The sequence below is a fragment of the Pempheris klunzingeri genome, chromosome 16, assembly GCF_042242105.1.
Source record: "Pempheris klunzingeri isolate RE-2024b chromosome 16, fPemKlu1.hap1, whole genome shotgun sequence".
NCBI lineage: Eukaryota > Metazoa > Chordata > Actinopteri > Acropomatiformes > Pempheridae > Pempheris > Pempheris klunzingeri.
Window position 1 is genome coordinate 3578995 of NC_092027.1, and position 141879 is coordinate 3720873.

Consider the following 141879-nt stretch of genomic DNA (forward strand, 5'->3'; position numbering starts at 1 on the left):
TGTTTTTGGCCCGTGTGAGGGGAAGGGGAGCTTCGTGGGGAGCTTTATTCTGGTGTCTCCACTTTGTCCACACATGAAAGCTGCTGCTCACATTTTCTATAACGGCTGATGTCACATAATGTTTTCTGGGAGGTCAGAGGTCACTGTCAGCTGCAGGTCAGACACTGTGGAGGTGGTGTGGATGCTGCAGGGTCTTCTTGTGTTGTGTATGGCTGCCCTGGGAGTGAACACAGTCCTGATCAAAATACCACCAACAAACAACAAATCAAAGTGTTCAAACCTGCAGTGGATGTGCAGCAGTGCAGTTTCTCCCTGATAGTATCTGTTGTTTTAAACACACCTGTGTGCAATCGCACCATCTGGTTATTGAATGAGATGGAGGGGAACATCTCTGTGTCCATACTGAAGTCCATAACCAATAAAGTATCTTATTTATGTGTCAGTATGTTTCCGTGCAGGCCTGCACATGGGTCTCGGCACAAATTAGACCTCATATTAGGACAGAGTGACAAACAATAAACACTAAATATAGTTTCCTTGAAGCGATATTTGGCCTTTTAATGTGACATGAAAACGTGAATGAAAGAAATCAAGCCAGAGGAGAAAGAGAGTGAGAGAGCTTCTTAAACACAAACATCAGGTCAGACCAGCTCTGTCCTGCAGGCTAAAAGCTCCTGAACTGATCTGAAGTTGTGGACGCTGAAAACTGCCCCAACCACAGAAATCTAACACCACTGTTGATGTTTGAACACCTGATGCTGTTTTTCACTTTGCCGTTTCTGAAGCATTTTAGAAAAGGTTTGAGTTTAACAGAAATACTCTTCTTGCTCTCTGCTGATCAGTAAGTTTCAATTCAAGAATAAATAGATATTTAATAATTTCATGATTATTGATGCATTAAAGTGTACACGTCACTTTAACGGCGAAGCTGGTAACCATGGCTGATTTAAGTCTATATGGTTGGGTAGCTATAATAACACATCAGAATGTATTTTTTGATTATATTTTGTATTGATTAATTGAAGCAGGCCTTATGATGAAAGCTAAATAAATGCAGTGCAGTGAAAAGTAGAATATTTCCCTCTGAACTGCAGTGGAGTAGAAGTATGAAATAACATTAAATGGAAAAACTCATAGTAAAAGTACGAGCTCCTCAAAATGACTCTTAAGTATTTGAATGTACTTATTTAAGTTCCACTGCTGAAAGTCTAAATATATAATGTATATGTTTGCTATGACAGAGGAGTGGGTGAAGTTTATACACAAGTGAAAACTTAACATATTAAAACATGATTGAAGAGAAATCTGTCAGTAAAGAACTTAATATAATAAATATATAAATGCTGTGATCAATATTTGTTCTCTATTTAAGTGTATTAGTATAGATTGTTGTATAACTGATCTCCAAATGAATGATCAAGTACATTTAGGCTTTTCAGATTCATCAAAGGAAATCACAAAGTCTCCCTCCCTCTCCACCACTCACACAGATTATTGATGCCAAGAGCAGATCACACAACAACCAGAGTAAATAGTCTTCAAAATAAAGAAAAAACAGCAGGGGAGAGAATATTCAATATATAAAAGTCACTCAGTACAGAATATACTCACAGTAACAAATTTCCTTTTCATTTCGAACACAAAATGTCACCAAATGTAAAAGTTTCTAAATATGATGTGTACAGATTCATTTATTATTCTGATGAGCTAGTTATAATTATATTCTTAATCCTTTTATAAACCAGACTACTGGGAAACAAGTACTGACAGATAGAAAGGACTCAGAAATCATCAGCGTGACTTCATGTCAAGTAAAAAGATGAACTTCTGCTTCAGTTGTGCCACAAGTTTGCTCAACTGGTTTCATCCTTTGTGAACTTTTTCAATTGATATCTGAACATCTGCACTTGGAGCCACTTCACTTGGTGTTTGTGTGAAAAACCAGGATTTATTCACGTTCCTGTGTGATCTCAGATGAGCAGGCACGTTTAATTTACCACACTGACACATGTTTTATTATCTAAATACATATATTTTAAATTTAACAACACAAAAGAATACAAGGCACACACTTACTTTTCCCTTAAAATACCATTGTGATTCTGGAGTTACAGAATATATCAAGGATTATAAATCAAAAACACAAAACAGAGAGAGAAAAAAGGTGAAATAGAGAATAAAATAGCACACAGTGTGTCTATGTGTACACATGTATTAGCATATATTCACTCATTCATGTTTGTTTATTCGAACATGCAAAGAAACATCAGTACAACTAAAATCCTATTTTTGTCTTAATCATCACATCCAGCGAGACAGCCCTAGATAGCCCAGAGATAGTATATGTATTTCATTTCATATAGAGTTGATTAAGTTGTCATCTTTTAACCAGTCCCTTGTAATTTGTTTAATTATTGCTACCCTTATTACTGGGAACAAGTTTGAGTCTTCGCTCTCCTGCAGTAGAACCAGTGGGTTTTTGTTCAGAGAGATCCCAAAAATATCTAACAGTTTTCTAATAGAAGATTCCTAGAAGACACTTTTAGCATTACATGACCAAAATACCTGACTGTGGTTTATCTGCTCACCACATCCTCTCCAGAGTTTAATCTTCTTTGTACTTTGGTTTATTTATTCATTTGTGTTTTTATCTGTCTGAATGAAAATCAACTATACTAGTATATGTTTGCATTACACTATAGTAAACTTTATTATGTCATATTGAACTATCATTAATATGGTTGTTATTAGAACTGTCAATATCTTTATTATTATTACTATTGCCATATTATAGTATATTATTATCATTATTACTATACCAGTAGTTATGGTTGACAGTAATATCCCACTGTACTGTTTTTATTTTTGTCACACTGCACTACATCGATGCTTTCACATTTGCACTATTCTCAAACCTGCTGCTACTTATATATGACATCTTTGCCATAAATTGACACTTTCTTTTTAACGTGTTACTTTTATCTATTGTGCTTTTAATTTTGTATTTTTAATGTTGGATACCTGTTCATTGACTGTTGCAACACCTGAATTTCCCCCATAGGGATCAATAAAGGATTATCTTCATCTTAAAGTGAGTGAAAGAGTGAATGAGTGTTTGAGTCTATATCTATGTTTGCTGATGATTTTCTATCCTCATACATCTCTATAAATTTATAAATACAGTCTTAGATTTTTGCACACATTATTTTTGTCAGCAGTGAGGTCATCCCTCCTTGTATTTGAATCATTCACCATTTACACGGTCCATTTAGCTCCCCAGAACAGCGTTGGGCTGTGATCCATTACTTTGTTCTTTGGTCACCAATGGCGTGTTGCTGTTTACACCGTCTGTAGAAGAATCCTCAGCACTACTTGAAGAAACCGGTGAGTCTGAAGAGAACAAAATACAAAATCATTTTAACAGGTAAAGGACAAAAATGGATATGATAAGATTTATGTAGAGACAGTCAGAGGGACAGATAGAGAGATATGTACCTGATCTGCTCGGCGAAGTTCCTGCAGGAGAAGTGCCAGATGAAGTCTTTATATCTACAAAAACCAATTAAATAAATCAACACTAGTTCTACTAGACCCAGTGGTGTGGTGGTGCCTGGAGAAGTGAATATACTTCTAATTCTATTTAAAAACAACCAATCCAGCAAAGTTTGGTCCTGATTGGACCATGAAGAGCCTAATTAGTAACCACTTCCTGTTTCATGGCGAAACAGAAATTTGAGGCCTCGCCACGCCATCTGGTGAAAACTCTAGCGTAAGTGAATCGGATAAACTCCCTAGTTCATTAACTTCTTTTAATGAACACAGACAAACAAATTATGGTTTCCAGAATGTGTTTTTTGTTGCATATCATTCCCCACAATATCCAGAAATCCTTCTTAATCTACAGACTGCATGTCCGCTCAGTGAAAATAGAATAAAAAGAAGTTTTACTTACGAGATGGAGAGCGTTTGGCTGAAATAAAAGGAAAAGACAAATGTTTTATGTTGTTACAAGTAGAAATGCCACACTTTGTCACTTTCTTCTCAGTGATGATGTCCTCTTCTATGCACTCAGACTGATATATAAATCTTTTCTATCATTTGGTTCGATCTTACAATAGTTCTTTTCCTGTCATCTCTCCCTGACATCATCATGCTATAGTCATGTTATAATGACTGTGGCTCTGAGAGCTTATTATTGTTTGGATTGAAGTCTAAATTCAGAGCACTGGAAAAATGGAGACACAGTTTCAGTTTTGGTTTCTCACCGTTCTTCTTTTTATAGATGAAGAATCCAGCCAAAGCAATGACGACAGCCAGAACAGCCACTGCAGCAATGATGATGATGATGATGGTGGTCTTGTCAAGGGGCTTCTCTGTTGAGCAGAAAACAACAAACAAATCACAGCCTGTACAGATGAAGCAGGTTAGGAGAGAAAAACATCCATTTCCCAACCAGACCCAAATCTTGTTTACAGACACTATATGTGTTTCCTGCTGCTGTTCTTATTCTTGATCTAAATCTTTATCCCTTCTTGTCTCTGTGTAATAACTGTATCTGTGCTGGTTTGCAGTGTAGTTTGTAGTTTGTAGTGTGTAGTTTTGTTGTCTTTGTTTCTGTTTATGATGGTTTCTGTCCCACATGTTGGTTTTTGGCACAAGGAGAGCTTTTAACACTGATACTTTATGACTATCACCACAATCAACCAACTTTATTCTGACTGATAAATACATACATTCAGATTATTAAACAGGCAAAAACAATTATAACTCCTTAAATGCACTTTAAAAACTAGAGTTTAAATAAAAAAATATATATAAAACAAGTTTTTGGGGACTTGCTGATGGTGGGCAGGTTCATTGGCTGAATACTGATCTAGGAAACTGTCAACAAAACAAGGAAAAGGAAAACAAAATTTCTCACCCAACAGACAAAAAACATGACCTGCAGGCTGTTACAATAAAATAATGGCTGTTTTCCACCTCCATCACTTCTGATTCCTGTCTTACCTTCGTTGGACTCGATCACTGCTTTGTCCAGTTTGGTGACGATGTCCTCGACACCAGAGAGCTGAAACACACATTCGTAGCTCCCCCAGTCTTCAGATGCTCCTGGTGCTTTCAGGTCAACGCTCGTCTGGAAGGATCCATCGTTGTTGGGGAGGATCTCTCCGAGGGTCACGCCCTCATGATGCTCCTCTCCACCTTTCCTCCAGAACATCATGGCTGCGTTAGGGTAGAAACCTGTAGCGTGGCAGGTGACTGGAGAGGAGGGAGACTTCTGGAGGAGAGACACTTTGGGACGGTCTGGGAGTAAAGAGAAAGACAGTTTATACACTATTAGTATGTACTATATATTAATATTTAGCAGATGCTATTTGCAGCCAGGTGTAAATAGGCAATGTGGCAAATAAAGTGTGTCCATGAACAGATATGACTTTTTAATCAATCAATATAGAATTCCTCCTCAGTATTGAGCATAGATGTTTATATAGTAGATATTTGTGCTGCTTTTAGATGGTCTGACAAAGAAAAGCTGAAACCAAATAACACTTCACTGGTGAGAAGTTGGTTTACAAAGAAAATATGATCATCTTTATTCAAATCAATTAATATATATTAATGATAGATGGTGAAAAAATGATATTTATCAGTCAGCTCCTGTCACTCTAATTGTTACTGTGTGAAGTTAAACTGTGAGGAGTTATTGATAAATCTGTATTGTTCATCTTTCTTGTATAAACATGATCTAACTCATTTATTTTCTGTTGTACAAAACTGTTAGATTTCTGTATCATGTGTAACTGTTGCACTACGACGATGCAAAACTGTTGATACGCCTCATGTATATATTTGGACATAGTGTCTGACTTTAAATGTAAAATAATTTAAATATACATACATGTTTATACTAAAAATGTTATTTAAAACAAAATTGTCTTGCCTGCCAGAAATTTACTTTATCTTTCATCTTTATTGTCATAAATTAAACAAAACTAGAAAATGTGCAGTTCCTGAAGACACTGCAGTGTGAATGCTGCCTGCTGAATAGCTGACGCCACACTGCATTGCTGCTTTTTGTAACTGTAATTTATGGTTTAAGGTTCCATGATTTGGGTGCTGGGAATTCCTACTGCCTCTGAATGCACCACGTGCCTGTCAATCAGCTGTCAGGTTGCCATGGTGATGGTGCCTGCTGAGTCACTCTGGGCTCACACAGCTCTTTTCATTGACATTTGAGCTGTGACACACCTCTGAAAATCCAGGTTTTAGCTAAAAACAGTGACCGTCACAGCTTTAATGTGTGGACCAGTGGAGAGAAGAGGGTCTGCTGAACACGTACATGTAGTTTAATGTCTCTAACTTCTAAATTGAGAGAGCTGGAGCAGGTTAGAAAAGTGTTTGTTTCTGCCTCCCTCCTGAAGTTTGTGCTCTCAGTTAACATGGCAGTCAATGAGGCAGTTGGTTGGCTCTCCTGACGCTTCGAGGCTCACGGAGGCAGCTGTGTATGTATTAGTTTCCATGGCCACATCACTGCGACGGGCACGATTTTTCCTACGTTTTGGTGCATAAATGGTGAGTCTGAGTGGCACACTGTGGTCGTGAGAGTGAGATAAAGACAACATTTTCACTTGATTTTCCTGCTCCTCTGCACTCTAGCGATGATGTCACCCACTCTAGGCAGCGCAATACACACCCATTATAAAATCTGAAAAGGAGCGAAAACGGCATAAAACTAAAACTGTGATATTGTCAAAACTGCAAAATATATATAAAAAAGCTAAATTATACTGTAACAGCTGAAGGTCTTGTGGCCTGTTTAAAAGTTGAATGGAGTCTCTAGCTGAAAGTATGACGAAGCTATAACCTTTCAAAGTGGAGGAAGTTGAAGAGGATTTGAACGTTCGGCCCTGAGCAGCTGTTGACATCTTGGCGGCCATTTTGTACGTAGAAAGAAAGGAATTTCCTTAAAAACTAATTATGTAGGTTAATCTAATCATTAATATTATATAGCAGAAATATTACTGTTACTATCTACATAACATTATTTCTTTTAAGCGTGGGAGAGAAAGTGACAGAAACTGAGGTAAAGTAGGAGGCAGAGAGATGAAGAGGAGAGAGAACATGACAGAAAGATAAATGTGACACAAAGTGGGTGTATTTTGTTCATATAACTGTTGAGAAGACACAAAGAAGACATATTAACATTACTGTGTCCATGAATCCACATCAGGTCATGAGACTCTACCTGTTCTCAGCAGAGAGCTGCTCCCATAATCTACGTGCTTCTTCACCCAGTCAGGACAAATCTGGGTCAGGTATAATTTTGTCTGTGTTATCCAGGCTCTGTTATTGTCCCACTTGTGTTTGGTGATGACAGCCTCTGGTGTTGGAGCGATCCATGTCTCTGTCTTCAGGTCAAATACTATGAAGTCTTCTCCATCATAACCATCCTGCATGAAACCACTGATTTTTCCAGTCTGATCATCCCACTGACAGCCGTACATCTTCTGGACAATGTGGACACCTGAGAGAGAGAGAGAGAGATAGAAGAGAGGGGGGAGAGGGGGGGAGAGAGAAAGAGGGAGAGAGGGGAGAGAGAGGGGGGAGAGAGAGGGGGGGAGGGAGAGAGAGAGAAGAGAGGGGGGAGAGGGGGGGAGAGAGAAAGAGGGAGAGAGAGAGAGGAAGGGAGAGAGGGAGGGAAAGAGAAAGAGGGAGAGGGGGGAGAGAGAGAGGGAGAGAGAAGAGAGAAAGAGGGAGAGAGAGAGGGGGGGGAGAGAGGGAGGGAAAGAGAAAGAGGGAGAGAGAGAGGGAGAAGAGAGGGGGGAGAGACAAAGAGGGAGAGAAAGGGGGAGAGGGGGGAGAGAGAGAGAAGAGAGGGGGGAGAAGAGAGAAAGAGGGAGAGAGAGAATAGAGAGAGAAATAGAAGAGAGAGAGAGAGAGAGAAGGAGAGAGAGAGAGAGAGAGAGGGAGAGAGAGAGAGAGAGAAGGAGAGAGAGAGAGAGAGAGACATCATTAAACAGAGTGAGATCACTGAAAAAAGGTGAAAAAAGCCTTCATGAGCACCAAGAGCTTCAGGTGAAACCTTCAAACAGCTTCTTTTGTCCGACCAACACTGAACAGTATTTAATTCAAAGTGATAATAAACAGAGAAAAGCAGCAAAGTCTCTTATTGAGAAACTGGTGCTAGAAAACATTCTGCATTTTTTGAAAATAATAAATAAATAAAATAATAAATAAAAGACTTAACTGATTGTATGATTTAAAATGTTGTCAATTAATTTTCTGTTGATCAGCTAATTGATTACTTGACTAATTGTTTCAGAATAGATGTTTATTGTGGCACAGACACACTGAGGCATGGGGGTCTGATCACAGGTAAAAGTGGGGGTGCATGATTAGTGATTAGTGTAACGGGAGGTAAAGTAGGACGACTTTCATTTAATTAACACCTGAAAAGGACATTTTCTAAAACACAGTCATAACCATTAAAGCTGCTCTCTCAGTGTAAAGCTCAGTTTATATTGCACCATAAAATATTAGTGTTTCATTGTGTTCTGTTCTGGTTTCAGCAGTGAAAGAACGATTAAATGTTGTCTCAGAGTGCACGTGATGCATATATCTGATAGTCTGCTGAGACAAACTGCAAAGCTACTGAACTCGTCTGGACACATTTCGACTCTAAAACCAGGCTTTAGTTGTGTTCGTGACCCGATTCTACATCATGTGAACTTCACTTTCTAATCCACAGAAATCTTGGAAAGTGACCCTGAACCCTGAACATCAACTCTGAACCCTTAAATAACCTTAAAGAGTACGAGCCAAACCCCTCATACGCACCGTGTGTGTGAGCAGAAATAAATGATTAACAGCTACTCTTTACATCTCCTCCTATCTGACATTAGTTAGTTAGTGATTTTACATGAAATAAAAGCAGCTGCGTTTGTTAAAAACACCAAATCACAGCTGCAGCGTACTTTAGCATCCTGCTCCACCTCCTGCAGCCCACAGCTAAACCGAGCGCAGTATTTCAGATGTCTGACGGACAGACAGGAGACACAGACCGTCTCCTGTGGGCATCGACCGAGTGGGAAAACTGGAGAGAAAACGGCTTCGGTCGGGACAGGAAGTGTAATCTTTAGTTCACATGCTGCACACGACACCGACCGACATAACTAGGTTTGATCCACGCTTGCTGAAATATTTAAAAACAGCAAAGTTGTCTGATCAAAAAGGTGGAGGTGCAGCTGCTCCACCTGCTCCACGGCTCAGGCGCCTGTGCACTGAGGCCAAGTAGAGCTGATCTAATCTGTAGTTCTAGTCTATAGAATAGAATAGAATAGGACGTTGATGGCACTTGGGATAGAAACACTCCTTAAATACATGTTTAGCTGCCAGAGGGGCTTTAGAGCTCCTCCCAGAGCTCAGGAGCTCCAACTGTCTGAGGAGAGGATAGGAGGTGTCTGCCAGGACTCCTCCTCCTCCTCGCTTTCTTCCTCGTCCTCTCTGTCAAGAGTTCAGTCGACGGCTTTTGGGTTTTGCCCACTATTCCTCTGTCATTGACACTTTCCTAGATAGTTCATTCTCAGATCTACAGTTGAGGCGACGGCACCAGGCAGGAAGGTGAAAAGTTAAAACTCCCAACAGTATTTTTTTATACAAGAGCTCTAAAATGTGTTGACCAACATCGAGGCCACTGAGTTTCCTGTGAAGATAAAGCTGCTGTGAGCTTCTTCTACTGCGCCACGGTGTTTACAGTTCACCACAGTGTCAACATGTCGGCCGTCAGGTGAACCTGGCTCTGATTTCACATCTTGTTCTGTGTACATAATTAATTCTTCTGTCTCGGTCACACTGATTTCCAGCTGGCTGACGTGACGCCATGTTTGAGGGGCTTTAGTGTGGACCAGGTGGGCAGCTTCACCTGGTGGCTCAGTTTTCTGTAGGAGGACAACTAAGGCCATGTCATCCACATACACGATCAATCTACAATGTTCCTCATTGATCTTATTGATTTGGTATTGATGTGAATGATGGGATGGAGACACTGTGGTCGGTACAGCAGAGTCGAGCCGTTTCACTTTTTAAACCTCTGATCTGAACGAGACATTCGGCTGTTGTCCTGTCAGCCTGCTTTATTAAAACATGCTGCTGCTCTCATTCGGGGACCTGAGTCCTCTTTACAGTGATGTTTATTAACACTCTGGTTGTTCAAGCCGTTACACAAAGATGGACATTAGGAAAAGACATGTATGAAAATAAAATAAATGTAAAGACTACATAGAGAGCAAATAAATATAAAAACCTAAATATAAGGTCATGAGGTACGGCAGCAACGAAACGTAGAAACACAATAAAGATATGTCAGTAAATATATCCAGTAAATATTAAAATATAAAGCCAAGAAAAGGCTCCATCAGACAGTTTAATATATGTGAATAAAACACTGCTGACAGACTGTGTGTGTGTGTGTGTGTGTGTGTGTGTGTGTGTGTGTGTGTGTGTGTGTGTGGTTACACCTGTTCACTAAAATACAGGATGAAAATATAAATAATGTTTCATCAGTAGAAAGTGAAAAATAAACAAACCTCCAGTTTGGTTGAAGCGATCCTTTAAAGTGTCAATGTTGCCTTTGTAGGTCTGATGGGCACCCTGACAGATCTGAGTGTTCCTCACCAAGTACTGAGGATCATCTGCTATGACTCTGCTCATCCAGTCCTGTTTGAGTTCTACTCTCTTGGTCTCACTGTCGTAGTAATTCATCTGAACATCATCAACCAACCCAACAGCCACAAACTCTGGGAAGTTTGGGACTCCAGAAGAGGCAGTGTAGAAGATCTTCATAGAGTGAGTCACTGTAAGAAAACATTAATGTGATAATATCAGTTTTATTTTCATCATATAACAATTTTATTTCCCCACAAAGAATCAAAAAGAACCACAGTTTATTCAAGACACCTTAACAATCAATGTTCTGACGATAAAAACAAAAAAATAAAGATTTAAAATATTTAGTTATATATTCATTTATATTTTAAATATTTCATTTCAATATTTAAAGTCATGCAGTCATGTTCCTGACTTTAAGGAAGCAGTTTGTAAAACACAAAAATATAAATATAAACTATTGTTGTCTCTTAGTTTCCAGTCAGTGGAGGATTTTATTCTTCAGCAGGATTTATTAGCAGCTCACACTCCTCATAATCCTCAAACCTCTGACCAAAATATTCACATTGCTTCTCAGTCTAGTTTCATTTCCTACATTTAACAGATTAAAACTTTTTTTGGTTAAATTATATCACGTTCCTCACTTTCATATATCTTTAGCTATATTTAAGTTTAATTATTTTTAAAGTAATAATCATCTATTTATTCTTATTATATATTTATTTTCGTTGTCCCTCATGTGGTCATTCTCTACAGTTTAATATTTGTGTCCATATTCTGGAGTAAAAGAAGATTTCTGATTAACTCTAATATCCTTTTTTAAATTCTACCATGATGAAATGATGTTTATCACTTTTAGTCCTGAATCTTTAAAAAGGATCAACAGACTTTCTGCAGATGTCTGTGAGTCCGTCTCTGAATCCTCCGCCGTCCTCGGCTCTCTGAATGGACTCACATCACATTTCTAAGCTGCACTTTAACAATTCTTCACTTTTCACACTGAAATTGTTTCACAAATCTGTCCAGGAATAAATCTGCTCCCTGTGGAAACCAACCAATGCTGGAGCTGTGAGGCTGACAACTGATATCAATATTTGGGGGATTATAAATGTGATGTATTAGTCCACAGTATATTTATACATGAAGATAAAACACTAACAAACTTGGTACAGATGGATCACAGTTGTTCTTTGTGACCAAGATGAAGACTGAGCAGGACATTTCACAGCTTCAGAATAATCAGCGCCCTCTGGTGGACAAACATGTAACAGAGACACTGTTTCCTCCTTAAAACGGACTTTTCTCTACTTTTTTGTTGCTTATCGGCTGAAATCTGCACAGAAAACAATAAATCTGCAGCTAAATAACATCGGCAGGTATATTGGAGGCACATTTATCTGTTAGTTCTTCTGGACAGCAAACATACAGTAAGTGTAATAACTAACTAACTGAGCAGTTTTCTGGGGAATGGACTGAAATATTTCTAAATATTATATTATTTAAGAAAATGGAGGTCAAACAAGCCAGCAATACGACACGAACTTAATATTTATGTACATGTGTGTTTTCTGTGTGGACATAATTAAGTGTACACAATCCAAATTAACTATTTTAACGTGTTCTGAGACTGAAAATGTGTTAATTAATGAATAAAAACTAAAAATGTAGATTTACATAATTTCTAAACTTACAGTTTTAAGGTCTATATTAAACAGTAATGAACAGTTTAAAGATTAAAGACTGAAAAGTGAACTATTCAAAGTTTTGGACAAGAAACTCTTGTTTTTATGATCGTTACTGTTCTTTATTTATTAATCTGAGTGTGTGTTGGAGAGTTTGGCGCGTCGTAGTTCTGCTGCCATTTTAACATTTAGATCGACCAGACAGTATCGATTAATGATCCTGACAATATCGATTAAGATAATGTCTCAAATAATAGCTAAAAACAAAGATAAACACAGTTTCCAACAGCTCTTTTTAGAAACACACCTTCCCTCTGACAGAAAGTATTATTAGGGATTATAATGAGATGAACAGACTGAATGTCCTCACGTGACCTTTAAGATTATGAGTTTATAGCTTTTTAACATTTCTGTAATCTGCAAAGTCCTGAAATTAAACATTTAAAGAAAAAAACGATCAAAACATCGAGTAATTCACAGAAACACTACATAAAGACACGGAGCTTTTTTTTTTCTTTACGATCAACCGATTTAAAATAACATCTTAACTCACGAGCCGTCGCGTCCTGCAGGAACATCAGAGCCAGAAAAACCAGAGTCTTCATCTTGATCATCTGAATCATTGAGGGATTCATGGTTCTTGTGTTTCTCCGTCCAGACGAACACAAACTGAACTGAGCTCCTGTTTGCGGCTCCACAAGATGGGAAGGGGCTCTGACGTCACACGGCCCGTCCAGCCAATGAGAATTCAGGACGACGTGTTGCTGGGTAGAACTGACCCGCTGAGGTTGTCAACGAAAGTGAAAGTTAAACGAGCGTGTTTTTGGCCCGTGTGAGGGGAAGGGGAGCTTCGTGGGGAGCTTTATTCTGGTGTCTCCACTTTGTCCACACATGAAAGCTGCTGCTCACATTTTCTATAACGGCTGATGTCATGTAATGTTTTCTGGGAGGTCAGAGGTCACTGTCAGCTGCAGGTCAGACACTGTGGAGGTGGTGTGGATGCTGCAGGGTCTTCCTGTTGTTGTGTATGGCTGCCCTGGGAGTGAACACAGTCCTGATCAAAATACCACCAACAAACAACAAATCAAAGTGGTTTTACTGATGTTTTAGTGAGTAAATGTGGTGAGGTGCCCCCCAGTGTTCAAACCTGCAGTGGATGTGCAGCAGTGCAGTTTCTCCCTGATAGTATCTGTTGTTTTAAACACATCTGAGTGCAATAACACCATCTGGTTATTGAATGAGATGGAGGGGAACATCTCTGTGTCCATACTGAAGTCCATAACCAAAACAGTATTTTATCTATGTGTCAGTATGTTTCCGTGCAGGCCTGCACACGGGTCTCAGCACCAATTAGGCCTCATATTAGGACAGAGTGACAAACAATAAACACTAAATATAAGAAATCAAGCCAGAGGAGAAAGAGAGTGAGAGAGCTTCTTAAACACAAACATCAGGTCAGACCAGCTCTGTCCTGCAGCCTAAAAGCTCCTGAACTGATCTGAAGCTGTGGACGCTGAAAACTGCCCCAACCACAGAAATCTAACACCACTGTTGATGTTTGAACACCTGATGCTGTTTTTCACTTTGCTGTTTCTGAAGCACTTCAGAAAAGGTTTGAGTTTATCAGAAATACTCTTCCTGCTCTCTGCTGATCATTAAGTTTCAATTCAAGAATAAATAGATATTTAATAATTTCATGATTATTGATGCATTAAAGTGTACACGTCACTTTAACGGCGAAGCTGGTAACCATGGCTGATTTAAGTCTATATGGTTGGGTAGCTATAATAACACATCAGAATGTATTTTTTGATTATATTTTGTATTGATTAATTGAAGCAGGCCTTATAATGAAAGCTAAATAAATGCAGTGCAGTGAAAAGTAGAATATTTCCCTCTGAACTGCAGTGGAGTAGAAGTATGAAATAACTCATAGTAAAAGTACGAGCTCCTCAAAATGACTCTTAAGTAATTGAATGTACTTATTTATGTTCCATTGCTGAAAGTCTAAATATATAATGTATATATTGATGCCAAGAGCAGATCACACAACAACCAGAGTAAATAGTCTTCAAAATAAAGCAAACCTGTAGAAATGTAAGACACTTACCTGACAGTGGAGGAATCTCCTCGTCAAATCAAAATGAGCAAATAAAATTCTGTCATTTGAACCTTATGAAGTACTTTAACAAGGCCAATAAACCCAACGTCAAGACTTTGTCGCCTTCTTTCCAGTGATGATTCCCACATTTACTCAAACAGCTAAATGAATTCCTTCTACCTTTTATTTAGATTGTTTACTATTTCTTTTCCTGTCATGTCTCCCTTCCATCATCATGCTACAGTCATGTCACCATGTGTGGAAGAAACCCAAGGACTCAGAAAAGATGCACCTCAATATTTACTTTATTTTAATTGTGCAACACCAGGCCAGACAATACACTAGCATGTGGCTCCAGCTCAATAAAAGAATCCCCCTGGCACTTCACTCCACCACCTTAAATATCCGTTCCTATCAGGCACATACCACCTGACAGGTAACTCCTAAAACACACCCACATAAATAAATACTGCATATTTACATAAAACCATAACTGACCGAACCTATATATACTAAATAAGTATTAACTAACCAAAACCCTATTTAATAAATACCCAGCTAACTACTTTACATAATTATTTACATTATTGGAAAAGAAACTCCCCTCTACCCACTCCCCACATGGCACCTTCCTCCTGGAACTCATAAAAGGCGTCCGAACGCCTGGGGAGCTCTTTTGGCTGGACACCCTGAGAGGAAGAGGACAGGCAGAGGTAAGTTCTTACTACCAGAACCTTAAATTCACAGTTCACCAACTAGTTCTCATTCATTGCCCTGAATCACCTGCCACCTTCCTGTTTGCAGGTGAGGACCCAGATGAAGCTGCCTGGTTTACAGCTGCACCATGTGCTCCAAACAAAGAACCCAGCATAACCTATAAATCAATAAACATCTTTCAAAATCAGATTGTTTAATTCCAGGGTTTAACTGTTCTAGTAACGGCCGTCCGTCGTTCCACCCTGACACTGGTGCTCTGAGCCTTACAGTGCTTACTGTTTGGAACAGATTTAGTTCTGCTGGGAAATGAAAAGTTTCATTTTTGCAATCCAGATAAAAGCATCGACCCAAAGTCTATATATAAAAAAAATCTTTGAGAATCTTTGTTTGGGTCTCTCACCTTTCATCTTGAAAGACATGCATCCAATGACCGCAATGTCATGTCTGTTCTGTTATCTATCAAATAAAAGCTTAACAATAATATGATCAATGCAACAAACAGCTCCAAATAAAGACTGTTGTTCAGCTCACTGCTCTGTGGTGATGCCTTATGTTGCTTTATGATATTAAGTGTCAGAAACAAACTAATAAGAGTGAGGCAGAATATCACAAAATTAAAATATTTGATTTATTGTTATTGGGGAAACCCGAAGCAGCACACTGAGTTTGGATGTGTGCAGTGTGAGGAGGAGCTGAGTGTCTCTTATACATACTAATATAAAATATGCGCACGCACAATATGAAAATGTAGATTTACCAAAATCATGATTTTCTTGTCATGAGAAATCAGCTCGCCCCCATCTGTGCAATCACAGGTTTGCCTAAATAACTTCTTCCTGCTCTTCATTTGGCCTCTGTGATAATAGTTAAGTTATTATTATATAGTTATTGCTACAGTCAGATGTGCAAGCATTTATGTGGAATCACAAAAAGACACAACTTGGAACATGGGGACTTTATTGAAAAGCACAAATTACAAGAAATAATAACAAGCGGACTTCACTTGGGATTCATCCACTCAATCCAGCATCGCTGTTCACTTTCTAAGAGAAAAGAAAATGTCCCTTGTCCCCTAAAGAGTAGCAGGAAAGTGCATTACTTAAAAAAATAAAGGAATAAACACCTTTTGAATAGGAATATAGGCACTGTCTTTACACTTCAGGCTGTTCAAACACGAACTCATGTAGCTAAAGTTACCTCACAATCACACAAAGTGCATAAAAGGTAATTCTGATGGGAAACCAGGGTTTCGTTCTGAATATATGTTCCTTTAATTTTTTATGAGTAACATAGTTTCAAAAACATTTCAATCAGTGTGCTCAACGTTTAAAAACTGACAACCCTTTCAGAATCTAACCAAAAATGAAGATATAATCATGTTTCAAAACAAGCAAACTATTTACACATCTGGAAAATAAATTGTGTGTGTGAATTTGGGAGGGCAACACTGATACAACCTGTCACTGTTGGAGAAGCAATACATTGTCATGATGTAGTACATTTTTTGGAAATTCCATTAAGATACTATTTCCTGTTTCCAGTCGTGCACTGGGTGAGATTTGTACTGTTCATCACCAGGAGGGACACAGACAACCATTTACATCCCACCTACAGGCAGATTAGGCAGATTTATGTGGTATATTATTGGATGTTGCCAATTGATTTCCAGTATTTAGCTTCAGTGATTTAATACAAAGAACCAAAGAATGGCTTTCTCAGTATAAATACTAGAGATAAATATCTACACTGTTGTCCATAAAGTTGGAATAAAATGTTTTTTACCTCTTCTCGTGTAATGATTGTGACAATGTGATTTATTCTATAAGATATAAGATATACACTATAAATTAAGTGTATATCTTCTCAACTTTATTGATCAAACTCTTCCAAACATATCACAGTGAAACTTAAACCATGATGAACCTTTGCAAACTGTGTATTCAGGCTTTAACAACATTGGGGGCAACAGTGTATTTGTTTGAGGTACATATCATCATGTTGCCAGATCCTGGGAGTATATATATGTATGAAAATGGGAATGCGTATGTGTGAATACATGTACATTTTTTGTACATTTGTATTACCAACATTGTTTATATATCCAACTGTTGATAAAAAATATAAAAAATATAAATGATGCTCATTTGGTTTACAAACATTTAAGCAAACATTTTATCAGAGCAAATTCCACTTTGTGATTTGGAACCAAATGATCAAAATAATTTGATGCCACCATTTATGTCATTTTTCAACTTTGTTTTCTTTGTATTCCAATCAAACATCTAATATAACACTAATTCAGTGTATGATAGGAATGATGAATAACCAATGAATTCCCAGTGGTGGCACCGCTCGTCTCTTCAGTGCACAACTTATTCACAAACCTAAAAAAAAATCAAAGACAAAAATGCAGATTCAAAGTTAAAGAATAATTTACACTGTGAATAAATATCAATACCCTGACGGATAAGCGGTATAGACGATGGGTGGATAAATATCAATGATTCAGTCATTGAAGTGTCAACTTCCTAGTATAATCAAAAACCTAGTTTTTAATTATACTTAATATTTATACTATTATGCTTCTACTCTACTGATTCCTCTCTCTCAATAATCTCACTACAATCTTTATTTACAGAGCGCCAATTCATAAAAGCATTATCTCAAGACGCTTTACATAAAGAGCAGGTCTAGACCAAACTCTTTAATTAGAGAGAAACCCAACGATTCAAGAATTCAAAATTAAGGATTCAAGAATCCACACATGAGCAGTGTCAGATATCATATTGAGCAACTGTGGCAGGAAGAACTCCCCTTTAATGGGAAGAAACCTCGAACAGATCCAGGCTCAATGTGGCAGCTTCTGTCAGGATCCGCGTTGGGAGGAGGTTGGACAGACAACACAAACAGCAACCAGCATACCAACAGTGACTATAGCACTAACAACAGGAGTGTGACTAAAAAAATCAGCAATATGGTGATGCCTCAGCTCATATAAAACAGATTTAACTTCGTTGTGGAAAATCAATGAAAGTCAAACATTTTCTTTACAGTGTGTCAGAAGTTTCACAGCCAACAAAGAAACAATCAGATTAAGTTCTTTTGCACATAGTTGATGGTGTTTGTTCCACAGCGGCTGTGAAGTCTATGTCCCACATGAAGAAACTTACTGTGTGCAGGGTGGTGTTTTTGTCATCATTTAGGCTCCTGGATTCAGCTCCTCCAGGACCTCAGGGTTGCTCACAGCTGTAAGATCAGAACCCCGTTATTATTTCACACCCTGCTCTGAAGTGACACTGTGTTTTTGCAAACAGACTGCATGTCCGCTCAGTGAAAATAGAATAAAAAGAAGTTTTACTTACGAGATGGAGGGCGTTTGGCTGAAATAAAAGGAAAAGACAAATGTTTTATGTTGTTACAAGTAGAAATGCCACACTTTGTCACTTTCTTCTCAGTGATGATGTCCTCTTCTATGCACTCAGACTGATATATAAATCTTTTCTATCTTTTGGTTCGATCTTACAATAGTTCTTTTCCTGTCATCTCTCCCTGACATCATCATGCTATAGTCATGTTATAATGACTGTGGCTCTGAGACCTTATTATTGTTTGGATTGAAGATGAGTAAAAAAAAGTCTAAATTCAGAGCACTGAAAAAATGGAGACACGGTTTCAGTTTTGGTTTCTCACCGTTCTTCTTTTTATAGATGAAGAATCCAGCCAAAGCAATGATGACAGCCAGAACAGCCACTGCAGCAATGATGATGATGGTGATGGCAAGGGGCTTCTCTGTTGAGCAGAAAACAACAAACCAATCACAGCCTGTACAGATGAACAAAATTTCTCACCCAACAGACAAAAAACATGACCTGCAGGACTGTTACAATAAAATAATGGCTGTTTCCCACCTCCATCACTTCTGATTCCTGTCTTACCTTCGTTGGACTCGATCACTGCTTTGTCCAGTTTGGTGACGATGTCCTCGACACCAGAGAGCTGAAACACACATTCGTAGCTCCCCCAGTCTTCAGATGCTCCTGGTGCTTTCAGGTCAACGCTCGTCTGGAAGGATCCATCGTTGTTGGGGAGGATCTCTCCGAGGGTCACGCCCTCATGATGCTCCTCTCCACCTTTCCTCCAGAACATCATGGCTGCGTTAGGGTAGAAACCTGTAGCGTGGCAGGTGACTGGAGAGGAGGGAGACTTCTGGAGGAGAGACACTTTGGGACGGTCTGGGGAGTAAAGAGAAAGACAGTTTATACGCTATTAGTATGTACTATATATTAATATTTAGCAGATGCTATTTGCACCCAGGTGTAAATAGGCAATGTGGCAAATAAAGTGTGTCCATGAACAGATATGACTTTTTAATCAATTACATACAGAATTCCTCCTCAGTATTGAGCATAAATGTTTATATAGTAGATATTTGTGCTGCTTTTAGATGGTCTGACAAAGAAAAGCTGAAACCAAATAACACTTCACTGGTGAGAAGTTGTTTTTAATATGATAAAAAAATATGATACTTTTTATTCAAATCAATGATATTTATCAGCTCTCTACATGTTACTGTGTGCAGTTAAATTGATGAATTATTGATAAATCTGTATTGTTTATCTGAGGATCTAACTCATTTGTTTTCAGTATTAAAGAAGCCAAAGTGGACTATAAAAGGAAGATAGAGGCCCACCTTGTGAGCAATAGATCGCGGGAGGTGTGGCAGGGCCTACAGTGATGTGACGTCAGGAGACCTGAGCGTGGAGCTGGCAGAAGAGCTCAACAGCTTCTTTGCTCGCTTCAAGTCACCGCAGCGACACTCATCTGTTTCAGCCCTGCCCCCACCCCTACCAGGTTGGCGTGTGTGCCTGGCAGTGAACCCTAGGAAGGCTACTGGCCCAGACGGAGTACCTGGCAAGGTACTCAGGACATGTGCCCACCAGCTGTCTCGCATCTTCTGCAGGATTTTTAATCTCTCCCTGGCCCAAGCAGTCATCCCTACCTGCCTGAAATCTGCCACAATCATACCAGTACCAAAAAAGTCACCCACAACCAGCCCTAATGACTATCGTCCTGTTGCCCTCACACCTGTAATAATGAAATGCTTTGATAGACTGGTTCTTCACCACATCAAAGCCCGTCTCCCCTCCACACTCGACTCCCACCAGTTCGCATACCGGGCGAACAGATCCACGGAGGGCACCATCGCCATAGCCCTGCACGCTGTGCTGAGCCATCTGGAACAACAGCAGAGCTATGCCAGGATGCTCTTTGTGGATTAAAGCTCGGCCTTCAACACAATTATCCCGGACATTCTGACAACTAAACTGGCCACCCTGGGCCTCCCCTCTCCCACATATATCTGGATTAAGGACTTCCTGACCAACAAAGGAAGACGAGACAGCCTACAGAGAGGAGGTCCAGAAACTAACAGCCTGGTGCACAGACAACAACCTGGCAATGAACACCAATAAAACAAAGGAGATTAACGTGGACTTCAGGAAGAACAGAACTGACCCGCCCCCCCTCTACATCAACGGCGAGTGCGCGGAGAGGGTCCACACATTCAGGTTCCTGGGAGTCCAGATCTCCAATGACCTCTCCGGGACAGACAACATCTCAGCCATCACAATGAAGGCTCAGCAACGTCTACACTTCCTGAGAGTCCTCAGGAAGAACAACTTGGACAGGAAGCTGCTGCTGGCCTTCTACCGCTCGTCCATAGAGAGCCTGCTGACATATTGTGTGTCTACCTGGTATGGAAGCTGTACTGAGGCAGACAGAGCGAGGCTTCAGAGGGCAGTGAAAGCAGCACAGAGGATTGTTGGCTGCTCTCCCCCCTCCCTGATGGACATATACACTGCCCGGTGCCTCAGCAGAGCCCAGAACATCATCAAGGACAGTTCACATCCCGGTTCCCACCTCTTTGACCTGTTGCCCTCTGGCAGGCGCTACAGGTGCATGAGAGCAAGGACAACCCGACTAAAATACAGTTTCTTCTCAAAAGCCATCACCACCCTGAACTCTTACATGCGACAATAATTTACAATGTACAGTATACCTACAACTATACTACTACTATTCCACACTACTATACACACGTGCAATATTCTGGCTCATCTGTGCAATCCTAAATTATCTTGTATATTTGGATTATATTTTGTGTTTTCATTTTGTATTTATACTATGTATTTTTAGGACTTACTGGAAAGGAACAGCTCCCTAATCTTGTTGTACTTTGTATAATGACAATAAAGGGCATTCTATTCTATTCAGTCGTACAAAACAGTTCGATTTCTGTATCATGTGTAACTGTTGCACTTTAAATATACATACATGTTTATACTAAAAATGTCATTTAAAACAAAATTGTCTTGCCTGCCAGAAATGTACTTTATCTTTCATCTTTGTTGTCATGAATTAAACAAAACTAGAAAACATGCAGTTCCTGAAGACACTGCAGTGTGAATGCTGCCTGCTGAATAGCTAATGCCACACTGCATTGCTGCCTTTTGTAACTAATTCATGGTTTAAGGTTCCATGATTTTTATTCCACCCTCTGGAATGCTCTCCCGACAGTAATCCGCAATGCTCCATCCTTGGACTCCTTCAAGTCAGCTCTAAAAAAACACTTGTTTATTCAGGCCATTGGCAGCTAATCTGTTGTTTCGTTGTTTTGTCTTGATGTGTTTTCTTCGTTGTTTTGTTTGTGAAGCGTCCTTGGGTTTCTTTGAAAGGCGCTATATAAATGCAAGCTATCACTATTATTATTATTATGATTTGGATGCTGCGAATTCCTACTGCCTCTGAATGCACCATGTGCCTGTCAATCAGTCAGGTTGCCATGGTGATGGTGCCTGCTGAGTCACTAGGCTCACACAGCTCTTTTCATTGACATTTGAGCTGTGACACACCTCTGAAAATCCATCTTGGCGTCCATTTTGTATGTAGAAAGAAAGGAATTTTCTTTAAAACTAATTATGTAGGTTAATCTAATCATTAATATTATATAGCAGAAATATTACTGTTACTATCTACATAACATTATTTATTTTAAGCGTGGGAGAGAAAGTGACAGAAACTGTGGTAAAGTAGGAGGCAGAGAGATGAAGAGGAGAGAGAACATGACAGAAAGATAAATGTGACACAAAGTGGGTGTATTTTGTTCATGTAACTGTTGAGAAGACACAAAGAAGACATATTAACATTACTGTGTCCATGAATCCACATCAGGTCATGAGACTCTACCTGTTCTCAGCAGAGAGCTCCTCCCATAATCTACGTACTTCTTCAGCCAGTCAGGACAACTCTTGGTCAGGTATAATTTTGTCTGTGCTGTGAAGGCTTTGTTATTGTCCCACTTGTATTTGCTGGTGACAGCCTCTGGTGTTGGAGCGATCCATGTCTCTGTCTTCAGGTCAAATGATACGAAGTCTTCTCCATCATAACTGTACTGACTGAAACCGATGGTTTTTCCAGTCTGATCATCCCACTGACAGCCGTACATCCACTGGACGATGTGGACACCTGAGAGAGAGAGAGAGAGAGAGAGAGAGAGAGAGAGAGGGAGAGAGAGGGAGAGGAGAGAGAGGGAGAGAGAGAGAGGGAGAGAGAGAGAGAGGGAGAGAGAGAGAAGAGAGAGAGAGAGGGAGAGTCAGACCATTAAACCAGAGTGAGATCACTACAAGCTCTAAAATGTGTTGACCAACATCGAGGCCACTGAGTTTCCTGTGAACATAAAGCTGCTGTGAGCTTCTTCTACTGCGCCACGGTGTTTACAGTTCACCACAGTGTCAACATGTCGGCTGATCAATCTACAATGTTCCTCATTGATCTTATTGATTTGGTATTGATGTGAATGATGGGATGGAGACACTGTGGTCGGTACAGCAGAGTCGAGCCATTTCACTTTTTAAACCTCTGATCTGAACGAGACATTCGGCTGTTGTCCTGTCAGCCTGCTTTATTAAAACATGCTGCTGCTCTCATTCGGGGACCTGAGTCCTCTTTACAGTGATGTTTATTATCACTCTGGCTGTTCAAGCCGTTACACAAAGATGGACATTAGGAAAAGACATGTATGAAAATAAAATAAATGTCAAGACTACATAGAGAGCAAATAAATATAAAAACCTAAATATAAGGTAATGAGGTACGGCAGCAACAAAACGTAGAAACACAATAAAGATATGTGAGTAAATATATCCAGTAAATATTAAAATATAAAGCCAAGAAAAGGCTCCATCAGACACTTTAATATATGTGAATAAAACACTGCTGACAGACTGTGTGTGTGTGTGTGTGTGTGTGTGTGTGTGTCTGTCTGTGTGTGTGTGTGTGTGTGTGTGTGTGTGTGTGTGGTTACATCTGTTCACTAAAATACAGGATGAAAATATAAATAATGTTTCATCAGTAGAAAGTGAAAAATAAACAAACCTCCAGTTTGGTTGAAGCGATCCTTTAAAATGTCAATGCTGACTTTGAAGGTCTGCTGGTCACCCTGAGAGACCTCAGTCTGCCCCTCCCAGTAATCAGCTCTGTCTGCTGTGACTCTGCTCATCCAGTCCTGTTTGGGTACGTCTCTCTTGGTCTCACTGTCGTAGTAATCAATCTGAGCATCATCAACCAACCCAACAATCACAAACTCTGGGAAGTTTGGGACTCCAGAAGAGCCAGTGTAGAAATACTTCAGAGAGTGAGTCACTGTAAGAAAACATTAATGTGATAATATCAGTTTTATTTTCATCATATAACAATTTTATTTCCCCACAGAGAATCAAAAAGAACCACAGTTTATTCAAGACACCTTAACAAACAATGTGCTGACGATAAAAACAAAAAAATAAAGATTTAAAATATTTAGTTATATATTCATTTATATTTTAAATATTTCATTTCAATATTTAAAGTCATGCAGTCATGTTCCTGACTTTAAGGAAGCAGTTTGTAAAACACAAAAATATAAATATAAACTATTGTTGTCTCTTAGTTTCCAGTCAGTGGAGGATTTTATTCTTCAGCAGGATTTATTAGCAGCTCACACTCCTCATAATCCTCAAACCTCTGACCAAAATATTCACATTGCTTCTCAGTCTAGTTTCATTTCCTACATTTAACAGATTGAAACCTTTTTTTGGTTAAATTATATCACGTTCCTCACTTTCATATATCTTTAGCTATATTTAAGTTTAATTATTTTTAAAGTAATAATCATCTATTTATTCTTATTATATCTTTATTTTCGTTGTCCCTCATGTGGTCATTCTCTACAGTTTAATATTTGTGTCCATATTCTGGAGTAAAAGAAGATTTCTGATTAACTCTAATATCCTTTTTTAAATTCTACCATGATGAAATGATGTTTATCACTTTTAGTCCTGAATCTTTAAAAAGGATCAACAGACTTTCTGCAGATGTCTGTGAGTCCGTCTCTGAATCCTCCGCCGTCCTCGGCTCTCTGAATGGACTCACATCACATTTCTAAGCTGCACTTTAACAATTCTTCACTTTTCACACTGAAATTGTTTCACAAATCTGTCCAGGAATAAATCTGCTCCCTGTGGAAACCAACCAATGCTGGAGCTGTGAGGCTGACAACTGATATCAATATTTGGGGGTTTATAAATGTGATGTATTAGTCCACAGTATATTTATACATGAAGATAAAACACTAACAAACTTGGTACAGATGGATCACAGTTGTTCTTTGTGACCAAGATGAAGACTGAGCAGGACATTTCACAGCTTCAGAATAATCAGCGCCCTCTGGTGGACAAACATGTAACAGAGACACTGTTTCCTCCTTAAAACGGACTTTTCTCTACTTTTTTGTTGCTTATCGGCTGAAATCTGCACAGAAAACAATAAATCTGCAGCTAAATAACATCGGCAGGTATATTGGAGGCACATTTATCTGTTAGCTCTTCTGGACAGCAAACATGCAGTAAGTGTAATAACTAACTAACTGAGCAGTTTTCTGGGGAATGGACTGAAATATTTCGAAATATTATATTATTTAAGAAAATGGAGGTCAAACAAGCCAGCAATACGACACGAACTTAATATTTATGTACATGTGTGTTTTCTGTGTGGACATAATTAAGTGTACACAATCCAAATTAACTATTTTAACGTGTTCTGAGACTGAAAATGTGTTAATTAATGAATAAAAACTAAAAATGTAGATTTACATAATTTCTAAACTTACAGTTTTAAGGTCTATATTAAACAGTAATGAACAGTTTAAAGATTAAAGACTGAAAAGTGAACTATTCAAAGTTTTGGACAAGAAACTCTTGTTTTTATGATCGTTACTGTTCTTTATTTATTAATCTGAGTGTGTGTTGGAGAGTTTGGCGTGTCGTAGTTCTGCTGCCATTTTAACATTTAGATCGACCAGACAGTATCGATTAATGATCCTGACAATATCGATTAAGATAATGTCTCAAATAATAGCTAAAAACAAAGATAAACACAGTTTCCAACAGCTCTTTTTAGAAACACACCTTCCCTCTGACAGAAAGTATTATTAGGGATTATAATGAGATGAACAGACTGAATGTCCTCACGTGACCTTTAAGATTATGAGTTTATAGCTTTTTAACATTTCTGTAATCTGCAAAGAAGTCCTGAAATCAAACATTTAAAAAAACGATCAAAACATCGAGTAATTCACAGAAACACTACATAAAGACACGGAGCTTTTTTTTTTTCTTTACGATCAACCGATTTAAAATAACATCTTAACTCACGAGCCGTCGCGTCCTGCAGGAACATCAGAGCCAGAAAAACCAGAGTCTTCATCTTGATCATCTAAATCATTGAAGGATTCATGGTTCTTGTGTTTCTCCGTCCAGACGAACACAAACTGAACTGAGCTCCTGTTTGCGGCTCCACAAGATGGGAAGGGGCTCTGACGTCACACGGCCCGTCCAGCCAATGAGAATTCAGGACGACTTGTTGCTGGGTAGAACTGACCCGCTGAGGTTGTCAACGAAAGTGAAAGTTAAACTAGCGTGTTTTTGGCCCGTGTGAGGGGAAGGGGAGCTTCGTGGGGAGCTTTATTCTGGTGTCTCCACTTTGTCCACACATGAAAGCTGCTGCTCACATTTTCTATAACGGCTGATGTCATGTAATGTTTTCTTGGAGGTCAGAGGTCACTGTCAGCTGCAGGTCAGACACTGTGGAGGTGGTGTGGATGCTGCAGGGTCTTCTTGTGTTGTGTATGGCTGCCCTGGGAGTGAACACAGTCCTGATCAAAATACCACCAACAAACAATAAATCAAAGTGTTCAAACCTGCAGTGGATGTGCAGCAGTGCAGTTTCTCCCTGATAGTATCTGTTGTTTTAAACACATCTGAGTGCAATAACACCATCTGGTTATTGAATGAGATGGAGGGGAACATCTCTGTGTCCATACTGAAGTCCATAACCAAAACAGTATTTTATCTATGTGTCAGTATGTTTCCGTACAGGCCTGCACACGGGTCTCAGCACAAATTAGACCTCATATTAGGACAGAGTGACAAACAATAAACACTAAATATAAGAAATCAAGCCAGAGGAGAAAGAGAGTGAGAGAGCTTCTTAAACACAAACATCAGGTCAGACCAGCTCTGTCCTGCAGCCTAAAAGCTCCTGAACTGATCTGAAGCTGTGGACGCTGAAAACTGCCCCAACCACAGAAATCTAACACCACTGTTGATGTTTGAACACCTGATGCTGTTTTTCACTTTGCTGTTTCTGAAGCACTTCAGAAAAGGTTTGAGTTTAACAGAAATACTCTTCCTGCTTTCTGCTGATCAGTAAGTTTCAATTCAAGAATAAATAGATATTTAATAATTTCATGATTATTGATGCATTAAAGTGTACACGTCACTTTAACGGCGAAGCTGGTAACCATGGCTGATTTAAGTCTATATGGTTGGGTAGGTATAATAACACATCAGAATGTATTTTTTGATTATATTTTGTATTGATTAATTGAAGCAGGCCTTATAGTGAAAGCTAAATAAATGCAGTGCAGTGAAAAGTAGAATATTTCCCTCTGAACTGCAGTGGAGTAGAAGTATGAAATAACTCATAGTAAAAGTACGAGCTCCTCAAAATGACTCTTAAGTAATTGAATGTACTTATTTATGTTCCATTGCTGAAAGACTAAATATATAATGTATATATTGATGCCAAGAGCAGATCACACAACAACCAGAGTAAATAGTCTTCAAAATAAAGCAAACCTGTAGAAATGTAAGACACTTACCTGACAGTGGAGGAATCTCCTCGTCAAATCAAAATGAGCAAATAAAATTCTGTCATTTGAACCTTATGAAGTACTTTAACAAGGCCAATAAACCCAACGTCAAGACTTTGTCGCCTTCTTTCCAGTGATGATTCCCACATTTACTCAAACAGCTAAATGAATTCCTTCTACCTTTTATTTAGATTGTTTACTATTTCTTTTCCTGTCATGTCTCCCTTCCATCATCATGCTACAGTCATGTCACCATGTGTGGAAGAAACCCAAGGACTCAGAAAAGATGCACCTCAATATTTACTTTATTTTAGTTGTGCAACACCAGGCCAGACAATACACTAGCATGTGGCTCCAGATCAATAAAAGAATCCCCCTGGCACTTCACTCCACCACCTTAAATATCCGTTCCTATCAGGCACATACCACCTGACAGGTAACTCCTAAAACACACCCACATAAATAAATACTGCATATTTACGTAAAACCATAACTGACCGAACCTATATATACTAAATAAGTATTAACTAACCAAAACCCTATTTAATAAATACCCAGCTAACTACTTTACATAATTATTTACATTATTGGAAAAGAAACTCCCCTCTACCCACTCCCCACATGGCACCTTCCTCCTGGAACTCATAAAAGGCGTCCGAACGCCTGGGGAGCTCTTTTGGCTGGACACCCTGAGAGGAAGAGGACAGGCAGAGGTAAGTTCTTACTACCAGAACCTTAAATTCACAGTTCACCAACTAGTTCTCATTCATTGCCCTGAATCACCTGCCACCTTCCTGTTTGCAGGTGAGGAACCAGATGAAGCTGCCTGGTTTACAGCTGCACCATGTGCTCCAAACAAAGAACCCAGCATAACCTATAAATCAATAAACATCTTTCAGAATCAGATTGTTTAGTTCCAGGGTTTAACTGTTCTAGTAACGGCCGTCCGTCGTTCCACCGTGACACTGGTGCTCTGAGCCTTACAGTGCTTACTGTTTGGAACAGATTTAGTTCTGCTGGGAAATGAAAAGTTTCATTTTTGCAATCCAGATAAAAGCATCGACCCAAAGTCTATATATAAAAAAAAATCTTTGAGAATCTTTGTTTGGGTCTCTCACCTTTCATCTTGAAAGACATGCATCCAATGACCGCAATGTCATGTCTGTTCTGTTATCTATCAAATAAAAGCTTAACAATAATATGATCAATGCAACAAACAGCTCCAAATAAAGACTGTTGTTCAGCTCACTGCTCTGTGGTGATGCCTTATGTTGCTTTATGATATTAAGTGTCAGAAACAAACTAATAAGAGTGAGGCAGAATATCACTAAAAATTAAAATATTTGATTTATTGTTATTGGGGAAACCTGAAGCAGCTCACTGAGTCTGGATGTGTGCAGTGTGAGGAGGAGCTGAGTGTCTCTTATACGTATTAATATAAAATATACACACACACAATATGAACTTGGAAAAATATGAATGAATGAATTTTTTTAAGCCCATATGCCTCCAATGATAAACTTTTTAATTTTAGGTTAAGACCTTTCTTATTATGTATATAATGTATATACGTGATGAAGCCTGTGTGAGAAAATGCAGATTTTCCAAAATTATCATGAGTTCCTTGTCATGAAAAGTCAGATCGCCCACATCTGTCCAATCATACATAACTTTGTTCTTCCTGCTCTTCATTTGGCTTCTGTGATAATAGTTAAGTCATAATATTGTAATAATATTTATATAGATATCGCTACAGTCACAGATGTGCAAGCATTTATATGTGGAATCACAAAAAGACACACAACTTGGAACATGGGGACTTTATTGAAAAGCACAAATTACAGTAAAAGGAATTAAATAATAGTAATAATTTTGAATTCAAGTGATTTTAAGCATCGCTGTTCACTTTCTAAGAGAAAAGAAAATGTCCCTTGTCCCTAAAGAGTAGCAGGAAAGTGCATTACATAAAAAAAATGAAGGGACGGACACCTTTTGAATGGGCATAAATAGGCATATAGACACTGTCTTTACACTTCAAGCCATTCAAACATGAACTGAATATATGTTCCTTTAATTTTTTATGAGTAACATAGTTTCAAAAACATTTCAATCAGTGTGCTGAACATTTAAAAACTGACAACCCTTTCAGAATCTAACCAAAAATGAAGATATAATCATGTTTCAAAACAAGCAAACTATTTACACATCTGGAAAATAAATTGTGTGTGTGAATTTGGGAGGGCAACACTGATACAACCTGTCACTGTTGGAGAAGCAATACATTGTCATGATGTAGTACATTTTTTGGAAATTCCATTAAGATACTATTTCCTGTTTCCAGTGCACTGGGTGAGATTTGTACTGTTCATCACCAGGAGCGACACAGACAACCATTTACATCCCACCTACAGGCAGATTAGGCAGATTTATGTGGTATATTATTAGATGTTGCCAATTGATTTCCAGTATTTAGCTTCAGTGATTTAATACAAAGAACCAAAGAATGGCTTTCTCAGTATAAATACTAGAGATAAATATCTACACTGTTGTCCATAAAGTTGGAATAAAATGTTTTTTACCTCTTCTCGTGTAATGATTGTGACAATGTGATTTATTCTATAAGATATAAGATATACACTATAAATTAAGTGTATATCTTCTCAACTTTATTGATCAAACTCTTCCAAACATATCACAGTGAAACTTAAACCATGATGAACCTTTGCAAACTGTGTATTCAGGCTTTAACAACATTGGGGGCAACAGTGTATTTGTTTGAGGTACATATCATCATGTTGCCAGATCCTGGGAGTATATATATGTATGAAAATGGGAATGCGTGTGTGTGAATACATGTACATTTTTTGTACATTTGTATTACCAACATTGTTTATATATCCAACTGTTGATAAAAAATATAAATGATGCTCATTTGGTTTACAAACATTTAAGCAAACATTTTATCAGAGCAAATTCCACTTTGTGATTTGGAACCAAATGATCAAAATAATTTGATGCCACCATTTATGTCATTTTTCAACTTTGTTTTCTTTGTATTCCAATCAAACATCTAATATAACACTAATTCAGTGTATGATAGGAATGATGAATAACCAATGAATTCCCAGTGGTGGCACCGCTCGTCTCTTCAGTGCACAACTTATTTACAAACCTAAAAAAAAATCAAAGACAAAAATGCAGATTCAAAGTTAAAGAATAATTTACACTGTGAATAAATATCAATACCCTGACGGATAAGTGGTATAGACGATGGGTGGATAAATATCAATGATTCAGTCATTGAAGTGTCAACTTCCTAGTATAATCAAAAACCTAGTTTTTAATTATACTTAATATTTATACTATTATGCTTCTACTCTACTGATTCCTCTCTCTTAATAATCTCACTACAATCTTTATTTACAGAGCGCCAATTCATAAAAGCATTATCTCAAGACGCTTTACATAAAGAGCAGGTCTAGACCAAACTCTTTAATTAGAGAGAAACCCAACGATTCAAGAATTCAAAATTAAGGATTCAAGAATCCACACATGAGCAGTGTCAGATATCATATTGAGCAACTGTGGCAGGAAGAACTCCCCTTTAATGGGAAGAAACCTCGAACAGATCCAGGCTCAATGTGGCAGCTTCTGTCAGGATCCGCGTTGGGAGGAGGTTGGACAGACAACACAAACAGCAACCAACATACCAACAGTGACTATAGCACTAACAACAGGAGTGTGACTAAAAAATCAGCAATATGGTGATGCCTCAGCTCATATAAAACAGATTTAACTTCGTTGTGGAAAATCAATGAAAGTCAAACATTTTCTTTACAGTGTGTCAGAAGTTTCACAGCCAACAAAGAAACAATCAGATTAAGTTCTTTTGCACATAGTTGATGGTGTTTGTTCCACAGCGGCTGTGAAGTCTATGTCCCACATGAAGAAACTTACTGTGTGCAGGGTGGTGTTTTTGTCATCATTTAGGCTCCTGGATTCAGCTCCTCCAGGACCTCAGGGTTGATCACAGCTGTAAGATCAGAACCCCGTTATTATTTCACACCCTGCTCTGAAGTGACACTGTGTTTTTGCAAACAGACTGCATGTCCGCTCAGTGAAAATAGAATAAAAAGAAGTTTTACTTACGAGATGGAGGGCGTTTGGCTGAAATAAAAGGAAAAGACAAATGTTTTATGTTGTTACAAGTAGAAATGCCACACTTTGTCACTTTCTTCTCAGTGATGATGTCCTCTTCTATGCACTCAGACTTATAAATCTTTTCTATCATTTGGTTCGATCTTACAATAGTTCTTTTCCTGTCATCTCTCCCTGACATCATCATGCTATAGTCATGTTATAATGACTGTGGCTCTGAGACCTTATTATTGTTTGGATTGAAGTCTAAATTCAGAGCACTGAAAAAATGGAGACACGGTTGCAGTTTTGGTTTCTCACCGTTCTTCTTTTTATAGATGAAGAATCCAGCCAAAGCAATGACGACAGCCAGAACAGCCACTGCAGCAATGATGATGATGGTCGTGACAAGGGGCTTCTCTGTTGAGCAGAAAACAACAAACCAATCACAGCCTGTACAGATGAACAAAATTTCTCACCCAACACACAAAAAACATGACCTGCAGGGCTGTTACAATAAAACAATGGCTGTTTCCCACCTCCATCACTTCTGATTCCTGTCTTACCTTCGTTGGTCCTGATCACTGCTTTGTCCAGTTTGGTGACGATGTCCTCGACACCAGAGAGCTGAAACACACATTCGTAGCTCCCCCAGTCTTCAGATGCTCCTGGTGCTTTCAGGTCAACGCTCGTCTGGAAGGATCCATCGTTGTTGGGGAGGATCTCTCCGAGGGTCACGCCCTCATGATGCTCCTCTCCACCTTTCCTCCAGAACATCATGGCTGCGTTAGGGTAGAAACCTGTAGCGTGGCAGGTGACTGGAGAGGAGGGAGACTTCTGGAGGAGAGACACTTTGGGACGGTCTGGGGAGTAAAGAGATAGAGAGAGAGTTTTGAGTGTTTTTTAAATTATTATCATTTTAATAATGATATAACTCTTCTGTGTAGAACGACAAGAAGCGAGAGACTACTGCTCCATGCATATTACATGCTACTTTATATAAATATATATACAACACAATGTACTTTGTAAAACTACAATGTTTTTAGTGTGGTATCTATGAAGCTACATCAGGTCATTTAATTTGGCGTGTAATTCGTTCTACCTGTTCTCAGAAGAGATCTCCTGCCATAATCCACATACTTCTTCAGCCAGTCAGTGCAGACCTGGGTGAGGTACTGATTTGTGCTTGCGATTAAAGCATCGTCATGATCCCAATTTTGCTTGGTGATGACAGCCTCTTGTTTTGGAGCGGTCCATGACTCCGTCTTCAGATCAAATGATATGAGGTCTTCTCCATCATAACCATCCTGAGTGAAGCCACTGGTTTTGCCAGTCTGATCATCCCACTCACAGCCGTACATCCACTGCAGGAGGTGAATATCTGTGTGTGTGTGTGTGTGTGAGAGAGAGTGAGAGAGAGAGAGAGAGAGACACAGAGAGAGAGAGAGAGAGAGAGAGAGACTGAGATGGAATCACAGTCATTAGTAGTTGATATCACATCTTAACCACAGAGACACACTGATCCACACAAGATCTGTATTGGCTCGATGAAAGCAAATCATCAGCCATCATCAGCTATACAGAGCTATATAGGATACAGAGTGAGACACTCGGTCAATCACAGTGGAGATTCAGTGGATGTCAACATAAATCTGTGTCCTTGGTGAGTCTACATCTCCTCAGACTCTGTCAAAAGACCGTCCTCTCTCTTTTTTCCTGCTCCATCTTTTAGTAAATGTGAAAACACTCCATTTAGATTTGGCTCCCTTTATGATGTAATCAGGCTGATCATGTGACTTCTTCTAGCCCTTTAGCAGGCCGACTGTGCCCACGCACTGGAAACCTCCTGAATCCACCTCGCTCCACCAATATTTATTTATCATCTAACGCAGGCTCCCAGTAACATGAAGATGTCGAAGGCGAGACCAAAGCACACAAACTGCTCTGTTCTCCTGCCCTGAAATCAGCTGCAGCAGCCTGCTATGATGAGTTTTTGAACATTAAACTATGTAAACTAATCTAGTAATCTAGTAGGGGCTCCAATTATAAGTATGAGTTTACAAACTGCAAAATCTGAGAGAATAAAACTCAGAAGATGGAGGAAGGGTGGTAGTGAGGAAGAGGTCGCAGTGTGTGTGTGTGTACATCTGTTTGCAACAAACAAACAACAAACTACTGCATGAAAACACGTTCTGAGTGAAAAGTGAAGCATAAACAAACCTCCAGTTTGGTTGAAGCGCTGCTTTGCAATGTCAATGCTGGTTTTGTAGGTCTGCTGGGTATTCTGAGAGACCGCAGTCTGCGTCTCCCAGTACTCAGGATCCTCTGCTGTGACTCTGCTCATCCAGTCCTGTTTGGGTTCTGATCTCTTGGTGTTACTGTCGTAGTGAAACATCTGAACATCATCAACCAACCCAACAGCCACAAACTCTGGGAAGTTTGGGACTCCAGAAGAGGCAGTGTAGAAATACTTCAGAGAGTGAGTCACTATAAAACAATCAATAAAAGGTTTTAGGCTTTTGAAATTCAATTTTTTTAAATCACCTTTTTGCAATAATATATTATATCTGTGCCATCAATTCCTTTAGCACAGTAAATGTTTAATGACAAGAAGATAAAATACTGTATTAAAGATACTAAAAATGAACACCCACAATAGTTGTTTGTACAATTATGAAATAAAAACACTTAAAAAGATACAATAACACTTTAGTATCTGGATTTAACATACAAATTTCTAGTGCGCATGTGCGGAAGTATATCCTGCTCGTTTTCTTAATTTTTCTTACTTTTAACTATCTTTTTAATTATTTGTTTTACTTTTTTGCTGGTAATGTGTTTTTAAGACGGTCCCTCTCCAATACATGCTGGTGGAGAGAGCTCTTGTCATCTTTTTGCTGTGAAAGTACTACTTTAACTCTGCCGGGTGCAGTAAACATATGGCCGTTGGTAGCCGTTGGTAGCTGTTTTGGCTACAGGAGTGATCAGCTGATCGCTCTGAAACCTGCTGGCATCTTGACCACGAGATCTTCACAAATTCCAGAAGAATTGTGGAGGAAAACACACCGAGGTTGCAGAGGAGAGAAGAGGTGTATGGAGGAAAAGAAATATAAACCCTGTCTCCCCATCGTTACTATGGGCAACGTGAGATCGCTGGTAAACAAGATGGAGGAGCTAACAGAGTTAGCCAGGAGTCAGGTGGAGCACCGGGAGTGTAGTCTGGTGTGCTTTTTGGAGACATGGCTGCATCAGGACATTCCCGACGACAATGTTTCCATCGGTGGCTTCCAAACTGTTCGGGCCGACAGGGACTGCACCAGGAGCGGTAAGCGGAAAGGAGGGGGGGCCGTTCTGGTGAACAACAGGTGGTGCAGTCCTGCTCATATTACTATCAAGGAGCGCTTCTGCAGCCCGGACATTGAACTGTTTGCTGTTGGTCTTCGTCCATATTATCTGCCACGGGAGTTTTCACATGTTGTCATGGTGACTGTTTACATTCCTCCTTCTGCCAACCCGACTTCGCTGTGTGACGTCATCCACTCCGCCACAGCCCGGGTACCAGAGTGCACTCACTGCTATCTCTGTCTTCAACCATGTCACCATGGCAAAGGCACTGCCCGACTTCATCCAGTACGGGAACTGTTTCACCAGAGAGGAGAGGACCCTGGACTCTGGACTCACCTGATTATTATCTGATTATTATTATTGTTATTATTATTATTATATAATACAGCTCCTCACTCTGAGTGTACATGTTGTTATATATTATTGTTAGTAGTAGTAGTATTATTTGTATCATTATTATTATTATTATCATTATTATTACTTTCGTGTTTGAAGTTTATTCTTATTCTTTTGGAGCTGTGTGTAACAAAAAGCAATTTCCCAAGACGCCTCAAGACGCTTTACACAAATTTACACAAATGTAATCAATCGCCAAACAACATAAATTTAACTCCCAACGTGACTGCCAGGTGTTTTTATACACAGATATTCACCAGAACAACAATAACTAACTGTAGCCTAAGATCCCATTTTCCCTCTTAAGTACAACTTAGACAACTCAGAGAAACTTTTTTTTAAAACTGTTTTGCTCCCAAGTGGGTCACATTTCTCACTATGTGATTTGAAATGCTAACAAAATAAAATGTATCTAGTGTATATTTCATTCAGAATATTACTGTCAGAGAGTCAACCATTATAGGCAATAGAGATGGGATTTATGGCTCTTTGAAGGGAGCCGGATCTTGAGGAGCCGTTCCTTTCAAAGAGCCGTTCAAAAGAGCCGTTCAAACGACTGACTCGTTGTTATATTTACTTATTTATTTATTAGAAGTCAACCATGGGTAACTTGTTGTTTCAAGGAAACAATCACTGGTAGCGGTTGTAAAATGAGATTTGGTTCAGAATAATTCAAACTTATACATATCTATTCTGAAATATTGATTATAATTTCATTTGGCTTGTGTTTTCAGTGTAATCATTCCATAAGATGGTGCCATACCAACATGCTTTGATAGTGAGATCACTATTTTGAATTTTCCCCTCACCTAAAAAAACTTTGTGGCACAATAAAGCTATGCAGGCTTTCATGCAAAATAACTTCAGTGTGAAATTTTCCACACATGAACATTTTAACAATACAGAAAAAATATGAAAATAATAAATAAGTATATATATATATATAAATAATATAAATAAAACTAGAATAGAAATTAGGACATGATACAAATGTGAATGCATAATTGTACTAAACTACCTGGTGTGTGTTCACCTGAACTACTGTAGCTGCGTTCACGTGTATGGCGCGTGCTGTGGACGACTCAAACTCGATGTCATTAGTCGTTCAGGTGAAGGCAGCGTGGACAACTCAGACTCGTGGGGCACACAGGTGACACATGAAGGCAGCGCGGGCAATTTGCATATAAGAACGGCTCGCAACTGTGAATCGGTTCTCATCGTTCACTTAAAAGAGCCGTTCAAAGACTCGACTCGTTCGCGAACATCACATCTCTAATAGGTAACACATTGTAGGCTACTTACAAAGCAAATGTTACGATGGCATTATTGGTTACAGGGCATATCCGGAAAAAAAGTAAAAAATTCTGAATATATATTACAATAAATACAATGTATTTATTTTAATATTTTAATGTATATATAGTCATGAGCATACTGACTGAAGACTCATTTACTCTAAATAAAGTTGTCAAGAAACCAGATCTTCAGATCAGAGTCAACCGACGCCACAACAAAACAAAAACATTCACAGCTACAAAGCGTTTGTGTTCAATCTTACCAGCAGACGCAGTGCGGCTGAAGATCAGCAGTAACACCACCCAAGTGCTCATTTTGGAGGATTTTCAGGAGAGAATCACATATTAAATCAATATTTTTTAATTTGGGCTCCCCGGACTTGCCGCGATCCGCACTTGTCCTCTCGTTTCCTCCTTCAAAGTGAAGAGAAACAGAGGCTGCAGTGCTGCGACTCTGACCAATGAGAATTCAGAAAATGGGTTGAGTCATCTGTTACTAGGCGAAGTGAAAGTACAGAGGTTAGCAGTGGAAAGTCAAAGTGAAACCTAAACTGGGCAGAAAACACGAGAGAGAAGAGCTACACGAGGTTACTGTTTGAGCACACTGCCTCAGAAACAATAAAAATCCTCAGTGTGGTTTAAATGTGGTTTATTTTTTCTAAATATAAGCTATAATTATCATGCATTTGTGTTACAGTGACACATTTAGTTTTCTTGACATGAACTTAATGCTGGACATGTTTACAGATTACAACAGTCCTTCACAGATAATTCACCATAATACAAAGACAACATTGTATTTCACGTGGTTTACTCAAAACTGAACAATTTAGGCAACGACATCGAAATAATTGATCACTCAAGTAATCACAATTTGACAGCTGTACCTGTACATTTCTGAACCAAAGTGTAAATATCCCATAGTGTAAATATGTATTTCATCACAACCATATATTTATATCTATATTTATTTTGCTATTGCTATTTTTTCTTTTACAATTGCTTCTTTTCACTCTCCCTGTTCTATTGTTGCTGCTGTAACATGAGAATTTCCCCCATGGGGGATCAAATAAAGAAAAGGCTAAAGTCTAAAAAAAGTCTAGTGGAAGAAGCACTCAGATGCTTCACTTATAGATATAAAAATATTCCTAGTCCTGCAGCAAAATGCTCTTAAAGTATCAAAAGCAAAAGTTCTCATTATGTCTCCCATGACTGATATTTTCTGCCTTTATAAGACTGCCAATACTGATGCATCAGTATGTGAGCAGAACTTCATCTTCATTAATATCTGCTTCATCACATGCAGGTTACTTTACAGCAGTTTAATCCAGCGGTGCCCAGTCTGGGAGTCAGACCCTTCGAGAAGGTCACAAGATAAATATGTGGGGTTGTGAGATGATTAATAGGAGAATAAAGTAATAAAACAGACACACAGAGATATCTCTTTCATATTTTAAGATTACAGTATTTTGGCTGTCTAAATTCCCCTGCTGTGGAACTATTAAAGGAATATGTTATCTTATCTAGTAAGCTTGTGTAGCTTCTTATGTCTGAATGACAACTTAGTGTCGTTTTCTCCTACTTGTGTAAAGCAGAACTGAATGTTTCTCAGCTTTGCCAGCAAATTAAATGTTTCTCAAATATGACTTAAAACTTCACTCAGCAGAGCTTTGACTACATTGTCATCAGAATCTGTTGGTTTTAATCAGAGAGGACACAGTTTGTTTTTAAATTAGAGAGGACTAAGTGGGATTTGTTAAGTTCCTGATATAAGATGCACACAGTATCACATTCATGCATGTGAGCGCACGTTGTCTTTGCGCCACCCCCTTCACTCTGACAACACCCTGTGCTGCCATTTTGTGCCTTCTTTTGTTACTTTGAAATGGCGGACACATGTACACGCACTCATAGACATGCACAATATTTGATTCCTAGCAGGTTTTTTTTTTTTACCGAATAGAAATGTAGTTTAAAATATAAAATAAAAGTGCTATATGTCAATATATTTTGGAGTTAATATTTATTTTATAAAGGCATAAAGGGAACTCTGCAGATAACAACGTTGTTTACTTTTATTCACACTGAACCTCCCCAGAATGCAATTCTAGTAACTTTCTCATGACTCTGACAAGCTCTGATGCTCCTATTTCTGGTATGAGGTGAAGAAACTAAACCTGATGTAAACAGCAGCTATGGACGCAACACCTCAGCAGTTTTGGTGATTGGCACTTTTTTCAGGTCATAGAACAGTGTGAGAGCTCCTCTACTGGGCAGAAACAGCAAGTCCATCTGTGCTGTTTCTGAGAAATCACATGATGAGTCTGTTAGGTTTTGTTTTTGTGTTTGGGTGTGACACGGAAGTTTGGCATGATTTGCACACTTTGGCACTGCAGGAGGAGAAGTAGGTTGTATCATCTGTCTCTGCCACTGCCGCAAAGCTTCTTGTCCTTCTTGTTTCCCCACATTCCTCTACTGTGGATATTAAACACTGTCTGTAATCGGCCTTGAATCTGTAAGAAATGGCACCATAGAAAGGAAAGTAATGCATTTGGCTGATGTGCTGATGTATTGAATAAAATTTAGTTGCTGCCCATGTGTTGCTGTCTGCATATAAGTTGCCTGAACTGTCAGATTTTAGTTTATGGAAATGAAAAAGTGTCTGAAGAAAGATAGATGGAGTGATTGTCGTTCATCATGCTAAGAGGCAGATAAAATTAAAGGTTGTTTGTGTCTTTTTCATTCAAGACTGTTCATTATTTCTGTTTTTGTCCTCATCTGACCACTGCTGTTACAGGCTGCTTTCTGCTGCTGAAAGATTGCAGCCTCTCATGTCCACTTGCTTCCCTCTAATGGCCAATTTATTTATTATTCATTAAAGGAGTCATGCTGCACACAAACCAGGTGTGCATGTGCACATAATTCACTGCAGTTATGAAATATGTGGGTTGCACAATTTTTTTTAATCTATTAATCTATTTTTTATTATCATAATTTTTGCGGATGCGCGGAGAAAGCAAAGCAAGAATCACATAAAAGTAGCAGAACATGTCCAAGACAAACTCCTGGTGGTTTATTGCTTTGCAGATGGCGCCATCTACTTGTACGGCTGGAGAATTTATCAATTCACAGTTAAACCTATATATACAGTCAATGTTAGACTCCCTGTTCTCTTAAATGGTTTGTGTTTGAGTTTCCTGTAATTTTGTATTTTCAACTTTAAATTTGAGGCAATTTACTGTTGCGTGTGGCTTTATTTTGAAATTATGACCGGAATTTGCTGTTTCCCCTGGTTACCTTGACAGGCTCGCTGTACGTGAAAGTGAAACTAAAATGAAACCGGAGTTGAAGGGGAAAACCAACAGCCCAAACTCTGCTTTGTGCTCCAGTTAAGAGCAAAAAGCAGCACCTGACAGCAAAGAGAAGACTTGAAACCATGACCGACTTCTCTACAATCTACAAACTGTCCCTGGTTGCAGCTTTCTGCTTCACTCAAGGTAAAAAAAGTTTTAATTAATTAAGACACCTCGTGTGCACGTTGAAATCATCAGTAATTCAGGGAAATCCAAATGTAGCAAAACATGTCTGCTTGAATTTGTCAGTGAAGGATCACAGTGCAAAACAACTTCAACTTGAAAACAATTTAAATGCATTAATATGTTGTTCTTCGTGAGGGATATGTATGCCGATTTATGCGTAGTGTCCAGTCAAGTAATAGACTGCCAAAAGTATTTCCTAGTGATCATATACATTTCACTTTACCGAAGATTACTGTAATTTATGGTATATTTCTGAATGGAGTTTGGTGTAGAAGCGCTCAGCGCCCCCTTGTGGCCGTAGCCGTTACACCCAGTGGCAGTGAAAATGCATCACCTCAGTTAGTAAATACACTTCAGACAAATAAAATCCATACAATATAGTAATACAGCAAAAGAAAACAAAATGGCGTTCACTTGAAAAATTAATGCTACCAGAGATCTGGTCCAAACACTAAGATGGAAAAGCAGGACAATAAACTGAAAGCAAAACTCTGTATGGCTGGAAACACAACTTATATTGTTCGTGGAAGTGATTAACTGTTTCATTTTTATTTTTATCTGTCATGGTCAATTCCTGCAAGGCCTTATGTAGCATGTTACACTCAATGCTGCTCATAGTTCCTTTATTTCTTGTTTTCCATGACATTAATTAGTGCAACATGTCCTGTTATGTGCAATTACAGTAGATTCGTTCTATCATAGATGTAAGACGAATACTAGACACAAAACATTAGGGAATGACAGAGTGCTGTAATGTCAGAATATACTGTAACTCGATTATTATGCTCATGTTGCTCTGTTTTTTTTTTTTAATTAATTGTTATTTTTTGTTATATCTGTTGTCTACAGCCTGCAGCAGCAGCTGTCCAGTGCTGGAGTGCTGGTTTGTGCAGGAGAAGGCCGGTCGAAGAGGAGGTTTAACCACAGCTACAAGCCAGGAAAAGTCCCTGCTTTACATCAGAGCAGACGCACACAGTCACAGTGGAGATTCCCAACAGGCTCCATCCGACATCAACCCTGACAGAGTCTACTTTGTACACGGTTAGCTCAAAATCACACACTGATCAGGATGTGTATTTTTCTAGGTACATTTGTGCTTATACAAGCTGTCCTTTTAAAGCTTTCTTTAGCTGGAAGAGAGTCTTCATCAGTGAGCCAGAAAAGAGAATAGGGAGCATTAATTAGAAGTTTTCAGTTTTCTAATATTTATCTCTCCATCGCCTCCCTCTTTGGATCAAGCTACCTTTCTTCTGGTCAGATCCCATGACAATGTACATGTTACCCTTCTGACGCCTCTTTCCTCAGACCCAGCTGCCACTCTCTGCCACCGGTCTCTAAACGCCCCCGAAGGCTCTATCGAGAAGCCCCATTGTGAGATCAACCCCTTCTTCCCGCACCCTTCCTCCCTCAAATGGGTCGCTCCGCTCACAGACTCCGCCTTGAGCCCCACGTACCTGCAAGCCGATTGGTTCTCGACTGCCTTTCAGGGCCTTAATGGACAGCTGGTCCTTTCCAGTATCATGCGTGCCCCCACAGCAACCAAAGAGCACAACGGTAATGATTTATGACACAAAATGATGATCTCTGTGAGTTTAGTTTACCTGATCTTCGTCATGTGTGGTAGTTTTACTCTGTCCTCCTCACTGTCTGTGTCCTCAGTGATCCTTAGCGTGACCAGTAAAACTGTCTCAGTGCAGTCCAGACTCGGAGAGCCAGTTCTGCTGGATTGTGGCTTCTGGGCCGACCCCTCCTCTCCTCTGTCTAATTCGGGATTTGCCGTAGAGTGGCGTTACCAGTTCAGAGGTGACGGACGACTGGTTCTGGCTTACGACGGCAGGACGGACCGCTTGGCTGATACACAAGAGGAGGGGGCCACACTGGACTTTGAGGGTTTGCACAAGAAGGGAAACGCTTCCCTGATCCTGCAGGAAGCTAAAGTGCGTCACACTGGGATGTATATTTGTACAGTGTATCTGCCGTACCTTGTTGCTCAGGTGGCGGTGGAGCTTGAGATTGTAGGTGAGAGACAAGATCATACTTTTTGTATGAAACCTACATGTAGCCTCTTAAAACCCACCTGCCTGCCAGCGGGTTATAGTTTGGCTTCGGGTTACTTTAACCCCCAATTTACATCCATAACCTGTTTTTGAGCAAGTGGGTTTTAAAAGGTAAAAATTTTCATGGGGATCGAGATATTATTATTAACTTTGTCTTATTGTCTTTCCTCTTGTCTTTGCACCTCCACTCTCACCTCCTTCCCATCAGAGCCTCCCTCCCTCTCCATCCACCCCTCCCCTCTGCCCCTCGTTGTTCCCGGACAGACTTTGACCGTCCATTGTGAGGCGTCTGGCTTTGCCCCTCTCTCCCTGGACCTGAGCTGGGAGTTTAAAGGCGCCGATGGGAAGTCCAGGCCTCTGGGAACAGGCAGCGTGACGGGCCACAGGCAGGCCTGGGATGGAACTTATAGCCAGAGCACCCGGCTGGAGCTTGACACAACTGCCCTGGACCTGGGCAGGGGAGGGGAGGTCACCTGTGTGGCTGTCCACCTCGGAGGCACACGGCGGGCCAGCGTCACCCTCAATATTATTGGTAATATGGAAGAACATGTTTGTCTAAAAACAAATTTAAACAGAAATATGATCATTCTAACACGCCTACTACGTGTGATGGCTCTGTTGGCTTAACTCTTAAATTCTTGAATTAAAATAATCATCATCAAGCATGACAGCCAGGATGTTAAAGTCAGTTAAATAGGAATCAGGTAAGGCTTAAATTTGTCTTTTGTCTTTTCAGGGTTCAGTACTCCCTCCATTGAGGACTCAATGGCAATGGTTGGTGTAGCGCTCGTGCTCTATGGTCTAATCAAGTTCATCTCTTGGACCTTCATTGGCTCAGGTAGCGAATTATCCTGCAAAAAAGCCTTGTATACGGACAGTAATAATAACAACTAATTAATATTACGCACCCATTTAATCATTTCAAGCTGCGAGATGGCTTGATACTGTTTCACCATTTAAAGATAATAAGCTAAAAAACATGTTAACATACTTAAATAAATTTGACAGAACTTCAGTATGGGATGAATGCTGCACCTTCAACACTGTGCGCTATTTAAAGACAGATATCACAACATTTTTCTCGTTTATTTCACTGTATTTAGGCTCAGAGGAGGCTGATAAACAAGACAAGGTAATGTTACTTTTTCAAATACTAATGTACAACATTTATAATTCATAATATCTCTATATATCCATTATGTGTATTTTATAACCCCTGTGATGTCATTGTCCCTTTTATATTATAATATTCCATTTCTTCCACTTATAGAAAATCAATTAAAGAAGAACACCGTCAGCAGCTGTGGAAGTGATACTGAGCCAACAAAAATGTCTTCTGATGTCTTGGACGGTGTTTTCAGGAGCGGTCATCCTCCTCCTGTTCATGCAGGCCGTTTTTTTTTCTAGTGCAGTGATTCATCTGTAGAAAGTTTTACCTTTTAGAATAACTTTTTATTAGATCCACAGAGTAGTTTGCTTGAGCTCATTCGCTTCTATGCCAGTTGTTATTTTCACTGTTTTTAACAGACATGTCTTTTGTGCGAGGGGCTTCTGCTGAGTCTAAACATGTGTGTTGTGGTATTTCTGTAATATTAAGTCTGCTACTTTAAAGCTGTTATATAATATTGACTTCGCACTGTTTACATACTGTGTTTTATTGTGAACACTGGAAAAAGATCTAAAACTGATATGAAGTGTTCAACTATCAACTTTAATTTTGAGATGTTAATGCCTCCATATAAAGCTCCCATATTTTGGGATCATAGATAAGCCCTTGTGTGTGTGTGTGTGTGTGTGTGTGTGTGTGTGTGTGTGTGTGTGTGTCTACAGTTGAGTTTTGGACCTTTGGGAGTGAGGACATTATTGGAAAGTGAGGACATTTTGGCCGATCCTCAGACCAGACCTTCAAAGGGCTGTTTGAGAGTAAAGATTTTTGGTTTTGAGGTTAAGGTTGTGTCAATGAAGGTCCACACAGGCATAGAAGCACATGGTTGTGTGTACATGTGTGTATGTTGATAGTTTTGAACACAGATTTTGGTTTTAAAGCATCGTAGTGAGGACATTCCTGCATTGTGAAGACATTTTGGCTGGTCCTCCCAGCTTTAAAGGACTGTTTTAAGGCTTGGCTAGGGAAAGGGGCTGGGGATTGTGTAATGCCAGTGAGCGACAAATGTGTGTGTATATATTTAAGAAAGAAATATAATCAATGTTAGACTAAACAGCCCAAAACCACAAACTGAATCACATTTTCTGTAAATTCAGCGAATATAATTAAATTAATGTTTATTGTGACGTTTTTGTTGTAAGTGTGTTTGTTGATTTGTACTCTCATCAAATGTTGGAGGAAGGAACGATGCTCTTACAGCCCACAGGAAATGGTACTACTAGAGCACACACATCTGCTGAAAATCCAAAATTTGCTGCAAGATTTGTAAATCAATTGTGAAATCTGCATTTTTAATGAAATAAACGCATTTATTAAAACATACTGTTCCCAGTTTCCTTTTTATAAAAATAACCTGAAACTGCTTAGTTCATCAGAATCAGAATCAGAATTCGTTTAATAATCCTTTAATAATAATGCTTTTTGTTACACACAGCTCCCAAAGAATAAGAATAAACTTCAAACACAACAGTAAACCAGGTGAGTCCAGAGTCCAGGGTCCTCTCCTCTCTGGTGGCGGAGTACGTGTGACGTCACACGCCGAAGTTGCGTTGGCAGAAGGAGGAATGTAAACAGTCACCATGACAACATGTGAAAAGATAATATGGACGAAGACCAACAGCAAACAGTTCAATGTCCGGGCTGCAGATGCGCTCCTTGATAGTAATATGAGCAGGACTGCACCACCTGTTGTTCACCAGAACGGCCCCCCCTCCTTTCCGCTTACCGCTCCTGGTGCAGTCCCTGTCGGCCCGAACAGTTTGGAAGCCACCGATGGAAACATTGTCGTCGGGAATGTCCTGATGCAGCCATGTCTCCGTAAAGCACACCAGACTACACTCCCGGTGCTCCACCTGACTCCTGGCTAACGCTGTTAGCTCCTCCATCTTGTTTACCAGCGATCTCACGTTGCCTATAGTAACGATGGGGAGACAGGGTTTACACATAATTTGGTAATACATTTATTGAAGTAACAAATAATCCGAGGAGCCACTTGGGAGCCGAAAGAGCCGGCTCTCTAAAAAAACCCGAAATTCCCATCACTAGACGCTACAGGGGGGCGCCACCTCGTGGGGCTCTTTGGTATTGCAGCACCACCACAGTTACAGATGTGATGTCATGCACGACGTCACAATCAGACGGAACTCGTGCCCGGATGTGACGTCATGCACGATGTCGCTGTGACAGCCCATGTGAGTTTGTAAATAGGACCCTGGTAGATCTGTAGGGTTACCGCACTGCCGGAGCTGGGGGGCACCGTCGGGCTTCGCTTCACCCGGTGGGTCACCACGTCACCCATGTGTGAGAACACACGTCGGCTCCCATTGCACAGAATTGCTTGTGTGGGCGAACAACCCGTTTATAGGGGTTTGTCATATAAGGCAGGTGTGAGTCACTCAGAATTGTTTTTTTTTTTTACAGCTGACCACCTCTGCTGACCTCGGGGGCTTTAAGACGTGGTGCCTCTGGTCAGCAGAGAGATGTAAAGACACAGACTGACAGACACAGACAGACCGACAGACAGACACAGACACAGAAAAACAGACACAGACAGACAGACAGACACAGAAAAACAGACACAGACAGACAGACAGACAGACACAGACATAGACACAGACAGACAGACAGACAGACACAGACAGACACAGACACAGAAAAACAAACAGACAGACAGACAAACAGACACAGACAGACAGACAGACAGACACAGAAAAACAAACAGACAGACAGACAGAGACAGACAAACAGACATGAGCGACAGAAAATGTAGCAAAATTTGGACAAATTTTAATACAATTGATAGTTTGAGGGCAGAGTGCAGACTTTGCAAAATTAAAATTTCATATCAGGCAGACTCCAGAAACAACCTGCACAGTTAATGAAGGTGCCAGTGTGTCTACTGCTCCTACAATGTCTACAGCATCATCTAGGACAACAGCACAGCCACCAAGACCTACAGCCCTGAGCTCCATGACCCCAGTAAAACTAAATAATTTAAAATTAATAAAGAGCCGAAATTCCCATCACTAGGAACAATGAACAATTAAATGAGAAAATGTGACCTCATCTGTCATTTTCAGAATAAAATGACATGGTGAGTGTCTTGTTTTATAAATGTATAGATTAATTTATGAATCAATTCATGCTTGTATTAAACTGCATTATTAGTTTCGTATAACTAATATTTATTTGGTTGTGTGTTATGTTATGTTATGTTATGTTTTGTTTTGATGTTATGTTTTGTTTTGTTGCTATGGTATGTTGTGTTATGTTATGTTATGTTATGTTATGTTATGTTATGTTATGTTATGTTATGTTTTGTTTTTTAGGTTGTTATGTTATGTTATGTTATGTTTTTTAGGTTGTTATGTTATGTTATGTTATGTTATGTTATGTTATGTTTTGTTTTTGTTATGTTTCGTTCTTCCATGAAAAACACTCCCCTAAAATAATGGCACTCAACGGAAGGAAATCAACCAATGGCTTACGAGATTACTGCCCGTGAACCACCACCGTCAGCCAATCAGGAGCGCTGATGCTCACATGACTTTAGCGGGTACTTTTTGGGTCCTGATCGGACAGCATAGCCAAGTTGACGAGCATTGTTTTGGTAAACAGAAAAGTCCGCGGGATCAAAAACACGGTTTTGAACAGTACCGTTGATTTTTTTGTCCTACAAGTTATCTAGTTATAAAAAACCGTGCTCGTGTTTTTCTTCCGGCTCGTTATTTTCTTACTTAAGTGTCACAATGCTAACTAACTAGCTAGCTAATGCTAATGCTTGCTAACTCGAACAAGACTTGTGTTGTTAACGTTAACGCGTCGCGCTGGAACATTATCCTGATCTGTTGTCCCGTCAAACAGCTCGTAAACAAAAGGTATGTCTGTGTGAGTGTTTCATTATGTGTCTTAACGATCTTTCTGATCTGCCTGTGTCTGTAAATATACTGTGTCATCAAGCCTCGACACTGTTCAGTGTCATGTAACAGCTCAGCCTAGATTTTCTTTTGGTTTCTGAAACCACAGATCAGTTAAATGGCCTCTCTGCTCGCCCATGAATGACCGTAGGAGCAGTTTTAAAGCATGTTTGAATAAATTGTTGACATCTTTCTGGACAAATCGATCTAACATCTGGTCCGTAAAATGTTAGAGGAGTACTGGCAGTTCCCAGAGCCCAAGCTGGTGTCGTCAAATAGCTTGTTCTGCCAGTCAGTTCCCCCAAATATTCAGATAACCATCAAAAAATTATATAATTATATATAATATTTGCAAACCTCGAACCAGAGACTGTTGGACGTTTTTGCCTTTCTAGTTAGACTTCTTACGTTATTGCTCTACACACATTACTTACACATTCTTTGATCATATAGTTCCTGATTTAAAACATCATTTTTTTTTAGATCTTGGGCGATTTGGTGTGTTTAGACATGCTTCTTTTGCCAGATTAAAAGTGGTGTTTGATAGAAAATATGTCTATATTCCTTAAATTAATCTATTGGTATTGAAAATATATTGTATCTGGGCCAAAGGTTTGAACATTTCAAACCACACCCTCCCCTGTTTCACCACTACTCACCTAGTCTGTTTCTAGTCTGTTACTCTGCATGGGAAGAACTTGGACTTATTTTATTTATACAATATCCAATATTAACAGCACTTGAGAGATGAACGGGGTCATCAGTTATTACAACCGCCACACCACTCATGTTCCACTGGAAAAATGTAAATTTCATATTGGCTGATCTCAAGATTTCAACTTCCTTCTGCTTCTTTGACATCTTGTACCTTCAGTTACTCTGATCTACATTCTCCCTATTTGTAGTCTCTGAAAGCAAAAGATAACCAACATTTTGGATGGCGGTGGCTCCCGCCTCAATGGCGGATAAGATCATAGTCCTTGATGATGATGATGAAGAGGAGAGTCCTCAACCCTCCTGCTCTGCATTCACCTCATCCTCTCAGTCTCAAGCCAAAAAGGTCTCGTCATTCAAAGCTCAGCAGCCTGTCGCTACCCACATTACCCAGTCACCGTTCGCCTCAGCGAAGAAGGACACGCATGTTCTGCAGGCAGAGAATCAGAGCTTGTTCACCGAGGTGAGCTTACTCTAAGGGTGCACACATTGACTGTTTTCCAAAGTGGATGGTCATTTTTATTGTTGTTGTTATATTGACAATGTATTGAAACTTGGTTTGAACTGTAAAAGCCTGAATCATAATGTATTGTTGCTGTTTTTGTTCCTGTTGTTGTTTTTTTTTCTTCCTCTGTCACCTCACCTTCTCATCCTCTCTGTTTTTCTTTCTCTCCTTCCTCCCAGTTTGTGAGTCACTGCTCAGGCGTCACCCAGGACTGCCCCGAGGTCTTGACCTTCCTCCAGACCAAGCATTCCAAGGCCTCTCCGGACTACCTGTCATCCGTAGAGTTCAGGAACACCTTGGGACGATGTTTGACTCGCGCTCAGGCCAACCGTTCCAAAACCTTTGTCTACATCAATGAACTGTGCACTGTGCTCAAGCAGCATGCAGCCAAGAGGAGGCAGAACTTCACCAAGGTTGAGGCTGGGCCTTGTACCTCAACATCAGGTTCTCTCCAGTCTACCTCTTTTATGCACAAAAGTACAGACAAGACTACAGTTCAGATGGATGAGGATGGGGTGAAACCGGCAGGGGAGGATAAGCAACCTTCCACCTCAGGGTTGTGGGAGTGCACGGAGGGCAGTAAAAAAGAGGAAGATGAAGCAGAGAAAAAGGCAAGGAGAGCATCCAGGAAACAGGTCAGTGTTGAATACAACAATGTGTCAATGGTATTGTTTTTGGCTGATGATTACTTCAAAAGAATTAATCTGCTGATTAAAGTGATTATTATTTTATATATGTGCGGTAAACCTGTGTGTGTGTGTGGGAGACCGTGGTAACCTATAAACCATTTATCAATCACAACTAACTCTTGCATTAAATGGACTTATCAAATTGTGTTTTATCTCTCCATACACACTGAAATGCAAGTGTTTTTTTCTTCTCCATGTTTTTTTCTTTTATACTGACACCAAGAAATTAATGGAAACAATCAGGACTGTTTGCTTAAACCCTACATGTCTGTTCTCAATTGCTCTCAGATAGCATACCTGGAGAACTTACTGAAAGTGTACAATGACGAGATCAGCCGCATGCAGCAGGCTGAGCTGAGTTTAGATGATCTGGAAACTGAGGAATCCTCATACATCCAGGAGCATAAGCTCAAACGCAAGGTGAGGCAGCAGTTTGGTGAAGCTTGGGGGTCTATTTGGTTACATTGAGAACTGAAAGCTGTAAAAAAGAACCATACTTAAGGTTTTTCCTTCTGTCCTCTTTTCTTCCAGATGATGAAGATTTATGAAAAGCTGTGTGAACTAAAGGGCTGCAACACGCTAACAGGACGAGTCATTGAGCAGAGGATCTCCTACACCAGCACTCGCTATCCTGAGATCAACAGAAGGGTGAGCTGGTTGTTGTTGGTGTAAACGGTTTTAGAAATGTACCAGGAAGAAAGAAGCTGGGCAAAACTTGTGTATCAAGTAGTAGTAGCTGTTATTTAAGTGTGCCAGATACATATTTAATTTTCATTTAATGTAAGTAATGGACCAGGATGTAATTCTCAAAAATTATAGAGACCGAGTTATACAAGAAAGCAAATCAAAGACATGGCCGTGTGTGTGGTGTTGGGGAATGGACTGTGGTTAAAGGATAACTCAGGTGTCTTTAAAACTGGGCCCTATTTTTTATACAGATTTTGGGTTCAAAATGACTGGTGGGTACAAAAACTTTTTTGAAGTGGTCCAGTAGATGACCATGAACAGTGAACAACTTTCAGTGGTTGTAATGTGAACCTTTGGTGCAATTGCACCAGACGAAAGTGTGTTTGCTAAAAGTGCTTGTTGTTGCCGCTGACAGGCTCAGATTGTTACTCAAAGTGCCCGACAGCATTATGTAAAAGGATCCCTACAGAGATGGAGCTGTGAGATCCTTTGTGTTTAACCGTTGTATGGTGCAATTCATAACCACCAGACTCCTTTGACAAAAACTATAATTTCACTCGGGAGTTGCTAGTCTGTTGCTGTCTTGATCAGTTTGTGTGTTTCAGTTGAATTTTACTTTGCTGACTTTGTTGATTAAAGGGTAAGTTTGGATCCAACATAATGTTTGTGAAACACTAAATAACAATCGGAGCCTGACGGTGGCTGAAACAAGCCCCTTTAGTGTACATACTGTGATGGGTCCAGTTGCCCTGAAGGATTACATTATAGCCAATATGGCCCCTTTGCGACCTGCTCTGGGCTGAAAGTGAAGCCGATCTACTGAACAATCTCTAAAAGCACCTACCGGTCATTAAGAACTTAAATTATGTAAAAACACCACAGATATGCTTAAAGTGGAGGGAGATGTTTTCATTTAGTATTGCTGTATTTTTATGTTGGAGAATTGGACATGCTCCTGATCCCGTGGCCCACGCTCTTTCCTCCTGTCAGATTGAGCGTTTCATCAACAGTCCTGAGGTGCAGAGGAACCCTCCGGATTACCCAGACATCCTCCAGCAGGTGCTGCGTGCCAATGAGCGCTACAACCTGGGCCTGACCAGAAAACAACTGAATCAGATTGCCCAGGAGGCTTTCAGAGAGACTGGGAGCCGCATACAGGAGAGACGTCACCTTGACCTGGTGTACAACTTCGGCTCGCACCTCACTGACCACTACAAGCCTGGTAAGGGAGGAAAGTTCCTGTCTGCTGGTTGCTGTGGCAGTCTGACATTTCTGAATGACAGGATATCAAAGCAAATATACAGTGAATACAAAAGAAACCTTTATTTTCTGGGTTGGATAAAAGAAAACAAACCTCGAAGGGCAAAACATTCAGTGCCCTGTGCATTAAGCATTAGGGAAAGAAATGTTAAACCACTGTTAAAATGTTTTTCTTCTCAACTTGCTGTCTTCCCACTCTGTTCTTTTTCCATGATCTGTTCCTCCTGTTCCCACACTTCTTCTCTCCTCTCCTTTCCCCACCAACTCTCTGCAGCTGCAGACCCAGCTCTGCAGAACCCCTCACTGCTGCGGAAGCTGCGGTCGAACAGAGAAGTGGCTCTGTCCCATCTGGAGGAAGTCATCACTAAGTATGCAATCAGACAGGAGGACACAGAGGAGCAGGAGAGAACCAAACGACTGGAGAAAGACAGCAAAGACAAAGAGGTATGAGAGCATCTGGGAAAGATACAAAATCATCACAGACTTCTTCGACTTTCAGTGTTTCTCATGCTTTTGGTTTCATGTTTATGTAGGAGTCTGATTTTATAGACGTCGAATCATTACATTACCTTATTAAAGGGCCTTAATGGCAAAATAGTTCATAGTGTCTACATTTTCAACTGTATCCCTCCTGTAAAGGACTTATTTTGGCTATAGGTTATATGACGGGTCACAGCTGTGAACCTAAAAGCAGAAACGCTGTGGAGCACAGTTCAACTCTCTGTCTGTTAGAGGTGGCTGTTTTGCTCAGGGCAGCAGCCCAGATAAGGAGCAGAGGTTTGTCTCCAGACCAAGGTTGTATGAGACAGCTGCAATTAGCCTCAGACTCCGTGTGGATAGACTGTCTTAGAAATACGCTGATTGTGCATTGAAGGGACATAGTTGTTTGGGTAACTTAGGTAGGCACAAGTTCCTTGACCCAGTGGTCTCTTCATGCATATATAGCTGGATGAAGAATAACCTTATTTAGACATGTAATAAATCTCCTGTGGATAGCAAAGGGCTAAGAAGACTCTTCCCAGGCATTTGTGCCGCTCAACTTCATTCTCCTCGATTGAGGTTTCATAAAATGCTTCGGTTGTCAAGATATCAGTCTCCCCAAACGTCAGTGATGAGTTATTCAGCTTCACAGATTTCCACCGGAGCTCTCAACAACATTGTGCTAATGATATAGTAATAAAAGGCATTATTACATTTCTTGATGATGAATTATCTACCTCACAAAAAGTTGATTTCCACTCCGAAATAAATAGAAACAAGCGGATGCCGCAAAGATGGAAAAAACACATTGAGGGGAGAAAGAATGTAATGAAAATACAGTGGAAACTGCATACAGTGATCGTGCTTGTCCAGGTCAAATTGATCACTATAAGCAGATGATGACATGTACATTCATTACATGAATATAAAGAGATTAAACAAACCGCTCCTCTGTTATGTTACTCATTACATGATCATGCACCAACACATGGCTTCAACCATAGGTGTTACACACACACACACACACACACACACAGTCTGTATGTGTATTTGTGTTTTTTTGTCTCCATCACCAGCAGCTGTTGCTTGAGTCAACAACACAAGGTTGCCTGAAAAACACCCAAGTTTTGCTTCTTTATCTCATCTGCACTTTTTGTGATCAGCTGCAGGCAGACAGGTTACCTCAAGACAAAGTATCATGGCAGCAAACCGTAGTTTTTAAATGACTTTGCGTACGTTGTCATGTGTAAAAAGACCCAAAATGAACGCTGTAAGTGCACTACTTGATTACTATACGTGAATTATTTGAACAGTGTAGGAATGATACTGTCACAAGTATTTTGATCCCTATAAGTGGCTGATCACTATAACTGTCATCACTATCAGCGGTTTCCACTGTAATATCCTCCCTAAATGATATGAAACACTGATGTGGTTCTTCAGCCAGCAAGAAAACAGCCACCACAGATCAGGACGGGAAAACAGGAAATTGAAATGCAGCATAATTTTGTTTTCCTTGAACCAGAAAATGTTTTTTCATTCCTGTTTTTCATTTTCTACACTCGTCTTTCCCTGGCTCTCTGGTCCTGTCTGACCCTCATCGCTTCTGATTCTCAGGGCCACAAATCCGAAAAGAATGAAGGAAATAATGATGTGAATGGAGTGGCACAGGAGGAAGAAGTGGAGGAAGAAGAAGACGAGGTGGAGGAGGATGACGATGAAGAAGATGAATCATCAGACCCGGACATAGAGGAAGAGATCCAGGCCAGCACTCAGCAGAATGGACCAGGTTAGAGCGAACATATTAATTTAAACCCTGTTGGTTTTTCTAATTTCTTAAAATGTTAAACTTTTCATGGTAAATCTAGTGTTGGTTTTCCTGCCAAAATGTCAAGTACGTGTCTGTGAGGTATATTTTGATATTTCTTTCTTCGTAGTTTCAACACGTCATTCTCTCTAAGACAGTATTATTATTATTATTTATTATTTATGTTATTTCTGAATGCATATTTAATAATGATAAATGGCTGCTCACAGACAAGACTGACGGAGACTAATTTTCCTATTTTTTATAGACGATGATGAGAACGAGGAAGATGACGGTAATGAGGCCGAACATGCGTGTGATGGGACCAACAAGGAGGATCAGATGGGCGGGCACTCAGGAAGTGTTTCTGCAGGAGAAGAAGGAAGCGTGAAAGATGAGGACGACGAGCCAGTCTCAAGTGGGCTCGGCCCTCTTTCTAATGACAGCCACTCACAGATGTCCCCGCTGTCTGACGTGCCCTCCCCCAGACACAGCCCCAGCCAATCAGAGCTCATGCAGACTGATGACCAGAGGCCGTTGTCGAATGGTACCCTTGCAGGATTAGACGAGCCTGTGGATTCCTCCAATCATGTTTCAGTCGTGCTGGTGAGCGCCAGCAAAGTCGCTGAGGACACTACAGACGTCTTCCCAGTAGTAGCCAATGGCGTGTCTTTGCCTCTGTCACCGACAGTCATTGTAGAAACGTCCAACACGCAAGTGACTAACGGCACGTCGCCGCCGCCGCCGCATCTCAGAACTACAAGGAGCCAGAAGAGGAAGAGGGAGGACATTGCATCGGGGAACACCCGAAATGCAAAGCACATGATCGTCCATGACAGGTATTGTGAGGCTTTGTCGGCATGGAGAAAATATGTAACACGCTCAAAGTAGGTTGAAATCTTTATTAGTATACTTTCACTTTCAGTAGCTCATGAAAGTCAGGGATTATGAAATAGTAGTGACTATAGATGTGACTAATATAATATTGTAACTGAATATATCAATATGAGTGTGGAAATGATGTAGCAGAATGGAGACAATGTGGAAACAAGACTCGTGGTTTCCTGGTGCGAGGGAGAAGTAAACCTGTTTAGCTTTTAAACTGCATTAACCCAAACTTTCTCAGACATGGTTTGAATTAATCCAGAGTTCAGTCCTGAATTAAATAAATGAATTTAGTCCTGAATTAAATATTGTTCTGAAACAAAGAGGACTTGTGAGAACAGCAACCAGCCAGACAAACACTTATTCTCAAGAGCCATTTAACTATTAAGTAATAGTTAAACTATTTTTACATGTACAAAAGGAATTTACATTTGTGGTTGGTTTCCACCAAATTATAGACTTTTGTTCTGCATCCTTAAACTGCTTAAGCAAGCGTCCCTAAGTGTGCTCACGCTCACAGTAAGACCATCAGAGGTAGTTGAATTCAGGTTTGTTTAATTGGGACTCCATAGTCAAAAACAGCAGCCCCAAATATCAGATGTTTTTAGACTCTAATTATTCTATATCCAAGCTCATTTAAATCTTCCTCTTTACTTCCCTTGTCTCTCTGCACCCATCCATCGTTCCCTCCTCAGTGAGGTAGACATCCCTCTGGATATGGGCGTTTTAAGCTGTAATTCTCCGCAGCAGTTGGAGTCCGCCCGAGCAGACACTCCAACCCAGGAAATGGTCAGCAGCTCACAGTCGACGCCGCCTCCCAAGAAGAACAAGGTGAATAAGGGCTATAGAAGGTCTAGGTTGACAGAACTGTTCAGGTGTGCAGATGGGACCTCATGTTTGCGACTTCTATAAAATTGTACCTCTTGATTTTATAGACATGATCTAGTTACAACTTTGTGTCTCCTTTTATTACAGTATTTAGCTGAAGAATGTAAAGCAAAGCACTTATTTCTCAGGATGGTTTTACAGTATGATTTCTCATCCTTATGCAAGTTATTACATTTTTTATATTGTAAGGATGAAAGTGAAATTTCCACAGAACAAGATGATCACAGTCACAGAGGTTCAGCACTGTACAACGGTGCAAATTAACTACAATCTTTTCTTTCATGTGAGGCTCCATTTCTGTTGTTTTGACCGATTTTGACCCCAATAATGCCTTTTTATAGAGGAGCAAATCAGTTTTGATGTTCTTGTTGACCCAAAAGTTGTGTTTCCTATCAACTAACTGTGCCACTGTTTGTGTTTCCAGGTCAACGTGGCCACCCAGTGTGACCCAGATGAGATCATCGTCCTGTCAGACTCAGAATGACCTTTGATGTCTCGCTACACTTCCACATCTCGCCTGCACTTTGGGACCGATTTTCCCGGAAGCACGTGTTTCTAAGGATCATCCTCCCCTGCTGGCGTTTAAAAAGAGGAAGAAGCTCAACAATCTTATTCCAAATTTAAACTGTGAAATTACTGATAGAACTAAAATATAAAGATTTTACAAAATACACAACAGTCATTCATAACGGTGGAGGACCGGGAAGACTATTAACTTAAGTAGCTCATGTCACTTGATTGCATATTACCAAACAAAAGCCAAGCAAAGTGTTTTTGTGACTTGAATAAAATAATTGTAACCTAGCATTTGAAAGAAAGACGCTTAATCAGGACATGCTTTTTTCTGGAAAATCAAGGTTTAGAAGCCTCCTTCGTCGTCTTCATCATCAGAGAACATGGCTGTCTCTTCCTCCTAGCAGAGAGACTTTGGCTGATGTTGGCCTCCGCTATCTTTTCTCCCTTCAGGACTTCAGTTTCCTGTTTGTCAGTGCAACACTACTAGTGCGTCTGATGTCCAGGTGGTTGTAGCGTTGAAGTGAGTTTTTTACTGCACTGAACACAGAGCTGAACATACTTCTCTTGGGATATTCGTCCCTTGACTTGAACTTTTGTTGGTGTCTTTTAGGTGCAAAACCAGTGCCTGAAAACGTGACTTGTGCAGCCGATGCAAAGCCCAGACGGGGAGTTTTGTTTTCACAGACATGTGACTGGCGAGGGTTGCGTTAGCTCACTGCCAGTTTGTTTACATTTTTATATTACAATCGCTTTTTTTGTAAATGAGAGGGAAGTGGTGGTCTGTATTTTGAGATGATGTTTTACTTGCTGTTGCTATTTATGCATTGAATTAGTGAGCTGTGGTGGTTTGTACTCGTTTGTCAGCGAGACGTTTGGGCTGAAGCAGTGATAATGGAGAACATTAACTTTTTTAATTTTTCCTTTTTATATTGTCCCTCCAAACATATTTCTATTGTCAGGTTTCTAATAAAGGAAGTTACTATTTTTATTCAGACTTATGTCTGCAACAGGGTAGTTTCCACATAGCTATCGGTTCAAATAAAGAAGGCTGACCAAGATAATCCTTAAATGTTAGAAAGATAACAATAGCAATATGTTTTTCTTATTGTCAACGAATCTCATGAAAACACCAAATCTATTGATGTCTTGGGCGGCAAATAACGACTCTATTAATCTTCTAGTGATTTTCTTGATTATTCAATCTTTCATTTGGTTTATGAAATGTGTATCTCAACATCCCGGAGCTCAGCGTGACGCCTCCAAATGTTTTGTTTTGTGTTTGTTTTGTCAACAAAGATATTTCGTTTATCACGATATAAAACCGAAAAGCTGCACGGCCTCACATCGTAGGAGCTGGAAACAGACTTTTTTGTGTATCTGCTTTAAAAGTTAAACAATTATTCGATTTTCAAAATAGTTAAGATTGATTTTCTGTCAACTAATTTATGAATTGTTTCAGATGTATTGATCAATTGTTACTTGACTCTGCACCCAAAGCCCGATTGGTATTGTTCCTCTGTGCCACGGAGCCCCAGTGTTTTCCTCAAATACAGCAAGTGGTGGACACATTGTGGTTCACTAAGTCAGTCCTACACACCCCCACACAGTCCTGCTGCAGTAAATACTCACTAAATGTGAATTAATCTGCAGCTGAAAGTTAAAAACGACTCCTCAACAGTTTCAGGACTCGTGTGACTCGTTTTCTAGATTTTCGTCCTCGGTAGGAATCATTGAGCTTTGGAGCCTGTTGTAGTGAGAGATGGACGATGGTTTTGTTTTTGGATTTATTGACTTGAAGAGAAATATTCTGGTGATTCTGATGCATCGTAAATCAATGGAAGTGTAGTTAAGATTAAAGTTTGTCCTTTGATGCATCTCAAACGGTCGAGTCTCACCACGACACTGATGAATTCTGCCTGTGCCTCTGCCCGACCACAATAACTACATTAAATGACCGGGTCCTCACAGTTTAATCACCGTCCAAACAGTTTTTAAATCCCAGTTAAGCGTCCCAAACATCTCGGACGAATGACTAAATCTTAAATTTATTCAGTAATTCAGAATTTTCATGTAATGTTCAATGTAAGATGGAGATCCAGTTTTATTCCGGGACGTAAAATTATTCACTTTCATCCAAATTATCATTACGTGTCAGAGCTATTTTTAAGATCTTGTTCTTTTTTTCCTAGTTATTGTTAAAGGCAGACTTGGACAGTGTTGCACTTCCTCCTGAATCCCACTTTTTAGTACATTTTTACCACACAGGTGAAACGGTATTTTGGCGTAAATACCCTTTTCAATGTGACTAGAATGTAGAGTAGGAGTAGTAGTTATCACAGCTACAACCTATCAGGACTCGTTAATGCGGAGGAGTGATCCATCGTTCACTGTGAATTTCTTTTTCATTTTTTGATAATAAAATAAATGATACTTTTTTAAATATAAAGTATATAAATCCTCTGTGTTGCTGATTTTGATTTTTACTTGTTCTACAATCAAATATGTTTAATACCTTTTTACAATATGAAGACAGTCTGAATGTTTTATTGTAATTTTAGAACAGCTGGGTGACTGTTTCAACCTACATACCTCATGCTGTAGCTGCTGCCACAGAAGCACCGATCCCATCCGCCGGATTTGTATCAATACTGACTTTATTGAGTGTATCAAGTATGATATGATTGATCTACACAGAAAAATACAAATTCTTCATCAAAGTTATACATTTCAGTGTTTTAATGGTGCAAATTGTTCTGTTTCCACACAGATTTAAAATTTGGATAAAAGAGGTCCCTCTTCAAGCAATCAATTTATTGATTTATTTATATTCTGCCAATTGAAGACACTTTTCATAAGAGTTACGAGATGGTGTCGTAGTGTTACTGGAGTTGTGTCAGGAGAGAAAAAGCTGCCGTTTCTTGTCCAAATGCAATATTAATGTATTGAAAGTGAACAGTTTTGATCAAATGTTTTTGAATATTGAGGCATTTAGACCCTGCAGCCGACTCACACCTGTCCAGGTAGCAAGCAGTCTTAAACCTGAGTGGCATCTGTTGGTTTTAACCATAAAAAAAATACAGTCCAAGAGTTATTTGTATTTTAAACAAAGATTAAAGACACACAAAGTCCATTATTTGCACCAAATAATTTATTGATCCATTATTTTGATACAGGGCAGAGGTGAATATTGATGTACTGTAGCTTATTACATTTTTAGTACCACTTAGGATTTACATAAAATGTCTACTGACAACTCATTTTCTGTTCAACAATCAGCTGGTCAACCAGAAGACATGTAAGGAGAGTATAACCTATTTTGTGGAATGTAGAAAAATAATTAAAATAGATCCGTCTAGTTTTCAGCAGCAACTTAGAGCTCGTTACTCTGATTCTTCCATCTTTACGTTCTCTTGATGAAGGAATACTCCGCTCTTCTATCACTAGTTCAAATAAGACCTGGTGTGGCTGTAGTTTGGAGGTTTTAGTGTCTGTCGTAGGAGTTTAGGGTCATTTTAACAATTTACTGTCATGATTTAAGTAGCTTTCTTATTTAGGGCATTATACTAAACTTGGAGGTGATCAGATTATAACAGCCTTTTGTATTTATCAAGGTTTGTATTCGCACTTTGCGAACGTGTTGGGGTTTTATTGATTATTTGAGGGATTCAAATTGTCACACATTGTGAATTCTTGCTGTGCACACTTGCACATCACAAAACCAACTGTAACTCAGATGAAAACTGCTGATCTTCCACTTAAATCGAGATTCGACCTTCCTGTGTGGGTTTACATGACGCAGGAGGGTTAAATCTGACACAAGCAGCTGCCTGAGCATCACAGACACCAACATCAGGGCTGTTACTGACTAAACTCCTGACTCTCCTCTTCAATTATTGCGTGTAAAAGATTATTCTGACCTCCCTCGCTAGAAATCACTAAGACTGGTTTCACAAGTAGAGACTAAGAATCCACTTCTCTACACACAAAACACTTCAGTTTCTTCATGTGTTGTGTCTTTTTGAGGAATATAAACATACAAATAAATGTGCTCATCTTGTTTATGTACATTCACTCTCAGTGATTACCCACAAACACAACTGAAGCACTGGAGGTCGTCCTTCACAGGTCGCTGAACACATACAAAAGCCAACAGTCATTTCACTTTGCCAGAGTGCCAAACCTGCATATAAAAATATCCGAACCCAGCCTTCACAGAAGGTAAAACTTTCAGATTCTCTTTGCTCTACATGACTGGACATGGACAACATCTCTGAAGGCATGCAAAATGTTTAAGAAGTCATGTGTGAACCTTCCTCCGCCACTAACTGTGCTGTAGCCACACTGGCACACTGACTGACAAAAGTTTTCTACACAGTTTGATTTGGTTAAAATGTGTTAGACATCAGAGTTAAACAATAATAGAGCAACATATCTCCACGAACACACACGGCCTCTGGTTTATTATCTCTCACAGAATCACAAGCAAATAATGAGCAAAGAAAAAATAAAATTAAAGGCTTATTTTACCAAAAAAGAATCACCTTTTCTCCTACAGAAAACCATTTACTTATTGAATAACATTTTTTGTTTGAATTACATAGTTTTTCTTTAAAAATGGGCCAATTTCTTTACTTTCTTTACATCAGAATGAGATGTATAATTAAAGCATAATTAACTAAAACCAATCAAATCAAATTTAACCAAAAGTATTTCAGTGTGCGGATATGACGGGATGTTTTAACAGCTACTGTCTCACAGGGGGTGCAGGTCTACAGTCTGAGCTGCTCCCCCTGAGGACAACAGGCAGCCTGCTACACATGAAGAAGTTTGTGGATTTCTGAACGAGTTACGAGGAGATTTGATGACGTACAATATGAAACAATAAATAGATGGAGTGCTCTGGGGGCTCCCTTGGTGGAGCATGTGCCATTAAGGCTTTGGCACTACCGCAGCGGCTCAGGTTTGGTTCCAGCCCGCGGCCCTTTGCTGCTCGTCTTTCCCTCTTTCTGCTCCCCAATAAAGCCGGAAAAGCCCCGAAAATATATTTTTTAAAACAAGGTGAAGGTGAAGTGCTTCCTATGTTGTAACAAGTGTGTAACTTTAAGGACATATTGGATTGTATTATAAAAAAGAAGACGAGAAAGAGAAGGTAGTTTATGTTTAAATAGACCTGAACAATAAGGTTTAAAGTGTCCTTCTGCAAGGTACTTCAGTGATAACAACACTTTACAACCCAAACCATGTTTTTCATATGTATACATTAGTTTGAAAGCATTTAGCTACTACATGTGTGGTTTCCACTTTAAGATTAAATGATTACAAACAGAAATAATCAATGTTACGTGCTGGTAAGGCACCCGAACCTATTTGGCAATAAATGTAGACAAGATGACAAAAACAACCTCCTTTCCAAACATAACCAACTGTAAAACAAAGTGTTAATACTGTACACTGTCTTCAGTGTAATACTCAGTGTGTGTTATCAGTAGTTGCACCAGTAAATGTTCACTGTGGTCCTTAAATGCACCTCGCAGATATTAATCTGGTATTGCTGCAGCAGTCCCAGTCTACGTACAGCGCAGAGCTAACAGTGTATTTAACACAGAGGAGGACGCGGAGTCTGAAACTATGAGCTTACATCTCTGTGACGGTCCAAGTAAACAAAGTGTCCTACGTTTCAATTAGACGCTTTTAGAGCAGGTTTGCTTTTGTTTTATTGAGAGTGAACAACGAGGAGCTCCGAGTCCTGAGATCCCACAAATAACTAATATTATCTCCAATTCAATTACTATTATTATATTTTTAAGAAGTATATCAGATTGATTGTAAAGGTGTTACCTTAACAACAATCTGAGTATGAAGAAGAATCACATTCAACTGATTTAACCACAAAATGTTTTCTTTTTAAATAAGACAACCAAAATTATTGACGCTGAATAATTGTATTAAATTGTCCATCAACTAATCAGTTAGTAGTTTTACAAACATTAGCTCTATTCATCAAATGTTAGAAATTAAAGAAGGAAACACATGAATCAGGATGTTTGACATGTCAGATAAAAGTTTTCTTCTCAAAATGTCTCTCAAACATTATGGAGGTAAGGGCCTGCTTTTAAAATTACTGCAGGAGGAAAATCCACAAGTGGAAAACATAAGAATCCAAAAACAAACAATTACAGAAAGATTAAGATGAAACGTGACGCACTTCTCATGACAAAACGTCGTCGTGTGAGAAGAATAAAACCGGTATTCGATGTATTCGGCGTGCCAACAGCTACTCTTTTCACTTGTGTCCATAACGTGAGGAGGTAAACACACTATACACTGTATAGCTTAGATAAGACCTCCATCCACCACCGCTGGGTTTTAACACCCTTCAGTGAACAGAACGTTAGCGAAGAGACGCACTGCAGGTTAAGATGATGACTTTGTCTACATCTGACTAACTCCTTCAGTATCACATGTTAGTATTTCTTCCAGGTCTGATGAGTAAACGACATATATTTCTATATATATTTACAGTAATAATATACTTCTCAAAGCACGAGAACTCTGTGAACAACAAGAAAGTGAAAGCAGGTAACAGCAGCAAAACTGAAAGCAGCGAGGGTTTATTAGACTAACCTCCTGCTTTCAAAGCTCCAGAGGGCAAGTTTTGAGCTTATCAGTTTCAGGTAGTGTTTATGTGTATGTGTATGTAGGACCGGACCATGTTGGGAAAGAGACCGATGGTCAATCTTGGACTTTTGCTACTTCAACAACCAAACATGAGGTTTTAAAAAAGGAATCAGAATGAGGCTCGAGCTCGCGGCCTGTACAGGTTGGTAAATAAGATAAAATTGTTCCCGTGTGATAATTCTCCGTCCCTGTGTGCACGCCTGGGATCTACCAGGGCTCCCTTTTTGATGAGGATAAATAATTGTGCCTTTTATTGTAATCCAGGATGAACCTCAAGCAGAGCAACACCGCAGTATCATCTAAAACAACATGGCAGTGCTGACAGTTAGTCTGTCACGTGGGAAAAGACGTACCGCTGCTGCTGTGAGGGAAAAAAACACAAATCTGCAACTTGTTCTTGTCTTAATTGAGTCTTGTGTTTTTCTCCTGCAGATTTGTGTTTTTTAATCATATGACGATGATACATTACAATACAATACTGCAGAAAATCACAGCAATTTCAAAACAGCCACTTTTCTACTCTACTGATACTATAATGTTGCCACAAAGGTAACAGTAAGTGAAGCACTGTCTTTTCATTTTTGGTTTCCTCTCAACACGCATAGCATTCTTCCACAAAACCAAAAAAATAAACTTTAATAACATCTCAGATATTTAAAACGATAGCTTACTCACTGAGACAAAAGGTCCATTTTTGATGAGGCCACTTTTCGGAGGCAGTTTCCTAAAGTCTTTGCGGTACGGGAATTGTAGATAATTTAAGATGGCATCAGCACGACCACAAGTCTATTTCAGAAACTTCACGGCACGACAGTCGACTGGAATCTTAACGACCCATTTTTCTATAAACACTTGCACTTTTTTTAGGTTGTGTGTCCAACGGGAGCCTCATCTTTTGCCTCACTCTTGACGAAGCACGCACGTCCTGCTGGAAATGCTGAGCTGGCAGTTAAAGGTGTTTCAGAAGAGCGCTGAGCTTCTTCCAAGTTCACAATATTGTAAAAACAGCAGCAGGAATGAGAAGCATGACTGTTTGAAAGAGGCACCCGTTGAACATAACGCACAGATTTGGTTTAAGTCACGCTACTATCATTGGCACTGACTTCACACACGTCTTCATCACACACGCTCCTACCCAACCCGAGACCACCAAACATCCCTGATCCCTGACCCGTACTCTGAGAGATGACCCCTAGGAGCGCCCCTGCAGCAGCCATGTTGCTCAGAGCAGAACCGCTGCTGTTGCTCACGCTGCTGTTGCTGCTGCTGCTTCCTGTGGCCGAGACGCCGGCGTGCGGCGGTGACAGAACAGCGCTGGACAGATGTGGAGAAGAAACACACACTCCTCCTCTCCCTCCTCCTCCCAGAATACCGCCCTGTCCTCCCTCACCTGCAGACAGGGGGAGGTTAGGGGAGGAAATCAAATCTGGCCCATCCTCACCGCCACTTCCTCCTCTTCTCCCCCCCTCGCCACTAATCCCGCCTTCGCCGCTCTCTCCCAGCCCGCTGCGCCTCTCGCAGTGCGAGCGGTGCCTCATGAAGCTGTCGCGCCACATGAATTTCTTGCCGCAGCCGAGGCAGTCGTACGGCTTCAGGCCTGTGTGCGTCTTCATGTGCTCTGTGAGGTGATGCTTCATCTTGAACTTCTTGGCACAGACGGGGCAGTGGAAGGGCCTCAGGTCCAGGTGCATGTTAATGTGGCGGTCCCTCATGCTCTTGTGGGTGAAGGTCTTTCCACAGTGGCACATGAACACTTTGCCTGACCCCCCCGTGCTGCTGTTACTGCTGCCACCACTCCCATTTCCACTTGCGATCCCCCCGCCGTCCATGCCATCAACTCCCAAACCTCCCTGCAGGTGGACCGCACCGTGCTCCAGACTGGGACCTTTGAAAGAGGCTCCTCCGATCATACCGCCTGCCATCCCCAGGGGAGGGGGGGCAGCGTCCAGAGAGAGTCCGGAGGCCTGGCTGTAGAGGAGGATCTGGTTCCCCTGCATGTCCAGGGGGAAGAGCTGGGCCCGGGCCGTGGCTGCAGACTGAACCTGGCCCAGGAGCGCTGACACAGCACGGTTAGCGTTCTGGCTCTGACCTGCTGCACTGTCGTGGAGGTGCTGAGCTAAAGTCTGGTCCATCAAACTGCCTTCAAACTTGAGGTAGTCTTCTGAAGACTGGCAGTAGTCCACCTGGAGACAGGCAAGGAGGGTTTATTTGGATTTGTGATGGAAAAATGATTGATTAATTAAATAACTTGCTTCAGGATGGTTATGGATTTAAAGATACTTGTCTAAAATCAATGATGTCAGATAAATGTAACAAGGTTATGTAGTGGATTACAGATGCAGGGCTCAAGTCTCATAGTCTGCATGAATCTAAACATTAGTTAAAAGAAAACATTTATTTCATTTGCACATCACCAAGGATCAAATGTCTGTTTCACCTGGAGGAAGCTGCTGAGGTTTGAGACTTTGGTGCCCCCTGGTGGTGATATAAAAACCTACGGCACCAGTTGCCTCACCAGCAGAACTTCTGCTCCCGGCTCCAGCTCACCTGTGACTCCATGTCGTTCTCAGCTCTGCCTCCCAGCTCGGCTGAGAGGCTTCTGACGTTGGAGATGTTGAAGTCGCTTCTCTCCCTCTCTCTGGCCAGCTCCAGCTCCCTCTCTTCCTCGTCCTCCTCGTCTTCTCCTCCCTCCTCCCCCGACACTACGATGAGGTCGTCGTCCTCCATGCGTTCGGTTTTCACCACCACCCACTGTTTCCGGGGCATGATGCTGGGCTGGCTGTAGGTCGGACGCTTCTGAGGTGTTAACGCCACAGAGTCCTCTCCGTCCTGGCAATTATATATTTCATGTTAAAGTAACAGGTTTCTAAATACAGAATATCTGGTTGACTTGTTGTCAGGAAAAACTTTGCATTTTCAGAATGTCACATTTTGAGGATCAAGGAAAATCAGTTCAATAACCACACATGTTCAAGTGTGGCTGTTTCCACATGAGGTAGAATCAGGTCTTTTCATTACTATTTCCATTCACGCTTTTGTAATACACATTTATTTTTTAATTTACGTAAAAACAATGTTAATAAATAATACATGATCCCCTTTTTTATAACATCTTCAGGGTTTTTATATTGTCAAAACAAGAGAAATAAAATACTACTACTACTGTAGAAGTTGCTTCATGACTGTGGGACCGAATGAAACTATTCAACGACGACTACAAACATGTGAAAACAACATTGGCTTTTAAAAATGACTGTTGAGCTTTGTGACAATATTTTTTTCCAGATCATTTTCCAGAATAATTCGAAGGTGCATTAGTGTCTGTTGCTCACATCTCACCTGGTAGGACGACACGCCGAAGCTGTCGCTGACCCCAACTTCCTGCTCTGACACTGAGCTCATCTTCTTCCTCCTCCCGCTGCCTCCTCCTCTTCCTCTCTTCCTCTGGTGGTACAACACCTCCTCCTCTTCCTCCTCTATCTCCTCCTCCTCTTCCTCAATAAGGAAGGCTTCCTCTCCTCCGGATGGGGTGCAATAGCTGGGGGTGTTGCTGGCCCCTCCTCCGTCCACTGAGGCCCCAGCTGCTGCTGCGCCGCTTCCCCCAAAGCTGCTCCCGTCCCTGGGGCTGAAGTAGTTGGTGCTGCTGGGGGACTGGCTCTCACTCACTGACGGGCGGCTGGGAGGTTGGGAGGCAGGCTGGGGCTCGTTGGATCCTGCAACCTGGGCTTGACTACCGCCGACACCACCGTCACCGCCAGCTTCATCGCCCCCCCCTGCACCACTGTTACCGTTGCTGCTGCTACACCCAAGGTTAACTGACCCTCCACCTCCTCCACCACCGGCTCCGTCCTGCACGCCACCTCTTCCGCTGCTCACTCCACCCGCCCGGCCCTCCTTCAGCAGCTCGGTGCATTTGTCCACGATGTGCCACATCTGCAGGACGCTGCCCACCGTGAGGTAGTTGACGATGTCCTCGCGCAGCATCCGGAGCTGACCGGTGTAGGCGCAGCTCAGCACGCTCTCAAACGCAAGCGGGTCCATTACAGCCGGGATGGAGACTGTGGACATGTTCTTCAGGAGGACCTGTACGCGTGCGGAGAACGACAGATAGCAGTGATCTTTTCCTGCCCCCCTACTCTCTCTGAGCAAAGAGAGGAATTAACCAACACAATCACAACACAATTCTAAACTTCAATCTTCGGACAAAAGTTAAGAAGATCTGATGTTCATGAATAAAATCCTTGGCTTTTTCCCCTAAACTTTCTTCTTATGTGTCTTCTTAAGAAAAAACTTAAGCTTTAACCTAAATGAGATTCTTATTGATTTTGTTTACAACTTAAAACTGACCCTTCCCCCGTCTTAAAACTGTTGCAGTGAAAATGTAAGAAATCCAAACAACCACGTTTCAGTCTTTCTCTGTTTAGCTTAACATTTATTGTTCATTTATTCTTGTCTTGTCACTGTTGTTGTTGGAGGACGTCTCACATCTACTGAAAACAAAATAACTAAAACAATTTGACTGTCAACAGCCTTTACCCAAACTATTATAAGATGAATTTTATTTCTGTTTTTATTTGTTTTGCTCCGTCTCAGGAGAAACTGAACAGAATAATTAAGAACAGAGAATACAGACACATAATTCAAGGGTCTGTGTGAGGCTGCTTATATCTGATTAATCTGAGTATTTATACCTCTTCTGCTTTGTGTTTTGACCAAATCTGTCACCAAGAAATAATAAGAGGCAAGAACCCATTTTTACACACATTTTAAGTCTCTGGTAGAGTTGCACCAATTAGTCAACTGATTAAACAGAAATGCCAGAAAAAATTCTGGTTCCAGCTCCTTAAATATGAAGATTTGCTGCGTTTCTCTGTTTTATATCACTGGAAAATTAATATCTTTGGGTTTTGGACTGTTGATTGAACAAATCAAGACATCTGGACACGTCACCTTGAGCTCTGGGAAACTGAGATCCAACCAAGCAAAGACCAAGCAAATAATTGATTAATTGAGAAAATAATGAGCCGGTAAATGAAGAATGAAAATAACTGTCAGCTGCAGCTCTAGTCTCTGGAGCAACAACACTTGTATCTTGTTGCTGATGATATTGACGAGTACAACTTAGATCTTGAGGTAGTAGAAACTTATGACAACATGAACAGCATAAACAGCACGGCTCCATGCAGCTTTAACGTGTTCACGCTGATGAGAAAACAACGCTCCCACCTGGTCGTGGAAATAGGGCGAGGAGGCGGCCAGGACGCAGCGGTGGGCTTTGAACACATGTCCCTGGACGTGGATGGAGAGGTCGCAGAGCCTGCCGTCTTCTCTCTGCCGGTTCAGGCTGTCCAGCACTGAGGCCTGAGCGCTGGGGAAGCACACCTGCACCGCCGAGCCAGATGTGTCGCTGGGAGCTGAGCTGCTGCTTCCCACTTCCATGGGCAGGGACTGCATCTGGGCGGTGGGAAAAAAACTCTCAGAACTCCCATAAATTACATTTGCTTTCCTTCCTGGTTTATCGCTAATAGATTTCTGCAGGGTGTGCAGTCCAGACAACAGTGTGTCACAACAACCACAGAGAGAGAGAGAACTTATTCTGATACCCAAATACAGGTGGTCCATCAATCATCTGTTTACCTGGGAAAACAGTACTTGTTTAAATGTCACATGAATGCCATTCTGGAAACCACTCAGTTTTACTAAATGCTTTAAGTGCTTTGCAGTGTTAACTTAAGCAAAATTATGAATTCAAGAAAAACCCAAATACACTAAGCTTGACACTTAACTTAGTCATTATTCTCCTAATTTTCTATCACTCAAACTAAGGTCTGCTATGACAGTGTGGTCTTTTAAAACCAAACTAAAATCATCTTTTTTTCTAAAGCTTTTAGTTTGATTTAAAGTGTGTCCTTAAAGGATAAAACTTTTTAAATATCTACTACTGATGGTTATCATCTCTAACTACTAACTAACAATGTTAGAATCAGTACTGTTATCATCACCTTTATGATAATAATAATATGTTGTCTCATATTTATTCTATGAAACATCAACAAATAGAGAAAAATGTCCAACTTGATGTCTTAAAATGTTGAATATTTTATCAGACCGGCCAAAGACATTCAGTTTAAAATGATATAAAACAGAAAAAAGCAGCGAATCCTTTTCTTAAATAAAGACTCAAAACTGTTCAATCATCAAAACAGCTACTGAGTTTGAGTTTGTGGTTCTATTGTTTTGTGTTGAACTATTAAAACAGCACTTTTATTAAATTTACTCTATCCTCTAATATAAATGGGGTGGACAAAATATTAGAAACACCTCTCTGTATATGTAAGGCAAAACAAAATGCTGAATCAACACTTTTCTACAGCTAAAACTGATCATGAAGGCAGCGTTTATTGCTTTTATATTACATTAAGTACAAAGAATCCACCAATCAGCAAGAAAAGATTTTCCAGGTATGTCCAGTGGTAAAGCTGAATTTCATCACAATATTTTTTGTGGTGTTTTATAACTTCATTAGCTACAGTATTTGCTCTTATGAACAAGAACTGTGATTCCAATCTCAGCACTTGAGTAACATTTGCCAGTTAATTTGACTCGACCTGACCTAATTCCCAAACAGTCAACGGACTCCATGATGAACGCTGTGTTTAAGTGGGATGCTTTCGTCACGTCTTCATCCTCAGACCCGTGTGTGTGGGAGAATATAAACATGCAGCGGAAACACTGGCCAATCAAGGGAGCAGCTCCCTTGATTGTCCACGTTGTTACTCAGAAAAGCCTCTTCATTTACCCAGAATACGCCACAAATTAGTCCTACTTGTGGCAGTCAAGAACGAGGCAGCCTTGTGCAGCTGAAAACCTGAAGTGTCTCATTTGAAGTGTCTTTGTTAGATCTCAGCCTTCAGTCACAGTCTGTCTTTGTGCAGCCAGCCTCCCTGCTGCATGTCACCCTGCCTCAGTGACAACAAGATGCACATTGTGTACATGTGTTAGTTATATGCATTTAATGTCTAGTGCATTATATATATACATATATACACATAATTATATTTAATATATATATTAGTATATTTAAATGCATATAACTAAGCTGTACATATACATAATGTGCATCTTGTCACTGCACTAATAACACTAGAGCAGATTTTAATTGGCTGCACTCTGACAGCAGAATGAATACATATATATATATATATACATATGTGTGTTTATATATATATATATATGTATGTATATATATATATATATATATAAATATAGAAAAGCTCAGATCAACATGTGATTTTGTGGTTTCCAGGAAACAATAATAATTACTCAGCCACCAGAAAATGCCCCCATCATACATACCGCACCACTTTGTTGCTGTTATTGGTGCTTGAGGCAAATCAACAGCTGGAGGAGAAAAACAACCCACTTTTAGTTGACAAGCTGCAGGAGCACAGCTGCTGATTTAGTGAGCAGCCCCGGACTGTTGTGGAGATGTTCCTCCGGTGGAAGTCCTCCCTCTCAGGCAGCAGACGGAGAAAACAGTTCCCAGCTCCAGACTGTGGTCACGCCGTTATTACAGATGTGCCGTTAGCCCGCTAGCTAGCTCCCAGACGCTGCGGACATTGAACTCACCGTTTTTACTTGACGCCGCAGCCTTCAGAGGTGGAGCCGCCGACCGAGCCCAGGGCAGCGCGTCCCGCCGGTGTGTGCAGGCCCCGGAGTTTGAGGACCATCTTTTGGAAATGTTGTTCCCATCTGATGCGAAACCTCCTGCAGCAGCAGACAGCGAGGCTGCGCCTTTAAAAGGAGCCAGACAGACGAGCCAGACTTCGGCCGACAGAAAATACATTAAATAAATAATAAAACCGACATATTTAAATGCGGCGTCGCCTGTTTTGTTTATTAATAACAGCAAAGGTAAAAAGAAAAGAAAAGGAAAATGTATTTGAAATACTCTTTTTTCTCATCTTTATCCAAAATAATCTTTTAAAACTGACACACATTGTAGACGTGTGGAATATAATCACATTTAATGTAAATCTTTAAAATGACACAAATACATCTTATCTATGCTGTACAGAATAATCTAGAACACAAAAGGATGTTTATGAGTTTATGATCTGAGACGGAGGCAAACAGAGAAATATGATTTTCATGTCATCTTTTACTGTTTTAATATGAAGTCCAAGAAACTTACAGTACATAACCAGCCTTCATCAGTCCTGTTTACTGATCGTCCTCCAGGGTTTATGTGCAAACAGAACTCAGAACTGCAAGGAAGTTTGCAAAATAAAGGCAGCTAGATGTTCACTGTCAGACTTTAGGACTCAAAGAGGACTCAAAAAGGCAAAACCACTGCAGTCTGAAAAGCATTAATGATAACTTGTCTGATAGAAACAGAGGAGGGTAGTAATAGTAGCAGCCCATCTATTGGATGTCTTTATTATTACACCATGTTGGGCCAGAGAGTACAGATAGAAAAACAACAAAACAATGACCACTTATCACCAAAAAAAAAAAAAAAAAAAAAAAAAACACCATCTGTTGGATTACACTTCATATATTTGTAATTATTGTGCATGTTTTAGCTAACAGACTAGATTTAAACTGGAAGGGGGAAAAACAACTGAATAATATGGGTCCTTTTATTAAAATATGGCATCTTCAATGGAGATTAAATGTTTCAGATAGAGATTATCTCATCAGTCAAAACATTTGAGAGCCATGTAAGAATAATAATTAAAAAAAACGACAAAAACAAAACAACCTGAAACGTTCGTAAAATATGTGTACCTGTATGTACAAATCCACTTGGTTTACAAAGAAGCATAACGATGTTTAAAAGCATGCATTAGTGATCACTAATCACTAATCACACCCTGAGAATATACAGAAGGATTTTAGTTTTTGGCTCTTTTCTGCCTGGCGTGTACGTGAAAGGTGTTTAAGTGGAAGGCAGGAAATAATTACACTGAACATTTCATGTTGTGACCACAATGATAAAAATAGTAAAAACAGAGTTAAGGTGTTTTTTAAGCACTCTGCTCTACTTTCGGTTGGCGCTTGCTGTTCCGATCACGCAGTCGTTCACCTGTAAAGACAGAAAACAAAGGAAAATAAAGCTAAAGTAATTTGTTGATGAAGACTTGAGGTGTCTTTCCCCTCAGGAACTACTGTACTGACCAACTTAAAGACTTCTTTTGTATTTTCCCAGTGAGTAAATCAGATAACGTCTGGTGAAATGACATTGTAGTTTTCTCAGAGCATTTCTCAAACACGATATAGATATTTAACTTCATAGGATGAAGTCTTCACATCATGCGACTGATGCACTCATGTCACGGTGCACCAGCCATCTCATCACACAGGACGTCAGACAAACACAGAGGCCACTGACCTTGCTGGCAAACCTCAAGGAGTTGAGGGTTTCCCCAAAGCTGTCCGGCTCTGGGGCGATGTTCGCAAACATCAGGCTGGGATGAAACAAACAGAAATATAATCAACAAACATAAACTCACAACAAAAAAACCCTCCTGTCCTAAATAAGTTCTCCTGTGTTGAAGTTGAAAACCAGGAAAAAGATGGTAAAGTCATAATTTGCCTGCTCTGCTCTGATTCAGCAGGTAAGCAGCTGTAACGTGGAGGCTGAGCTCACTTCCTGTCAAATTAACTGGATCATTCTGGATAAAATAGCCCTTTGCTGTGAGCGAACGATGAGCTCAAGTAACACAACATAATAAACCATCTGCTGTTGGCGTCTAGAGGCCATGTGGGCGAAGAACTCACGTTTTGCTGTTTCCCCCCAAGCAGCCCTGCAGAAGGTAGGTGAGCTTGGAGTTCCTGTATGGAACGTAGCTCTCCTGGAACACAAAATAAAAGTCAATATACGGGGACGCCACAAACAAGATGAACACAGTTGCATCATCTCCAACAAAAGGGTGTAAATAAACCATATATCGAAGGCTTCTAATCTATCTTCCATCTCTTCTATCGAAGGCTTCACTGCCGCAGAAGTTGCAGCCTTTGAGCTCAGTACTGATAACATGCACACCAATATTCCACTATTATAACCAATACGACAATTTTCCAAATTGGATACGAGTCATATAAACAGCTGTTATTCTGGATATTCTGAATTAAGCTTCATTCTGAATGCAGTATTTTCTGATTTGGACACGTGGGATATGTTGAGCATTCTTTGTGTACAGCACATTCGGAAGATGTGATAGACGCCTGTGCAGGCCCGAAAGGACAGAGGAACACAATTACTTTTAAACATTTTAAAAGATATCAACAGGTTTTTGGATATGTGCAAGTATCACGACGCAGACCTTTCCAATAAGGTGGCTGGAGGAGTGAAAAGAAAAGAGGGAAGCTGTGTTCACATGGTCGAACATGTCCACCACCACAAAAACAAAATGGTACAAGCGGCTCCAGCCGTTCCACTCTACTCCAACCAGACTACACACAGCTACACACACACACGGGAATGTTAGTGGAATATTAGTGGAATAGTTGGTTTCTCTAGCCATGTAAAGAACATTGTCTTTTTCGGAATAGGGCACGTAAAGGGCGGTGAGTGTTGGTTGTTTTCATCCATGCTCCTGCTCACAGACCTTGTTGGCCAGTGCGGTGATGACGATTCCCAGGTTGGACAGGGAGCCGTTGATGGCCGTCATCTCTTTAAAGCGATCACCCTGAGACTGACTCTTCATCATCCGCTCACTGCCTGCCAAGTCCACCAGGCACAGAGTGGCTACAATACACAAAAAAATAATCTCAGAGTTAAAAAAAAACCAACAAAAACACAATGTTCACAGTGAAAAACAGATTATAAAAAGACCCCATACATGCAGGAACGGCACCAGTTTTGTATAAGTGATCTCCTGTGACTGAGCCGAGCCGAACAATAACATTAATGTTGAGCCAATAATAGACCAGACCTTTTTTCCATTCCAGAGTTTTTAATGTACAAGTCAAACCACATTTCTGACATTGGCACCGTCAGTGAGATGATACTCACATTTGCATTTGACATCCCTGCCAGCATTCGCTCCCTCGATATCGAGCTGGAAGACTGAATGGGAGCGAGAGGAGCGGTCATTCTGGGCCGTCTGGGCCGTGGAGCGATTCTGATTGGCCAACGCAATCAGGCCAAGAACCTGACAGTGAAAGACCGCATCGATTATTATTGGAAAATAACAAATCAATAAATAAAACAGTATGTAAGTGCGGATCAAAGATACTTCTGTAATCGTCTGTCTGCTGTACCTGGTCCTCGCTGGAGACCTTCTCGTAGGTGAGATTGGTGATTGTCACCTCGTTGTTGGTTGACTTTCTGATCTCGTGCTCTGGCCTCTTGCTGGCCTTGCCGGTGTAGAGGAGGTCTCGCAGGGTCTCGTTGTAAATTTCCACAAAGCTTGCCGTGAAGGTGAACTGAGATAAAACAGAAAAGGTGCCAACATTTAATAAAAGTGCTCACTTTCATAATGTGCAACTGTACAAACTATACTTCCACCTCCCCTTTATACATTCACATGCATGACGCTACACACTAACCTCCCAGCCTTGTGCTCCTAGCTTCTCTGCTGCTCTGAAGATTTGCTGCACAGCTCTGGGAATGACACCTTTGGTCTCATCAAACTCATCTCCCTCCATGGTGTATGTCTTCCCGCTTCCTGTCTGGCCATAGGCAAAGCAGCAGACGTTGTAGCCATCCAATGCTGACTGCACCAGCAGCGAGATCTCTTCAAAGACCTGAAAACAAAGTGACAAAATCAGCATGAATTTCCTGCTCTTGCAGGAAACAGCCACAACAAACATGAATAAACAGAACACAGGTGGTACTTAGTCCTGATAACTTAAAGATTTCTTGTCTGTATTGTGAATTGTGGTACACGTGCAAAGTGTTTACCTCTTGCTGAGAAGTCTGGGGTCCAAACACGCGGTCAAAATTAAAGTTGTAATTCTTCTGAGTGTCTGCAGTTTTGCCTGTGTGAGACTGAAAAGCAGAAAAAAGGCAATATTTAGTTTCATACTTTGAGATATTCTAACGCAAAATTTTACTTCTGTCTGACACTTTTGTGATGATGGGATACTGCTGTCACTTTGGCACGTGTTAGTTAGCCAGTTAATGCAAGACAGCAGTTTCCTTAACTACAGTGTGCAGACAGGATTCTCACCTCCTCTGTTTTGGCCAGTGTTATCATCTTCTTGTCGCCGGCTGGGAGCATAATGTGCTTGCTGAGTCCTCCGCTCACCAGTGGTCGCACCCTGCAAAAGACCCTAATATTGCCCTGCATGGAGAAGATGACAGACAGATAGATCTCATTAATCAGAGTGACAGCATTTGTTTAGTCGTTGCGAAATCAACAGAGGAGGATGTGGCTGTCAGGCTAAACCAAATTTTCACCAGCGTTTTTCTCAGTCACAGTCAGAATATAACTAGAAGTTAGGTAATCCAGCTCAAAAGCCTTTCCGAGTTGAGCCGTTACCCCCATAGTAACTTGCCTTGAGCTCCTGGATGATATTGTGGAGCTGCCTGCGCTCCATCTCCCCAGCATGAAGGTCATCCTTCTGCTGTGTCACAGTCTCTTTGAGAGAACGGACCTCCTCCTCTGTGTCTCCCAGAGTCACCTGCAGGCGGGTCAGAGTTGATTCCTGCACTGACAGCTTCATCTGCAGGGGAAAGACGGACATAACAAAAACAAATTGGTATTTTCCGAAATATGACCATCTTATTTTCATTGGATTTCAGCAAAGCAACGGGTCCTTTCTTGGTTGTTTAAGACCAAGTAGTCATCAGACTTAATACCTTCAGCGTTTGCAGCTCTGTCTCTTGGCTGTCCCGGAGAGTCTCCATGACCTTATATTTGCTCTCTAAGTTGGAGAGCTCCTTCTGAAGAGTGCTCTTTTCACTAGACACTCTTTCCAACTCATCCCGGACTCCTGACAAGGCATGTAGCTTCTCCTCATACTCACTACAATCAGCATAAAGAAAGGACAAATTAGTAACATTAGAATATGATGACAGTAAAATATTTAATTAAATAAATGTTTTCAAATGCAGTGGTCCTTGCACCTGATCTGGCTCCTCTGCCTCTCAAGGTTGCTCTCCAGTCCAGCCATTCTTGATTGACTCTGGACCACAGATCCTCTCAGATCCTCATTCTCCTGGTTCACAGATTTGACCTTGGTCTGGTAGTTACGGATCTTACCCTCCATGTCGCTGACCTTGCCCTTCAAATCCCACGCATGCCGCTTGGTCCCGCCAACACCTGCACACAAGAGCATCATCATCAACAGATGTGGCCGTTCAGAATCTTTCTCAGTTTTCCTTTCAGGCCATTACAGAACAGGCCTTTTCTACATACACCCCTTTTCACAGGGAATATCCTGACCCATCACAACAGGAAAAACAAAGGTATAATAATACAATCAAATGTAAAAGCATTTAGTTGCTTTATTTGATGTGATTTACTTAAAGCACAAAAAAGGAGAATAGATTTCCCACCTGCTTTTGTGCCAGTGGAAGCAACCGGTTGCTTCATGTTTCCTTTTGCTGCAGTTGAAGCTACAGACTGTTTCAGGACACCTGATGAAACACAAAAGATGCATGAAAAATTACATCATATTATGTAACGCTAGAATCTATTACCTTTATAACAATTACTTGTGCTTGGATTGGAGCTTCTGCATTTTTCTTGCTACCAGTTGGTAAAGAATACAAATTAAACTAAAGTGAGACTGTAGTGCTCAATCACTTCTCCAGGTAAGGGTTTGTCAACACAAGGCGTGCAATCCTATCCTGACATAAAACCACATCACAGGGAATGCTCTTTCCTCCATCACTGAGCAGACAGCGAATCTTACCTCTGGACGGACCAACAGCCACGGTGGCAGCACCCACACCTCTGACTGGTTTAGCTGTGTGAGGGCCAAAGTGAGACAGACAGGTATATGTTAGGCCTACATATAACGAGATCATAGGACAGACGTAACTCAAAATAAAAAAATAATAAGTTACTGTTTCTGAAAGACACTCAAACTCAGGTTTGAGCTAGTAACTCACAAACAGGTGCCCTGGTTGCTGCAACAGGAGGCCGCTTGCCACCGATGATTGTAGCTGCTGCATGTGGTTTGACATGGTCTGGGTCCTTACGAATCTTCTTCTGCAAACACAAAGGAAAGCCACCGGCATAAAGCAATGGCAATGACGCCGTGTTATATTTCAAAAAAGTGATTGGCCAACATCTGGGTGCTAGAATGTATGAGCTAGATAACTGGTTACTTCATATGTGGAGCAGCATCAGAATAAAACAGAAAGTCAATGAGATGAAAGATGTTAATGGTCTTTAGTACAAACCTGAGCAGGCGCCAGCTCTTGGCTGTTCTCTGAGCTGTTGCTTGTAAGGACCCTCTTGTTTGACATAACTGGCAAGCGGGACATACTCTGTTGGGAGTAAAGAGGTAAATTATGGTTAAACCATCACTGAAAGACAGTCTCAACAATTAATACATCTGTCACACTAATCTCAAACAGAAGCGTGGTTAGCCCCCCAGTTTGTCCCTCGAGTTACAGAGGGAAGCGTCTATTTCTCTGAGACACAAATACCCAGCCATGTTTCAAAAGGGTCATTCAAAACACTTACTTCTGTTCTGATATTTCTAATTTGCATGAAAATAAGTAATGGAAAGTAACTTCAATAGAGACAAATACAATTGATTCGTTAAACCTTGGTTCATGGATCAGTTAAGAGAAGATATATGCCATTATTGTGTACCATCTTTGTTAGGATTAGGGACCAGAGTGGTAATCTGAGAAACAGATTAATGGATCTGCGCTTCAGAGCAGAAATAATATTAGCTAAATTACCTACTGGGCTTTTTTATTATTATTTTTTAAGGATTGTAGTATTACTCTATATAATGGTAATTAATGAGAGCCACTGACTGGAGCTACAGCATAGTCAACAGAGTTTACTGGTGTAATTCAGGTATGAAGCACATTTCAGTGTATGCTGGAACAAAAGTAGTCAACGTTACCTGTAAAAAAAATCATTGTATTACACAGATACTATGGATGCAGTTTAAATTAGCTTAAGATAACTAAACTAATTTTCCGTCCACATAAAGCTCCCTTCAAGTACAATAACTGATCCTCACCTCTGTGCAATCACACACAACTAACGTTAACGGTAGGTTGCTTTATAGGATACAGTCAGAGCTGAAACGTAACCAAATAAAATAAGTATATAGGAGCACGTTAAATATTAAATTAGCTCTGACTGTATTACCATTAGCCACGTAAAACAAGCTAGCTAACCATCGTCCATGTTAGCTGTTAGCTGGACTATAAAAGGTACATACGTTAAATTACAGGATCTGTCGTTTTTGTATTGTTTTTGAGTTGTGCAAGCCCCCTTTAAAATGTGATATGAAGGTGATTATATAGCTTTAAGTAATGTAAACACTCACCACATCCAAAGCTGCGTCTCACTTGTGCTCCCTCCGCTCCACCGGCTCCGGCCGTTTGAATTTGAAATTGAACTGTTTTGGTGGACGCTTCGGAGGAGCTGCCCTGATTGGTTGACTCCGCATAAACCCCGCCCCCTCTTGTTTTAGATGCATGCTTGATGTGTTGCACGGAGTGTCCCGTTCGGGCGGGGACGCTCTCGCTTCGGGTTAATCCCTCATACCAAACGCAACAGCTCGTCTGCCTGATGAGTGATCAAACGAATCACATTCATTGTAGCGACGTTACTAAAGAAGAATTGGTTCACTGTTCATTTATTTTTGTTATAAGTCATGTTATTTCTTATTTATTGTATTCATCATAATATTAAATCCATGTGTCCATCTGTTTTTTGGATATAAAATTAAATAAACATAAACAGTTACATAGACTTACCTACAAATTTTAACTGTTTTTACAGATTAAAATGCAGTTTTAACATCAAGTAAATGCTGCAAGCTGTGAATAGATATGCATATGTGTGTATACTGTACACAACCACAAAGATATTTAGTCGTACTTGCATTGATGGACATTGTATGTTGGTCAATCTGTATGTTATCTATTATACACTGTTTTCACTGGCTCTTAACTTACTCTTTAATTACAGCAAAACAGAACCAGGGTTCATCATTTGAAATAAAAAGGTATCAGAATACTTACGCTGCCTTGCAATGACACAAACTGGCATCAGTATTTTTTTATACATTCAAACCTCAGAGGATTCACGTTTTAGTTGCTTGGATGGCTGATGATGTTCAGACCTTTGAGCGTAACGTCACAGCAAATGATCTGCAGAACCGAGTTGATAATTAACAGCCATTGCATTATAAAGTCAATCTCAGTTTATTTCTTTGCTGCTTATTACACATTATTACCTGCTTTCCAAACAGTTGTTCACTAACACTGAACATACGTAATCCACTTGACCCAACTTCTCTGTCGATGTTCTCGGACTACAAATAAAATGTTTGTCAACTTGATTAATCATGAACACTATCAATTAAAGTAACCCGTGCAGAAAAAACTCATAACTCAAAAAGTTGGGTCTCAGATTTGGTTATATTAGTCAAAACATCATCAAATAATCACTTCCATATCACCATGCAGTCTGGATCTTAATAAAATAAATCAGACAATGAGGATTTTTCATCATAAACTGTTTTTCGAACTTTATTCTCCTTAAGGGAAGAAACAGTCTGTTCAGATGAGCAGGAGGTGTAACTGTGCATACAGTATGCAAGAGTGTAGCTTAAGAGGGCAGTTAATAACTGTATTATCATTAGGAGCATCAGTAATAACATTAACAAGAATATTGAGAATGTGTTATTTTTCATAAAAAGACACGATGAAATACAAGGAGGAGTATACATGAAGACGAGCAGCCAGCTGTAGAGGCTGCTCGAACGTTTTGATTGGGTAGAGATAGCTTGTGCACAAAAACATGTCAGCAGCGCCCCAGGTCACCTCCGTCACAGCCTCGTTTAATGTCACTTTACTGCGACGATGCTCTCAGGTTGTTTGTAAAAGTGTTCAGGGAGGAATTATCCTGATCAATGTTAAAAATCAGCTTTCTGGGTGCAGCAGGTCACTTTTGCACAGCGTCACAACAGTCTTTTAGCCTGATAACTATGAACTATTCCTTTACATTAAACATTTCAGGCTACACCATGAATGTTGTCTGGTTTCTCTCCCTCCACTCTGCCACCCTTTCCATGAATACTGTGCAGGTAAGGATCGTCCTGCGTTCTGGGTTCATAACCTACAGAACACCAGTTTGATCGGAAATGTGTCTCTGAGCAGCCCGAACCATTTCAGATTATATCAGAATTAGAATACATTTTCCCAAGTGCAATGGGGCAGGTGTGGTTCCGACTACAGGAAATGTGTAGGCATACATTACTGGGAGGGACAAAATATTTACCTGTAGTTTAACCAACTTTTTTTGCACTGGAATTTATCGTCCTTTGGCATGGACGTTACAGTCCATCAGCACGTAAGGTGACCTGGGACACAGCCAATGCTTTGGTACTGGTTAATTTGAGTTCCTTTAGTTTCCATATATGCTTTACACAGAACATACTTCCCTTTTACAGATGAAAAAGTATTTTCTATCTATTTTATGTACAGCATACTGCAATACAATAATGCCTCAGGTAATAATGTGGATAACATTTGAAATACAGTTAAATGAAAGTAGTAATAATATGTATGAAAAGTTCTTTTAAAAAAAGATTGATAACAGTACCTGTCAGCCATTTTAATCACACAATCATTATTTCCCCAACAACGATGGGCTGGGCTGTCTTAACTCATTGGAGCATAGTAAACTGTCTTTCTTTGAAGAGTAACAAAACAAATGGGGGGGAAATGCTGTTTGGACTTTTCTCTCTGTTCCCTTCACATTCATGCTCTCACTTTGCTTTCTCTGTAAATTCGCTCACACGTTCCTCTGTTGGTAGAAAAATACATACATGATATATTTAAAAAAAAAAAAAAAAAGTACAATGATGACAAACATAGGCGTGAAGTACAAGCTTCATCAAGTGCTTTCTTTATGACCCCTCCCACCCCACCGGCCCCCTCTTCTCTCTCCGTTTCCATCTCGCTCTGCTGCAGATTCCTCATATTTAGTGCATTCTTCAACTGGTCCGTTTGTTTTGTTCAACATTTTAGGCTCAACCAAAGAAATGGTTCCTCGACTCGTCGCTGTTTGAGGGGAGGTGGGAGTAAATAAGGACGTCATGAATTGTGACATGCACACTTTGAGAATCTGCCCCAGGCTTTAACCTGATCCCATGGTACTCCACATCCTTTCTTTCCTGCTGCCCCACTCCTTTTGTGGTCTTTTCTCAGGCTCCATTTCAGCCGCTGTGATCATCCGCTGTTGTCCATGGCACCATGACAGCATCATTGAAAAGTCATTCAGTCTGTCATCATTGATTCCTCATCTTGTTTCTCTCCCTTGTTTTGGCTTGAACTAAATAGTGGAGAATGTTCAGATTAATATGATCTGAATATGTCTAAAAATTACACCATTCTTTGTACCAACAATGTGCAGAGAATAGCGTATTTTTTTTTTATTTTACAGATATTTTACACCTTCATCCTCGAATTATGTCTATTGCAAACAATGCAGGATAGAAAAGAGAAGGAACACCAGTGAGCCTCTTTTATCAAGATTCTCAGAGGACTGCTGGTTTAGGATCAGTGTATTAACTGTGTTTTACAGAGGAAGTAAGCTGATGACTGGTCCATTGACCCGGAGTTGATTAAAGGTAAAATCAGACTAAAACTGTGTCCATATAGCGTGTTTTTCTGGCAGAAAAGCGTTGGCAGGGCGGTCGGGAGAGCTGGGATGAAGCGTCTGTGGTGCGAGAGAAACAAATACGGCATGTGGGTTTAGTTTCTATGACAACATATCATCAATCTGACTGCTGTTGTATGACAGACTAGCATTGCATCTTTGTCTTTTACTGTCTGTCTGTTTGACATTATCTTTTCACAATGAGCTTCAACTGGAGGATGCTTGCCCTCACACTTTGTACAGATGAGCTTAATGATGGTGATGTCCAAGCTGTCACGGCTCAATCTGACAGCCATAACGCAAAGCAGGTGTGGGTGTATGACACAATTCATCTGAGACAGTAATACTGCGGTTATAGAAGAAGCCCTGTTCAGGCCTACTGTACGCTACCCAAAGCGACTTATCATAAGGCTATGGATGGACAGCCACGGCTCCCTCTCCATTTTCTGGGGTACAAGATGACAAGTTCCCCCATAATAAACAATTGGTTGCCTGAAAAAGGGTGACAGAGACAACACCAGCCCCTTTAGAGATTTTCAACTAGAAACGCTCACAAAAACAGTCGGAGCGGTCTGAAAAACGTTCTCTCTTCATTGGGAACAACTGGAAAAAAGCGCTGGCCCTCAGAAAAAAACGCTTTATGGACACAGGCCCTGTTGATGCTTTTGAGAAATTCAGGTCTGGATTTAATCACTATCTCATTCATAATGATATAAAAGCCAACATTTCAGATTAGATTTTGGTAAAGTCTTCACAGACTGGAAGAATGTGGCTACAGGCTAAAGAATAAACTACTTGCGTCAGCGTCCTAGACCAGCATTTTACTGAGAGATACTTGGAACAAGTGGGCTCAGGAATCGAGGAGCACATTGTAAAATATCTGTGTTCTAACAAGAAATTTGATATTGTACTCAGTATTAAAGCTTCTTAAAATAAAAAAACTGGCATTGATTTAAAATGTACTTTTGTCTGTAAGCATCCCAGCATCACTCAAAGCCAAATGAATCTAAGATGGTTTCACTAGTGTCTTGTTACAGTTTCATATTCAGTAAAGCATCAATAAACCAGATGATTTGCATCTGGTTTATGGAGTGGTAAAACATTTTCTTGCTTAAGAAGACTATAATACTGAATACAGTTAAATGACTTGGACCTTTTTACACTGCAGACACAATTAGAAATCCCTTGAAAAGAGTGGGAAGACACAGCCTATGAGTTCATGTGCTCCACCTGTATGGCTGATGTGGAGACGGTGAGGCAGAGGTCTTTGTGGGTCACGGGCAGGTCCGCCACAGTGACTGGTTTGTACTGGATCTCGCTGGCTGCCACTGTCTTGTACTGGTGCAGGTCAAACGGGCATTGAACCACAGCCTCTGTTGGCTGCTGGGGTGGCTGGTAGCTGCCTGGGGGTCCAGGATTAGGGTTCTGGGTGTTATTGTTAGGGTTGGTCTGGCTTTGGAGCTGGCCCGCTCGGCCTCCGCCTCCTCTCCCTCGGCCACGGCCTCGGCCCCTGCCCCCTCCTCCACCTGCCGTGAGGCCCTGGGCCTGCTGAGCAGCTACTGTTGCTGCCACTGTTAGCGGATCGGGATTGTGCTTCCTCATGTGTTTCATTAGATACGTCTCCTAGAGTTGTGCAGAGAGAAGAGAAGACATGATGGCAGGAAAGAAAAACTGCCAGGAAAGAAAAAACAGAGGGAATCTGCTCCATTTAGCTTTGTGGAATAAAAATGGCAGACAACAAGTATATTCCTGACTGATAAAAGTAAGTCATTGTAGAACTTGTCTGCCAGCGTCTTACAGACAAAACTATCACTCTTCTAGTCTACAGAGTGGTAACGTGTGGATGTCTGATAACGCTCAACATGCTCTCCTAAAAAAGCTAAATATATCTGGAACAACATGGCCGGGAACATTAAAACATTTGTGTTGGTGTTACAGGTGACCAAAGTCAACCATGACAAGAATCTTATTTCGAGCAAGCAAACATCTCCATATTGATTTAACTCTATTCAATTTGGGTTTCAATCAACAAACTTGGATTTACTAGGTGGAGACTCATTTCTATTTGTGCGATAGAGCTCTACTTAATGCTAAAGTTTGAACAGAACTAGTCTTAGATGAAATCAATCTTTGTTGGTGCAACCCAGTCTAAGCAGGAATGCAGGCGAAGTCAACAATGTGCCTTTGTGTGTTTTCATCATTCTAATAAATATTCAGACTTACAGACAAGATACTAATTAAATCCAAACATGCTCATCAGAAGTGTAACATACCTTGAATCAGATTGATGACATTATCTTAATATGGACTGTAAAACTTGTAGGAAAGCATTAACAAACGACAAACAGAGCTCCAAGTCTGAACTCCCTGTCCCCTCTGTCCTAATGTCTCTATTCTGCCATAGTAAGACCAGAGTCAGTGCATTGTGTGTCTGCGAATACTGTGCCTGATGTTTGAGTGACAAGTCTGAGCCCCTACCGAGGTATAGGATCGGTTGCAGAGGCCACAGGAGAACAGCTTGGCATGCTTGACGGTGTGTGTGGACAGGTGCACCTCCAGGCTCGCAGCATCTGTGTAACCACGGTTACAGTTGTGGCACTTGTACGGCTTGTCTTTGTTGTGCTGCCGACGGTGAGACTGCGGCAAGAGGAAGAAAGACACAGAGGGGGGTTGAGACAAACAGCCGTTAGCACAATCAGTACACAATGTTTTCCACACGAGTGATTTCAGACTCTCACAAAAAATCTATACGTAATATAGATTTTGTTTAAGTGTGTTATGGTTGTAATTATTACTGTGAATATTTACTTTGTCTCCATATTTCCTACATTGCCTACTTGTGGTATATTTATATACCACAATATTGACTCTAATTGTATATAAAAGGAACCACAACTGTCAGGTCTGGCTGAGTACATTGTTCAGCTACACCCTGATGAAGAGCCGGTGTGGATCAAACCCTGTTGGTGTTTTCCTTTTTTTTTTATTGTGATATGCTCTAATTTAATAAAGGCTTTTTGACAACATCTATGGCTCTGAAGTAAGAAAATCAAACAATGGGCCAATAAGAAAATGTAACTTAGTCTTTACTAAACTGGAACAAAAATTAAGACTGATTTTGTTGCTGTCACGTGTCTGAAATATAACGTTTAAATTCATGCTTCGGCCAGCAGAGAGAAGAAAACAGGCAGGATCAGAGCTGTGAATTAATTTACCTGTAGGTTGGACAGCTGAGTGAAAGATTTTTCACAGCCAGGATGGTTACACTTGTACGGCCGGTCACCGGTGTGAATCCTGAAAACCACAGTTAGTCAGACCGTTAGTTGATTACACTCTATAATTTACACTTCAGTGACTTTCAAGAAAAAGAAAATGAGAGTCGTGTGCTTATTGTAGAGTATTTAGCACGTTTTCTCTTCTTATCCATTGAATCATATTGTCCATGCAGCAGTGTTATGCCAGTTCAAATATTCATTCCTCCTTAGATATGTATCATTTACCATCATTAGATTAGTTTAGTCATTAGTACAAATAGAAGTTAACATATTATGATTATGGCATTAAGATCTTAGCTGAGTAGCTCAATCTCTTGCTTTTTCTTACATTTTTTCCTCTAATTTTACTGCGACAAAAGGCAATTTCTTTTGGAGCTGTTATTATTAATAACTATTATTTCTAATGATTCAAGTTGTAAAAAGAATTGTGGTTATTTTTACTACAGAGGTTAGAGATACACTTCATGCTGCCTTAAATGAATTGTTGATTCATTATTTGATGAATAGCGAATCGGGCATCAATAAACAAGCGATAGTATTAAACCATCCAAATAGATTTTATGTGGTAGTTTTATAATTGTTCAAGCTTTTTCCCTTTTGAAAATGAACACTGCAATTTTTTCAACAGGCATACATGCCTATTTTTCTAAAGAAGAACTGTCAGTAAATCTTTTTGAGAAAAGGGGGACTGTAATTTATTTTAACATGTTTGACTGTTATTAGACAGATGGGGTGATCACACAGAGATAATAAGCCTGTGTTGGACTACTGTTTTTCCACAAAGAAAATTGATAATGAATCAGACAGACTGGCATTAGCAGACAGGTAACCTGTTGTTGACGTGAAGTCCACTACATTTTAAGACTACTAAGAACTGAAAACATCATAGTTTGAAAAAATCTGATTTGAATTTTTCAGAAAGATAATGAGACAATCCTCCCTGCCAACGCAGCAGGCCTCCCAAATTTCAAAGACTACACAAAAACTCAATTGCAAAAAGATGCAAACAGTGACAGTGCCATGACTCTCCACGCACCTGCTCCCTTGCATGCACACATAAAAACACACCTGGCCATTCAAACCCAAACAGCCCAGCCCAGACCAGTACCGTGTGTGCTGCTGTAGGTGACTGAGCTGCCTGAATGTTTTCTGGCAGTAGGAGCAGGAGTAGGGCTTGGCCCCGGTGTGGATGCGGATGTGCTGGGACAGGTAGCTGGAGTTGGCAAACGACTTGGAGCAGTGGGGGCACTTGTGGGGCTTGGCCTCAGTGTGGTTTCTAACACGGGAAACCGGGAGGTGGAGAGAGAGAAAGAGAGAGAAAAACAGCGAGAGATTTTTAAGCTACAGCATGACCAAACTTCACGATGAACCGAAGACCAAATCATGCGTTTAAGTTAACAGGATCAATTACATTGATCACTGGTCATTAAGTTTGACAGTGTGCTCTTTATGCTGTGTCTGAGTTGTGAAAACACAGAACAAAAACATACAGCAAGCACAGTCACGCTTTTCTCTTTCTCTCTCTCTCTCTCGCTCTCTCTCTCTCTCTCTCTCTCGCAGTCTCTCCATTTGATGTGCCCTGAGTGTGAGTGTGTCTATGAATGCTTGGTTCTGCGGCTGTCGAGCTGGAATGTAAATTCAAGACATGTTGCAGGCCAATGGAGCACATCTTCCTGCTTAAAATTAATGGCCTCAAACCCACAAATCAAACCCAGTGGTAATAAAGGAAATGAAAAAACAAAGAAGGTGAGGGTCAAACATAAAATTCATGACAGCATGAATGGGAAACAAGTGCTTCTCACATGGCCACACATAGGTACATCAATGCTGGATTCGATCAGGTGTGTAAAACATGCAGACTGACAGAGTGCAGTAAAAGAATGACAAAAACAATAAGGAGCGTGTGCTGTGTTAAGGGGCTAAATTATCATGCAGTTAGTATGCTAAGTGTACTCGCACTGATATGGAAAGAAATAACAGATTGACTTTCCTGCTGACAACACTGCGACTATATGACATCATCTCTGTCATTTGTCAACATAATCAGTCCTGCTACCATTTCCATGTGGTCTTAGCCAGAACTCTATTTCCACTGCTTTTTCCGCTTGACATGAAATTCAATTAAAAGGGGATGTTATTAATGAACGTTATTAGTGGCTCCAGTGACGGTGGAAGGTCTCCACAAAGTGCTTCAAACCAAAGGGGGGATGTCTGAAGGAGTTGTGTGAAAGCAGAGGTGGAGCCAAAGAAAATAAAATAACTCATGCAGTACTAAACCAAGCTTGTGAGTGAGAAAGTTACCGCCAACCACCTGCAGAATGAGGGGATGCTCCAGTGGTATCTGGTGCTGTAATTTGACCTCTACCAAACACTGTAGCATGCATTCACCCAGGCTCTTATGTCTTCTGAAAGGATTTTAGCTCGAGAGTAATCAAAGCAACTGTTAAATTAACCAATGAATACAATTGGTTTTCTATCATGATAACTGATCAGTTATGAGAAAGGAACTAATCATCATTGATACATACATAAAAAGCAAGTTTAGACCTGCGATTTAACTTATGTTTGGTACAAGTGTTGCACCTTCAAAGGTGATGCTTAGACTGTGCAAAGAGTTTACACTGTCAACACTCTGGTAAAACACCCCAACACAACCCCAACTCTCAATCCCCTCCACCCATCGACAGTCACCACACACACAGGCCCACACACATGCTTTCACAACAGGAAGCACACGGACACGCACTCACAGGACCTCACAGGACCTCACAAACCACTCAGACCAGTACCGTGTGTGCTGCTGTAGGTGACTGAGCTGCCTGAATGTTTTCTGGCAGTAGGTGCAGGTGTAGGGCTTGGCCCCGCTGTGGATGCGGATGTGCTGGGACAGGTAGCTGGAGTTGGCAAACGATTTGGAACAGTGGGGGCACTTGTGGGGCTTGGCCTCAGTGTGGGACTTGGCGTGGATCTGCATGTCTGACTTGCTGAAGAACGTCACTGCACACATCCGACACCTTTGCAAGTGAGGAGCAAGAGACAGAAGAAAACCTTTATGGCACACTACACACATGTAGACTTATACATTGTGCTGAACGAATATTCTAAATTTGACTGTGAAAAACCATTGTAAAAAAGAAAAAGTAGATTGTGAAAATCGATCTTCGATTGTGAAAAAAAAGAAGCACCACTGTGGCTGTCTGCCTTTTAAAGTTCTTATGTGGGCCGCTGCAGAGAATACACTGCATGACAGACGGGAGTCACACAACATCACTTTCACTGATTGAAAATGAAATGTAGGTCACGCTACAACACTACACTTCCACTGCAATCACAGAAAATGGCTACACCAGACTTGACAGCAGCGTGCAGTGGAGCGTATGTGCCAGCGACATCCGTTCTGCAAACATAAAAACCTGTAAGGCTTGTTGGTCTTCTGTTTATATTTTTTATGTGAGCTGTCCATGGCCCCTTTACAAAGAAATGAGTCATAAAGTGTCTTTATTCTTTTAAATTAAAGATATACAGGAAATAGTACAGATATACAAGAAATGACGAAATGATTACCAGCGAGTTCGATCACCCTGCCAGCATTTATTTTGTCAGTACCAGCTGGCAGATGCTTAGTAACTTACACAAAAGAGAGAAGAGAAAATAAACATCTGAATGGTTCAAACCTGTGTGTTTTTTTTGAGCAAATAATTGAACATGATTTTTGGCCAGTTCTGCCACCAGTATCTATGTTGGCAGACGTCCTGTTCTAAATGTTCAATAAAAATCTGTGATCTAACAAACAGTAATGCTTTTCTCTCATCTAAATATCTTTCCACTACCTGTAGGATTTGGGGCCATCTTTGTTGGTATGGTCGTCCTCATCATTTGACAGGTCATATGGGTCAGCAGTGTGGTGCTGTAAACACAACAACAACAACATATTAGTTATGAAGTTTATGTTAGAAGTCTAATAAAAGACTATAGGCAAAGGAAAAGAAAGACATGAGACCCTCACCTGTCCACCAGCAGCCAGGTGTGCCAATATTAATGCATCACTTCCTGGAGGGAGGACCCCACCCACTCCGGCCACTCTCCCCATCATCTGTTTGCTCTTCCTGCCTCGCTTTGAGGGTGTTGGCATGACGACTGCAGGAGGGACACCAGAGTCCTCCTTCTTGTCTGGAAACAAGAGAAAAGTAAAAATAAAGGAAAGAGAAAAGTGGCGGAGCATTGGGGAGTGTTGTGTGAGGACAGCATCTGTTAAGAGATGGAGAAACGTAACGTAATCTGCCCCACACATCACCTGCATGAGGTGATACGAAGGTGTGCGCTTCCTTGGCAAGCATATCTTACGAGTGTGGACGTAGACAGGTGTGTGTATGCTTACATGTGTATGGATGCAACAACACAAAAAAAACTTATGCAGACATAAATAAATGGTGGGTAGAAAACAAGTCTCTCTTATTTAAAGGAAATGAAATTTGGTGTCTGGCCTTAATTCACTTTAATGTCGACTCAGGAGAAGAGATTTTTAAAGAATTCAAAATAGTGAGAGAACAGGTTCATATTACAGCAAACTAATGATGAATTCTCCTCAGTTTGTGTCATGGTGCCCTCAGTCCCAGCACAGCAGCAGCTGTCACAGTGGGCAGCTTTTAGTTGTGCCGATTGTAACGCAAGACATTGGTGAAAAAGCTAAAATCATCCCCTGACAAGTGCCGTGCATGTTAAAAGATGTTTAGTATAAACTTTGACAACACTCATACCATAAGTGACTGTGAATGGGGCCTGTGCTTTACCTGTATTTGAGGGGTGCACTGCAGACACTATCATGGTGGTGGTAGTGGGGTGTCCAGCTACAAATGACTGCGTGGAGGCAGTGGGGACCAGTGTGCCTTGAGGGGTGGTGATCACTAACCCCGCTAAGAGGAAAAGAGAAACTGTGATCTGGCTGTCTGTTTGGTCGAAACAAACATTTTACATCTCCAGGCCTTCTAGGCTACCATTCCTGCAAAGAGCATGTTTGTATTATTCGAATAGACTTCATTATAGACACTGTCAATATTCAAAGCCACAATCAAAGACTTGTCACAATGCAATTTTTAAAATTTGGATCACTATTGTTTAACAATCTGTATATTTTAACTGCTGCTATTACAGATATTGAACATAATGAGATTTTCATGGATATAAAAAAAAGAACATTGTAGATTTGTAGCAGCTGCAGTTGAATATTTAAAATGCTCCTAACTCACATGCACCCGTCTTAAAGTGATACAACAAACAAATATGATAAGATGATATAGAAATGGCAAATGGAGTGGGGGATGTCATGAACTGGGCAGGAAAACGGACGCAGCAGCTCACTGACCTGCAGTCATGATACCCGTAGAGGGCACAGGCACGACGGTGATGTTCTGGGAGGTGTGCGACTGGTGCAGGTGTCCCCCAACCACACTTAGATGTGCGCCGCCACTGTTGCCACCACCCCCACCTCCTTCCTGTTTGGGGACCAACCGCAGTCCGGTTCCTGCGTCCACTGAGCCGGGGATGGCGAGCACAGCCGTGGGGTAGTGGGGGGAGGAGGTGGAAGACGCAGAGGAGTGAGGGAAGGAGGCTGCATTGGCCTTGTCTTGGCCTAGCTGCTCCTTTGACTTGTTCAGGAACATGGCGTTCTCGATCTAGACAGGGGTGGTTAGAGGGACGGGTTGGTGGAAGGAAGAAGGAAAGGGGTGCAGGATGGACGAAGGGAAAACATCGGGAGATTTCACAACGGAGGCAAGCGACGATGAGGTGATGAAAGTGATAAAGTGAGAAGAGGGAGTGAAGATGAAGGGTGAAATGCATGCGGGAAAGAGGCCATTAGAGACGAGGAGGACAGGTGGGGTGTGGATCGAAGTGAGGAAGAGGAGTGTTGTGATGATAAACAAGGAAGGTGATGAGACAGGAGTATTAGGAAGGAGGGTGAGGTAGATTGGAAGAAGTTGAAATGGACAGAAGAGGAGGAAATAGAATAAAGGAGAGGATGAAAAGAACGGACGGAGGTAATGTAAAAGGTAAGGAATATGGAAGAGGCAATAAAGGTAAGACAGAAAATGAGTGTGATGAAAGGACAAGGAAAGTAAGAGAAAGGGGGAGGAAGATGAAGAACATAATATAACGAGGGAGGACATTGGTAGCAAAAGAGTGGCGACGGGTGGGAGTTGATAACGGGTTAAATCCATGTACACAAAGGAGGACAGGAAAGCGATGGGAGAGAAGAGAGAACAAAGGCATGTGAGATGCAAGAAGTAAATGAAAAAAGGGTCAAAGAGGGGTTGAAGAGATGAGAGATGAGAGGGACAGGAGTGATCATGTGATCGAAGGAACCCTCCCCAAGTCAACAGCTCATATTCAAACAACTGCAATGTGAGGTTAAGCCAACTTCACCGACTAAGTGAGCATTATTCGTGGTGTTATTAACAACATGTCCAGGGTCAAGTCATTGTCTGCTATTATGTTATGTTTAAGTATTTCCATAAACAGTTGAAGTGATAATCGCTCCCTCGTATCTTTTCACAGAGCACATACGACTACACCATGTGTATTTCAAGGCAATTCCAACAATGAGGATGTCTCTACCTGTCCTTGTACAGTGGGGACGGGAGACCAAAAGTATGATGAGTTGAAATGGGAATCGTCCATTATTTCTGTAATTAAAAAGCAACACACTTAGAAAACACCTGCCCTCCTCCTCCTCTTTCTTACTATGCTCTTCTTTTTTTTTCTACTTTCATGTGAAACGAGACCATGCACGGCTGCGTTTCAATCATCTTAGTTTGTTTCCTTTCCATGAATCCTCTCCTCCTATCGGCTGACACGGCTGTTAAGTTTCAGGATCGATGTGGAGTACGAACCCCAGCCAGCAGCCTCAGCTGTGGCTGGCTAACATGTCTACTGAATCGGCCACTTTGCTATTCAAACAACCATTGTTTTGAGGGACCCCATTACAAAAGTGTAAGGTGGCTATTATAAAGCTGGCTGGTTGAAAGTTAATGGTTTTAGGTTTATGCTGTTATTTTTTCAATAACATCTAATCAGATTTACAGAGAAGAGGATGTGAAAGGAATCAGGTAAAGATGTTCAATCCCGGGAGGGATGGATATAAAAAAATCTACAGGAGAACAGAAGAGGCAAGAGTTAAGTAAATACTGCGATAATGCGATGATAACACAGCCCATGCACTTCCTCACTAGTCCTTTCGACAGTATGTGTTGCTATTAACAAAGTCACAATCTTAGATTGGTTGCTTTATCAGCAACATGTTTATGAGTCTAGTTTTAGAAAGCAATTCAATGCTATGAGCGTCACAAAATTATAACTATTTATTGCTTGGAAAAGTAACACAGAGGCGTGTTCTCCCAGACTAGATGCCAGTGCAGTATGTGTTGGAAATAACATCCTTTCTAAGAGTACATATGGTTTGTGGAAGACAACCCTCCCTGTTTCAAAAGACTACAGTTTATCTCTTCATTATCAAACCTCTGATCTTCTGTTTCCTGATCATCTCCCCACTGAGACAAAGGTAACATGTTTTCTGCAGCACAAACAAGGAAGTGTCACGGTTTCATTGCTCTATTTTGGCATGCATTTGCCCTTTATTTTCCACACCTCTGGCTACTTTCACAATAGTAAAAGCAGTTCTGACGTTTGGTTATCTATATGCATGAAGAGGCTGGGAATGCCATGCATAACCATATTGCTCACACACCAAGAAAAGCATGCATGTAATCACATGTTAGTAAAGCTGAACTGACATTTAATAACTGATAACTGTTAAACCCTTTAGGGAAGTATAGGCCCATGAAAAATTAACGACGTAATACACTCTGAAATTAACTGTGACATAAGTGAAGTAAGGATATCTTTCATGCAAAACACTGGCAATGCAAGACGTGTTTTACGTTGTTTTTCATGAGCCTCCTCTCCCCTCTGCAGCTGCACAACCTATGAATAAATGATGTAGCGAGCTTCTCAGGCAAATTAATTAATTTCCCACGGGCTATAGCTATCTGACAACTTAGGGGCCGTTGTTAGTGTAATATAAACCAACGTTTCAGTGGTCTGAGAGCCATTTTTAACGAGGGGCACAAAGCTGGCTCCCAAACTGTGGCACTGCTAGCAGCGGGCTGGCGTTAGCAGTGATTCATTAAAAAAAAAAATCGTGTAAATACGAATTTGTCAGAAAACATTTAAAGCAGGGAGCCCATTGCGAAGCGGCCAGGATGTGTTACACTGCACATACCCAGCTGCCAGGGGCTTCATGAGGCTGTAAACAAACATGGCTAGCGCTAGCTGGTTAACGCAACAAGACAAGGGGAGCTAGCTAACTTGCCTCCATTAATTTTCTCCTTTTGTTCGCTGGCTTTGCTCAAGCTACAAGGAGGCCTGTATGTTCATGTGCTTAACTAGCTTTGTCGCTTAGTTTACACAAGCATCCTCGCTCCCTACGCCTCCATTCCTCACTCCCTGCTCATCTCGCCGAGAGAAAATAAAAAAAGAGGAGAAAAAAAAGTCTCGAATAAAAAAAAAAAAAAAAAAAAACGAAGACAGAAAAAAAAAACGTCGACGCCGTTGCCTCTGTAGGAGACGCAGCTTCATGCAGACTTCCGGCGGTTGGGACGACAGAGCTCTCAGACTCACTGAAAATAACAGATCATTAACAACCGACTAATAACTCCTGTGTTAATTACCGGTCAGATCGATTCCCCGTCAACCCCCCCGGAGCTTCCTCGGGTCGGGACAGTTGGGAAACTTTGTCCAAATCCGCCCCTCAAACCCCTCAGATATGCCTTTTTTTTCTTCGGGTTTTTTTCCTTTTTTTCCCTCCAGCTCTCCACAGCGGAGTCAACGCGCTCCGAGCGGAGCAGGCGCGTTTCCGGTCGCATCTTTCAAAATAAGATACGCACGAACCGCCATCTTTATTGTTATTTTATTTATTTTATTCTATTTTGATTTGATTTAGACATTTTACTGTTGGAGATTATTCTATTTCATTTTTTAAAAATGATCTTAATGGTATTTTGTTATCCATTCTTATTATCTTAACTATTACTTTTGTCTTGTTTTGGTGTGCATTAGTCTCCAAAATCTATTTTTAACAACCTTTAATGGCACACAAAAGACACATAAAAAGCATTATTATTTGTCAAAATGGTGCCGTATAAATAAAGTTTATTAACAGCAGCAGCAGCATAAGAAGAGAAATACAAGTACAGGTAAGTATAAATAAACGAATAAATAATAAATATGCATATGATTAAAAAGAATAAAGGATATAATGCATATGTAAACTATACAAAAGCATCTGGCGATAGAATTGAAAAATTACAAGGTAAAGTAACCCTGGTGTGATTAATAGCAGCAGAGTCAACAGGTCTATTCAGTGTGAACAGCGTAAATGGTCATATTATATAATAATATATTCACTGCACCCTGGACTGTTATACAAAATATGTATACGAATAACAACAACTGTAACTTTTGTTAGTTCTCTTTGGCCCGAGAACATTTATTACAATAATATATTGGCTGTGTAGTTGTCAGTTATGGCTCCACTGAGTGTTTTTAATTTTGTCTTTCAGCTCATTAAAGTCTTGGTTTTGAAAACAGAACCCTCCCACCTCCTGTGCCAGTCTGGCTGTCTCTCGCTAACTTGACGGAGCTGCTGAGGTGCACACACCGCCTTCCGGTGTGTTAATTCTCCGGTCAGTGTGCGGGGAGTGAAGCACGACTCATTTCCAGGTGTATTTAAGTCTTGAATTGGATGCTATGGTTATGTTCTTCAGCATGGCACGGTTTTCAAATTCATTTCAACTCGAAGAAGTCCCCATAGCTGCAGTGTTCTTGAATCAACAACCCAATAACTTGTTATCTTCCATTGGTAGGTTTAGCTCATGTCCACAGCAGCTGGAATCTGTTTCATCAATCATTTCTCCTGGCTTTAGCATCGGGGCAGGTGGTTAGATGGCTGCTAGTTTGAATCCCTGGACAAATAAATAAATAAATAAATAAAGATACAACAGCAGCAGCTTTAACTACATCACCAAGTTGCTCTTCGCCAAGCTGCTCAGTGCAAACAGTGGAAAACTGCACCACTCAGGGACGAATCCAGTACAAACCAGACACCTAAAATCAACAGACAATCTTTGACAGATGACACAGAAAGGAAAACCTCAAACATGTTTAAAAAACAAAAGAAAGTTTATTAGGACCCCACCATGCATGTGAGAGCTCTTCATGGGGTCCCCATGGAAAACATTTTGCGGTCACAATTCAAAACCAACATGATTTGCCACTTGATGAAAACAAAGATTACAACTGGAACAGAAATACAAAAAGCAAACGTGCAAAAATCAGATGTGTAAACAAAAACAATACATGAGCGAAGTAATAAGTAACATTTAGCAGTAGAATATAGAATACCATTTTATTCTAATTAGGACATAAGTTTATTGTGTACAGGATTGTAAGCAAACATTTCTCTAAAAACACAATATTTAGAAAGCAACTAAGAGGTACCTTCCATTTTGGCAGAACTTTACCAGCAAAGTACAGCAGGAGTTGAAATAACACAGAAAACAGTAGTAAACAGACTCTAGCTTAAATAGCTTAAATACATTTATAATCAAACACTGGGTCTGCTGATAGTGAGTCAGTAGAGCTGTTAACGGTGACAAACACTGCTACATTGATACTGTATCAAATATATACTGTATAAATACATCTATTTCCATAAGTACCATTACACAGAAGAACACATTTCCTTTCCTAGCCACAGCTAACCAACGGGTAATCTCCCTCTACTCTGATGATTACACAGTAAAGTAGCATACAGCGTCCTGACTGAAAACACATGTATTTGCAAGAATAAAATTACAGTTTAAGTGTAACAGGTATCGATGCATGCATAATAAAAGTAGTGCTCATTTTCAAATAAATAAAGTTACGGTTAGAAAGCCATTTCAATACATTTGGCTGTAGCACAGTCACACACGGACAAATAGTGTTTAAGCCGAGTATTATGGCGGAAAAAGAAAAGACTATTCTTGGTTAAATTCAGCGTTTGAAGTAGTGCAGTGATTCTAGCAGCATGCCGTAAAATGTATGCTGATTCAGAAATAAATAAAAGATGCCGAGCCAGGATGAAACATGAATACTCAGCCCCGGAGGTTATGGTGAGGTAGAGGGGGACAGTGTGACAGAGTTGAGGTATAAGGCAATTTGGAACTTCAGAGCTGAACCTTCACTAGCATATCATTCTGGTTGATTGACAGATGCATTAACTCTAATATTAGAAATCACTAACATACTCTGTTGGACATTTCCAGACAATGGATCGTTTGGTTTCACCTCCACATATCAAATCTTAATCATCCCTTTCCCTGAAGTACAAGCTGACATCACTTTACAGTTAGTGATCTGACTGTTCAGCATCTCTTCACATTAAGCTTTCATTTAAAAAACAACGCTAACTATAACACATAGTTCAGCATTTCAATACAATTATCTCATAGCTACCCTGTGGTACTCCTGTTGCAACAATAGAGGCTAAAACTGTAATTTACACCACATTTACCTTCAGTTCCACAAGCTACACCCTCATGAGAGCTGCTACATAACTGCTACACAAATGGCACCACTTTACTTAAGGTATACGTCTAGTAGAAATGCTATAAAACTGGAGTGCAGGGTGAAAAGTCTCAAGGGAACCTGAACCAGAAGATCAAGGTTCAGGCTCCTGAATCGTTGTCACATGATTCATCAGAATTGATATCATCCTGTGAGTTTAGTGGCAAATTGAGCTGAATTTCCTGGATTGCTTGTTTGCATGTGGCGTCACATCGCTGCATTGCTGCGGCACAGACGGCAGATGGAGAGCAGGAAGTCATTTTCTACACTGGAAGCATTCTCTCTCAAAATGCTTAAAGTTTGCATCGTTTTACGGTTGCTCTAACTGATGAAAAAGATAAAACCACAAAGTACAATCACGTATGTAAAGTCATTGTTCATGACGTGGAAAAAAAAATGCAGCAAAACATTTTTTGAACCTCCGTCTGTGGTCGAGAGGGGCGGAGTCAGATACTGCTCATGTGTGCTGTGACCTCTTTGTCTAATGTAACTTGTGTGGCCATGTTCACCGTTTCCTTACTTGGTAACGTTAAAGTTATTGACTGAAACTGAAACACGTGATATCACCTACACTAACATTAGCGGAATACTAAATTGGTATGCCTTAAGTAAAGGGCCCTTAAAAAAAACTATCGTCCTAAAATCGCCAAAATGTCAACACTGATTCAGCAGGACAAGTTAACGACAGATTTTAGAAATATAAAATACATAGTAGTGTCGTACAGAATTACAGATGGTACCACAATGTTCATTACCTGTTTGCAACCATCCATGAAAACTTCACAGACGTAACGGACTGATAAAATGATTATCCTAATCACTGTTGATAAATTAAATTCTTCCAGAAATCCACGATGAGAAATGAGTGATGGCTAAACTACAGGCTGTGGTTTTGGGCTATTATTAGACTGGGTAATGTTAGTAGCTTTAGCAAATGGAGGTTCTGAATGTGAGTTTGTATTCAGTTTCACTCTAAGATGCACTTAAGGCAGCAAGGCAGTGGACAGGCAGTTAAAGACGTTAGACGTTAAAGGTACAGACAGTGAGGGGAGACAAAAACTGACACACAGTTAAGAGAAGAAGGTAGGAAAGGACAGAAGACTGTTTAGACAAACTCTGGGGAAATTATAGACAATAAGAGATACACAGAGGCTACGGTTACATTTGTTTGGTGCATTTTAAAACCGGAGGGCTGCACTACGAAGCAAGTTCTCTTCTTCTACAAAAAATCATTGAATGTTTTCTCAATAAAAACTGAAAAGTAAAACAAGAAAAAGCTATTAAGACCATTGACCAGTGGATTTTTACCACTGAGTGACTGTCAGTGCTGCACATTCAGAGCTCTTAACAGCAGATTTAAACATACTCAAGAAGTACATTTAGGTAAACAAGGTCAATTAATTTTGATGGAATATTCTCATCTTATGTAATATTATCATTAATTATCTGTGATAATATTGTATAAAACCAATATAACCAATAGATTAATCAGTTCTCTAACCCCTTCTACCAGCTGCAGTAACCAGCAGTGTAAAATGGATTTGGTCCAAGCATAAAAACACAATCCTCTCAGGTCTGTAGCTGCTGAACCTTCATCATTCTGTTAGTGTGAGGATGATCTGCTGTGTAACATTTGTTCGTGTGTGTGTGTGTGTTACGCCGCTGTTTGGTACCATCTCTATCGAACAGCTCAACAAGTCTGCATCGTGATCCGCATCCACAGTAACGTCTTCCCTCAGCAGAGAAGCTACATCATTCATAGAGAATATCATTTAGAGCTTATTTAAACCGAAACTCCGAACATAACCCGGTCTGGACCAGGTTAAGGGTGCAGCAGAAGTTACCACGGCGATCTAACCTCTTTAACACACTAATCTCGCTTCATAGTAAACCCCTCTGGTCAGCCCAATGCGATTCAAGTCAAAGGCCCACATTATGAAAAGAAAATATGTGTGTTGTATTGCTGAATTATAATTTGAATGCTTTGTGTTAATGCTAAATGTAAGTTAATGTAAACTAACAGTGGACTATGGAATAGCAAATAACTTGAAGTAACAAGTGTAACTGTAGCCAGGGGACAACATCAGTTTAGCCCAGGTGGAGCTGGGACTCAGTGACCAAAAAACAAACAAGAAAAAAGAAAGGGCCATTTTCACAACACACAGACATGTCGACAGAGCAACACGGGGAAACAGCTGTACAGATGATATAAGACAGCAATGGGAGTGGAGGGAAGAGGCTGTTAGTGTTAGCAGACTCGTGCAAAGAGTCCAGGCAGCTGATAAGTCAGTGGGAGAGTGGGTCTGCCTGGAAACCAGACTGGTTGACTCCCCTCAGCCTGTACGAGAGGTCACCTGCAGAATGGAGGGAGGGAGGGAGAGAGAGAGAGAGGTTTTTCTTCAATCTTTTTTTATACACATAAATGGTTACAACCTAATTCTGGTCTGGTTCAGTCTCACTGCTCTGATTAACCCCATTTCTGGTGGACAATAAAGATCTACTGTATTGTATTCTGTAGGAGATGAGAGCGGCACATCCAGTTCACACAGACTACGTCCTCAGCTAACGGCTGACAAACTTCACCAGAAATTTACCGAACAATCAATAGTTTTCAGATCAGCTCCATGGGAAGACCAACATCAGCTGTGCACTAAAGGCAACAAAAACAGACTTGAGGGTAAAAAAAAAAACAAAAAAAAAACAGGACGGTCTGGATTGATTAGTAAAATGGAAGCGTGTGGACGTCAAAAACTCCATGTGGATTGTGAGTTATTCATATGAACTCAATAACATGATAAAAAGGTCAGGGTGTGTCAGCATGTTTTAGTTTTGCTGCCTCCTATTGCCTAAATAAATACATAAATAAATAAATGAATGAATAATCGGTGAAAGAAGCAGATTTCTTGAGTCCTCTCTGAGGCCTTTGACACGTATCAGCAGACAGTCCGTCCAGTTAAATAGTAACAAAGTGAACGTGTTACCTGGGAGATGCGGACTCCGGTCAGTTTCTCCACGGCATCAGGAAGGCGGGTCATGATGTCCAGCACCTCTCCTGACAGCTTGGCTGCGCCCACGTCCCCGGCTCCACTGGACACCATGGTCACCTTGTTGGCCTCACACAGAGGCTTGCTGATCTCTTCTGCCATCTGGTCGAAGACAGATATTCACAACTGTTAAAACCTCCATCAAACCTTTACAAACTTCTTCAGAGGAAGATGAAACATACGAAGGACCAGAACTGCTATAATCAGAAAATACTGAAATAAAAATGACCCAATAAAGACCAAATAAACTAGGGAGTGGGGCGACACCTTTGTTTTCTGATACAAACTATCTCCTTAACATGTTTTTATCTTGTCTTTGTATCAGGGGCACTGAACAGGTCAAGCATGAACTTAACTCACACCAGTGGCACATAAAATACCAGTGGACTGTAGGTAAAGTATAAATGGCCTGTGCAGCATGTCGTCTCTCACCAGAGGCAGTTTCTCCAGCAGCATGTCCACCATGGCTCCATCCTTGTACTGCTGGAAGGCCTCTGCTTTCTTTGCCATCTGCTCTGCCTCAGCGCGACCTTTGGCCTCCACTGCAAACGCCTCAGCCTCACCTTTCATCTGAGGGAGACAAGAGGACGGGCTCACTTAACGGACTGAAGACGGCTGAGGTGAGATTCTGCTGAAGTGATCTGTGACTCACCCTGATGGACTCGGCTTCGGCCTCTGCCTCCATGATCAGTTTAAGACTGGAGAGGGAGAAATGCTGAATCAGACAGAGAGCAGACTACAACATGATATCATATCACCACTCTGACCACAGCTGTGGTCTGAAAGACTAGCATGGTGCTCAGGATAAGAACACGCCACGTGGATTTTACTTTTCTAAAAAAAGGCATATAGTATTAGATTTATTTCACTGTGATATGTTTGTTTTGGCTGTAAAGAGTTGCCCGTTTTAATTTTTATTGCCATATCATTAATTACATTAACTATCTGTGGATGGTAGCTGAACAAAACCTGCCTACTAACTAATATAAAAAGCAAAAATAGAAATGACAATTGATCAAACTAAAAAGTTTCTGCAATTCTTCATAAAGATCAGCTCATCAGCAGAGAAACTGCAAACAGGGGCCTTTAACCCTGGCACTAACACGAACACAGCACCAGCCTGTTGCTTTAACACGACTCACCGCTGAGCCTCAGCCAGTTTCTCCAGGCGGTACCGCTCAGCCTCCGCTGGTTTCTTCACCTTGGCCTCCAGCTCTTTCTCCCTGCGGGTGATCTCCTGCTCCTGCAGCATGATTTGCTGAGTCCGCTCAACCACCTGGACCTGCATCTTCTCCTCCTCAATGCGTTGCTTCGTCTTTGCTACCTGACAGATGAAGACACAGTACATACATGTAATAATTCATCTGTCAGTATTAAAAACATTAGATCCAGTCAGTAAATGTCCAATCACTCCCTCTCCAGTTACACCTGGATAGGAGGTTCATAAAGTTTTTAAAAAGTAAAATTCAAGCACTTTCAAGGTACCTAAACCAAAAACTTCCAGCCTCTCAAAGCCTTTATCACCAAATTGTTTTTATAAATGCAATTCCTTTATTTGTTTCACCAGCTGTTCATATTCACTTTGATTGGATGTTTTAATCGGGATTATTATCTGGTGTGAAACGCCAGGAGCAAAGAAACAAATATGATGACAGGATTGTTTCATTTCAAATATTAAGAGGGTTTTGGTTCATACAAGTAACTGTGCAGATGAAAATCAAGATTATGTTGAAAATAAAGTATTTTTATATTTCTATATTTGAATTCAAGCATTTTCCCAACTTTCAAAATATAATGGTTCAAATTAAGCATTTTCCAAACTGCTAAGTATCCTGTAGATGAGGGTGACCAATTAAATCGGTAACTGTGCAGGTTACTTGTGCTCAAACTTGACTCATTACCCAGCTGTTGTTCACTCTCATGTACCTGCAGCTGGTACGCCATCTCTGACTCAGCCTTCTTAGTGTTGACCTCGATGTCGTAGGCTGCCTTCTTCAGCTCATAGTCCCTCTGGGCCTTCGCCATGTCGATCTCGTTCTTGTACTGAGCCGAGACCTTCTCCTGCATCGCGTGGGCCTCCTGCAGAGAGACAGAGAGAGAGAGAGAGAGAGAGAAGAATGGAGACGACCGCAGACACTATTAGTCTTAGTGCTTCTCAAAAGAAAAGACAAAAAGAAAGAAAAGACCCCGTTGCTACCCGATGCTGAGACGTTCAGCACGTTCATAAGAATCCCAGTATCCCAGAGGGTGGAGACAACGTGATGTATCTCACCCTGATCACAGCATCTCTCTTGTTCTTGGCCTCTCCAATGCGAGCGTCTTTCTGAACCTGGGCTGTTCGAGCCTTCCCCAGTGAGTGCAGATAATCCTGCGCACCAGAGAGAGACGGACAAGTCAGATGTGGATTCTTCAGACAGGACAGATTTCATCCAAGATACAGAAAATCCCTTTGATTCTCGTGCTATCGTGATGTAGCCCTGGCTGCTCTCTGCTGTCAGCAGAGAAATAAAAATATAGAGGTGAGACGTGTGCACCTTGTGGGCCTGTGTGATTATTTGTCATTTTTCTTGAATTAGGAGTTAAGATGGTCATCGATCTGTGCAAAATAATTTCAGGGCTCCCTTGAATCCACTAAATACACATCAAATCATGCAGGTTTTAGAAAATTATAAAATGTTCCACTTCTAATTTTTGACTAATTGAAAAATGTTTGTTTGAAGGTGTACCTGGTCGTCATGAACATCTTTGAGCGTGTAGCTGACCACGCTTATGCCCATGTTGACCAAGTCAGAGGACGCCACCTTAAAAACCTGCTCCGAGAACTTCTTTCGGTCCTTGTAGATCTCCTGTAAGGGGAAGATGTACTGGGGCTTTGTACTCTAAAGGTCATGAATCAAAACAGTACAAGCTAAATATGTTTTTAATGTTCAGACCTGCTATTAATATCTGTGTTTGAGGCAGCCGTGGCTCCTTAGTGTGTGTTAGTCCCACACAGAAACTGAGAATCCCCTATTTGATTTGTGTCATTCTGAAATCGGGATATTAATGGGAGAAATGACCAAACGGGAGCACAGAGGGAGAAGGATTAAAAACACGGAGGCGCATGTGGAAATTGGCAGGTGTGTAAATCCTCACTGGATTAATCCAACAACAGTTAAATATCTGTAATGGAATAAATCTGTCACAAACAAGACGGGCAGCATGGAGACGCCAATAAACCCAACACTGAAACAAACAAGCATCAGATCCTCACCTCAACAGTCAGGTGGGCGATGATGGCCCGCTGGTGTCCCTCCAGCGTCTCCAAGGCGATCTGGGCGATCTCGGCCTCTGACTTCCCCATGAACATCTGGCAGGCTGCAGCCAGCATCTGTTTATTCTGACCCTGGATCTTCATCTGCAGGAAACAGCAACTCGTTCATTCAACAAGAGGCCAGAAAAACATCAGCTGGTTTTGAATGTAAAGCGATGCATGACAAATATTAAAAAACTAGAAAGATGACATGCTTCTACATGCAGGACGTTTAGATAGAGTCTACAACTGGCTGCTTGATTCACTACAATAATGCAGGAATATGTGGAAGACAGAAATAGGACATGTATTTATTTCTACATTATGTCAGAGTCTGCTGACATAATGTTGGTAATTGTCACACACTCAGAGGTGTGGAAGAATAGAAACCTTGCAGCTACATCTATATTAAACTGTTTTCCCTCTTGTGACATTAGTCTACACCTGAGAAAACCCTCCTGCTGCTTCACTAGTGGAGCAGCCAGTGTTTCCTCTGCACTGACGTACACTGACCTGGGCTATCCCGGTCACAGAGATGGGCACCCCGTGGCGGGTGTAGACTTTATCGCTCTTCACATTCAGAGTCAGAGTGTTCAGGGAAATTCTGGAGAGAGTCGGGGTAAGACACACAGAGGGGAAGATGATTATTGACCGATTAATGCTCTGATGTACACAGTGAAGTGCAGTAATTTCCGCTTTGCACTCGTATTGAGTTGCAAACATTAGGTCTGGGGCCTTATGGTGAATCTAAAACTGGGGGAGGTAGTTCCCTAGAAAAAGAAAAGAGGCTCTCCATCTGCAGCTCTCCCCTCTCTCCCCTCAGCCCCTCCCACCAGACAAGCATAGACAGTTAGCGTTAGCGGCTTCAACTAATAATAATAATAATAACGTACTGACATATATTAATAATAATATAACGTTACATAAACATAGCTTGAATTGGCTGCAGCTGGGAGCCTTTGGCTAACGTTATTGTCAGAATCTAAACCATTAGCAGCATTCAACATGGCCGCTCATCGCCTGTCGTCACGGTACATTCACAGACACAACATATGGATGTGTTATAGGACGAGTTAGAATAACGTTACACCCATGACACAACCTAACGAACCACTACAACACATTTAGACATGACTGGAAAATGAAGTTGGCAACTTTGTAGAACAGCCAGTGGCCAAAGTCTCTCGCCACGGGCTAGACTTTCTAAAGCCTGAAGATGCAGCCAAGCGGTGGTGCAGATGTCTAGTTTTCTCTCAGAACACTTGAATTTTGGCCAATGACACCAAAAATAAACTGCCCAGCCAGCTTTAATGTGGGAGGAGCAGCATGCACTGCCTGCAGGCTACATGCGTTTAACTGATGGAAATCTAACTGGTCTTGTGATGGTTGTTGATAACCAGGTAAGCTTGGTTATACCTGGTTAGTATTTATGGTTATATTTATTCTATTTTATTCTAATATGTATATTTGTATGTAGCTTCCTTTTTTTTTTTTTTTTTAAAACAAACAAATCTGATGCACAAACAATGGCAATGTACTTGTTCTTACTTGTGCAAATGGTGATACACTCTATTCTAAATACAGATGTTACTAATCACTTTTATTTTGTGAGGAAGAGGAAGAGATGAAGATGGGCATTGGTTTGACTCATCCTTGAAGCATTTTGCTAAAATCAGTAGAGAACGGTAGACAGCAGGAGATAGAAATCCTTCACCGACCTTTGTATCTGCTGAATGCACGGGATGACGAACACTCGGCCTCCCGCTATCATCAGTGGAGGAGAGCGACAAAATCCTGGGAGAGAAGAAGAACAGAGCAGAGCTGCGAATCAGAGACATGACTAATGTTTTTTTATTTCATTTTTTTCTGTCTTTCTGCAGAATATTTCAACACAGAATTAAATATTCAATCAAAAGCTAGACAAGCAGCCGGTACAGTAATCTGTTAGATATTTTATATATTTTTCTTCTTCCATTGTTTTGTGTGTTTCTTTTTCTTTCTGCTTTGCAAAAACAAAAATTGTATTTAAAATATATATATATTTTAAAAATATATATATATATATTTAGTATCGACCTAGAGTGTACTGCAACTTTTAAATGCAGCTACATATATTTGCACATTTCTTATATTCTGTCCACTTTGGAACAACAAATCCCTCAAATGGGTGGAAATTAATGAAAAGCAACAATTCCATATACTTATATAAACTTGATTGTGGTGCTGTATGTTTCTTAAAGAGGAAAAACAGTTGACGTAGCCATCATACAGGCCTGGATTACCTGACACCACCATAGCCTCGTTGGGACCACAGGTGTAGAACATGTCTGCTGATCCTCCTTCACTGGAAACAGTAGTGGACACATAAAGAATATTAAAGTAAACACTTGGTTTAACGAAGGAGTTGTTTGGTGGCATCACTTCAACAACAAACACACCATTAATTCATCTTATTTATAAAAGTAAAGCCTGATAATTGTGACTCCTGTGAGTGGAGGCAGGAGGGAGGGGACCAGACAGCACAGCAGCACGGCTAACACCTAAAATACACAGATGCTGCGCAGTAAAATCCGCAAAGAAAAACCGCAGAAATAACAGAAAACCCCGCACATTAGAGCCACTAATTCAGGAAGAACACGCTTTTAAAAAAAAATGTGTTTACCGTTAATCTGTGTAAATTGTTAGCGGTTATCTGTTTGTATTTAAGTGGCTCACGCGCCTGTGTTTACACGCGTGGGTAGAGGCGTAAAAATGTCACACACTCACCGTAAATTAACAGACGTTGTTTGGGTGGAGGAGGGAGAAAGCGGCGCTCCGTCCCGGTTAAAATTGATGTAGTTTTATCGCAGGTGACGGTTCTTCCCGTTAGGTGATCAGCTGATGGGCTGCAGCTCTGCTGTTTCTATGGTGCGTCCCATCGGACAGACTGTGTGCGGGCGCCACCCAGCGGCGTGGTGGGGAACTGCAGCAGGAGGATGCTGCGTTCAGGGTCTCATCGGAAAGTCCCCCTTCTCGTGCCGGGAAGGCGGTTCTTCAGACGCCGGTGCGTTCAAGAGCTTTGAAGTCGTGACGTGGAAACAACAGGTACGTTACAAAGATGATGAGCTGCATATTAATGTTCGAAGGGTTTTAAAAAGTTTTATTGCTGCACCAGTACATTCACTAATACCTCCAAAATAGTGTCTTTCTTAAAGAAAACTAAGTTACGTTTTACTTAAAAAAAAAGAAAAAAGAATCAGGGTTAATGCTAATAAATAACTTTATAACTTATATATTCTATTCTATTATATTCCAGTTTGAGTCCTATTATTGTATGTTAGAGATACGCTCCTTTAATCTCCTCTGTATAAAGTTCAATACAATTTAATATAATCTGCCAATTCTATTTATTGTATTCTATTTATTTTATCCCAATTTGTGTCCTATTATTCTATGTTACAGATACATGTTCCTACTCTACTCTACTCTACTCTACTCTACTCTACTCTACTCTACTCTACTCAACTCTACTCTACTTTACTGTACTCTACTCTTTCCTTTGTAGGTTTATGGGCCTCCAACGGGGCACTGATGACAAACCCGGCACTCCCTCTCCTCTTCCGGTCCGTGCCTTTGAGATAAGGAAACCCCTTTAGAAAAAAAAGAATCTTCGCTTTCAGCCAATCAGCGCCGGGGCAGCAGCGGCAGCAGCCAATCAGAGGCGTGAACGGTGTGACGGCCTGCCGGGCCCTGAGCGGAGTGAGCGGTCCGTCTGTCCGCCTGTCTGTGAGCGTCAGTCAGTCAGTCAGTCAGTGAACAGCAGCGCTTCTCTTCTCTCCTCCACTCTTCACTTTCCAACTCCAACCACCATCCATCATGAGGGAAATCGTGCACATCCAGGCCGGCCAGTGCGGGAACCAGATTGGTGCAAAGGTAAGAAGCAGCAGTGAGAGAAAATTAAAACTCCTATTTGTTACTAATTCTCAGTTTATTCCAGTTTTTTAAAAATATATATATTTTAAGCTTTTCATCCCTGAAAACTTTTCTAAGAGGCCTGTCCTTTGTTGTGTGTTTTTCAAGTCTCAGAAAATAATTAAATGTGATTGCAAAGATAAAAAGTGCTAAAATAAAATAGTTTTTTTATTGTATATAAGGACCAGAAACTATTGCACCATTCTGTTCAGCTGCAAAGGAGCAGTCTAAAGCCATTTAATCTAATCACCTTTCACCAGTTTGTGATGCCTCTACTTTGCTACTTACTAGTTTTTTTGGAGTTTCATATAAGTTTGAGTTTTATCAAATGGCCCACGGCATAGTTCATCACGGTCAGAGTTAACAATGAGAGTCTGTATACACTTAAAATACATTGCGGGTATAAAGTTGGAGTTTTTTCTTGCCTCATCGCTCTAAATTCTTCTGTTTTCAGTGTAAGCTCCCTTTATCTAAAGGAAATGTACACATTTTGTTCTTCCATAACAAATGTTTTAAGGCTACTCCACAAACGCATCAGTTAAACTATAAAATAACATTCGACTCGCTTTGAAAATAAAGAATAAGTAGAAAATCTGACCTGATCCTATGGAAAACGTGGATGATAAAACACTGTAAGTACCATAATATTGATCCAAAGTGTCAGGCAGAAACAATAAATCACTGTGGAAGCATCTTAGTGTCAATGGGTCATGAAAGTACCACAAACCTACAAGGTCTCATGAAACCACTTTATGTATTAACTGTTTGTGTTTTCTGGGATAGTTTAACAGTCGTGTTCCCGCAGTGTCGGTGCATATGACTACAGTAATATTTCACACATTTTGAGCTGTTGACAAAACAGTGACTCAGGGTCATTGATCCATGATTAACGGCGCAGGCCAGACTTGAGCCGACACGCAGGACCAGCTGCTGGCCTGGCCGCCTGGTGAGTCAGACGCTTTGTCACTGAGAAAAGAAAGAAAGAGAGAGGGGGGGGGCGACAAGACAAGAGAAGAGGGTGAAGAGAAAGGAGAAATTTGCTGAGGCAGAGGAGAGGAACGCAGCCGGAGGGGGGTGAAGGGGGAAAAGATAACAAGTGGCCCAGTGTCTGGTTGTGAGAGCACAGATGAGGTCATTTAAATGGCTGCTTTTTCCAGTCAGTGTATCACATGCACACGCCCCGGGCCCCCAAACCACAAAGACACCCTGAAAACCTTGTTTACTCGTACGGTGATCATCTGCAAAATAAGTGTCCTCTGTTTTATCTATTTCATCAGCAGTTTTCCTGCAGTGCTTTAAATGTCATGTGGTTTTTCTACTCTTCAGTTCCCACAAAGCGGCAATGATCAGTCAATTAATTAAATTAGCCAATCAAAAGAACATTAATCAGAAGCTGTTTTGGTAAATGGTGATTGTTTCTGTTAATCTTTTCACAAAAATGCCAAAATCTTTGCTTGTTTCAGTCTTGAAGATGTAAATATTTGATGTTAGTTTTTGTCATATATGAGCTGTTGGCTGAGCAAAACAGACAATATCAAGACATCACTGTTTTTATAATTGTGATGAATTAATGAGTTTAATGAATTAATAATAATTATTACTTGCAGCCCTACAACCAAACAGTATCTTGGCTGGACACAAAGTGGAATAACTACTTGTTGTGTTACAAGAAAACTCTGGTGTTTTTAAACCTGGGCCACTAAATGTGCTTGTTTTTGCCACTGAAATGCTTAGAAAGTTATTTTAAGTGTCTGACAGCATTACAGAAAGGATCCCTACAGAGAGAGACCTGTGAGATCCTTTTCGTTTAACCAGAATCAACCTTTAATATCACGTGCTGCAAAGCCACCAGACTCCATTGGCAGAAACTGTCATTTTACCTTGCAGAACATGGGAGTTGGTTGTCTTGTTGCTATTACTTTGATGTTTTAATGCTTTAGTTCAGATCCAAACCAACTCTTTAAAACACCCAAATCACACAGCAACACAAACAGGTGAATCTATTGAGGCAGCGGTAAACCAGCAACTCGCATGTTCTGCGGAGTAAAATGACTGTTTTTGTCAGTGGAGTCTGGTGGCTTTGAAGAGAGCCGCTATAAGGACCATTTTTTGGGGGAAAAAGGGATCTTACAGGTCTACTGCTATACAGATCCTCTCCATAATGTTGTCAGACACTTAGAACAACAATCGGAGCCTGTCAGTGGCAAAAACACTTTTAGTGGATGTACTTTGACCGGCAGAGTTACACGACAGCCATCGCAGCTCGTTGTGGCCACTGGCTGAAGTGATGTTCCAGACCAATTCCAAAACCTTTTGTACCTACCAGTCATGTTGAACCCAAAATATGTAAAAGCACGGCCCAGGTTTAATAACACAGCGGTTATCCTGTAAAGCTGGAGTCTGTGACTTTTACGTATAAATGGACGTCCATTACGTTCAAGCAGTCGATCTCTTGCTGATGAAGCTTATCACCACCAGATAAATATCTGCTTTTTGCAGTATACCAGTGTTTTTCGGTCCGTACTGACATTCCTGGACTGCGTTTCACGTGAACCAGCAATGGTTGGTCTCCCAGAGCTAAAGAGGGGAGTAACCATAGCAACAGAGGAGGCTACAGCAATAAGGAATATGGCGGACAAACCTGAGAGGCATTGAAGAAAAGTTTCTGATGCTCCAGATATAAAAGAAACTTATAATAAATCAACAAAACCCGTGAAGTCGGTGTCACAAGCAGGTCAACAGTGTTTGTGTAATTCCTCCCTCTGCCAAAAGGGGGAGACAAACGTGGCGCTGCAGGTTTAAATCAGTTATCAAGTACCAAAGGTGCCATTTCTTCATGTGCAGACGACCTAGATGCCGTCTTTATTCATTTCACCCTCTAAATGGTCCGTGTCCTGTTGTCCATGAGGAATCTGAAGGGATGTGGGGCCTCATTTTAATCTACATATACGTTTGGCCCTTTGCACACTCGTCCAGCAGACTCTCCCCGGAGTTCTTGGCAGGACAACGAGAGGCGTGGCAGCAACATATGGGGTGACCGACTCCACAACTCAATGGCCCTGATGAGTGAAGACAAGAGTATTTACAGAGGATTAATGGAGGCTGAGGTCATCCTCATTTCACAATGGATTAACTGGCTGAACTCACTCACTTACCCAATCGAGTTGCAGCCAAAATCTGCTCAGGTCTGATATTTTGCCGGATATCGTCTTATGGATGCGACGCAGTGACGCATGAGACTATCACAGACGGGCTTTAGCACTTTTTGCTGACTTTCACCTTTTGCTATTGTTAAAATATTTCATGAATTAATACAAATAAAGTCTTGTTGAATCCATTGAACATCAAAACTACACATCTTGTGTAAATGTGAGTGATTCATCTGATGAAACATGTTAACATTCAGTGCTCTTATAGCTCTTAACCTCGTGCTGGGTCAACATGTTTTTCTCCAAAACTGCTTTACTAAATTTATCAGCTTGTTTCCATGGTGATCATGGGGGGGGAGGTGAATTGAGGGACAGCCAAAGATGGGGGGGTGACAGTAGTAAAGATTAACAACTTAGATTTTCTTGCCCACTAGTCTCTCTCACACACACACACACACACACACACACACTGTTTACAGCCACATGGACGTGCCAGCCTCCGTCTGCTTATCTCCCCCCTCTCTTCACTTAAACACACTCACACACAGTCTGCGGCACAGATTAGGGTCAGTTGACTGAGCCGGTGTGACAGTCTGTGCTCGTGTCTTAACTGAGTTTGGCGTTAATGTCTCAGCTCGTAGCGACGAGGCCGACTGAGTCCTCTGAGAAAGCTCTGCTCGGACTGACCCTCGCACCGCCAATGGAAAAAGCAGGCTCAGTTCTTTAAGCTGCAGAGGCGCCGTTATAAAGCTACATAAAGGATCTGTGCCGGAGATAAGAACATCTTGTGACCTTTAATTAAGAAACTATACGAGTTCGTTTGACTTTCTGATGCTGGTTTTGAGGCCTTTCTGCCCACATGAAGCAGCAAGTTGAAACTTAAGTGGCCATTACAGTGAGGGCTCCATCCAGAGAGAGCTGGGCTCACTTCTTCCTCTATTTTTGTTCCTTTGCTATAAAAACTGTGCGGACCAGCTGGCTGGGCAGATAATGACACGTGTGGACGTCACTGACATCATGTTACATGATTGCTGAGCTTAACCCGTCAGAGATTTTTGAAATGCCAAATGTATAAATATAACTGACTTTCGGATGAATGTGCTGTTTTAAATGTTTTTTTCTGCAGCGTAATTACTCAGGAAGCTCAGCACTAAGCAACTTTTAAAACTTTTAGAAGCTGTTTCCAACCTCTAAAATGTTGATATTTATTGGTTTTTTTAGTTTGCATAAGGTAAACTGAATATATTTTGGGGTTCTGGATTGTTTGTAGGTCTGAAGAACAGGTCACATTGGCTTTGGAAGACTGTAAAGGGCATTTCAGCCAATTTTTATTCATTTTTCATGCATGTTGACGAAACAAAGATCCAAATAGGATCCAAACATTATTATTATTAAACCTCTCTGGCATTGAGCGAGTGTGCAGGCGTTGCTCCTTCTGTCATTGACGGTGTTTACCGATAGCATCGCACCCATGTGATGAGCTCCTTCAACAACTTTTCCCCTATTTGCACACATTTGTTTACCAGATGATGAATTGGCAGAGGAATCCATGATGAAAGTAATAGTTAATCTTTGCCCGACGCACTTCTTCGCTTCTTTTGTGACATAATTATTCCTGTTTTTCATTCTGCCCCCAGTGCTTCCTCCTGTTGTTGTCTTGTCCTGGTGTCACGCTTTTGATTTGCCCTTTCATACATAAAACATCCATGATTCATGTCCAGAGAGTTGTTTCTGAGCTGCTTTTGCTCTCATTTTAGCTGTGAGCTTGATCAAAGCTACAGTCACCTCATATTTAAACATATTTAAAACAACTGGAGTTGTGGCAGGACGCTGCATGTTCGTGCATTTGAACACACGAGCAGCAAATGATTCACTGACTGCGTGTCCATGAAGTGCAGCACTCTCTCAGAGCATGTTGCTGTTTTTAGGTGATCTTGTGACCACAAAAGGTAATCAGATGTTGGCGTGAACCAAAGAGGACAGAGGAGCGGTTGTAAACGTCTCTCCTCTTTCCCCTGACTAAACTGACTTGCACTTAAGGCCTTGATCAGTGAACAAGGACGCCTCTCTCCGAGTCATGTTCCCCGAGCTGAGACTGAATGACTCCACTGAAAACACTGCATTTTGTCATAATTAGAGCTGCAAATTGATCCCTCAGGTTTCAAGCGCAGTGAAAGATTGTTTTTTAGTGTAATACGAAGCGAGGAGACGATCATTAAGTGATCATTAAGATCAACATGGTTTCTTTGCTGATGACGTGTTTGTGTGTTTAGTTCTGGGAGGTGATCAGCGACGAGCACGGCATCGACCCAACAGGAACCTACCATGGAGACAGCGACTTGCAGCTGGACAGGATCAGTGTGTATTACAACGAGGCCACTGGTAAGACATCCGGACATATGCTGAGGTCGAGGTCATTACGGTCAGCGTAAACCAGTGACTATCTGAAACTGTATTGTGGTTAAAAAAAACAACTAAAATGAACTACAGTTATAGAGAAAATATCCTTTATTTTCATCTTAGAATTACACAATACTTCTACTGACCTTTTGGATCTCGCCCCTGAAAAAGACCACATATTATAAAAACTAAACTAACACTAAGCTTTTTTCAAAAAAGCCAAACAAACCTAGCAAAGCCGCAATAAGTTAAAACTACATAAAAATGAACTAATGATAAATACAAAACCATAATAACTGACAGTGATAGTGTCAGAAAACGACATCTTCAGCCTAAATATATTCAGTTTAATGTCATGGAGCCGAGAAGAAACAAGAAAATAGTCACATTTAAGATTTTTACTTGATGAAAAAAATGACTCAAACCAAGTAATAGTTAGCAATTCGATTAATAGCTGACAACTAACCAGTCGTTGCAAACTGGCTTTAAATTATGAATGAATTTTATGAATGTCTTCATCTGTTCACATGATGAGACTCATGACGGCCTTCAGGAGCCACTGACACGAAAATACTTACAGAAAAACAATATTCAAGGTCAATTTTATTGCTCTTCATACAGTAAAATGTCCTAATAATATAACAGAGGGGCATTTTACATGTGCTGATGACTGCAGTGGCTTTAATGAACTAATATAACACGACAGTCAGACAGGTATATGAAGCCTGTGGCAGATTTACTCAGCAGCTAAACAACAGTTGGCGGAAAGGCAATATTACTGAAAGTTATTCAAATAACCTCCACAGAAGAAGCTTATTAAATGACCTGAAAAGATTCAATAAAGCTGCTAAATGTTTGCCAGAATGCATCTTCACACACCGTCAGAGAGGACGAGACCGCCGCTTCCTGTAGTTTTCTGGTGTTCGACTCCATCTAGTGGCCACATGGGGCAGCACGTCCTCACAGCAGCCGTCACACTGCTGATCTGAGAACACACCGGAGCACTCGTGCTTCATGTCTTTATTTCCACCAGCAACTGAATGACAGTTGTCTGTTAAAGTGAAAAACATTTGTCAGAAACCCCAGGCAACGTTGGTGCACAGTTTTCCTCTTCCTCGCTGCTGATATGTTCTTTTCGTCTGTGCTGCAGGTGGGAAGTATGTCCCCAGAGCCATCCTAGTCGACCTGGAGCCAGGCACCATGGACTCAGTCCGCTCTGGACCCTTTGGGCAAATCTTCAGACCTGACAACTTTGTCTTTGGTAAGTGTTTTCCACAGGAGGTCAGAGGTCAGGATAGGATTAAAAAACCCAGCCATGGAGCTTGTAAAGCCTGATGCCACAGGGGTTTGGACTCTGGGTGTCCTTTCTGCCCTATTTTGTCGTTTTAGTCACATCCTGTCCATTTTACAAATATAGATCAGCTGCCTGTCCTATATGGCACAAACAAGCTCACTGACTTGGACTTTGAGCTGGGATGCTTCACGACGGTTCAGTGCTGACTTTTGTTCATTACTCTTCCACTTCAACATTAATCCATTAACACAGATTTAAGTTTTGTTGTGGCTGTTGAGTGGGTGGAAGGAAAGAAATGATACTAACTTCTGCCTTCATCCCCCAGGTCAAAGTGGAGCAGGAAACAACTGGGCCAAAGGTCACTACACGGAGGGGGCAGAGCTGGTGGATTCGGTCCTGGATGTGGTGAGAAAAGAGGCCGAGAGCTGCGAGTGCCTGCAGGGTTTCCAGCTCACACACTCCCTGGGTGGAGGAACCGGCTCGGGCATGGGCACCCTGCTCATCAGCAAGATCAGGGAGGAGTATCCTGACCGCATCATGAATACGTTCAGTGTGGTGCCCTCTCCTAAGGTAACACATAAAATATTGTCCCAGGATATACAGTAAGAAAACCAGTTAGTACAGCTGTGGACATCAGGCTCATATTGTTCACACCTGTTGATGTTGCTCTCCCCGTCTTCAGGTGTCCGACACAGTGGTTGAGCCGTACAACGCCACACTGTCAGTCCACCAGCTGGTAGAAAACACAGATGAGACTTACTGCATTGACAACGAAGCCCTTTATGACATCTGCTTCCGCACTCTCAAACTCACAACCCCCACCTACGGCGACCTCAACCACCTGGTTTCAGCCACCATGAGCGGCGTGACCACCTGCCTGCGTTTCCCCGGCCAGCTCAACGCTGATCTGAGGAAACTGGCCGTCAACATGGTTCCCTTCCCTCGTCTGCACTTCTTCATGCCCGGCTTCGCCCCCCTGACCAGCCGGGGGAGTCAGCAGTACCGCGCCCTCACGGTCCCCGAGCTCACGCAGCAGGTGTTTGACGCCAAAAACATGATGGCTGCGTGCGACCCTCGCCACGGACGCTACCTGACGGTGGCCGCCGTGTTCCGTGGGCGCATGTCCATGAAGGAGGTGGACGAGCAGATGCTGAACGTCCAAAACAAGAACAGCAGCTACTTTGTGGAGTGGATCCCCAACAACGTCAAGACGGCCGTCTGCGACATCCCGCCGCGAGGCCTCAAGATGGCTGTCACCTTCATCGGCAACAGCACGGCCATCCAAGAGCTGTTCAAACGCATCTCTGAGCAGTTCACCGCCATGTTCCGCCGCAAGGCCTTCCTCCACTGGTACACCGGCGAGGGCATGGACGAGATGGAGTTCACCGAGGCGGAGAGCAACATGAACGACCTGGTGTCTGAGTACCAGCAGTACCAGGACGCCACAGCTGAGGAGGAGGGAGAGTTTGAGGAGGAAGTGGAAGAGGATGCCTAAAAAAGTAACACACAATTATGTAACGAGATGTGAGCTGAAATTAATAACCAAAAAGAAAAAAATCTTTAAAAAGTGTAAAGAAAAAAATCTTGTGATGTGAAATGAAGCAATGTAGCATAAAGATGCTTGGTCTGAGAACGGATGGGAAGGAAAGTTGGATGTAGGCAGAGAAGGTTGAAACAAAAGCAGGATTCAAATTATGTGACCAAATTTATGTGCCATGGTTTACAGTGTGTTGTGACGCCATGCAGGCCGGATTGACCAAGACCATCCTCCCCAAATCTTTAACACCTCACTAAAATCTTGTCTTTTAGTGAACGCACAAATCAAAAGCACTTCTTCCGCTTCACTCATGATCAGCTCCTTCAACAAATGTTGTGCTAAATGGTTAAATACTGAAAGTTTACTGACAGTCCGCGCACGCAAGCTTATAAATTTTGCCAAGTATTATTCATGTGAAACCATCGTCTGTATATAAGAGGTGGATGTTGCCACTGTTATGTCACCCATCACGCTGTGGAGCACTGTACCCCATGTCTGATTAGTCCACCCTGAAGGACACTCCTACCATATCGTCTGTTCTCTGAATGGGACCACAGGATACAAAGTGAGCATCCTGCTTCGTTGAAGGAGACTTGAAACTAGCGCTTGTGACCATAAACTTATGAAGAAAGTGAGAAGTAGGGTCCATTTCTGTTCCATACAATCAGACTTGTGTTGCTGGCCAATAGCAGGAAAACATTCGCTTCACTGTTCACAGACCTTTTTGGAGCTGCGTCCACTTCTTTTATACAGTCTATGTGAGAAACACGCAAATATTGAAAGAAACTTTACATCCAACAGAAAAATGTCACTGCTGTGCTGATTGGAAGCGGTTTGAAAGTCCAGCTTTGGATGCTGGATGTATTCCAGGGTTAAAGCGTCTAAACGGGGGGAGAAGTTGAAGAATTTCCAGTGTTAGAAACTTATAACTGTGACTCAGATAGTAAAGGGGGGAAACAAGGCCTCGTATAAAAATCACGCCACTATCAGTGTTAATTACTTTTAGCAGTGTTCATTAGTTTTACGTTTTTGTCAGCTTTCAAGAATCTGCTCTCAGAGATGAATGTGAGAAAGCACTGTCAGTGTTGTACGTACTCAAACTGTGAGGTAAGAGGCAGAGCAGTAACTTCATATATCAGCGTTTTTACCCGTCAACATCGGGAAACATAACTGAAGTACTTCTCTCCAGACCTACGACTCTGTTAACATTGTAGTAATATCAGCATTAATAGAAAAGAGGACAATTTGTGTCTCTCAGCAGAAGGAATCAATAATTTAAAGACCCGCGTGACAAAATCTCACAATCAGGTCATTGTTTTCTTCCTTGAACTGCAATAAAGAGACGTGTATTAAGGAGTTCCCGGAGTTACAGAGCCGAACATATAATTTATACAAGTAATAATGACTCGTAATTGATGACTTGTCAATCAGAACAAACTGTTTCATGAAATCCCAGACAAACAAACTGAATGTATCTTTAGTAAGATTTATTTTTCATGGTTTTAATGTAACAGCAGCACTAGCAGGATTCTTCTCAGACGCCAGCCAACGTCATGAGGACGGTCACACACTGCAGATGCTCGTTCCTACTAAAGGCCTGAGCTCATCTTCACTGGAAGCATCTTTGCTGTTGTTGAATTAGATCCAAGTATTTTATGTAAAGTCAGTTCATTTTTTACCAGCAGTCTTACCTGCTTCTGTTTTTAACATCATGTATATTAGACATCACACTGTCTTTTGAGTCGTTAAGGCTTCTTAAACAGACTTGTCAAAAACAAAATGCCTGGTTCTTTCGTCTTTGATAGAAAAAGGAAAAACACTAATTCAATAAAATGTTTTGTCCTGTGAAGAAGTTAACATTGTGATCTCTGTTTACACCCTGAGCCACTACATTATGCACTCAAATCAAACCGATCATTCATATTATTCAGTATGTGTGATCCTCAATCATGTCGTCTTTGTGTCTTCACTGTTTGTACCTTTTATAATTCCTGTGGAACAATTCGACATGAGATCCCTGTGACTGTGAAACACCTGCAACAAATAAAAAGGCATTTGTAGGAAAACAAATCACTCTTAGTGTTGTTTGTCACTGACGAAGTGTGTTTTTCAGTATATATACTTCCTCATAACACCAAGTAGTGAGAATTGTGTGAAGGCATTCATCACTCAGATGCTTCACAAAAATGTCGTGCTTGCCGCTGAAAATATCCACAGCTATTGTTTTGTAGAGACACACTTTATGTTTGGACTCACTCATGTCCTCTACCAGACACCCCACCCCCTGAATTAGCTGCTTACTGAAGGACGAGGCTCTGCGCTCTTGTGGGAAGTCGTCAACTGTGCACCACAGTTCTTCCAAACAACGAGCCCTGACTCTACGTCCTAACATTTCCCAGCAGGATGCTTTGCGAGAATTGAACTCCGAGATGAGCCGTCTGTATTCAGCTCGAGGCGCTGGACTCAGTCAGGTGGTGCTCCTCCTCCGATATGTCACACCACCTGCTTGTGTCTTCCACTGTCAGAACAACAACCTGTTCTTCTAAGAGGTCTATTATTTCTGAATAATAGATGGTTGTTATACAGTGGCTGAGGCCAAGAATCAAAACCTTGGAAAGGAACAAAAGAGCTGGGAAATATAAAAGACCCTCAACTGCATGAGTTTACTATCGCTGACTCTACCAACACACTGCAACTTCATGGAAATTCAAAACTGAATTCAACCCATACTCATACACTTCACCCAAAAAGTAAAAGCCTATTTCTGCCACTGTGATGAAAATAAAGATCCTATTAGTAATTATAACGAGAAACTAACTCCAAATAATGAGATCTTGAAATACTGAGATTCTTTCTCAACATAATGACTAAATTCTGAAAATACTGAATATTACTTTCCAGCACAAATGACTCAGAATGGAAGTATCATCATTAGTATCATCATTATTGTGAGATGAACCAGAAGGTTCTTCAGAGGCTTTTCAGAGCAGCTCTGACCTGATACAATAACTCACTGGTAGAGTAACAGACTGGAGAGGATCCTCTACCAGACCATGTTTGCCTCTCCAGATAAATCAACACCAGATTGGAGAGAAGCTGCACGTGTGACGTCCAGCCTCCAAGTCAGATTTTACGATTCTCGCCGAAGCTTCCCGAGAACAGCCGATCTCAAATGGTCCACAATCCCGACATCAACCGAAAGTCTCCAGTTACTCCCGATTCGGCCCTATCGAAGTCAGTGTGTGTCGGGTTGGGGGTGGTGGGGTGGACGACATACAGGAAATAAAGAAAAAAAAAGGATTTTTAGAAAGCATCACTGCTGAGCCCCCCTCCCACTCCAGTGATTTGCGGATCCGAGGCTTGACAAAGGTAATTACCACCATCCAATTCTAATGTATGATGTTACAACAGTTGGTCTGTTTCTTAGTGTTTGGCTCATCCGGGGAGGTATTGGGTTAAATTCTGCAGTTTTTCCTCGTCTCTTCTGACTGTTTGCTGGAGCTGAGCAGCTTCAGGGCGTGAGACCGTCAGACACACAGGAGCTCAGGGCTCAACGAGAAATACCCGAGAAAACGCGTCATTTGTTAGTGTTCAGGCAGAAAGCTGAGCTCTGCTCACTGGAGGTGTTGATGAAAAAGGTGTTTGTGGCACGGATGGCCTCCTTCCTTCTTCCAATGCTGTTTCCGTTCTGTAACATAATCTTTCTGCCATTGCTCTTTATTCTGACACTGATAACGGTATTATGGGGGGATGTGAACCAAACACACATGTCCTAATAATCCTATGTTGCCCAGTCTGTAGTGAATGATCCTTTCCTGTATGCGGGACATACCCGTCTGGATTCAGGGGGATTTTCTGGGAATGGTTACGCAGTGTAGCATCTAACAGAGCTGCCTAAGTGTTTGTCATGGACCAGATAGTGTTGGATGAGTGTGATGGGGGGGATGAGGATAGTAGATGAACTCCATTTGTTCCGTAAAAGATCTCTTTCATCTACATCTCTGCTGATTTTTGCCTGATCTCCAGCTGAAAGAGCACATTGCTGCCTCACCGATGTCTGTGAAGCAGCAGAGACAGAGGAGACCAATGCTTTACATCTTCACATGAAAATAACTATATTATGCACTGACTCTGGCATTAGAGGATCCGGCTGGTGCTAAATCCAGCGGCAACCTCTTCATTTGTGATTCATGGGAAAAACCCCTTTCATGCTGGTGTGACACACCCTTGGCTGCACCAGCAGCTGCTCCTGCTGTGTGGGCTGCATAAAGGATGAGGAGGAGGAGGAAGAGGAGGAGGAAGAGGAGGAGGAGTGGGGATGGAGGTGCAGAGGAGGAAAGTGCAGGGGACAAGTAGGTCCAGAGAGGGGACCCACTTTAAGGTGTTACTGAACTCAGCATCTTCAGATTAAAGGCTCTAGTACTGAAATCAGTACATCTGATCATTTGCATGGTACAATAGACACACAGGGGCGTCTTTGCCTAATTAGCAGTAGCAGCAATGGTAGCGAGAGCTTTTGAAATAACTGTAGGTGACGTGGCTATAAAAGATAATTCACATTAGGCCAGTAATGAGCCAGTATATCAGTGAACCAGCATATCGGTGTGACTGACCCTAATAGGAATCACTTGGAAGGATAATTAAGAAGAAGATGCAAAGGGAAGACGAGGCAGAACAAGGCAGACATGTATGAAAGGAAGATAAGAAAAAAGAGGCAGAGATGAGAAAGCAGAGAGAGAGAGAAGGAGAAATATGAGAGGGACAATACTGTAACGGGAGGAGGAGGGAGGCACGATGCTGCCTCCCCCCTGGCCTGTGTGGTAGAGGAGAGACGAGGGGGGAAAAGGCTCTCAAGTCCGTCACTCAGGATGGATGTCAGGCTGATGAGATCAGCCTGAAAGATGTAACCTCCACGCCGCTCAGCACGAGGAGGCTGCTGCATGTGTCACACGCACTTGGGTAAACGCTGCAGCTCGTACAGTTTGATTGATCTAATTGGTCATAACAGGAGGCAGGAAAGCAGTGATCCCATTTAGAGTCAGACCTTTTTAAAATGGACATCAGCCAAGGGACAGTGGCTGCATCTGCATCACAGGCTTCTGAGCCGATGCTTTAATCTGGGACACCCAGTGGTGAAACAGTCTTTCAGAGGATCACCTTTAATTACTGCCCCCCCCCCCAGCCCTTCTGAGGAAGCCTGTGCAACGTCTCTAAATGCTAAAACACTAACAAATGCATCATCATCCCTCCAGTTTTTATCAGATTGTGTGCTGTCCTTTGAAAGGGTATTAAAATGTTGTCATGAGGACAGCAGAGCCTCTACAGCCTCTCTCTGGCCTCTACCACTTTCAGTTGTGTTCTTTAAATGCTCTAACTCTTTAACTCTGACTGCACTTCACTGAGAACATCTTTCATGTGCCAGTTTTTGAGTGTGTGTACATCTTGTCAGTGGCAGCGATATGACCTTTATATAATCAGCAGCCTCCTCTCATTTCCTCATCACATGTAGTTCTCTCCATCAATGAATCAAACCTGTGGTTTATGTCTTTGCAGCACTCTGACGCCAACAGTCGCACATGCAATAAGCTAATGACTGATGTAGAACATGAAAGCAAGGCGATTCAAACCTCAGGACCCCGATTAGAAAATATGCTACGATTACTGTGTTTCGCCAAAACGACTAAAAGCCTCTTCAGCAGTTTTTCTGCCTACATTAGTGCTATAGGGTGTCATTTGGAAGTGACTTTGTGTTGTTGTGCAGAGGGAGAGGAGATGGGCTTTTTTCTTCCTTTAAATGGCACTCTAATACCTCATCTAAAGGAGCTGGCAGAAATTCACTGGCTTTTTATTGTTCCCTCTTCCGGGGATTAAAGATGCAGTGATTTGCTCTGTTCCATAATGCTGCAGTCGATGCCAACAGGAAAATAACTCTTACTTTCCTATTAGGTGCAGAACTCTTCTAGGCTAAAATCTGCAGGTATTAAGTTGCATGTGATTTTGATTTTCATCTTTTCTGTGTTTTTTAGGTCTACAGGAAGTGTGTAGCCCTTGACTTTGTACATTTCCCCCCCCGTAATATGTTTAACTGACTTTTTGAGATCAGCATTCGGGCAGTTGCTGTTGAGACTGCAGTGAGGTTGGAAACGACTCGACCTCCAGACTAATTGTAGGTGTTTATTTTGAGAGAGATAGACGAATGTAAGTCTTGTCAGTGTTGACGGAGAACATACAGATTCACACGCATTCTCATGCTGGACTCCCATGACCTAATGTGCGAAGACTTATTGGTCGCTGTAATCATTGTTCCTCTATATACTGGTTCTGAAATGAGCCCTACTACACTATAAGGGACACAGGTTTAGATCTAGCTCTAGCTCTAGCTCTAGCTCTAGCGGTTGGATTTAGACAATTTGATTAACAATCTTTGTCCTGGCAGTTGTGTGGGTTTTATCCTGGCAGTAAACGCAGACTTGTATAACTTGGATGTGTTCCTCCACTGTAGTTTAGCAAGGAAAAACAGTGAAAACACAAAGAAGAGAACATTTTATTAAGATCATATCAAGTCAAACCAAAGGTTATTGCTGGTATGTCTCAAAGGGCTGTAGATTGCTATTACTAGCAAAATGTCTAAATATGTATTAAGTGGGGTAGGCTATATATAGAATATTATAAATAAAATATTTGGATACAGATTAAATTACATACATACATTAAAGAAGATGTACCTGAAAACATTAGAGTGCAAAGCAAGATGTAAATGACAACAGGAAAAGATCAAACATAGAAAATATTCACGGGGTAACATTCTTGTGGGAAGTAGTTTTCTTTTTTTTTTGGTTCTGTTGTTGTTGATGTTCTGTAATTTCACACTCTGTCAGAACCGGTTGAGGTCCAGGCACAGCAAAGTCTTTGGGAGAAGAGTTATAAGTAATTAGTGATTTCCCTTCAAATCTTGTTCTGTTTCCATCTCTTTCTCTCTTTCTATCCATCACATCATCTCACCTTAATATCTCTGAACCACTTCTGCGTAGTCAGAGAGTCTCCTCACGCCAGCTGGCTGCCGTCCGTCTCAGCGCCTCACTGGGCTGATCATATGGGATGACGTGCTCTCTCTCTTGTACTCTGCGGTATACCCTCTCTTTCTGTCTTCTTGTCTTTCATCTTCGTTGCTTTGTATGTATTGCTTCCTTCCCTCTCGTCCTTCCTTCCGTCTCTCTCTGTGGTTTGTGGTCATGCGTCATGAGTTAAGAGCTGATTGACTCGTCGCCCTGCATGAAGAGCTGCACCACACAGTGTCACGTCTTTGACTCTCTCCTTTGAAGAACCTTGGCTCAAAAGTATGTTTTACTTCACGGCAGCACTATAGACTTTCTTGTCAAGGAGAGTGTTGGCAGTGCTCTCCCTCAGGTGTCTGAAGGGCTAATTTGTGAAATGCTACTTAGTGTATCAGGATGGTGCAGGGTGGGAGAGGAGAGAGCGTCTCTTTAACTTGAGGACACAGTTTGAAGTTGGCATGCTTCCACCTTTACAGAGATGTTTTTCAATTAAACACTGAACCCAAATTAGCAATATAACGTTACCTTAAGAGACTTCTAATTACCTCTATTAAAGAAAAATATTCCAATGTCAAATAAAATGATCCCGTTTTTGTATAATTATGGCCGAAGTCTCTCTTTAGAAAGTTGTGATTTGATCATTTGGAGCCGTAATCATTCTATAAAAAAGCTGTTTTGAATTCATTGTGTTGTGTGTGGGATTCTTTTTTCCAGAGACAGACTATTCAAGATGAAAGTAATCAGCGCTGCAGTGCTTAGCGCCCTGTTCTGCACCGGTAAGCACTAACATAATCAGCCACTCGGGAGTGGGTTTGAATGAGTGAATGGCTGAAACAGACTTCCTGCAACACCAAATTTGTTTCAACTGTATCATTAGCATAGATTCAATGAAAACCACACCAAAGGAAGCTATTTCTTAGTCTACCTTATTTTGTGATCTTTTTAATTTCCACTTTTTTACTTTCCTTTCTTTTCGTATGAGAAAGCCAGATTGTATTTACATCTGGTCTATTTTTAGCTGTCATTATGTGAGGCATTTACATTTCAAACACTTTCATGCTTTATGGGGAAGTAGTTCTTCAAGAACAAAGGAACTCTGACTTATTTAGAGATCTTTGTTGAAATCAGCAGACAACTACAAAAAACATTTTAAAATAAGCTCCTCTCTTTCTTTTCTTTCACAGTTGTGTCAGCATCTTTGAAAGGTAAAATTGCTTACTTGTTTGGATTGCAATGCATGAGAAGGAATGCTTTGATAGTGTGATCAGGTTCAAATCTGGTCCGAGAAATAAAAAAAAAACCAGCAGGCTATATATAATATCCATATAAATAAAACATCTTGATTGTGTCTACCAGTCAAAGACGAACACAAGGCAGCCTTCTTTGGGGAGGACATTCACATTGACGTCCCGCCTGGGAACGTCAGCGAGGTCGTGTTCCGACCCAGGACCAATCGCACCTCTGAGGTGGTTCTGCTGAAAGCGGGACAGGTGGTGAGTCCACGGGGCCAGATCAACTCTCTGGGCCACCTGGTGCTGGAGGACGTGCAGGAGGAGGACGAGGGGATATATGTCATCAGGAACACCAACAACCCCAACACAGTCAAGCGCCTCAGCCTGATCGTCAGGGGTAAGCTGTCTGCTGTTCTCTTATCCACTGGTGGGGAGAGAGAGACAGAGAGAGAGAGAGAGAGAGAGAGAGACAGAGAGAGAGACAGAGAGAGAGACAGAGAGAGAGAGAGAGAGAGAGAGCGAGAGAGAGGTGGGGAAGTCACACTGTGTGTGTGTGTTGTAATCTGAGCCGCTGCCCAGCGACAGACTCAGCTAAGCTACTGAGCTAACACAGTAGCACAAAAGCTAAGAGTGGCTGAGATGCTGAGGTCCTGAGTAGAAAACCTTTAAGGAATCTTACAACCAACTATAAAACCATTTAACCAGAGGTATTCTGCTCAGTAATTGATTTATAAACACTGAATTTCACCACATTGTGACAAAGCTGTGTCACAAAGATGCTGTGAGCTTCATTTCCTCTTGCCTTATTGGTCAGACTGTGCTGTGGAGCAAGTGGTGAAGTACGGAGAAAATTATAACATCCATATCAACCACGTCGAAGGCCCCATCACCTTGGAGTTCAGGTACGCTGAAAACTGCCACAGAAAAAGATTCAGTTATCTGCACATGGGGTCATTTTTATTTCAGATTGTTGCCTTGCTTCTGCTTATGTAACACTGTTTATTTGTATTGTCCCTGCTCAGTAAACTCAAAATTGAATAAAGGCGGCAGCAGTTTAAACCTGGTTGGTTTAAACCTCTCACTACAATCAGTGATGTCACAACAGGTGTTTTCAGCTTGATGTTACATCACTGATGTTTTAGTTTAGGTAACATCTATTCTCCTCTATTCTATTTGATTTTCTTTTCACCATGTTAAGGCCCAGTCTGATTCAGGCCAATCAGACGGAGGTACACCATGCAACAGAGGCTCCACCTGTGGTGCTGTATAACCAGACGGTTGTGACTGCAGAAGAATATGTGGCACGTCTCAGTGTGTCTGAGAGACAGGTGACCCTGCGCTCGGTCAGGATGACAGACGAGGGGAGCTTTACAGTGTTGGACCGTGAAGGCAAAGTCAGGAGGAGGAACTGTCTGAATGTCAGAGGTGAGGAGAGATCTGCACTTTGCTGCACCCCCCCCTTTAACTTAATTGACTGATCTATCAATCTTATGTGCATGTGTCGTCACTCTGTACACGCTGGTGTTATGTGCATCTGAATGTATCTGATTTATATGCAGTGCTGATGTCTGCACAGTACCTGAACTGCTGAGAAATGTGACGAGCCAGGTCTTTGATATAAGCTTGGTTAGTTTGCAGTAATAGGTTGTTATCTTATTATCTATGCCCTGGTTATTAAAATGCCAACAGGGTTTTTGTGTTTCTCACATTGCAGATTTTTAGATAGAGTCACACATTACATAGAGTCACTGCATTGTCGCTTTCTTGAGTGTATTACCTTTTTAAAAAATCTTAATGCCTTAAACTCAGAAGGAGTCATAAGTCTTTATTTGATTTATTTAAATTAAGGTTAAATCTGCCTGCAGGGATAATGGACTGCTACTGCAGTAAAGAACAAGATGTAGATAAAAATATATCAAGCACATATTTAGTTTAATGAAGGTTAGAGAATACGCTTCTCTTCCTTTAAAAAATATCAACCAGCTGGTGGATTTGTCACTAGGAGTCATCCTCTGGGGGTGTCTGTACAAAATAACTGCCACTCTTGTTGCCACTGTTGTTTGGTTTAGTTAGACTAAAATGGTGCTCTGACAGACTGATTAACCAACGTTACCAAGCTGCTGGCTTATAATTGTACCATGTTGATCATGTCGCTCACAGTGAACAGCAAGCATCATTAACTATCAGTTGTTCACTATGATGGTTACATATAAAACCACACTCTCCAAAAGGCTTAAACCAAATGAAACGCTAGAAACGTGTCGACATTAGCATGCACACACAGCTGGACTAACTAGTCATACACTCTGCACATCTGTCTACATTCCTCCCTTTGGTTCACCACAGAGCACCAGAACTTCATCCATCTGACGTACGGAGAAAACCTGAAGATGAAACTCTACCTGCACCATTCCAGCCTTAACATTGTCTACAGGCCCAAATCAGACAACAAGGACCGGCTCATCCTGGATCAGGGGGTTCTGGTGACACCGTTGGACCCTGTGCTGGAGGGCAGGCTGACTGTAGACGGATCAGAGCTCATCATGAAGAAGGTCCACGAGGCCGACGAGGGTCTCTTCAAAGTGACAGACCTGGCTGGCTTCCCTGTGGCTCATGTGTACATAGAGGTGGAGGGTAAGATAGAGAGAGAGACACATTCTAAACGTCAACATACAGTAACTAGCTGTGATCTAATCACGTGACCATATATATCTTCATGCCTGTAACTTGCAACCTTCCAGCAACAAAACAGAGCAAAAACAAGAAAGCAACAATAATGATTTCTTATTTAAAGGGCCTGTAATCAGCGGTGCAGTGTTTGTATGGTAAGAGTCTATTTACCTAATTGGCATAATGGAGTGCCAAGCTGGAGTGATGCAACTGTAAAACATGTAATAAAATATAGACTGAACTCTCTTTCTCTGTGGTTGTTTTCGTTGTTTTGGCTGTCCTCGTCTTCCTCTCAGCCTATAAGCTGCCTCCCCTCACTGTAGCCATCCTCGCCCTGCTGAGCCTGATCGCCTTCATGCTGCTGGTGTGCCTGCTGTCCTGCATCTATAAAATACACAAGAGGAACGAGAAGAGCAAGAAGCTGATGGTCATTGCTCAGCAGGCAGGCAAAGGAGACGGCGAGGCTTTCAGACAGGTAACACCCACCTAGTTCATTATCATCGTCATCTTCACGCCTGTGTGATTGAGGGATATTGTAGGGTGACGGCGATGGGAACAGAAGGTGGTGCTTGTCATGTGGGAAGAGTTAGGTGTGTGTTTGTGTGTGTGCTGGCTGGGAAAGGATTAAGAGATGGGGAGGGGTTCTGTTCATGCTGTGTGAGTCAGGATGGTCAGCTGGTCAACACCCCCCCCCCCACGGTGCTGGACCTGGCACCAGGGTCACAGCTACATTTAAGACGCCAACATGGCCGAGGACAGCTCACACTAACATAGTATTTCTAGTATTGCTGTTTTCTCTCTCACTTACATGTTGCACACGAACCCTGCAGAGAGCCAAGTATGTCTGTCAAGTCTGATTTTTGAGAGCTAGTCATTAATAGTTGGGTCAGTGAGCTAAATATTATACTTTTGGGTAATCCTCCTCTTCCTCCATAGGTCAGTGTGAATCACATTGAATATCAGCAGCTAAATACTTAAAGTACAAATGAATTTCAAACATTCACACCAGATAAAGTAATGCCAGTAAATTGGCACTCATTATTTAGTAATTAACTACAAGCCTGAAAACTGCAGGAAGCGATTTTCACACATTTTGACATTCTAAAATGTCACATTTTACATTTTTAATGAAGTACAAGCACAAGTTACAGTCCCGAGCCAGGCAGCACGGGGTTCTGTCGCAACAAGATTTTGGCATTAGGTATTTTTGCACCAGCCTCTGAATTTGTGTCCTTGTGATTTCTTGACAAATGTAAACCTTTGTTGAGAATTTTGGGTTACAAATCACTATTTTTAGACCACTGAATGTTCCTAGAGCACACTGTGTTTTCACACAAAGACTCAGTTTATCATCCACCATGTAAAACATAACATGCTAATAGCAGAGTTTGAGTTATTAATCCGTTTTTAGAGTTTTTTTTAATGGCTAATTAACTGCAGTAAAGCCCTTTTAGGCACCATCATTACCGGGTTTCTCATTATTAAAAATGTCGATCTTGACTAAAACTTCTTAATTAAGAACTGATTGGGTGAGCCCTTAGAGGTTTTGTTGAGCCTGTAGACCCCAAAATAGAACAAAATAATAATCATTGATTGTTTTCCAATTCCCTCTTCAACTTCCTCGCTCTGCTTCTGTTCACCTGCTCAATACTGTCTGATTAACTGACTCATAGGATGATTTAGAGGAGTTGACAGTTCAGTCTCCTGTCACCACAACCCCCCCAGTAAGGGATTTGTTAACCATATTAATTTATGGACCAATTAAAAACCCATTTCAAACAGATGACTCATCTAGAAAACACGTAGGCATCAGACTGATCGCTCTGCCGTGGGATAGTTGTCCTATACCAGGACCAAACTGGTGTAGGAAAAGTGTCCTAGAAGAATTAAAATAAAAATCAGCAATGATGTAATTCTGCTTTATTTCTGCTATCATATGGTTACTTTACAACAGAACTGCCTTTTTAAATTATTTTCCCAAAATAATCGGCTGTCTAAATTATTGGCTCATTTAAAAGAAGTGCCAGTGAACCCACTGAATGATCCTTCAGGCTGATTGAATTTATGGACTAATTAAACCCCCCCAGCAGACGCATGGCTCACTCACTGTAAACAACACAGGAGCCGCCGCAGAGACTGATTGCTTTGCTCAGACTATTAGATGATATTTAGACAATATGTCATATGACAGGCTTGGAGCTCCATTTGAGTTCAGAGTTGTTTTGAAAAAGGGCATTACAAATGTTTCATAATCTACATTTCAAAACCTGCCTGCAGTTCAAATCGTGTGAAACCTGCAGAGCTGCAACATATCAACTCATTTTTTAACAATTCTTAAAAACTTTATACTTCTACCACTTCATACTATACGGATCAGCTTTCTTTAGGGTTTTAATAAACTAGATGTCACATTAATGTCACGTATGTTTTTCATCCTACGCTCTAAATATTCACATTTTAGGACAGCAGTCACATTAGACGACTCTTGTGATAATTCTTTATCTGAAAGGTGCCATTTTGAGTTTGTGTAACGTCTTGAGGGGTTTAACATTCAGTACTTCACTGCTGCAGCACAGAGACAACAGCGAGTGGGATGTGTTGGATAAGTGTCCATTTTCTTCCATCCAGCTGTAACTTCATTCAGGGTTGTGTGGTTATGTTTGTTTTTATGTTTAATCCTTAAGGATCTTACAAATGTGGTATCTGCAATGATGAATGTTTGTCCCGTTTCTGATGTTTTTATGACGTGCATGTTGGTTTAATTTCACAAGTGTTGAGTGAAGCTAAAATGCGGCCGTGGGAAGGAGGCCTTTATGCTCACAGCTGGATGTCTCTGATTGGTGGCCCAGCTAACGCTGTTGCCTGTGCGTTGCGTTTCTCCCTTTTACTTTAAGGAGCCTCAAACGGAGCCTCTTCTTGGTGAGAGAATTGTGTTCTGGCCTCTTTTTTTCCCGCTGCTCCTTCTTCATATTGGTGTCTAGAGAAATGTAGCACTGTTTTGGCAAATGAGCTCCTCAGTCAACTTGCTGTTGTGTCGCAAGATCATTGGTGACAGTTTCTTAGACGTGTGTTCAGTGTTTTGTAAATTGTGGTGCTTTAGAGTCCATTAAAATAACTCATTAATGAAATCAGCAGCACCAGCACACTAAATAGATCCTGGGCACCGAGGAGAAACTGCTATCAATCTTAATGAACAAGCAGAAGCTGATCGAAGACCTAATTTGACAAAAAGCCAATGAATTACCTGAAGTGGATATGGCACCACAACCTGGGACAAGCTGCCTCTGTGATCCTCACAGACTTTTCAATATTCAAATGACTGAGCTGCGCACAAGTTAGCCTATCTGTTTTTTATGTAGCCTATATATTAGTATAACAGGAGCTTATGAAATCAGTCTTAAAATGTATGGTATACTTTGGAAATTAGGGTTAGGGAGGTAATGGGCTAACACATGTATGGTGTAGTAAGAAGAAAGAGAGAACTTTCACATTTTGGGAAATCCTCTTTGCTTTTTGTAATGAGGGTCAGATGTAAAGATGAATATGAATTTAAGCTTAGGAAAGGAGCACCTGAGGCAAACTGTGCTGGTTTGACCAGGTCGGTCAGGAGTGCGATCTGTCTTCCAGGATTTTAGATACAGTTTTGAACTAGGTTGGGGTGCACACTGCAAAAAATGTCCATTTTAACAAGTAATTTAATCCAATATTTACTCTTAAAATCTCATGTTTCTTAACACAAGTGAAAATCTCATCTGAGGGAGAGAGTTCTTTCTACTTGGCTCCATTCCTGTTTGTGAAACAAGGCCTGGTCTTTTCACTTGCTTTAAGAAAATGAGCTTTTAAAGTTAAGTATAGAGACTAAATGACCTGTTGAGATGGTTTACTGTATATCTCCTTAATAGTGGTGTGTGTAACTGCAGCTGAGCAATGAAATGAGAGAAAGTTACACTGACGTCATGTGTGACTTTTTCTTTGCAACATCTGCACCACGCATTCCTCTGCTTTGTCTTTCACACTTCCCTCCGTCTTTCTCTCCTTCTTTGTTTTTTCTCTCTGCTGATGAACAGCTCAGACACAGCGCTGCAGTTACTCATAAACAAACGACTTATGATAACTGCGGACGTGTAGCTCCACTGCTGTATTTAACTTACAGTATGTGGTGATTTAGCAAGCTAAATGCACACACATGCACATATTTCTTACCTCTGTGTTGTTTTATTGTGTGGGGTGAATTACAAGGTAAATATCCCATGTGTATGTGTGGGTGTCTGTGCTGGTGTACGTGCTAAGGGCAGTAGTGATTAACCTTCCATGATAATGTAGATTTATTCTTTTATGTCACCTTGTAATCAACTACTTGCCCAGAAAGTGTGTTAGTGTGCTGTCAGTGTTTTGTGTGTGTGTGTGTGTGTGTGTCAGTGTTTGTTTACACTGGATGTCGTATTAGATGTTACGTGTTCATATTCTGTTTTCAAGTGATGTAAAGCAACAGATAAACATGTGACATCTTCTCCATGGCGTGCTGTTTTTACATTTATTCCCAAATTTCACAAGTCACCAAAGACACCATTACCTACATTTTAGTGACTAATCATGATTTATTGGTTGCTCCTTTTACATTAGTGGCATCTTTTTGATGAGCAGTGGTCATGAATTGGGCTCTAATGTTTTACTTTTCTGGCTTTCCCTGCAACGATTTGATAATGACCGCAGTCACCAGTTTGTGTTATGAGATCAACAAAGAGTCTGCAGCCACATGAGAGTGTTGATATTTAGCAGGTACAGTCATGGATGTATTATAAGACCTGGACTCCAGCGCCTATTCGGTCCAATAAGAATTGCTCATACACCAGAAAACTTTGTAGCTTCTGAGCTCCTTCCAGGGGTATGAATATGCTGAATATGTGCAGTAAAGTTCATCCCATCATGCCTCTGGCCCAGCCAGCCTGGTGAACGGCTCGTACCACAGTGGCGACATCATTCAGAAAGAAAAGAGAGTTTTCCAAGCTTTGTAAAAGATGCAGCCCCTGTGGTCTAAAAATATACAATACACAGAGTTGTAATCGATCATGTTTGTAGCCTGTCAGCAGTTTTACACACGTCTCTTTTACAGCGATGGTCTGTGCAGAAAATGCTTTTTGGCCGTTGAGGCATTTTTCAACTGGAAGCAAGACTGAGCAGCAGTCAGTTGTATCCAGGTGTTAACACATTCATGGGTCTTTACCATGTTCACCATATTAGTTCAGCTAACATCTGCTAATTAGCACAAAGCACAGCTGAGTCTGGCCATACTGACATTGGTTCTGCAGGTTTTTGGTGATAAACTAAAATAAAAACTAAAAAACCTGATGGAGTGAAACAAAAAGTGAAGGAATCACCAAAGGTATTTATCCTGAAGGGAATGTCTATACCAAATGTAATAATTTAGTAGTGCTACACTTCCTGGTGGTGCTACAGGAAGCCAATGAATTTTATAGACCTGTGAAAACTTTGACCTGCTGGTGGCGCTAGAGGAAAGGTTTAGGAATCACTAAAGTCAGGAGGATTCATCCTGTGGTGCCCATAAAGGTCTGTGTAAAATTTAGTCCAGATTGTCATTAGCAGTCCTTCAGCCATGCTGCTTGCATAGCCAACAACAATATATATGAAACTGTATCGAAATGAAAGTAACATTGAGAAAAACTTAGTTAGTGCATCATAAAAAGACTTGAAATGAAACATGACGAGTAAAAGTTAGTAACTTATGTGTAACTTTTTCATTTACTAGTGAACGAAGGGAGAAAAGCCACCAAAAAGAAGTACTCACATCAACTTTTGAAAGACTACTGACGACTACACAGTAAATGTTAAAACAGCAGGTCACGCTGCCCTCTGTGTACCTTCCACTCACTGTATGTGTCTGCGTGTGTGTATGTTTTTGTATATGCTTACACAAAACTATGTGTGTGTGCAAATGCTCATAATGTGGTCATGATAAGGTTTTCATGTGTGTCCGGGACCGTATGATGTGTGTGTGCGTATTGACAGTGGAGGTTGAGATGACAGCAGTTGCCCTTGATGTCGGCCACTCCGACATGTTATGGATTTCCACATAGATCCTGAGATACACAGACAACAGTTGCGAGAGGGTGTCAGCGACCTTTCGGGACGTAACCCCAGGGGCCGACATGAAACTCACATCAATCACACCTCTCCGTCAGACTCTTTCTGTCTCCCCTGAGCCGCTCTCTCGGCCCCCACGCCTCTCCACCTTTCTGTTTTTCCATCCTACTTGTTTTCTTCCATCCATCACTTTCCATTTACCTCTCCATTGCTCTTTTTCTGAATCATCTGTCTTCCTCTCTTTGTTTCTTGCTTTTTTTCCTCTCGCTCTTTCATTTCAAATCTTTTGTGTCCATCTTATCTTATTACTAGTGGTTAAAGGTCAAAGATCAAAGTCATTGTAACCTCATAAAAAACATTTATGGCCATAACCCAAGCTAATTATGACAAAATGTCTAACAGGATGAAATAATGACGTGGGTATGTTTTATATCCAAAAGGTCAAAGGTCTCGTCATTATTCAGGAACAGAAGGGGAGATTGTGACCATGTTTCACATTTGCCCGAATACTGAATCTATGACACTAATCTGTGGTCTGGAGGTGTAATTTGTAGGAAACAGAGGACAAAACTGTATGTTCCTGCAGTTGGTTATCCATTTTACACATCATAAAACACAGACTGTTCCTACTAGTTCACATAATGTTTCATGTCCACCTTACAAATAGCTGTTTATAATTTGGAGACCATCTTACAGCTCAACTTATAGAGCTGCATTTGTGCATTCTCTTTCATTTTCAGGTTAATTTTGTTAGTTTACTGAAGATGGGCGGTGTGGTGGTGCAGTGGTTAGCACTATGGCCTCACAGTGAGATGTCGTGTCACAGGAAACTGACAGCAAAGGTGTTTCCCTGTGAGAGTTTGCATGTGACTGGCGACCTGCCCGGTCTGCATCCCACCTCTCACCCAGTGTCAGCTGGTATAGCAGGCGTAGCTAATGGATGGACGTCATAGACGTGTTAACATTTAGCACCAGACTGAAAGATCTACTAATGACGCACAAGACTTGGAGTCTACAGTGTGTTTTTATCTCTTGGCTAAGCTGTCAAAAGGCCAGTGTCTCCTAAACGTATTAAGTATTAAACAGCTTTCATCCTGTCTCCCTCCCAGCCTCTGCACTTTATCTCTCACCCGCATTCTCTCAAGGCTGTCTCTATTCTCTCCCAAACCGAGAGCATCTTGACTCCATCTATCTTTCACCTCTTCCCTCATGCTGTCTTTGTTGCGGTGTTACAGTGGAACCGACATTTTTTAAATATTTCAGCCCCGTTGGCTCTGTTTCCTCTCAACCTCCAACCCCACCATGAAGACAAATAAAACAGCTCGTCTCTCAGTCATGTCACACAAGCTTCCTCCTCAATAACTTATATGTGTATTTAAGAGCTTTCTGTGCAGTTATATTTACCGTGTGTGTGTGTGTGTGTGTGTGTGTGTTTATGTCCTCTCTACCACTGTCTTTGTATTTTTAATGACTAGTTTGCAAGAGCTCAGCTGCTGGGACATTATAATGTTGTGGCCACTTTTTGACTTGTCTCCTGTGTGTGTGTGTTCGTGTGTGTGTGTGTGTGTGTGTGTGTGTGTGTGTACGGCTCTGCAGGTGGTCCATGAAGCTTACACCAGGTTTGCTGAGGAATCTCTGATAACGTCCACGTGTGATAAGACCTCGGAGAGCACAGAGGTCACAATCAAGGTCGGTGATGGAAACATGAAGCGGTTTTGTGACCACAATGATACTGACATCAAAATATACTAAAAAGTGTCAAAGATTCAAAGATATAGTTAATTGGAGCTCCTTGGTACCCACATGGTTACGCTGATTCAGTTCCAGCCAGTGGCCTTTTTACTATAATATATACATATATAATATATTTAATATACTTGTCTTTACTCAGACATAGACCAGTCCACAACTTGAGTCCCCAATTTAAACTCTAACTGTTCACTGTATAACATTGTTTGGCTTTGGAAGGGAGATTTAGACTATAGTGTCTCTGCAGCGGGGTTTGTGGGTTGTGTGACTGAATCATTACAGCAATAACTCCTGAGAGTCTTGATCTTGATTATAAGAACGAGCTGCTGCTGAGTAATGTCTAATGTCTAAAACTTGATTACAAAACACCTTTGTACTGTAAGAGAGGTTTTCCATCAAAGTGGCATATTGATAAAAAAAAATAGATCTAAAAACGGAGATCATTAACCATCCCTGTGTTTGAGATTGCTTGGCAGGAACCACCAGCTACGTAGTGCCACCACAATGCTGAGTGTAATTAAAATGCAATCAACCCTGCACACCACACTCAGTAGTGGAACAGATTAAAGTTTATAGGAAGGGCCTTTTGTGAAAGTGAAATAAAAAGGAGTGAAGTGGTCAAGGTTCAGCGAGTTCTTTGACTAGAACTTCTGCAGGCTTCATGTGTGGAAGATCAGAATGAAACTACAGCGGCTTTCCGTGAATAGTTGATTAAAACATTAATCAGTGTCTAAGCATCGAGGCTATAAATGGTTGGAATTACAAGAAATCACAGGTCTATGTTGCATATAATGATTGTTTTAGCGGGTTTTAAATGACTACATTTCATTGTGAAGCAAGTACCAGCTACAAGTTGAATTGCAGCCTTCAAAATGCTGTTGAACAACAGTTATATACCAAGTCAAATAAAATGTAGCCAGTTTCAACCTCTTTGTCTTGATGTCTATTGACCTGTAAAGCACCAAAACGGCACAGACTACAGACTACAGACTAGCTATTAATCTCAGAAACAATCACTGCAACAACTGTTAGGCTTCAGCAGGGGAGCTACATGCTGCTGTGAGATATGACCTTATTAGGTTATGTCCCCTTGTTTTATTCATTCTGTCTACATGATGGAATGTGGTGAACTTATGGCAGCTGTAGCCTCTCATCCATAACCTAAATTTAAAGTCCGTTCCTGCAGATTATTGACTGTTTAACAAGGAAAAGAAGTAGTGGTGGCTGCGTGGTAATGGAAGGTAAATCCATAGATATGGTCTTAGAAACATTTACATGAATTATTCACGTTGCTTTTTCACTGACCTCAATTTTTACCACTTCCCTTTCCTTCCCTTCCTCCCTTCTCCATCTCTTCCGCTCTGCTGGGGGAGGTTGTGTTGTACTTGTCTCGCCCCATCCCTCCGTCTCTCTTTTTCCCTCCCTCTCTTTTTTTCATGTGCCTCCCTTTACATTTCGCCTCCTCCTGTCTCCTTTTTGTATTTTCCCTGGATCCTTGTTTCTGCTTTGCTTTTTACGTAATCATTGCCTATTTCATACCTCCTCTCCTTTCTCCTTCTTCTTTTCCTTCTCCTTTGCCTTTCATCTCCTCTGACCTTCACCCGTTCTCTCATCCTCTCCCCTTTTATCTCTCCTCTCCTTCCTCCTCCTTTTTCTCTGCAGGGCCTCGAGGTGTCCAAACCAGGCCGCTACCAGGCTCTGACCTCAGACAATTTTTTGGAGATGAGCGACTCCGGGGTGGAGTTCACCACCTCTGGCCTCCCACTGGACAGTGACACTGATGCTGCGATGACCTACGCCTCCCACAAGCCCCTCCTGAATGCCGTCTCCCCTACAGCTGTGGTCGAGGCTGTTCACTCTGACAGCCTAGAGGCCACCGACCTCGGCGCCAGCCGGACCCCTGACTCCGCCATGAGTGCCAGCCCTGCCTCTAATCCTCGCTCACTTGTAGCTGCCACCCCTGAAGGCAGCTTGCGCAGTGCTGCATCACCGGGAACAGCCTCCCGTGGCACCGCTGGTTCGGATTCAGCCAAGACAGAAGGAGGGGCTGATAGCGGAGAAGCTGGGCAGAAGGAGGAATCAGCTCCGAGCACCTGAGATGGTGTTTTTTTTTTTTTAGCTCCTTATACAGTAATGACATCCACAACCATCTGGCTCTGTGTTTACGGGAACCCTATTATATCCAAACACCACCAAGTCCTTGATCACCGCATTTGAAACATCACAGACAAAACATTAATGCTTGGATCCAGATGTCAGTTTAGCCTAGAAGACAATAATAAAATGGCAGTTGCACAAAAATGCACAATACAAAATTAAATGCACCAAATGAGATGCAAAAGAGCAACCCCACGCTCTGTCAAAAGAACACGGCAATTCTGTGCATATGGAAAATGCATGAATTTAAATTAAACATTAAAGTAGATATCATAGTTCAGATCTACAAGAAAATGCTGACGTTAGAGTAGACTGACTGCATGCAAGCTTCAGCGGGCCAAAGAGGCACAGACTCAAAATACTGATGATGTGAAAAGGGTAAAACACTCAGCACTTTCAGCGGAACACTTAAATGGGATCAAATGAATTTATCTCCTGTCAAAAACGTTGTCAAAAAAATAAATTACAGGAGTTTGACAGTTTGACAGGTAGAATCAGTACACTACTGCAACTAACAATAACAGCAAAGAGCGTCTCCTGTGCTGAGGTGGATCTCAATGTGTTGCCTCTGACAGCACTTTTGTCTGCTCTCACAGAATCAGACAAACACTGCAATGATTGCATTTCATCCCACCCCCACAGACTCTATTATTAACAGTACAAGTATGGCAGAAAGCACCTCCGTCTCATACAGAAGTGCTTGTCTCAGCACTCATTCACTACTAACCATGAGAAAATCTTCCTCCGCCTATTCTTTCTGAAAGACCTGCACACTTTACCCTGTAAATTGAATACGGCCGCCTCTGTGCGCCGGAGGTTGTTTTACTTTCTCATATATCTTGGTTGTCAAACCTGCCACATTTGAAGGCATCCTTTAAAGAAACGTCCACCCCACCTCACTCACACTAATGATGAATGCCAGAGAAACCCTCCCCCCCCCACAAGAACGACGGCTAACTGTAGAAACTATCCTCCATTTATTTCTTCCCCCAGTGGAGTTGTCACAATCCCTGTCAGAACAAAATAAAATTCAGAGACACATCTGGGACTTTTGGAACAGCTCCCGAGTACGTAATTGGATTCTTGGTCTCTTCACAGAAGGAATGATTCACGGACACCACAGCGTGAGGAGCGGTGATAAAAGAGACGACAAAGATGGAACAGGGTACTATCCGGGGAGGAGATAAATGACTTGCATGATTTAAAGCCCTCTATTTTCATCTCAGCCCCCATCCATCGGCATCGGACAGAGCCCTGATTATTGTAGAATAGTTGTTTGCCAAAATGAAGTGACTGGAAAGACAGAGTTGGATCAATCTGTGATAACGATGCAGCCTACAGCCCCAATGGAATGACAGTGAATAACCATGAGTATGTGTGTGAGCATGTGTGTGTGTGTTTGTGTGTGTGTGTGAAAAGGGGGGTTCAGGCAAAGCAACCAACAATACAAGGCATCCAGTGCACTGAATGGAGACATGATTCCCTTCAGTCCATGAGCAAAAGGAAATGGAAAAGAGGACATTTTCCGAATATGAAGTTCCTGAACAGAGTGCTGCAGGGATGACGTATTCTTGGCGACAGAAAGCCAGGGGGATTTTTCCACACAAGTTTGGATTATTGCAGAAAATAAGCTCCGTGCCAGCAAGAGTTAAGAGTTTTGAAGCATAAATGCAATCGGCAGGATTAACAAGGTAACAGCTGTGAATGAACTACGCCATGTTTTAAAATACTCTAGATTGATGAATCTACAAGTTGAAAAGTTTGAGTTGTAATGATTTGCAAGAGCGCGAGTATGAACACAACTAGAGGCTGTAAAGGCAAACTAGTGAGTAGATGAGTGTTGTCTCATTTAGCCACTCGTTAGCCTTTTTCAAGACACGTGAAAACAAAATGCAGGAGTGGGGTGTTCACTTATGCATTTGATGTCTTAGAACCAAACGTGAAAATCCCTTAAGTTTGCGTCGACCTCTGACCTCGGAAAAATCCATTCAAAAAACCTGAAAGGAGGGAAGTGGAAGTGAGAAAATGCAAACTCTTCAGCACTCTGTTGATGGTTGAAGTTATATCGATAACTGAAAAAACAGTGAGTCCAGATGCACCACACAATCCATCAACATTAATGACACTATAGACAGCACTGCTAATATTATTGCAAAGGTGTCAAAGTAAGGAAGGTCAAACATTTACAGTTTAAATGTTGTCAGCTCCTCAGAACAGGTTACGGCTCTTACTCAGAACAGGTAGTTCATGCTGCAGATTTGGTCCCGTAAAGAGCTCTAAAGATGATTTAGTTTTAAAAAAAAAAGAGCTAAGGCATCATATGATCTGGTACAAGTGTTGTCAGGTAGCTTCTAAATGACATCCTTGGATTAAATCTGTAGGCCTGCTTTTTTTGTTTAAGTTATGTTTCATTTAAAAGATGGACAACAAAAGTCACAAGTGATGGAGAGAGAGAGAGAGAGAGAGAGAGAGGGGAGACAGTAGCACGGCACAAGTTCACATTCAGAATCAATTAGATGAAGCTCTCACAGCCATAACAACTGCTTCTGACTAATTAGTTCCCTGTCTTTGCTGTGGAAGAGGCTCGTGGGCTAATTCAGCTCACAGAATAACTGATTTACACCAAAGACATTTCACAGCACTGAGGAAACTCCACCCTAGTATGCATCCCACACATCACCGTCTGAAACAAACCAAACCACAGTGATCTTCATCGTGACAAGGCTCTACTGTAACTAAGGATCCCAGTTAGATGTCACTGGTACTTTGACAGCTGTTAGCAGTACGGCTGCCTCATGCTGTTACTGAACTGATGTCAACCTGGAAAATCCTCATGATTTACGACCTTTACCTCTCACTCTTACTAAAAGCAGGGGGACAGACACAGATGTTTGGTGTCTTGAAGAGAAAAGCACAAATTTTAACATGTGATCCATTTGAAACAAGAAAAAGGTTCACATTTTAATTAAAAGGGGTAAAAAAAAGTAGCAGCTATTGTAGATACAATATATGAAATTGCAAAAAATGACGAGGCTAACTGTAGCTCCCCTCCTATTCAGGAAAATGTAGTTTGGACTGATATTTACAGCAGAGGTGAAATGTCGAATGTAGGAATCACGAGTGTGTAAAACGACTTGCATACCCACTGAATTATTGATTTTGTATGGCTGTTTTATAGGGCAGTGCTTTTGCTTGTGCAGGGACTTTTTGACTTGTTTGTGTGTGTATTTATATATACACACACACACACACTGAGAGACATGTAAATATCAGGTTGATTCAAACAAGCTCTGATAAGAATGCTAGATGGGCTCATGATAGGTTGACAGTCAATGGATTTTAAATGAAATCTTTAGCAATATTAATGAAAATGGCACTGAGACATCATAAACATCCACAGGGCGGAAAGAGGAAACTTCCACCTCACTCTTAATCATCCTTTTTTCACGTTGTAAATATAAAGATATGTGATCTGCATGTGTGAAAATACCAATATGTTTCTTACTGCAAGGCTTATGCAAGATTTTATACTATAAAAACGCTGCATTGATCCTTTAACCGCACATCCACAGTAGGTAGAAAACTAACCTGGAGGAGGCTCTAAAACTCTCCAGTCTAACTCATGTCACGTTTTTTTGGGTCACTGGGATGCCGAGTGAAATCCTTCCATCAGAATGGTCTTCAGCAGTGCTGAAGTTTCTGTGGTCACCTCCAGGGTGCGCTATCTCACACCACAACAGTGTGGGAAGACCAGGCAGTCTGATTTAGACTCTTCTTTTCAGAGCCGGGCCAACAAAGCAGAACCAAGACAGACAAAAGACGGAAAACATGCTGATAAAAGCTGCTGTGGTGAAGAAAAACACCTGCTTTAAAGAAATAATTTGGGACTCTAGGCCTGTACTTGTTTGCTGTCCATCCAGGGAGTCTCCAAGGCTTATTTAGCCGAGCGCTGAGCAAAGACTGCAGGCCTCTGTCAACAGAGGGAGAATGTGTCTACCAGCAGCTCCAAAAGCTTCTTAGAGACGTTGTATCTTGTTAGTTATGACGGCAGCCATCGATGTTTTCAGGAATCAGCTGGGTTTTGTTCACAGTTGGAGGAGTGTGTGAAGGTCAGGACTTGCTGTGTGCAGTCATTGAGGCGAGCTGCCAAAAAGATCCAGAGAAATACGGCTTATAATGTGGGTTAAAAGGTTTAGACCCCAATTTCGTTGCAGTAGGTTAGATACAGTGAGATATATGGACCAACCAGGACATTCAACAAATTGAGGCCTTTGTCAAGCGCTCGATTTCACCCATACGTCAAATAAACCGTGCTTAGTGATGATTACCTGCCCAGAGAAGCTGACAACGGAACAATTTAGATAAATTAATCTATGATTTCTTTGAAAAGTAACGTTTACCCCTTAACCCTTTAACCTCCTCACCAAGAAAAAAGCAATGAAAAAATGTATTCTTTATATATTTTATTTCCTTGGGGCATAATTACAAAAATCTATGTTTTTTTATGAACAGACCCCACATTTTTTGAAATACTGGCCTGAGATGTCGTAAGTAAAACATGTTTTCAATAAGATATAGTGAGTCAAAATGTGCTCTACTTTATGGTTGAGCAGAAGGTTAAAGGGTTAAAATCCACTGATATTTTCGAGGCCGGTGATCCTGCTCGTACCTGTAATTGCAAAGCTTTTGTGAAGACATCCTGCTGGGTGAAGATGAAATGTTTCACTCTCAACATATATTAGAAAGCCTCTGTTGGAGGGCACTTGAGTGTTTTGTGTGTGAAGGGTGAAGGGCCACAAGCCTCCTTTGTGCCTGTTGGAATAATAGCGCTAAAGTTCAGGCAATCACGGCTGATGAAGGCTTTATGAAAGGATTTCACTTTGTGTCACTCAGCCTCGTCTGATGATTTCTGTTTCATTACACCTCAGAGCGGCTTATTCACAAAGGCTCTCAGAACAGAAGTGCTGATCCGTGTGTGGGAAGGGGGAGATTTAATAAAATGTTCTTTCAGTTCTGGTAGATTCGCTCCTCTGTAAATCTACTATCTGTAATTCCAAAGAATAGAATGAAAACCCATGAAATGATACCTGCAGCGTTGCAGTTTGCTAATAATTCAGATTACAATAGAAATGTGATTTTATGCAGAAACATCAGAAGAACTGTCAACTGCAGTTCCACTCCAGTGCCACTCAGTGGCTCAACCTGTGATTGAATTTAGTCTTATTTTTAATTCATGACAGATAAATGGAGAGAATAATAGAAAACCACTGGTCTTTGCCCCTCTGAGCTCACTCTATGCTATACAGGAAGAACATTTTATGAGTGAGGAACACACGGTAACCTTTTGGATGAACTGGTCCCAGTTACACTGAGAATAATGTTGTAGTCACACATGTGTGTCCCCACCGTGATTCCCCCAGCACCTGAGAATGTTTTTTTATACAAGAAATAAAAAAAAAAGATGTTCCTAAAAATAATTTTCATATCACCGAACATCATTTACATCATTTCAAAGTGCATTTGCCGAAAAAAAAAGTCACACCTCCTTTGAATGAATGAACATGCTTGAATACATTTCATGGTCAGAAGTTTTTGTAGCATCACATTTAGCACCAAAAACACGACTCTCGCTCCCGACATGCTTGGTATTTCTCCTTACTCTGATATTATAGCCTATATCGACTGTCCGGTGTATACCTAAGAGTTAGTGTACCTGCAGCATGCTGACCTGTAGATTGCTTGTGGGACAGCAGCCATGATGCTGACAGCTAATAATGATAATAATAATAATATGAATTGCACTATTCTGTACAGCTGGCCTCCTGAGTCCATCCTGATCTCCTCGCTGGTTTCCCATCATCCTCCTTACCTTTCATAGCTGGCTCCCAGCTGAGAGTGATAGTTAAAGGAGCATACTGGTGTTTTTTAAAGGTTGCTGCCAATCATCCAGGGTGTCTTTTTTTTAATCTTGTTGGTGTCAGCGCCAGCAGCTGGAAATAAGAAAGTTTCCTCCTAAAAACGACTGTTTGGCTACTAACTGTACCGCATCATTCATGTTTTTATTTGCTGGGACATACTAACCAATCAAAAGGAACACACTCTTTTATTCTTTAACTAA

General features: G+C 41.1%; 10 protein-coding genes and 1 long non-coding RNA gene across 16 annotated transcripts; 4 read left to right on the top strand and 7 right to left on the bottom strand.

The window, feature by feature from the left end:
- Positions 1 to 1987: 1987 nt before the first annotated feature.
- Positions 1988 to 13034, bottom strand: LOC139215925 (major histocompatibility complex class I-related gene protein-like). The gene is made up of 8 exons (XM_070846965.1): positions 12901 to 13034; positions 10587 to 10853; positions 7247 to 7525; positions 5008 to 5304; positions 4266 to 4373; positions 3953 to 3970; positions 3496 to 3549; positions 1988 to 3390 (listed from the first exon to the last, which is right to left on the bottom strand). The coding sequence occupies exons 1-8, from the start codon at positions 12980 to 12982 to the stop codon at positions 3269 to 3271; spliced, it is 1227 nt and encodes a 408-aa protein (XP_070703066.1). The 5' UTR covers positions 12983 to 13034; the 3' UTR covers positions 1988 to 3268.
- A 2088-nt stretch (positions 13035 to 15122) lies between these two features.
- On the top strand, positions 15123 to 15352 carry LOC139215101 (uncharacterized). Its single transcript, XR_011585505.1, has 2 exons — positions 15123 to 15161; positions 15253 to 15352. It is a non-coding gene; the product is annotated as an uncharacterized lncRNA (long non-coding RNA).
- Positions 15353 to 16105: 753 nt separating this feature from the next.
- Positions 16106 to 26067, bottom strand: LOC139215919 (class I histocompatibility antigen, F10 alpha chain-like). Its single transcript, XM_070846958.1, has 8 exons — positions 25914 to 26067; positions 23599 to 23865; positions 22411 to 22689; positions 19101 to 19397; positions 18856 to 18954; positions 18528 to 18545; positions 18336 to 18411; positions 16106 to 17549 (listed from the first exon to the last, which is right to left on the bottom strand). Exons 1-7 carry the CDS (start codon positions 25972 to 25974, stop codon positions 18365 to 18367), a joined length of 1068 nt encoding a protein of 355 aa, XP_070703059.1. The 5' UTR covers positions 25975 to 26067; the 3' UTR covers positions 16106 to 17549; positions 18336 to 18364.
- Positions 26068 to 29217: 3150 nt separating this feature from the next.
- Positions 29218 to 36997, bottom strand: LOC139215918 (class I histocompatibility antigen, F10 alpha chain-like). 2 transcript variants are annotated; one of them, XM_070846957.1, is made up of 8 exons: positions 36852 to 36997; positions 33773 to 34039; positions 32655 to 32933; positions 32116 to 32412; positions 31871 to 31969; positions 31562 to 31579; positions 31370 to 31445; positions 29218 to 30584 (listed from the first exon to the last, which is right to left on the bottom strand). In XM_070846957.1, exons 1-7 carry the CDS (start codon positions 36901 to 36903, stop codon positions 31399 to 31401), a joined length of 1059 nt encoding a protein of 352 aa, XP_070703058.1. In that variant the 5' UTR covers positions 36904 to 36997; the 3' UTR covers positions 29218 to 30584; positions 31370 to 31398. The 2 variants fall into 2 exon arrangements, with proteins under 2 accessions (XP_070703058.1, XP_070703057.1); XM_070846956.1 differs by having other exon boundaries at positions 32089 to 32412.
- A 2919-nt stretch (positions 36998 to 39916) lies between these two features.
- tapbp.1 (TAP binding protein (tapasin), tandem duplicate 1) lies at positions 39917 to 44670 on the top strand. Its single transcript, XM_070846954.1, has 8 exons — positions 39917 to 40085; positions 40977 to 41168; positions 41433 to 41681; positions 41787 to 42146; positions 42393 to 42716; positions 42921 to 43022; positions 43288 to 43316; positions 43455 to 44670. The coding sequence occupies exons 1-8, from the start codon at positions 40025 to 40027 to the stop codon at positions 43464 to 43466; spliced, it is 1329 nt and encodes a 442-aa protein (XP_070703055.1). The 5' UTR covers positions 39917 to 40024; the 3' UTR covers positions 43467 to 44670.
- Positions 44671 to 46916: 2246 nt separating this feature from the next.
- daxx (death-domain associated protein) lies at positions 46917 to 58408 on the top strand. 2 transcript variants are annotated; one of them, XR_011585529.1, is made up of 12 exons: positions 46917 to 47227; positions 48172 to 48443; positions 48665 to 49120; positions 49463 to 49594; positions 49706 to 49822; positions 50852 to 51083; positions 51396 to 51565; positions 53219 to 53390; positions 53677 to 54247; positions 54989 to 55124; positions 55606 to 56217; positions 56308 to 58408. XR_011585529.1 is itself a non-coding variant. In XM_070846867.1 (11 exons), the coding sequence occupies exons 2-11, from the start codon at positions 48204 to 48206 to the stop codon at positions 55663 to 55665; spliced, it is 2286 nt and encodes a 761-aa protein (XP_070702968.1). In that variant the 5' UTR covers positions 46917 to 47227; positions 48172 to 48203; the 3' UTR covers positions 55666 to 58408. The 2 variants fall into 2 exon arrangements, 1 of the variants encoding a protein (XP_070702968.1); XM_070846867.1 differs by having other exon boundaries at positions 55606 to 58408.
- A 4512-nt stretch (positions 58409 to 62920) lies between these two features.
- On the bottom strand, positions 62921 to 67829 carry zbtb22b (zinc finger and BTB domain containing 22b). The gene is made up of 4 exons (XM_070846986.1): positions 67602 to 67829; positions 65715 to 66458; positions 64923 to 65204; positions 62921 to 64558 (listed from the first exon to the last, which is right to left on the bottom strand). Exons 1-4 carry the CDS (start codon positions 67827 to 67829, stop codon positions 63449 to 63451), a joined length of 2364 nt encoding a protein of 787 aa, XP_070703087.1. The 3' UTR covers positions 62921 to 63448.
- Positions 67830 to 70518: 2689 nt separating this feature from the next.
- kifc1 (kinesin family member C1) lies at positions 70519 to 77910 on the bottom strand. The gene is made up of 17 exons (XM_070846331.1): positions 77850 to 77910; positions 76738 to 76824; positions 76444 to 76543; positions 76245 to 76298; positions 75886 to 75966; positions 75454 to 75649; positions 75187 to 75352; positions 74883 to 75050; positions 74555 to 74668; positions 74287 to 74373; positions 73932 to 74129; positions 73644 to 73808; positions 73396 to 73534; positions 72989 to 73128; positions 72159 to 72232; positions 71770 to 71845; positions 70519 to 71463 (listed from the first exon to the last, which is right to left on the bottom strand). Exons 2-17 carry the CDS (start codon positions 76819 to 76821, stop codon positions 71419 to 71421), a joined length of 1887 nt encoding a protein of 628 aa, XP_070702432.1. The 5' UTR covers positions 76822 to 76824; positions 77850 to 77910; the 3' UTR covers positions 70519 to 71418.
- A 1131-nt stretch (positions 77911 to 79041) lies between these two features.
- Positions 79042 to 93337, bottom strand: znf384a (zinc finger protein 384 a). 4 transcript variants are annotated; one of them, XM_070846484.1, is made up of 12 exons: positions 93192 to 93337; positions 91081 to 91148; positions 89831 to 90140; positions 89259 to 89381; positions 88475 to 88638; positions 88299 to 88375; positions 87258 to 87482; positions 85577 to 85744; positions 84409 to 84487; positions 83672 to 83830; positions 82424 to 82816; positions 79042 to 81253 (listed from the first exon to the last, which is right to left on the bottom strand). In XM_070846484.1, exons 2-12 carry the CDS (start codon positions 91141 to 91143, stop codon positions 81176 to 81178), a joined length of 1839 nt encoding a protein of 612 aa, XP_070702585.1. In that variant the 5' UTR covers positions 91144 to 91148; positions 93192 to 93337; the 3' UTR covers positions 79042 to 81175. The 4 variants fall into 4 exon arrangements, with proteins under 4 accessions (XP_070702585.1, XP_070702584.1, XP_070702588.1 ...); XM_070846483.1 differs by lacking the exon at positions 93192 to 93337 and adding an exon at positions 91981 to 92483; XM_070846487.1 differs by lacking the exon at positions 91081 to 91148.
- A 4986-nt stretch (positions 93338 to 98323) lies between these two features.
- Positions 98324 to 104804, bottom strand: flot1a (flotillin 1a). The gene is made up of 12 exons (XM_070846434.1): positions 104748 to 104804; positions 104184 to 104259; positions 102979 to 103069; positions 102427 to 102570; positions 101900 to 102019; positions 101446 to 101541; positions 101100 to 101252; positions 100316 to 100497; positions 99826 to 99871; positions 99606 to 99743; positions 99111 to 99275; positions 98324 to 98483 (listed from the first exon to the last, which is right to left on the bottom strand). The coding sequence occupies exons 1-12, from the start codon at positions 104788 to 104790 to the stop codon at positions 98463 to 98465; spliced, it is 1275 nt and encodes a 424-aa protein (XP_070702535.1). The 5' UTR covers positions 104791 to 104804; the 3' UTR covers positions 98324 to 98462.
- Positions 104805 to 106230: 1426 nt separating this feature from the next.
- On the top strand, positions 106231 to 115101 carry LOC139215243 (tubulin beta chain-like). The gene is made up of 5 exons (XM_070846150.1): positions 106231 to 106377; positions 111839 to 111947; positions 113116 to 113226; positions 113585 to 113829; positions 113942 to 115101. The coding sequence occupies exons 1-5, from the start codon at positions 106321 to 106323 to the stop codon at positions 114752 to 114754; spliced, it is 1335 nt and encodes a 444-aa protein (XP_070702251.1). The 5' UTR covers positions 106231 to 106320; the 3' UTR covers positions 114755 to 115101.
- The last annotated feature ends 26778 nt before the right edge of the window (positions 115102 to 141879 follow it).

Bases quoted from the DNA above. Each gene is read 5' to 3' on its own strand.
- LOC139215925 (XM_070846965.1), bottom strand. From the start codon at position 12,982: ATGAATCCCTCAATGATTCAGATGATCAAGATGAAGACTCTGGTTTTT. The intron at 10,854-12,900 runs GTGAGTTAAGAT...GTTTTCTTACAG, and splicing joins CCTGCAGGACGCGACGGCTC to TGACTCACTCTATGAAGATC. The intron at 7,526-10,586 runs GTTTGTTTATTT...TCTCTCTCTCAG, and splicing joins TCGCTTCAACCAAACTGGAG to GTGTCCACATTGTCCAGAAG.
- LOC139215919 (XM_070846958.1), bottom strand. From the start codon at position 25,974: ATGATCAAGATGAAGACTCTGGTTTTTCTGGCTCTGATGTTCCTGCAG. The intron at 22,690-23,598 runs GTTTGTTTATTT...TCTCTCTCTCAG, and splicing joins TCGCTTCAACCAAACTGGAG to GTGTCCACATCGTCCAGTGG. The intron at 18,955-19,100 runs GTAAGACAGGAA...TCTGCTCAACAG, and splicing joins AGTGATCGAGTCCAACGAAG to AGAAGCCCCTTGCCATCACC.
- LOC139215918 (XM_070846956.1), bottom strand. From the start codon at position 36,903: ATGAGCACTTGGGTGGTGTTACTGCTGATCTTCAGCCGCACTGCGTCT. The intron at 34,040-36,851 runs GTAAGATTGAAC...ATTGTTTTATAG, and splicing joins CAGCCGCACTGCGTCTGCTG to TGACTCACTCTCTGAAGTAT. The intron at 32,934-33,772 runs GTTTGTTTATGC...ACACACACACAG, and splicing joins GCGCTTCAACCAAACTGGAG to ATATTCACCTCCTGCAGTGG.
- tapbp.1 (XM_070846954.1), top strand. From the start codon at position 40,025: ATGACCGACTTCTCTACAATCTACAAACTGTCCCTGGTTGCAGCTTTC. The intron at 42,147-42,392 runs GTGAGAGACAAG...CCTTCCCATCAG, and splicing joins GGTGGAGCTTGAGATTGTAG to AGCCTCCCTCCCTCTCCATC. The intron at 42,717-42,920 runs GTAATATGGAAG...TTGTCTTTTCAG, and splicing joins CGTCACCCTCAATATTATTG to GGTTCAGTACTCCCTCCATT.
- daxx (XM_070846867.1), top strand. From the start codon at position 48,204: ATGGCGGTGGCTCCCGCCTCAATGGCGGATAAGATCATAGTCCTTGAT. The intron at 49,121-49,462 runs GTCAGTGTTGAA...AATTGCTCTCAG, and splicing joins GGAGAGCATCCAGGAAACAG to ATAGCATACCTGGAGAACTT. The intron at 49,595-49,705 runs GTGAGGCAGCAG...CTTTTCTTCCAG, and splicing joins AGCATAAGCTCAAACGCAAG to ATGATGAAGATTTATGAAAA.
- zbtb22b (XM_070846986.1), bottom strand. From the start codon at position 67,829: ATGCAGTCCCTGCCCATGGAAGTGGGAAGCAGCAGCTCAGCTCCCAGC. The intron at 65,205-65,714 runs GTGAGATGTGAG...TATAATTGCCAG, and splicing joins TCGGCGTGTCGTCCTACCAG to GACGGAGAGGACTCTGTGGC. The intron at 64,559-64,922 runs GTGAGCTGGAGC...GCCTGTCTCCAG, and splicing joins AGAACGACATGGAGTCACAG to GTGGACTACTGCCAGTCTTC.
- kifc1 (XM_070846331.1), bottom strand. From the start codon at position 76,821: ATGTCCCGCTTGCCAGTTATGTCAAACAAGAGGGTCCTTACAAGCAAC. The intron at 75,051-75,186 runs GTATTAAGTCTG...TTTCCCCTGCAG, and splicing joins CAGAGCTGCAAACGCTGAAG to ATGAAGCTGTCAGTGCAGGA. The intron at 71,464-71,769 runs GTCAGTGGCCTC...CTGTCTTTACAG, and splicing joins CCTTGAGGTTTGCCAGCAAG to GTGAACGACTGCGTGATCGG.
- znf384a (XM_070846483.1), bottom strand. From the start codon at position 92,005: ATGATCAGGAAACAGAAGATCAGAG. The intron at 90,141-91,080 runs GTAGAGACATCC...ACCCCTGTCTAG, and splicing joins TCCCCACTGTACAAGGACAG to ATCGAGAACGCCATGTTCCT. The intron at 84,488-85,576 runs GTACTGGTCTGG...TGTGGTTTTCAG, and splicing joins CACCTACAGCAGCACACACG to GATTCACACCGGTGACCGGC.
- flot1a (XM_070846434.1), bottom strand. From the start codon at position 104,790: ATGTTCTACACCTGTGGTCCCAACGAGGCTATGGTGGTGTCAG. The intron at 101,253-101,445 runs GTGAGATACATC...GTCTCTCTGCAG, and splicing joins AGAGAGATGCTGTGATCAGG to GAGGCCCACGCGATGCAGGA. The intron at 99,276-99,605 runs GTGAGAGACGAC...GTCTTCGACCAG, and splicing joins TGCTGGAGAAACTGCCTCTG to ATGGCAGAAGAGATCAGCAA.
- LOC139215243 (XM_070846150.1), top strand. From the start codon at position 106,321: ATGAGGGAAATCGTGCACATCCAGGCCGGCCAGTGCGGGAACCAGATT. The intron at 106,378-111,838 runs GTAAGAAGCAGC...TTGTGTGTTTAG, and splicing joins GGAACCAGATTGGTGCAAAG to TTCTGGGAGGTGATCAGCGA. The intron at 113,830-113,941 runs GTAACACATAAA...CCCCGTCTTCAG, and splicing joins GTGTGGTGCCCTCTCCTAAG to GTGTCCGACACAGTGGTTGA.